Source organism: Pantherophis guttatus, chromosome 2, assembly GCF_059756535.1.
Source record: "Pantherophis guttatus breed Tessera chromosome 2, ASM5975653v1, whole genome shotgun sequence".
In the NCBI taxonomy this organism is placed as follows: domain Eukaryota; kingdom Metazoa; phylum Chordata; class Lepidosauria; order Squamata; family Colubridae; genus Pantherophis; species Pantherophis guttatus.
In genome coordinates, this window is record NC_142064.1 from 211,136,014 (window position 1) to 211,257,909 (window position 121,896).

General features: G+C 39.4%; 1 protein-coding gene and 1 long non-coding RNA gene across 2 annotated transcripts; one reads left to right on the forward strand and one right to left on the reverse strand.

Annotated features, from left to right (window-relative positions):
• The first annotated feature begins 14,494 nt into the window (after window positions 1-14,494).
• SEMA3G (semaphorin 3G) lies at window positions 14,495-104,221 on the forward strand. Its single transcript, XM_034439718.3, has 16 exons — window positions 14,495-15,455; window positions 51,446-51,606; window positions 58,695-58,757; window positions 68,241-68,360; window positions 73,091-73,181; window positions 75,551-75,667; window positions 76,345-76,487; window positions 87,989-88,103; window positions 88,995-89,064; window positions 89,388-89,532; window positions 89,836-90,067; window positions 91,017-91,108; window positions 92,165-92,206; window positions 96,008-96,233; window positions 97,106-97,245; window positions 101,890-104,221. The coding sequence occupies exons 1-16, from the start codon at window positions 15,335-15,337 to the stop codon at window positions 102,382-102,384; spliced, it is 2,373 nt and encodes a 790-aa protein (XP_034295609.1). The 5' UTR covers window positions 14,495-15,334; the 3' UTR covers window positions 102,385-104,221.
• A 7,777-nt stretch (window positions 104,222-111,998) lies between these two features.
• LOC117660553 (uncharacterized) lies at window positions 111,999-118,600 on the reverse strand. Its single transcript, XR_015732637.1, has 3 exons — window positions 118,230-118,600; window positions 116,512-116,615; window positions 111,999-114,847 (listed from the first exon to the last, which is right to left on the reverse strand). It is a non-coding gene; the product is annotated as an uncharacterized LOC117660553 (long non-coding RNA).
• Between the last annotated feature and the right edge of the window lie 3,296 nt (window positions 118,601-121,896).

Here is a 121,896-nt window from a genome sequence, read left to right on the forward strand (position 1 = left end):
TTACTTTTTTCAATTCTACCAATACTTAATAACAGTGAGCATTTTACAAAAATAGGAACACGTCATCAGCTAAGCAGCTGACAGAGACATTTCACACCAAGACCCAGAGAAATGTGAGCATTCCAACACTCACTTTATCTTCCTACCTTGCATCATACAGTTGAGTAATATTAAACTTTTTCCTTCTTTCTAGGCAGGGAGTTTTACGGTGAATGAGCACAATAAAAATGGAAAGATAGTATAAGATAGGGAAATGGAAGACGAGGGTGAGTCACTGGGTAAAAAAAAAATGCACAGCACAAGTAGGAATATGATCTTCAAAGAAATGGCCTGCGTAGAGGAACAGCAGACAGCAAAGGCGAAATAAAGAGAGAAAGTTCCTATGCTGGAAACAGATGACAAGTAATTTCTGTGCAGAAAGATGGAAACAGACATGATTTTTTAAAATCTAGTATAGAATATTATAAGCTACCCTTAAATCAACTTCTCATTTGCTGGGATACAGTGGTGCCATATTTCTATAGGTTTTCAAATATATTTCTCTGTGGCTTGGCTTTGGTGGGAAGGACACTGCTAGAATTTTACAAGCAATAATTGTGCAGATATCACCCTTGGCTCCAGACAGAGAGAGATCAGATCCTCTGGCAGTGTACAGGCAACAGGGAAAGAAAATATACCCTGAGTTTATGGGAATTCAGGACAGGAGACTGAAATGAAACGATTATGCTCAGATACATGGAACCAGTCCTTTGCAGAATGAAAGTGAAAAACATCTGGCTGTCACAGACTGATGATATTTGCAGTTTCCTGTACATGTCAACAATTTTAGACTATTTCAAGCAATTCTACCCCAGGGCAGCAAACTCCCCTATAGAGTTTCTGTTATAAGGTGAAAGAAAAAATAATAATTGTGTGGGACAGAAGCTCATTTCCCTGGTGTGGTTTAAATGACTTGAGGAGTATGGTGGGATGGCTAGTTTGTCAGTGTTAGAAGGAAGAAGAGTAACTTGAAAATCTCTGGAGAATTCTCTGGAGTCATTTTTTTTTCAGATTTGAGCAGTTGTACCGGCTGAAGCACACTTGTCTCTAGCAATGGGTCTCTATATTTGGCAGAAGGCATCAAGAAAAACCTATGGTTGCTAAGTTAGCAGAATTTGCTAATGAATGTCTTGCATGATATTTCTGAGAACTGTGAGGATCACTGTATCTTTTGACAAGCCTTATCTGTTTAAACCTGGAAGGAACGGTTTCCTTTTCAGTCTTTTGCTAGCATCTTCTTAAGTGAACAGAGCTCACATGTATGCTGGCTTCTTCACATGTATGCTAGAGCCAAAACTGTTGGAATCTGTAATATTGATGCAATAGAGAGAGAAATTTTTCCACTGTACAATGCAAAGTATAGTAATTGTGAGGTGTGCAGAGCTAAACTGTGTCACAAGTAAGTGCAATCAGTGCAGTGGGTATTCCTTGATCCTACTTAGGTAGTCCTGGCTGAAGTTGAACCATTTCCTTGCTCTCTGAAGCCCATTCCGACTGGCTTCTCTCCTGGAAAAGTTTCTCACTTGACTTAATTATTTTCAGAACTACAGTGTAATTTGAAGCATCACTGCCAGGGTTTCCTTGTTTTGCTTTGCTCTCCTCATATGCTTCTTGTTTCCTGTCATGTCGCTTAAATTGCAGAGTCTTTCTCTTTTTCAGGGAGGTTTTCTGCCAAACAGGGATGCAAGATATTTACATCCGCGGTAGACAGCTCGGTACTTTCCTATCAGCACTAGGTAGCATGGCCAATAACAGGGAACTGTGGGAGTTGTAATACAAAAATATCTGCATGGCTCCAGATTGCTTACTCCTGCTTTAAATAAATATATATTCAGTTGCCTCCTAATCCAGAGGGTTATATTAAAGTGCACAGTGTGAACATTAGAAAATATAATCTTCAGTACTAGCCAGGAGGTACGGACTCAAAAGTTGTTTTTTTAAAAACAAAAGAAAACAAAACCCTTAAAACATTCTGAGAACAGTGTGAAAATGTATAACAGTGTTTCCTTAAAGGGTGATCCTAGGACCCCTGGGCCCCCTGAAGACCTTCTCAATGGTCAGTGAAATCAAAATTATTTGCCAGTTTATGTTAAAAAATAATACACCACAGATAATCCTGGAGGTTACTTAACAGCCATTTGAAGTTACAACAGACCTCCCCAGAGCCAGTTATGACCCAGTTTTGAAGTTACAAGGGCAGCACTCCCCCCCCACAGTCACATGATTGCTTTTGGTCACTTGGCAACAGAGTCAGCTTTACAGTTGTTTGCAGCCTCATGTGGTCATGAGGCTGAAAATTTGTGACTTTTTTTGCTGGTTTCCATCATCTATTTTTTGTTTTTGGCAAAATATACACATTGGGGAAAAGGGATTCACTTATCTACTGTGGCATTTGCTTAAAGACTGCCACCAAAAAATATTGAAAACTTGGGTCTGGTCATGATACCTTGTTTTACAACTGCAATGACTTATGACCATAATTCCAGGTTCATTTATGGTCATAAATCGAGGACCACCTGTACTGAAATCCCATGAAACAATCATCATGAGAAGCACAATGGCAGTGCATGTATCAACTTTAATTGTTAATATGATAAATATCGATAAATATAACCCATACAAACAAAAGCTCTTTTGAGGTCCTCCATAATTTTTAAAAGTGAGACGGGATCCTGAGAGAAAAAAGTTTAAGGAATATTGATATAGAGCCGTGATGGCGAACCTATGGCACGCGTGCCACAGGTGGCACGTGGAGCCATGTCGCCTGGCATGCCAGCTTAGCTCCGGGAGTCTCTGGAGGCTGGGGACAGCAAAAGACATCACTTCCTGTCCAACTGGAAGTTGGGAAATGGGCCGTTTCGGGCCTCCGAGGGGGTGGGGGAGGCTGTTTTCGCCCTCCCCAGATGCATAGAGAGGATCTGGAGCCAGGTGAGAAAGAAAAACGGGCCATCACGTCCCAATAGTGGGGGGGGGAGGCAGGGAGGGGTCACACGCGCATGCACGGGGTGGGGCGCATAGAATTATGGGTGTGGACACACGTGCGCGTGAACCTCCCCTGCCCCCCCCCCTTCCTGGCATGTGATGGCAAAAAGGTTAGCCATCACTGATATAGAGGGATGGAGAACTTTGTTGATCTTTGCACTTGATCTATCCACACAGGCAAGGATGAGAAATGAAGAAACTGCCTGGGTGTAGACATGTGCCATTAATGCTTAATAACACGTTGTTGTTAGTTGCGAAGTCATGTCCAACCCATCGTGACCCCATGGACAACGTTCCTCCAGGCCTTCCTGTCCTCCACCATCCTCTGGAGTCCATTTAAGTTCATAATAACACACTACAGGCCATATTCAGATGCCAAATATACTTTCACTGAAAGGCACTTGATCTCAATATTTTTATACTCAGAAGACAGACAGCATACCCAAAAATATGAGAGACAGGGCAGAGTTATTAAGTTCGTGTTTAACAGAAAAGAGAAATAACTAAAAGTGAAGTTTCCAGCACCTTTAAGAATCAGGATATCAGAAGACAAACAGTTAGTGGAACAAATTTTTATTTCATTTGACTGCAGTTTGACTGAAATGAAAGAGACTGAAAACGTTAGTCACATCTCTGGAGAAAAGTTTTGCTTTAGGACGACATAAATTTGCAACAAGAGGAATCACTGAAAGACTGATTTGAGACAAGTTTCAAAACAGGGATAAGCAGGAATATTTTTCAGTTAAGTAAGGTTAGTTTTTCAGAAAGTAAGCCCTTCCGACTTTGGCAAGCAAGTGAGGTAATAACAAAGCTTTCTGATTTTATACTGACTTTAAGAATAGCTTAGATAGTGTCAGAGAACAAGCAAGTAATTAAGCAAAACTTCCTTAATTAGAAGAGCAGGCAGAGCTGGGGGCATACAAAATGCATCATTATTAAAATTTAGAGTCCTTGCGTTGCCACACAAGTCCAGTCCACCTTGAATTACGCTGACCCTTATCTAGTGCCAATTTACTGTTGATCATTAGTTGACTAGATTTTTGTGTATAGGCTTCAAGAAATCATTTATGATGCAACCTAACAGATGGTCCTGATTCTTTGCACCTGACAAGCTGATTATTTTTCAGTTTGCTTAGATTGGGTTGTTAGTTCACACTGGCAGCTTAATGGGTATCAAAGTTTTTTTTTTAAAGATTGCTTGCATTCCTAATGAAAAACAGGTTGAAAATCTTCAGTTAAAGGTCAGGGTACTTTCCCAAAACTGCTGCAATCTGAAGTAAGCACCACTTCTGCAGGAATTTTTTTTAATTAAAAAAGAAAAGCCCTCTCTCTAATTACTATACATTTCTGTTTTCCATCTTCTAAGGAGCCTAGGGTATATTGTCTGAAAATCAAGAGAGATCTGGGTAACAGCTGGATTTCATATTTTCAAAATGGGGGTGGGGGGTGAGAGAGGGTCAACCCATTGTTGTTCCTTCATGTTCCAGCAGACCTAGAGAGACTACTACTTACAAACTGAAACCATTTCAACAGCAAGTAATGCCCCGTCTGAATGTCTGCAACTTCTGTCCAGACTATTACTTAAGCCTCTGATACAAGTCATTTTTACATCAGAGATAGGAAAGGAGAGCTGTCTTTAGCATCTGCTTGGAGAAGAATTCTGCAGATCCTGGAAGTCTGCCCATTGGCCCAAAGAAAGACCTTATTGGGAACTTTTAATTAAGGATGTTGCATAAAACATAGTGATTGTTAAGTAGTGGCTTAGGCTACTTTGAGAACCACTGTCTGGTGAAGAAACAGCCTATAAAAGTAGAAATAGAAATAGAAATAGGAAGAGGAAGAGGAAGAGGAAGAGGAAGAAGAAGAAGAAGAGGAAGAGGAACAAGAATAGAATAGAATAGAATAGAATAGAATAGAATAGAATAGAATAGAATAGAATAGAATAGAATAGAATAGAATAGAATAGAATAGAATAGAATAGAATAGAGAAGGGACCTTGGAAGTCTTCTAATCCAGACCTCTGCTCAAGCAGGAGAGTCTATACTATTTCAGATAAGTGACTGTCCAGTCTCTTCTCAAGAAGTAGTCCTTGATTTATGACCAGGTCACTTAGTAGCCAATCAAAGTTACAATGGACCTGCCCAGGGGCACTTAGGATTTGGTTCCAAAGTTCAGATGCTGTTGTGGTTCGCCAGCAGCGTGCGGAGCTGGCAGCGGAGTCGGACAGTGAGGAGGCTGAGGAGGAACATAGGCCAGTCCTGGAGTCTGGGGAAGGCTCAGACAAGGGTTCTGCATCAGAGGCCAGGGCCATCTGGGAGTTATGCACGGACACATATGCCTCTCTGATGTCCAGAGTCGGACATCAGAGAGGCAGAGAAACAGGAGGAGCCTGTTCCTAGTGCGCGCATGCGCAGAGCTGCCAGAAGACAAGAACAGTTAAAACAAAAGGGACGACTCGGGAGTAAGGCCTGGAGATGATTGGCCCCTCCCATAAGACTTAAAAGAGGAGCAAAGGCACGTGGGCCCTTTGCAGGAAAGCAACATTGTTGATTCTGTTCCCAGTCGGCATCTCTGTTTGATTCTGAACTCCATGTGGCTTTGCCAAGTAGGTCTTTGGCAGAGTGTCAAGGGAGATAAAGGTTGGTGATTATCCCAAAGGACTTCTCCCGAAGGACTTTTTGCAACTAATTGGGACTCAGCTGTGAATGAATGTAATTCACAGCTGTTGCAATAAAAGAGGTTTTTGGGACTAATGTGTTTTAATGACTCAGTAAGCCTAGGTCACAACAGATGCCCCCACTTCCACAGTCACATGATTGCATTTGAGGCAGTCTGCAACCAACCTGCATCTACGGCCATTTGCAGCGTCCTGCAGTCACAGGATGATATATTTTATAATGGTTTGTTTACAATGGAAAACTGGCATTTATTTCCGATTTTCAGCAAAACCGGCTAGTAGAGAACAACTGGTCCACTTGACGACAGTTGTTTTACAGCTGTTGCATTCACTTCACGACTTGCAAACAAATATCGGATCAGCCACGTGACAACCCGCTTTTCGACCATCACAACTTAAGAATGTAATGGGCAGGGTCCATTACAGCATATACTGAGGACTAGCTGTAAATAATATAGAAGGTTTTAAAAGTTGGAACTTTTTTTGGGAATGAGGTGGGGAAAGAAGCTTGTTTAAATCTGAACAAATCCACAGTGGGATTTCCACTGATTATTATTCTATTTTGGGCTCAGCTATGGAATATAGAGTAAAAGGCTGGTGAATACTTAATTTAAACATTTACTAGTTGAGCTGGCAATTTAGAAATTCTTTCTTCTACTCATTTTTTTTCCTCCCATGGATCAGTTTCTATATTGTGGTTATTTGACAGGTCTCGGCATGTTAATTATCAGACCGCTTTCCCTCTAAACCACCCAATTTTCTCCAGGGCTGATATTAACACATGGTGAAAGTTGTATTATATGCCCAATTCTTTTCTTTTCTTCTGGGCTCTCTTCCTCTGTCTAACAATACAAGTCTTTTACCTTTATCTGCTTCCTAAATGCTTCCTTGGGGATTCTGGGGGCAAGCCCTGAACTAATTGAATTCAATTAGCACTCCCTCCTCAATGACATGCTGTAACTGACTGCCTGGTGGACCCCGCTTCTCATGCCTGCCCTTCGTCTCTTTGGCTTAACATCTGTTTGAAATGTTTTCCGTGCTCCAAGCACCTATGCCCGTCAGCATTGGAAAAATGAAACAAAAGCAAACATACAGGGTAGCTGTGTTGGCAATGTGGGAAAATAACATAAAATGAAATATAAAATGAAATAAAACCCAGCACCTGATTTCTTTGATAGCATGTAATCCAGCACAATAGGTCTGCGAATGTAGCGCGTTGCTTCTGTGAATAATACTTTCAGTTATCTGCCTAAATCAACTATCTAACATAATTCACCAGGACAGAGTCTGTGAGTATGCTAAATTATCCTCCTGGCAAGGAATTTGGAGTGGGGCACCTTGGTTTCCCCAGGCCACTCAGGCAAAGCTGAGACTCTGTAAGTGGTGTAAGATAACAACTTCAGGTCTGGAGTGTCTGACATCCAACTTGTCTCCCCTGCTTATTACTATAGCATACAGGCTTTCCAAATTCTTACAAAATCTGGACTGAAGGTCAGAGAGAAAACTTATCTGTTATCTTGCCAAAATAAAATGCTTGTCATTTCTGAGAGGGAGGTCAATAATTTGGGAGTTTTCTTATGCGTTCCAGAACTTTCTTCAAAGCTCACCTTTCCCTGCTAGCCCCATAGGAAAGGGTAGTAAATCTATCCGGACAACTTAAAACTGACTCATCTATTTCTTAAGACGTGTCTTGTCTTTTTAATTTCATTTCTATCTGGACCCCTGGTAATGCAAATGTTTGACATGGAGTATCTACAGTAATGGCACGTGATAGCTAATGATGATCTGCTTGAAACAATAAGCATTGTTTCCGTTATATTCCTCCAAGGCTACATTAGGGTAATAAAGGATTTTGTAAAGTGTATCAAATTAACCATTGACACTGCTGGCATGAGACTGCATATTTATTCAGATGTAAGAAATGTTTATTCTAGACTGCTTACCCATGGTTTTCGTAACTGTAGTTTACTCAATTTTACCCAATTTTTCAGGGTTCACCTAAAAATCATAAACTAACGTCACAAAATTTCACAATATACTAGGCTATAATGTGGTTGACCAGTTTGGAGTTCAGTGTGTCACAACTGTGAACAATTAACCAGTGGAAGAACTTGCCTCCAGAAGTTGTGAATGCTCCAACACTGGAAGTTTTTAAGAAGATCTTGGATAACCATTTGTCTGAAGTGGTGTAGGGTTTCCTGCCTAAGCAGGGGGTTGGACTAGAAGACCTCCAAGGTCCCTTCCAACTCTGTTATTCTATTCTATTCTGAGGAATTTCATTCTAATCAAGTAAACCTAGGCTTGCATCAGGACCAGTTTATAATTGGAATGACAGAATCAAGTCAACAAAGAGCTTTTTTTCCGGGGTTGCCAAATTTATTATAGCTATGTTTGCACAACATACTTATCCATATTTATTTAAAGAGCTAGTAGGCTCATGTGTACAACATAGAATACTTGGCGTGTGTTATCTTGGTCTAACTTTTTAAAAACTTTCAGTGTTGTTAACTTATGGTTTGACGTACCGAATCAATCCATAATGGATTAATTCAGCCACTAGGTTAAGTGTGTTCAATAATTAATTTCTCCTTTCATTGCAGTATTAAGATAGTAATGTGATAAAATGCAACTATGGAAAAATACCTATTAAAATAGAGGTGTTCTGGTAAGTTCTAGATTCTGGGAGAAGTCTAGGTGACTGAAGCAGAACATCAGGCATTTGGTAGCTGACTCAACTGAAAGTAATGTTTTCAAGCAACTTTATCACTGACAGGATTTATTGAGATGAAATAGATAAGGATTGCAAGCATTTCAGCAGCTGAATTATTTCCCATTTAGCACCCATTTATCTTAAAATACAGTCTGGTGGAGGCTCGTTCAGATTCTTTCTAACACATTTCTTGGGAACTGACAAGGAGGTGATTTTTTTCATAGATAACAGAGAAACTTGCAGATGACTGTTTACAAAGCCATCTCCTGAATCCTTATCAGCCTGTGAACCAACCATTGCACAGACATTTTGCTTTAGAAAAAGGTTATGCTATAGTATAATAGAGCAACATAGAAATACTATAAATAATAAAATAAAGTGAAATTAAAGTTATAGCCTGGAATTTGTGTTAGAGTTTATTCTGTTTTGATGTTTAATGCTAATGGCTCATGCTCTTCTGGCTTTTATTTGTCTATGGACGTGGAGGCTCAGTGGCTAAGATGCTGAGATTGTTGATCGAAAGGTCGGCAGTTCAGCGGTTCGAATCCCTAGTGCCGCGTAACGGGGTGAGCTCCCATTACTTGCCCCAGCTTCTGCCAACCTAGCAGTTCGAAAGCATGTAAAAATGCAAGTAGAAAAATAGGGACCACCTTGGTGGGAAGGTAACAGCATTCCGTGCGCCTTTGGCATTTAGTCATGCTGGCCACATGACCACGGAATTGCCATCAGACAGCGCTGGCTCTTCGGCTTTGAAATGGAGATGAGCACCGCCCCCTAGAGTCGGGAACGACTAACATGTATGTGCGAGGGGAACCTTTACCTTTACCTTACAATTTATTTAACTTTATTCTGAAAATGCAACTTTTATTCCATACTTTAGGCACTGTTCTATAAAATACATTTTCCTCTATAGAATATTCTTGTGATTGCTAGTATGAATTCGGAATTCTATCTCATCTCTTTACAGAGCAAAACAGTACCATCCTAGTGATATAGTCTTTTAGATTTTTCTGCTATTAGCTGCTTTTCCCTTGAACTGGGCTGGTCTCTTTTTCATCTCAAATATCTCAAAGGAATATTTCCTTTTTAATATTGTTTTAAAAAGCTTTTGACTTTTATTCTTTCTTTTCTTTTTAATTTTGTATATCTCTTATGGGTTTGAACTATTATATAAGACAGGGAAAAAGACTAAATCCTCTAGATACTATGCCTTTATACTACAATGTCACTACTGAAATTATTTTAATTTTTGCTCTTTGTTTTCATTGCCAGAAAGGCAGCAGAGTTTATGAAAGTCTCATTTCTCTCAACAGTGCTGTTAGAGCGTGGATGTCAAATCAACTGCTCCCTGGACACTAGGTGATGGCAACAGAAATTAACAAGCTGCTACCACAAAACAGGAGATGGGGCCAGGATGTAAAACACCAGAAGGCTTTTGGGAGAAGAGTTGAGGCTTCCAGCTTTCCATCCTGTTGGCTCAGCCATTTACTATGAGGATCTTAAGCTATTTTTAGAAGTGGAGCTTCCATGATATTTTAGTGAAAATATGATGGCTTGTGACTATATTTTATTCTGCGTGTTAATCAACAATCACATGGGAATTCCGAGAGAGTTTATTTTAAAATGCTGTTGATGATATCATCCTTATGCAGATGACATCTAGACTTAATCCACTTGAATGGTGTATGTTTTAAATTGGTACCTGAATTTAGTAAGAATGTTTAATGTGTGGGGTGTGTGTCGGGTGAAATCCACTTACCTTCACTACCGGTTCGCAAATGTGAGTGCGCGCACCAACTCCATGCATGCGCAGAGCCTTCTGTGCATACGCAGGGGGTCAAAAACGGACATGATGACGTCCGGGCGGGTGGGCGGAGCCTCCCATTGCTGGTGCTACCAGTTCGCCCGAGCCAGATAGAACCGGCTACATTTCATCACTGGTGTGTGTGTGTGTGTGTGTGTGTGTGAGAGAGAGAGAGAGAGAGAGAGAGAGAGAAGTATTCGGTATGAGTAAAAATGCACAATCCCTATAGGATCAGATGTTTAGTCTGGGATACTCTCAAATACTACGTTACATAGCTGGTATTTGGAGCATCTTTTATTACTTAGCTGATGCACCACAGACAGCTAAACTTTATGCCATTATCCACACTGTGGTACTGGTGTCCCTTGGGGGCTCCTTTTGAAAATGCCCATGAAACATCAGCTAATCAAAAAGACACAAGATGAGTACTATTACTTTCCATAGTCTGCTTCTAGATACATAGTGAGATGAGGGGATGGGATATTTTATTTGGTTAGGCTTTTTTTTTTATCACTATACAATTAGGCATTTTGGTTTGGCCAAGATAATAGATATCAATCTGAATGAGTCGGAATAATTGTTAGTCTTATTTATGTTCTATTTTTAGATTGTCTATTTAAATATAGTTTGAGAATGTCAAAGCAACAGGAGCATTCTATAAGTGATTATCACTCTTGATTTTAAGGGAAACTTAAACAGAGGTAGAATGGCAGAAAGCGAAGACGAACTAAAGAGCCTCTTGATGGGGGTGAAGAAGGAGAGTGCAAAAATTGGCTTGAAACTCAACATTAAGAAAACTAAAATCATGGCATCCGGCCCTCTCAATTCCTGGCAAATAGATGAGGAAGGAATGGCGGTAGTGACAGATTTTATTTTCCTAGGCTCCAAGATCACCGCATATGGGGACTGCAGCCAAGAAATTAAAAGACGCTTGATCCTGGGGAGGAAAGCTATGGCAAAACTAGACAGCATTCTAAAAAGCAGAGACATCACCCTGCCAACAAAAGTGCGTATAGTCAAGGCTATGGTTTTCCTAGTTGCAATGTATGGCTGTGAAAGTTGGACCATAAGAAAGGCTGAGCGCCAAAGAATTGAGGCCTTTGAACTATGGTGCTGGCGAAGACTCCTGCGAGTCCCTTGAATTGCAAGGCGATCAAACCAGTCAGTCCTAGAGGAGATCAACTCTGACTGCTCCTTAGAAGGCCAGATCCTGAAGATAATACTCAAATACTTTAGCTACCTAGTGAGAATAAAGGACTCACTGGAGAAGAACCTAATGCTGGGAAAAATTGAGGGCAAAAGAAGGATGGGACGACAGAGAATGAGGTGGCTGGATGGAGTCACTGAAGCAGTAGGCATGAGCTTGAATGGACTCCAGGGGATGGTAGAGGACAGGAAGGCCATGGGGTCACAATGGGTCAGCCATGACTTCGCAACTAACAACAACAAAAATAGAGGTAAAACCTGTATTTTGTCTTCAGAAAAGCAGATCTTAATAAACCTAGATCAATAACTGATAAATAGAATTCCATGGGAAGAGAAGCTCGTAAGAAAAGTAGCTTAAGATGGATGGGAAGGAATGCTTTTGGTATTTCCAGATGATACAAAATTGGATTAGATAGCTTATGCCCAAGAAATGAACATTTGGTGAGTAGAGGAAAATTAAGGACCAATACTGTAACTGAACAGGTTTAGTTAAGATCTCAAAACAAAACAAAAAGATTCAGGGTCTTCTATTCTTCACTTCTTTCATTAAAGATTTAAACGATGAACTGAAGGGAATGATTATGAAGTTTGCAAATTATAAAAATGGGGTTGGATATTTGTATGCTTTAGAAGTAAAAAAGACTCAAAAGTGATCACAAGGTACTGGAGGAATGGATTGAAAAGAGAATAATGAAGTTTAACAAAGACAAGTGCAAAATTCTTTACCTAGGGGACAAAAATCAGATGTACAAAGAATAGGATCAGGGATCACCTGGCTCAGTAATAACACTTGCAAAAAAACAAAAATCCTTGGCTTAATCCTTGATTAGAAATTGTAAATGAGCCAGTAATATGATGTGGCTGTTTAAAGAAAGCAAATGAAATGGGCATCCACTCACAGGAAGTAACAATTCCATTCTGTTTTGCTTGGGTCAGGACTCCCACAATTTAAGTCCACACTTAAAGCGGAAATCACACTTTAAAAGGATTCTGAGAAATTGGAACCAGTTCAGAAAATGACAATGAAGATACTTAGAAGACTACATACTAAAACCTGCAGAGCGAAATTGGATGAACATGATATGTTAGCCTTGAGAAAAAATTGCTGAGAGGGAATAGAATAGCACCCTTGAAATACCTGAAAAGATGCCCCATAGGAGAAGGTCAGGACCCCTTCTGTCTTGTGCCAGAGAGCAGAACAGGAAATAACAGATTTTAATTATAGGACTGTAGATTCTTCTTCAACATTAGACAAAAACTTCCTAATGATAAGGGCAGTTTGACAGGGGAACCGGTCACCCAGACAAGTGGTGGGGTCTTCTTTGGATGTGTTCAAGAGGAAGCTAGAATACCTGGGATGCTTTGATATGGATTCTTGTATTTTTTTGTTGTTTGTTTTTACATAGTTTTATTAATTTATAATATGACATACAAAAAGAATACAAAAGCAAATATTAGGAAAATTAGGAAAGGAAGAAGAGAAGTGGATAGTGGGGGAAAGCAAGGGGGAAATGCCTCCCACCGGCCAGTACGCTCCCACAGAGAGGGACTCCTCAGGGTGCCGTTGGCCAGGCAATGTCGGCTGGCAACCCCCAGGGGGAGGGCCTTCTCTGTGGCAGCACCTGTCCTTTGGAACAACCTGCCCTCGGAGATACGTAGGATCCCAGATCTCCGTTCTTTTCACCGTGCCCTTAAAACTTTTTTATTTCATCAAGCTGGGCTGGCTTGATCCCCCCCCCAGATATTTTAAATTATTAATTGATTTTAGTTGGGGTGTTTTAAATTTTATATTGGGCCAAAACTTGTTTAATTCTTTTAAAATTAATCTTAAATTTTGTATGTGATGTTTTTATTCTTGGCTGCTCACTGCCCTGAGTCCAGTAGGAGAAGGGCGGTATAAAAATCTAATACAATAAATAAATAAATAAAAAGGCATTGTCTTCCGATTCCTTTGGTGCAGTAAAATAAGGCATTAAGATCTACCCTCAACTTTTTACTTTTTCATAATAATAGAAACTAGCCATTTCTATAACAACAAATCTATCTAATTGGTAAAACCCAAAATCAAAGTTTCATTTTTCTCCCACCTCAAGCACAAAGCCCAGAAGTGGTTTCCAAGTAGAAATGAAAGTATTTGTATTTTTTTTCTTTGATCAAAGCAGTCAATTTAGCCATCTTTGCTAACTCCATTAGTTTTAGCAGCCATTCATCCATTGTGGGAATCGAGGTGACCTTCCATTTCTGTACGTAGGATAGTCTTGCTGTCGCCAACATATATAACATCAGAGTTCTGATTCCGCCCTCCTCCCCAAGTCTTGTTCCATTAAACCCCAAAGTCTCCGGTTTTCTTTCTGTATTCCCTTTAAGAATTTTCTGTATTAAGATATGAATCCTACTCCAATATTTCTTTGCTTTATCACACATCCACCATAGATGATAAAAAGTTCCTTCTTTACATTTACATTTCCAACATTCGTTTGAGGTACTTTTATACATTCTTGACAACTTATTGGATTTGGATTCTTGTAGAATGTTGGGCTCAGAAATCTGTGACCCTCCCCAACTCTATGATTTTATCATATATTGTAGTTTACAAAACAAAGTACACCAGACAATATTGGCTTTTGCTTACTTGGAAATAAGGAACTTGCCTGGATTAATCCGTTGACCTAAAACCTGATTTGCTTAATTGTTGTTTCCTGGAAATCCCCCAATTTCCCCAAGCTGTCAAGCTGGAATAATACATCTTAATGACTGGTTTAGCACTAAGTATGAAACTTGTAACACTGTACAAAGTTATAGGACTATAGCTGTTGTTTGGCTCTGTTCTTTGGCTGGCATAACCAGGTCATCCCTATGACTACCTTGATTGGTGTTAACAATGCTTGTCAGCACATTTCTGTGCAACCCCCCCCCCTTAAAAAAATAATAATTGTGCAGCCCTTGGCACTCATGCAAAGGAACCCAAAGGGGCAATCCAAAAAGTCCTTTAGGAGCCAGAAGACTTGGACCTCCCTGGAATTTTCTCTTTTGGCTGGACTCAATAGTCTTCGAAGGGCAACAAAGGGCATTCTTTAGGACAGGAAAACTATCGCAGTCATGTATTAATTGATTATATGCCACGCTAAGGGACCACACAGATAGATTTTCTCCATGATGATCCATCCTGAACCTGGTCCTTCGTATCTTCCAAGAGTGCCCCTATACCACTGCAGCTGGGTCCATTCACCTGGCTACTGCTGACCTCACCTCCTTTTTCCTTCCAGCTGAAGACACAATTCCAGGACGTCAAATTCGACTGTCTCCCTTTATCCTTTTTTCTCTTTCACATCCCTCCCCCCAAATTGGCATGGATCAATTAGGGGGCCTGGGGGGGGGTCCCAGACCTCCTAACTGGTAAATAGACCGGAGGCCATAAGTGGAATTCCTTCAGCAGGAAGGACTTGAACTTTGGGGTCCAAGGAAGGAGAAAGTTGGCAGAAAGTGGGCAGAATTCCAGAAGGCTGCTGGCCGGAGGGTGGTTCTTGCGCTCCGAGCTAGGCTGCCCGCTTCCCCTTGCCCATCCGCCGCGGACAACTCAGAGGCGGGCAGCTGCCGGGAAGTCTTGGGCTTGGAGACAGAGCGCGCTTCCCTCCGGCCTTTTCCTTCTCGGCTCTCGGGCTCCGGCAGTCTCCGGCGCTAGAAGCTGGGTGGAGCCCTCGCGTGCAGAACTTCGGGGGAAATGCGCGGCGGAGGCGTCCAGCTGAAGAGCAAGGCGCGCTTGAGGGCGGGCGAGCGAGCCGGCTTCTGGAGCCTCCCCTAGGCAGCTGGACGCGCGGCCTCAGAAAGGCTGCGGGGCTCGGGACAAAAGCCCAGGGAGTTGGCAAGAACTTCTGGCGGGGCCGCTAGTGCTGCCCAGCCGGGCAAGTGAGGGGCTATGCAGCGCGCGGGAGCCCTTTTCGCCGGCCTGGGAATGTGGTGGTGGCTCAGCTGGGACCTCGTCGCCGTCTGCGAGGCTGCCAAGGGCCGCGTGCCTCGCCTCCGCCTCTCCTATAAAGGTAAAGGGAGACGCCTTTGCAGTTCCTTCTAAGCCTTTTCTGATTTTTTTTCCTTCTTTTTTTTTGCCATCGGTTGAGCCTCGGCGATAGGGACGCTGATGATGCCATTTCGCAGACGGGGAACTGAGGCTGAGCCAGCGAAACTGGAGGGATCCAGAGGCCGTGGACGGATGATATCCTCCACTTGCTTCCCAGTTCCACAATTACTTTCGCTTTTTTTTAATCTGCGTTTCTGCACGTGTGTTTGGGTGAATCCCTTTATAGTGTTAGCTCTATCATCTTTTGGGATCTTTTTAATCTAATCTTGGTTCTTTCACTTTTTTTGTGGTGCGTTGATTAAATCCGGAGGGCAGCGAGTGTGCGCACGAACGAGATAGTTTGCAGGGACTAGTAACGTTAGAGCAGTCAGGCGACTTCATTCTGCACTTGCTAGATTCATTACAAGTCCCGAAATCTCAAAGGGGGAATCTTTGGACTGAGATCCACATTCTTTAAAGAGGTAGGGATTACTAAAACCCTTCGAACTGATTTAAATTGTGACTCATTTTCTCCTGGGCGCGTTCATATCACGGTTAGGGGTAAGTGAAGAACAGCGAGATAGATAAGAAGGGGGGGAAAAAATCTAAGAATGGCAGACAGGAGATTTTGGCTTCAGCACTGTGCAGGTGTGTGGAGTATGTTCCAAATCAAGAGTGCAAAAGTTATGAATTTAAATTGTGTGTATGGGATGGTTTTTCCATGTGGGGGGAGTGTTGAATTGCATGCAATTGAGAGAGATCAGAATTTGCACTGTACATTTCTGCAAGGATGTTTCCTAGTAATAGACATACAATATAATCAACCCAGAAAAAAGCATGTCAAACAAGCATACAAATCAGTTAGCATTACCAACTGATCCAAAAGCAAAATCATCTGGCGGTGCCATGCCTTGATTCCCTTGACAGCAACTTGATGCATCAAAATCAACAAGTGTGCTTTATTTTATCAGCATGCAGGCAAGAAAACTAAGTACTTTACACATTAGATTTTTGTAAAAGTTGTCAGCCCTGGGGGTAAATACTGATAGATTTCATTTGTCTTTCCTGAAATTTTACCACTAGAGAGTGAGGGGGAAAAAACCAACCCTCTCTGGGAGTTTTGCTAATTTTCTTTCTGATTGGGTGATATAACAAGCACTCATAAAGTTTTCTTTCACATGGTCCGTGAACAATGCCTGTATTTATGCAGCCCCACCTAAGGACAGTTCATATTTAATAGGGTCTCTATGCATGATCTCAAGAACATACTAGTTATTGTAGCTTTGTGGCTGAGTGGCATTTGCCTGGAAAAAGCAGGTTTACAGGAATCACCAACCCAACAAAGTCTTTAGCCCCAGGATGTGCTTTTTGTCACAAATCGCGGAGCAACTTTCACTGAAGTTACCTACAGTTTCCAGTTTTATTTTCCTACTTGCTTTTCTCTCTTCACACATTATATTCTGCAATGTGTTGTGCTGTGATTTTATTGTTTTTTCTGATTTGCAGAGGAATTTTTATTGCTTTTCAATTGTCTAAAACAGTGGTTCTCAACCTTTCCTTCACCACGAAACCCCTTTAAGTACCTTTTGTGGCCATGGACTATGGCCATGGACCTCCAAGACTTAACTCAAGTTTCAAATCATAACATTTCTTCACACTTTTGTGGACCCCCTGTGATGACATCGCCCCTCCCCCCGCAGGGTCCGTAGACCACAGGTTGAGAACCACAGTTTTAATACATTCTCCCTTTATTTAAATTATAATTAAAAAAAGTAATTATTACTTGTACTACCACCAAGTTATATGATGCTTCTTCATGAAAGCTGTTGTCTGTTAGCAGACTGATGAGTCTATGCTCATGAGAGAATACTGAAGACAACTTGTGAGAAGGTAAACCAATAGCTCTGCTTTCACCAATAAATGATATTGTCTGTGAGAGGTCCTTGGTGCTCTTTGAGCTTGGATGTTTTGTTTTTTTTTGCAGACATTTGTTAGCACTGTTAGTTTGGTTAATGAAATGTCTGCAAGAAAACAACTAAGCTCAAAGAGCGCCAAGCATCCCTCATTTCAACCCTGAACTACAAATATTATCCTTTATTGGTATCATCTATAAAAAACCTACTTACTTTCTCAGAGGTCAGGTAGTCTTGCATGATCTGAACAACTCCAGGATTGAACTTGGGACCTTCTGTATATGACATTGCTGGGCTATCTTCCTCCCAGCCTTCTGTCTTGACCTGGATTCCCTGAAGAGAGTTGTAATAAGGATCATAAAACAAGGATCATAAAACAAGGATCATAAAACAGGTGGCCTTTTTCCAAGGCTGCATTTCTTTGGGCCAGAATGGAAGCAGAACGATGGTATCTGGAGATGTAGTGTGAGTGAGAACAAGGGGAAGAATACATCAGGTGTCTCTGATGTTTGTAAAGTTATCTGAACTCTCAGTGATGGATCAGATGGACTGGATTATTTGCATTTATCATTATAAATGAAGAGTCTGGGCCTAAATGTCAGAACAATTGAGAGTCAATCTGAGAGGTTAGGTGGAATTTGCATATTTAGAATGTCTACTGTGAAAATTTGTATATTGCTTTTCTGCAGGATAAAGAAACACTATTGGAATGTTGTATATTTAATCATTCACTTGCCAAGTCCTGAAATATTGTTTCTTGCCAAATGCTTAGAGCAGTTATACTGCCCAATCAGTAGGACAGTGATCAGTTGGCAGAACTTGCTGTCTCAATGGTCATGGACATTTTTTTGCTTCCTACCATTGGGGATGCTTTTTGATTTCCTAAATTCATTATTTGAGATGCCATCTACTTCTTAGGTTAGCTCTGAACCCCTTAATTTTTGATCTAAGGTTGGGCTTAGTTAGTCAAGAGGATAATCAGTGGATTGTTGCAGTTGTTCGCAATGGCTCTTCTAGAATAGCAAAATACCCTTCTTTTGTGAAGATATCCTTCAGAGTCAATGTGTTGTTCAAATATGAATACTAGAGAAAGCTGTCAGTGTCCAGTAAAGCCTCAGTTGTAATAATTTGGTAAAATGTTGTTCAAAGCATTGGAGGTGAGAGGTAATAATTATTATGTTAGTCCTTTTGTCTATATTGGACTTAAAGGCTGAATAGGGAGCTCTGGTGCTCTGTGACATTACAGAAGATTCCCACAATAAAGAGAAAAACTGAGGAATTTCGATGAACTGGAACACATGTCACTCGATGTAAGTATTATGTCTAATAAATTTGAACATTTCTTGGGTGATCCTGGTTTGATGCAATTTAGGGATGGGGTGGGATGTTCTGAAGGCTGAACAGACTGTTTTGAAGATCTGAGGGTTACAAAGGGAGTGGAACCACAACTTATATAAGCGTAGTTGTTTAAGCAGAATTGTTTGGATTGTTCCTTCTTTGTGATATGTTTAGTTTAGGATTTACAGTATGTTAGTTTTCTTCTGTTTTGCATCACAAAATGGAAATAAACTCTGTGTTCCATTTTGAACAGTGATGATCAGATTGCCACAAAAAGGGCACTTGAGGGCCGCACGAAGGGGATGTGGGGATTTTATAATCTTCGAAATTTATCCTTGTTGTGGAATATGAAGGTTGGTGGCAGTAAGAAATCCAAGAAGCCACCCACTAGTGACCACAACCTTGCATTGTAGTGAAAATAAGTTGCTCTTTTGATGGTTTGTTCCCACAGAAGCCAGTAGTAAAATTCACATGTGCATCTCAGAGGAATAGTTATTGGCACTTCTACCCTTATGAGTCATTTTAAGGTTGACACACACAGTGTACTGAGGTATTGCTGAAGTAGCTGCATCTGCATCTATTTAGACAAATAGTTCACTTTCCAAACAAAAGTTCTCTTCTTTTCTCTAAGATGCTGCTCCATGCAAAAAGAAACATCATGGCCAGCAAACAAAGATAGTGTAACCTCAAATAGGCTAAAGGAAATAGGGAAAATCTGCTTTTAGGAGCAACTGTGGGAGGGCAGGAAATGTAAAACAGAAGAGTTGGGTTGGTGCTGGCTTAGACTGAATAGCTATGGAGATCTTTTTCCCAAAGACAGACCTGGTCCTTCTGGCTAAGATCCATTCTGATGAGATGTTGTAGGCTATGATCTGGGAATCTTGAATCTGAGAAGGGGTATATTTATATGAGGGTCTAAGTGGAATTATTCTAGGAGGAACGCCGTAGGCTATCCATGTGCCTCATCTGAGAAGGGGGGAAAATGTTAGAGCTGCCTTAAAATAATAATGCAACCAGCCACTTGTCACTGTCAATATGTAGTATTTTAGGTTTTTGGAAACTTATACTGGGTAACACAGTTCTGCAATCAGAGAACTATATAAATCCAAACATATGGATATAGCCAGAAAATGTGTTTGAGAAAGGCTCTTTGTTCTGCACTTTTGGGAAAAAAAAATCTTATAAAGAACTTTTCTCCCAGTTATTTATAGATTGCATTCCCAAGACATGGTAAACTAGGAGAGTGTTTTATCAGAATTCTAGTTACTTTACTCAGGAGGAAAGCTATTTACCCTCTTCCTACTTATAGTTGGTTACTGCATATGGCCACTGCAAATGGCTCATAGGCTCTCCAAGAGAGAGAATTAATTTTGAGAATCAGAGTAAAATAGGGACAGAAGGTTTTATTTCATCGAACACACCTCACCCAGAGTGATCTCAACCACAGTCAATTCTCTTATTTTTATTTAATCATATAAGGAGAAAAAGCTTACATGGTTCCTATCTCAAAAAGATGTCTAGAATGCTATCTAGTATATTTAGGTTAGTCAATGGTTCCTTTACTTCTCTGGTACAAATCACTTAGGTATATGTCCAGCTTTGTGTTAAACTTGGTGAGGCTTTAAGTACCCATATGAATAGTGACAGAAACAATAACCAGAGTTATTACTGAACGCAAAACCAGAACTTTTTTCAGTGATAATCAAGGTACTTGGAACAGACTCTAAAAATGTGAATGAGTAGCTCAACTTAACAATGGGTATGGAATTCTAGAGAGACGCTTCCTGATCTATTTTAGCAAATATTCAACAATTGTCTCATGTTCAAGGTGCCATGAACTGCCTGATGGGATCTTAAACAAAAGAATGGATAGGTAGGAATTCCAATGAAAGAACTTTCTACAGCAAACCACAGAGCTCACAAGGATCCAATATTGACTTGTAGCATGCATTAGGTGATTTTTTAAAAAAAATATTTTCCTCTTTTTCTTTTATTAAGATTAGGGTTAGATAATGTCTGTGCCTCCTAATTGATCTTGAAATGGGAAGCAGAGAAGAGGCAGCTGTAGGACACTCTCATCTCCCCATTACCACTGTTCTGCTTTATGGCCATAGCTTAGTGCACCTTTCAGGAAAAAAAATGGTAGCACACATACAGGTTCAATAACCATAAGCAAGCACAGCACTCGTGCATGCATGTAAATAGATGCATGCACACATACACATGTATGTAAGCCGCTTCATTGTAGAGGGATGTCTTTGGCAAATTGTTTTTGGACTGTTGATAGTAGTATGTCTGTGTATTTAAAAAAATCCCCTGTGTAAACCATCTTGTATTACTTCTTGCTTTTTCACCACTGCTGGATGGTCCTTTAATTTTTGGAAATATAACTGCCTGTCCCAGAGCTGTACCTCTCATTTGGTGCCATAAGCAGTCAGAAAATCCCAACAATTGCCAGTCAATCAAAACTCTGCTTTCAGGAGTGGGTGGAAGGAGGGAAGGAGCTTCCTGAGCCTTGAGTGCAAATTGAGCTAAATTCTGACTCTCTCCAGCACCACGCGAAGGATTAGGTGGACCTAGGACAACTCAACTCTGAAATAATTATTGGAGAGAGAGCAGGTGTTTGGAGATAGAACTATGCTGGCTGCTGTTGATCATGCCTAATGCCCAGAAGGCATCCTTCCCCCTTTTACTTTCCAAAGAAGCAGGGCCAAACATCGTTTTTCTCCATTCATATGTTGAAATGTCTTGCTTACTTCTCATCCACACTACCTCCTTTCTTATGTTGTTTATTTTTAAACAGCAGTTTATTTATCGAGTAGGGCACTCTGATTGTCTGGCTCCTGCTTTACTGACCCAATCACACACAATAGATCAGACGGAAGGCTTGGGCCTGGGAAAAAATATAACAAATGCTGAATTTGCACGTGTATGTGTTTCTTGCAGTTAGGCCACCTAATAAAGGAGAATATTTGTAGCTCAGGGTTGAAATGAGGGGTCCTTGCTGCTCTCTGAATTTGTTTTCCTGTAGATGTTTCATTACCAAAACTAGGAAACATCATCAGTGCTAGTAAGGAGTGCGGTTTGCTCTCAGTTTATATTCTAGTGGCTTGCCCTGTCAGTGTTGTTGAGAGTGGTCTTAGAGTTTTTTTTGGTTGAGCTGTTTACTGTTGGCTTCTTTGGCAGTTTCTTGATTGGGGTATTGCTTACTTGATTGTTGGTCTGAAGTTAATCTTGAAGTTAATCTAACTCCAAGACCAAGTCCAAAGATGCCAGGGAATTTCTAGAAACCTGGCACTCTGACAAATTAGCCATCAATAGACACATCGACATTAACAGCATCTATATGCTATGCAAAAGAGACAATCAACCAGCCAAAAAGAGAACAAAAACACACACGCACTTCTCCATTAGCAATCAGCAGATCAGCATAGATTAATTCCAAGATTATCAGACCAACAATCAAGTAAACAATGCCCCAATCAAGAAATTGCCAAAGAAGCCAACAGTAAATAGCCCAACCAAATAATTTCTAAGAGCATCTCCACCAACACTGACAGGGCAAGCCATTAGAATATAAACTGACAGCAAACAGCACTCCTTACTAACACAGATGATGTTACCTAGTTAGGGTGATGAAACATCTGTAAGAAAACAAGCAAACTCAGAGAGCCCTAAGCCTCCTAATATAAGAATACAGGTATACCATTCTGCATATCTAAAAGTCTTCTCTTTCAATTCTGTGGCTTAAAACCTTTTTTTAAAGCTACCATTTGAGGTTATTCAGGTGTAGAACAAGTGGATGAATCTGTTGGAAGACAGATAGATTAAAAAATAAATATAGAAATGTACAGGTGTCATTTGAGGAAGTGACTCATTCTTTTCCAATATGGGATTCTCCATCCTTATCGAAAAACATATATAACTGCACAATAACATTGTGGGAGGAGAACCAGGTGCCAAAACTCAGGAACATGAGAGTCACACTGTCAAGATAACCTGGATGATGGCAACGGGGCTGCAAGATTCTGGATGATGCCTAACTACATGGCAGCAGAAATAAAGAAATGCTGTTTGCTATGCATCTTTTGTAGCACATATCTGGTAAGCCAGTTGTGAAACCGTGGCTCTTCCTTTGGGCACTGAGACTGAATGTTGAGGGGTTGATGGAATGGATGTGGTTTGTATCTGTAGGAAGTTAGCACCCACCCCTTTCTTGGAAGAATGAAATATTTTAGGAAATATTAAAAAGGCAGAATATTATGTTTCCCTGGTTGAGAAATGGAGAAACATGTTTTAAAGACAAAGCAACTCCAATCTTCCTGCCTCCCCCCCCCCTTTGTTAATGCAGAAACTCAATCTTTGACAATAGGACCCATCTGCAACACAATAGCAACAGAAACTAACACAATGGGACCCATCTAGGACAGAAACTCACCACATGGCACCTGGGAAGATTACATCAGTCAGCAAGGCTAGCTAAGACCCCCACCCCCTGGGAGTCTGACAACCAATCAGGATACTCTTTCAGGGCCCCAGGAAGTTCAAAGCCAGAGTAAGCATAAAACCCAGGGACTCGCTGTATCTCACCCCCTTTTCTGTTCAGGAACTCAAGCCATGTGATCCTGTCCACCATTAAACCATATTTCCAAGCAGTCTCCATGTTTCCAGTGTCTTTTTCCCCACTTGGAGCTGAACCCAGAAGGATATTTCTTCTAAAATAAAAAAATCAGCATAAAATCAAGACCAGAAGTTTTTCTTTTAGGATTACTGGATAAGGAATTGGGGGGAAAAAAAAGAAGATTTGGAGCTTTATTACTATATATGTTAACTGCACCAAGAATTGAATACACGGAAATGGAGAGAGACATCAATCCCCACAATAGAGCACTGGATGGAAAAAGTGTCAGAACTAACAGAGATGGCAAAATTGATGTTTTAATCAGAGAAAAAATATATCCAGTTTTATTTCTACCCGGAAAGCATTTCTGGATTTTGTGCTTGAGACAGAAAAAAATATATGAAATTTTTACTTTGGGGTTTTCCTGATTAAACTAGTTTCTTATGGAACTGGCTAGTATTTGTTAGAATGATGCAATAAAAAGTTGAGGCTGTAATTCTAGTTTGCATTTACATTTGCATTTTATTGCACTGAAAAAAATTGGAAGTCAGTGCCTTTTTTTCTTGTCCTATTTTATTCCTTTCTCTCTTTCTTCCTTTCCCACTTTCCTATCACTTTTATTTTCATTTGTATTTTACATTCTTAATAATAAAATGGAATGGATGTGGTTTGTTCATTGAGCTACACAGTATAATGTGATTTTTAGGAGCCTCAGTCCACTTTCTTTTTAATGGATCAATACAAGTGGTTTGTTTTTGTTTTTATTTTAGAGTCCCTTGGGTAGATAGGCAGCCAAATAAATTTATTAAACAAACAAATACACAAACAACTCTAAGATCACATTCCTAACTTCATTTGAGGCCTAGCTGAAAGCAACCTCAAAATAAGAGAAGTGGCAGAAAATAAGAACGTGGCTTTAGGAGTCACTGAATGGTTGATTTGGATTGGATGGGGTAGACCGAGAGGGTAAAATGTTCCATGAGTGAGAAATGAAGATGTACTAAATTAGACAAAACAGTTCCCAGCAAAGATCAGGTTGGCACAATCCCATCCCTAGTTCTAAATATTGTTTTGCTTTGTCTTTTACTCTGTTGTAATTTTCTTGACTTCCTGGTTTAAATTAGTCTAAGGGCCTTGATGGGCAGAAAAGTAATTTATAAATATAAATATTTTAAATGTATAAATAAAGCCTGCATGTTGTTTTCCATTGCCTAGGATCAGCTATATTTCCTTTACTCTATGTAGTCACATGTAAGAAAATAAGGCCATGGTCTTTTTGTTACGAAGTATTTTTGTCTGCATTTTATTCCCTCTAATATTGTAAAGACAATGGCTTGGAATGCCTGTGTGTATCCTGTGAGCACAGTTTGTCAGTACATTGCCTGGGCCTTGTGGTGGGTGAGATGCAACAATGTATTGGCCTGCAAGGTCATGTCTAGATCAGAGATTCTACTGGACTTCAGTTGTACTTGAGGTTTACTAATCAAAAGGTGCCAAAAATGATAAGGGAATTCCTTATGATTAGAAAGGAATTCTGCGTGTGAAACTTGCTTTTTAAAAACTGTTATGGAAAGCCTCAATTAATCAAAGCCACAAGAGACGTCAATCTGTTGGTCAATCTGTCAAACCACAAGGAATGGTGTCAGTCAAAGTGTTAGTTGATGGCTATGGCATCATTTATAGGATCCAGCATGCTTTGAATGACTTGTTGTGAGTCATTCACCTCTTGATGAAGCTAATGGGAGACATCCCCCATTAGTTTTGGGGTGAGATACCACACTGATAATACTCTGCCTTTTTATCCTGGGCTGAGCCTGAGATGGTGTGGAAGTCTTGAATGGGTGCTTTGGATACTGCTCAGATCTGGGTAGGACAAAGCAGGTTCAAAGTGAACTAAAGCAAGCCATTTCTGATGAAGTATCTCTATTGCCACCAATGATAACTTTTGATTTTTGTACAATATTTGTTTTGAAAGGAAAAGAAAAGAAAAAAGAAAGATGTGCAGAATTTGCAAAATACTGATATTACATGGAAATGTTTTCAGAACAAGATAAAACTAGAAGAAAATACAATTGGAAGAAACATCTCGTTTTTAATCCTTATGTATTAATTTGGATTAGAATAAAAATCAAATAATTTTAAGACTGTTTAGCCATTTTAACATTTTCTACTGTTAAACTGTCAGAAAGAGTATTTATATTGTTACATTTAATAATAAATATACTGCTACATTTAATTGCTATTAAAAAAATTCAAAACAAGACTTTCTATATAATAAAAATAAACAATTTTAACTAAAGAGTTTAGAACTTTTAAGTGAAGCCAAAGCTTGGCTTCTTGGATGTCTCAGCAAGTTTTCTGTGTAATTGTACTCCATAAATGAAGTTTCAAATTGAAACTAAAATTAGTCTTCTTTTCAGAATGCCATTATTTTGGGGATTATTGCACACTTCCACAATTTAAGTCGGCATCTCTTTAATGAAGGAGTGAGATGTGATTTCCAATAAAAAGCATAAAGTATTCTGTGGACAGTTACCCTATATAAAGTGAGCTCAGTGTATTTTATAGATATATTAAGTTTAGTAATACTTAACAGAAAAATATGTGGGAGAAAAGGAAAGCCAATTCTTAGAGTTTGTTGCATCTTGCAGTAAATCATCTAAATAATAGCTGAATTATTTATGGCATTACCACCAGATATAGTAGAACATTCCAGTTGTTACAGTTACACAACTTTTTAACAATTATCACTGGGATAATTTATCAGCAGAAGAACATTTGTAGCTACTTTCTTACAGTGTATTGTTCACAGTGAATCTGATGCTCGTCTTCCATTAATGCTCTCATTGTTGCTTGTCAATTATATCATTTAAGTTCTGTCTGTCTCTTTTTGATTATGTAATCTTTAACTACCTTGGTCTCTGAATCATATTTCAATATCAACTTACATAAAAAATCCAGCAAGTGTTCTGCATTTTGTATGACAAACACTTCAAATTCAGTCAAACATTCTGAGCATGTTCACCTTGTTTTTTCAATTCCTTCTGGACTAGACTGTTCATTTAAAATACTTGGAGCACTTTTGACAATCCTAAGGAAAGAATCTCGAACAATTTTATTTTTGCAGGCTGTCAAGATTTTTTTGTCCAATGATCAAACTTTTCAGCATAGATCTCTTCATGAAAATATATATTTATTTTTTATTCTTTTTAAAAATATTTATCCTATAAAGTCTGTATTTTATTAAATAACTAAAGTCATAAATAAAAAAGAATTATTAAAAAATATATCCTATATATCATATTTATCCTATGCATATAATAAGCTGCTTTGAACAGAGTTCATACTTAACAATCATCCAAAGTTATTTCTGCAAATCCTGTTCCTTTCTTAGTCTGAATCGAAGTTTAAATCTGAAGTTTAATTCTTGTTTGTTTATTTAACCAGATGAAATTACACATTTTGTCTTTACCACTCATTCAGCATCTTTTCATCAATGTTTATTGAAATCATTTGGAACAGGAAACTAACTCTTGGAAGAATGTTCATTTTTATTGTTAACATTCTCCTTAGCCAAAATGTGTTCAACTTTTTTCATCTAAGAATGTCCATTACACTCTTTCAGATTTACAAATTACTCTAGAGTACATATTATTTTCCAGCTAAGTAAATTCCTAATTATTTTATTGATTTAATAGTAATATTAAACCCTGATGTTTATCTTAGGAATTGTTATTCCTCTTTGGAGAATTTCCATGCAATCAATCGTGTCTTATTGTTGTTTATCCAAGATCCTATACTGCATTGTTGTATATATTCCATTATTAATTCTAAAGACTCCCTTGGATGAGTAACAATAACTGCAACTTAATCATGGTACACTTTGAATTTATATACACTGCTCAAAAAAATAAAGGGAACACAAGCAGAAGACATCCGAGATCTGAATGAATGAAATAGCCTTATTAAATACTTTGTTCATTACATACAGTAGTTTTGTGTTCCCTTTAGTTGTTTGAGCAGTGTATAAACTACTGTATGTAAAGAACAAAGTATTTAATAAGGCTATTTCATTCATTCAGATCTCGGATGTCTTCTGCTTGTGTTCCCTTTATTTTTTTGAGCAGTATACTTGTCTTGCCATTTTAACTCTAAAAAATACTATCCTATTGAATCTTTTCTGCTAATGGTTCAATAAAATCAGAAAGGGAGAATTGGGCAACCTTGTCTTATCCTTTATATGATGTAGCATGATTTATATTCAAAGCCTTATCATGAAACAGTGAAGATAATAGTTTCACTTACTATTATCTTCGCTGTTTCATGATGAGACTGAATTCCTGGTAAAAAAATCTGAGCAAGAGTTCATCTTCTTCACAACTGGAAGCATAAAAGTCCATTCTAAATCATCCAAACTTCTCATCCTGAACTCACAGCTTTTGCCTGAGAAGTAGAAGAAAACTGTAGTCAGGTGAGCCATCATCCATCTGTGACATCCATACCTGGAGGAGAGAGCTGTTGTCCCAGTAAGCTATGGTGCTGTTCTGTCATCACCTCCCTATTTGGATTCTGCAATGTGCTTTACATGCAGCTGTCTTTGAAAACTGTTCAGAAACTATAATTATTACAAGGTATTAATTATATTAGCAGATTAGAGCCACTACAGTCATGCAACACCTCTTTTGAAGTTGCCGCATTGGTTACCAATAAGTCTTCAGGTGCAATTCAGGGGTTGGTTTTGACCTTTTAAAGTTATCTATGGCTTGGCACTCAGGGACTTCCAGGGTCTCCTTCTCCATTCAGAAATGGTCCACCAAATTCTTCCAGTACTGATTTGCTATCAATATCATCTAAAGTTGCCACAGGTGAGAGAGGGTGAAGAGATGGGGTTCATAGGCAGTGTTTTTCAGTTGCAGCCCCCGTATTAGAGAACAACTTCCCCATTGATATTAGGATAGCACCCTCATAGTTGGTCTTCCAGAAACTATTAAATAGGAAGTTGCTTCAGAATGAATGAATGGTCATCAGTGGGCCTATTACTGCAATATGAGAGCATTCTGATTTTATGGTTTGCATTATGTTTTTGTGGTTTTCATTTGTAAGGTGCCTTGAGTTGTTTTCTGAGACTAGTGGTGCATAAACACAATAAATAAATACATGTCAAAGACTGCAGCTTGGAATGTATACTATGAGTACTATAAGTGGCAAAGGGAATGAATTGACCAATGCAGTGAGAGAAAGAAAAAACAGGTATTTGTGTGTGTGTGAAAAACTAAGAGAAAGGGGAAGGAAGCAATCCTGTAAATCTGAATGGAGTTGGTCTGACCTATAGACCAGAGTTACACTGAAGGAAGTAAAAGTGCAGATATAGTTATCAAGAAAAGGGCTAACATGTATATCAGTGAGTATATCAATGGTGGGTTCTTCCTGGTTCTGCCTGGTTCCGCCGAGCCGGTGGCGGTGATGATATGATGTCACCGAATCGGTTCTGCCCTCCCGCCCCCTGCATTATTCTTACCTTTTATTTGGCCCCACCCCCAATCTATTGCTGCCTCCTGAGTCCCAGCTGATTGGCTAGAAGGAAAAAACCTGTTTAAACTCTTGCCGGGCTTCAAAGGGCCTCCTTACAGCTGATCAGTGTTAAAAGGTGGTGTGGTGGTAGACTGGTGCCTCCAAAAACAAATGAGTAGACCGGTACAGCTCTGCAAGCAGTTAAAAGCCTGGTAGACCAGTACCTCTGTTAAATCCTAAAGAATTGTCGCATGACCATCAAGCCATGCCCCAAAAATAAGCCATACCCATAGAACCGGTAGTAAAAAAATTTAGAACCCACCCCTGGAGTATATATTGATGATATCTAGGTTTTGGCAAGTGCCTATGCAAGTAGGAATTAATACAATAGATTAATGATAATCATGTTGTGCTATGGTAAACAGTAGTAAACTGATAAGAAGTAATAATTTTCTTTGGAAAACTTGAACAAAATGTCCTATTTCAGATTGATCATATGCACACATACCAACTTGATTTGCAAATGGTTTACTACTAAGTACCAAACAATCACAGACAGGCGGAGAGACAGCATCTGTGCTTCAGAAATGTATATAGGAAAGCAATTTTTTGCTTGAGAGTTGGGTGGTTGGAGAGTTCAGTGTAAAGTCAAAACAGAGCACAGATTCAGAAAGGAAGATGCACTCTGGAACAGTTCACAAGTGGAGTCACCAAGGTTAGTCAGCCAGTTCAGAATGCAAAGCAGGAATGATGGATTCCAGGTTGACATGGTTGTTCCCAACAAGAGCTGACCACTGGCAACAGCTATAATACAGCCCAGCTGCAGATGTATCTCAGTTATGGGTATTCATACCTTTGCTTCTTGAGGAGCTGAGCTTAATGACCACATGATTCACTTAGCAACCATGATAAAAATGAACATAAAATTAGATCTGGGCATGTGATCACTCACTTTATAATCACGCTGATTTATGATATTGTGGTCGTAAGTCTAGAATGACTTGTACTATTTACTTAAGAAACTTAGGTTTTTATAGTGGTTTTATAGTGTTTGGATTTCCAAGCACATAGAAACATAACTCTAGGAGCTGCCTGTAGTATCTTACCTGTTTCTGCAGTTGTGGACTTGCTCTCTGCAGCTGCCTTGTGATCCTGAGAAAGCAGGTGGTGTTGGAAATTGGTGCTGTTTGGACTTGCATGCCTTCTGAAACAGGATCGGAATAGCTGCACAGCTCTAGTTTTTATCATTTCATCTGCAATAAGTTTTCTAAGGTAGGCTAGGTTGAAAAGCAGCAGATCATTGAAAAAGTATCAAGTTGGTTTGAACCTTTAGTTCTGATGTCCAGTTCCAACCCTTTCATCATTCTCAGACAGGCACCTTGGTATGAATACTGAGGAGAAATGGTTATGTACCGAGGCTGCATACTGTCTACCATATATTGCCCACATTTTTAAGGGAGAAGCTGCCTAGTGTATAATGAGATCTAGGAGAAATGAATGGTGAAAAAGAGACTGATTTTTAAAACACATTGTTGTAGGGGAAAAAAAGAGTTGTTTGAAACAGAGTCTTCCAGCTTTGGCTTTTCTAATATAAAGATGGGATATATAGTAGTCTTTGCCAGACATGGAATTTTTAAAACATGAGGTGTTAAAAATGGCAATTTTAAAAAATAAATGCGTAGTATTTATTGATGTTTACATATTTGATTGAAAGGCAAAAAGAAAATGAGCAATGATGAAAATCCTATCCAAACACCAAATCTTTTTCAAAGTTTTATTTTGATTCTTCCAAATTTAAGAGTGATGTTCTGACAATACCACAGTACTTTGTGGAGACCTGGCTTTATCAGAAGTGGTACATGATTAAGGCTCGCTGCTGAAGAAGCAAAATAGCTGCAGCACTTCCATGAAGCTTATTTTCAGTAAAATCTTTGGCTGCCATGTGCAAGTGTTGCTGCTAAACACATGGATGTGATTTGGCCCACAGAAGACCAAGACCATCTTAGATAGGAACTGCTGCTATATTCTCAGCATGAACATAATGGATGAAAATGTTCATGTTCAAGACATTTGCAAAGTGTGTAGGTCTTTCTTGTGGTGGTAGTGGAGAATTCAAGCTTTTTAACAACTTTAAGAAATGGATATTTTGGAGAGAACAGTGACCTTCTGGGAAACAAAGTTACAGGATGTCACATTGTCCCAGAAAACTGGTTCTGTCCAGTGTGCAATGCCCAATAAAACCATACTCTGAGGTGGAGATTTGCAAAAGGTTTATTCTGCACAGAAGAAAGGATATGGGGAGTCACTCCCACTGGCCTGTGCAAAGGCTACTGCTTCAGCAGTACACTTTTTATAGCTACTTCTCCATAAGCCCCCCTTAAACCAACCCCTTTTAGATTGTCCTATTATCTTATCAATGTTTATTAATATTGCTTAGCTTGCATCCACAGTGTCTAGCATCAATCAGCACATTTGATGAGCCTTGGTGGTGCAGCGGACTAAGTGCTGTTATGTAGCACTTAGCTGCCAGCTGCCTGCAATTAGTGCAAGTTCAAATCTTACCAGGCTCAAGGTTGACTCAGCCTTCCATCCTTCCGAGGTAGGTAAAATGAGGACCCGGATTGTGGGGGCAATAAGCTGACTTTGTAGAAACACCACTTATGGGGGCCAAAAGCCCTACTAAGCAGGTATATACAAAAGAATGAAGGCTATTGTTATAAGTGCATTGTAAGCCGCCCTGAGTCTTCGGAGGAGGGCGGCATATAAATTGAACAAACAAACAAACAAATAAATAAATTAGCAATTATGCCATAATTAATACATTGTCTCCCCTCCCCCTTCAAATTCCTCTTTCCCAAAGCTGTTGCCATTGACATATTTGCAAATATTATATACTATATACACTATTTCAGCAGAATCATCTATTCCTTGTACTTGTGACCCTCAGGTGCCCTGTTCATGCAGTTGCCTTGTTTCTTGATTACATTTGGGATTTCATCAGAGCAAGCATTTTCTGAGGATTTCATTAACTAAGCTGTTTCCATTACTCCTTACGCAAATGATTGAAAAATGTCTGTAAATAATAATTTCCTAAAGAAATTAGGTTTTTAGGGGAGGGGGGCCTTTTGACCTTTCCTTCAAAGTTAGAGGAACAGGACTGTAACTTAGTTGTAAAGCCCACGAATAGGACTCAGGAGATCTTAGATTTAGTTCCAGGCAACTCTAGGTAGACTTGGGGGGAAAAATTCCTCTTGTGTGAAATCATGGAAAGCAGTTAATCAATGGTATTGATCAAAATCAGTGGATGTCAAGCTGTACCTAATCCACTTTTGCCCTTACAAGTATAACAATAGTTGCAAAATGTATTTTTTATGTTTTCCTCAATGGAAAAAAAAAGAAAAATGATCTCCAAGGGAGGGAATACATTGATTTCAGAGGAGAGCTTGGCTTACCAATCCCATGAGTTTCCATTCTCAGACTATATGGGGCCGTTGTTTGGCAATCTCCCATATGTCCTGCCAGCAGCAGATATATCAGTTTATAGCCTTGGTTTTAAATGAAAAGGAACTGTTGAAGCAAAGCCAGGTTTTCATCTTTTCCCAAAGTAGCATGGTGACACAATAATATGGAGAGGATAGTTTGCATGAGGTCTTGTCAAAAGCCAAGTTGAGATTTTACAGAAGGCATTCATCATAATCATCATAAGCAAGGACCAGAGGAAGCTGCTCTTTGCTTAATGGCTGAACCTTGGTGAATAGATGTGGAGGGGGTCTGTTTGTATATCTGCTTCCTTTTGTGAGAAAAAGCTGTCAGCACAGACTCCAGGGTTTCCTTGCTTGCTGGTAAATCGGGTGACGAAAAAGGAGGCCACTATTTTGACAACAGTAAATGTGAGGGAAAAACAGTTGAAAGCCTAGACTTTAGATGCAAAGGAAAAGTTGGTCTCTGCTGAAGAAAAGAAAGTTGTGGGATTCTGCTTTCTTCAGTCAAGACTTGAATGAAACCTGTGGACATATTTGATGATACTTTCATGTCCACAAACTGATTAGGTAGAAAACCGATCAGACTTGTGTAGATGACAACTGCTCTTTTACCCTTTTTAAATCTCAGGAAGGTTATGGTTTTCTACCATGGACAAAGATATGAAGAGCATAAGTTTCAAACTATGTCCTTGCATATCCTATTTTCTTCTGGCAAACATGGAGCTGAAGTACCCAGAATGTATCAACGCAATAATCTGAATGTATCTGGGGAATCTGAAGGTTTTCAGAATTGCAAAATTATTTACAAAGAAAAAAAACATCTTAAATTCTGGACAGTGAGGAGGAGTGAGAGTGCTCAGGGACTGGGAAATGTTGGATGCAAAGTTTTTTTGTTTTAGGAGATCATATGGAAGTCTAGGATAAATGAAACTGTTGTTGAGTTATAATTCTGCCCTCAATCAGTAGAGAGGACCAATGGGTAAAAAGGAAAGTTACTTAATATAGGCTGCCATATCAATTCTCCAAATGAAATAAAAAAAAAATATTGTCAGCAACAATAGTTGAATGTGTCCTGCAAGAGCAGATACCAGCATTGGTTAAAATTCTGTCTGTCTGTCTGTCTGTCTGTCTGTATCCATCCATCCATCCATCTATCCATCACCTACCACCTATCACACAATGTATCAATTTCTCATTGGTTTCAGTGCTTCCTTCTGCCTTATATGGTTAACATCGCATACAAAGCACTTTGTTGCCTATATGATTTTTAAAATGCTGATGGGTCACTCCTTCATCCTAGAATACCCTGATATATGAGTAATTTATTATCTTGGTTTTTTTGTACTGTATGCACTGTAAAAGGCTTTGTACTAAGCCTTTTAGAGATAATAGAGAAAGACTTTTATTTTTCATACAGAACATGGTATCCCAAAAGCAGGCAGAGCTGAATTAAAACAAGGCAACTCCTGACACAACCACAAAAAGCTTCTGCAGCCTTTACAGGAGATCCTATTGTTATTTTGGATTGTGGATTATGGGGGATGTGCAAAGATGTTTTCTTGGTAGAGAATATTGGCATGCTGTTCAAAACTTGTTTTTTTATGTTGGCTTTCCTAGCCACAAATGTTGCCAACCACTTTGGAATTTATAACAATGAGATATACTGTAATAATAATAATATCAATTAGTAGTAAGATGATTTTTCAGTCTTTTAAAATGCTGGGCACTAATATTTTTTAAAGGAATAAAATTGTACAAAATCGTCAAATCGAGCGAGATGCTTAAGCAAGAATGCTGAGATTTTGCAGTCCTGCGAGATTATTTTAAAAATAATTCTTATTTTTGAGTTCTGCAGATACTTCTCAGGGTGCTTAGCTTCTGGACACTTCACTAAATGATGTCTCTTGAGATCTTACAAGAAGGAACTGTCTTATCTAGAATTCATATAGGAGTATTACATGAAGGAATACAGGAATGTTAACGAAGAACAGTAAAAATTAAAGGTGCTGTGAAAAATAAAAGCATGAAAATGGTTCTTATAGAGAAAAGCTCCTGCTGGAGAAGTGAAAGGAATTTGCAGTAACTTGACTATAGAAGAAAATTTATGACATAAGTAATATTTCAAAAAGCACCCAAGGACCACAGCTCTGGTGCATAATTGAACTGAAGTTTGATTATGAATTACTTTAAGGAAAGTAATTTAATTAAGGAAAGCATAGTATAGTTTATAATACACCATAATGTTGCAAAATCCTTCATTCTTTTGCCTCAGTCAGGAGAATGCATTTTGGTGAAGTCTGAAGGGGGCTGGGCATAATCCCAGAACAGTCACAGCCAGAATTGACCCACAGCCATTCTTCTCTTGCTTGTGCCATTAATCTCTTTTGATATGACCATAACGCTTAAGCAGGGAAAAATCCTGCTGGATTAATACAAATATAAAAGCTCTCCGGGGTCTTTTATATTTTTTGCTGGTGGAAGTTTTCTGAAACAACAAAAGGCTGAGACCTTAAGCCCAATGCTATTTTGAGGCAGGAAAATATTACTTTTGTTTAATTACAGCAGAAGAGATAGCACCTTTTGAAGTGATCATTTGTGGCACTTCTATTGCTGAGAAGTTTTCCACAGGAATAGGTAAGAGGACTTTGTATGTTCAGAAAGAAGAGAAATACCTTATTGCAGAGGCCCCCAATCTTTTTGAGCACCAGGGACTGGTTCCATGGAGATTTTTCCATAGACCGGAGGGGGCATGGTTTTTTTATGGTGCCTGCATCCCATGCATGGGGTTTTGCTTGTTTGTGTGGCCCAGTTGCTGGTATGCCACGGCCCGGTGCCAGTCCACAAACCGGGGGGTTGGGAACCCCTGTCTTATTAGACATCATAATCGTGATGGTCCTCCCTGAGGATGAAAACAGGAGACATGCAAGAGTTGTCCCTTTGTTGCAAGATAAGCTGGGCAGTTTTCTAACTAATTGGAGTTGCTTTGATAGGTTTGGATTTCTAAGCAAGCAAACCCAGTTTTCTTGTTGCTGGACTAATGCCAGTTCCTCACAGCCCTTTTCCTGCCTTGTAGTGTTATCCTTGCCAATATTATTTCATATGAAAGATGGTGCAATCTGTGAATAAACCTCTCAGGTAATGCTCTGTGACATGCTTGATATACAACCCCATTCTTTTCTTCTATCCCCATCATAGTCTTGTGGGAATTGGGGAGGGGGGGCTTTGAAATTTATATCTTAAATCAAGTTCCATCCCCACTTCACAATCTTAACCCTGAGATTACACTCCCCTTCACTTTCAGCTGTGTTGCTTCCTCTTTTCTCTCTTCTGGAGAGCCCTGGAAGAATTATTTTTTTGAACAAAAGATAATAAATGCCAGCAAGGCGGGTCACTTTCCAAGCTAAGCCTTTGCTTGTGGATTGAAGGAAGAACGGTGGAAGAATTCTGGGAAGATAGCACTGGTATTTAAAGATGGTTGGAAATTATGATAAATAGCATTATAAGGTGCCATAGAAAAAACAGTACAGGTGCTTCCAAAATAGAGTTTTAATATGGCATTGCAGTGTTTCCTTCATTTACATGTAAAGGGACAGACATAGACTTTCATTGTCTGTTGTCTTCCTAATTCTCATTCACTTCAGTTTCTTTCCCATTATATAGAACAGTGTTTCTCAACCTCAGCAGCTTCAAGATGTGTGGACTTCAACTCCCAGAATTCCCTAGTTAGCATATTGGCTAGGGAATTCTGGGAGTTGAAGTCCATACATCTTGAAGCTGCTGAGGTTCAGAGAAAAATTGATTTTTTAAAATCATTGAACAATAGCACAAATTCCGTACATATGCTATTTTTCAATCTTGGTGTGTTATTTTGAAGCAAAAAGAATTTCATTTCAGCTGAACTGAAAATTCTACTGGAAATTTTTTTGGTACTTTTGTGAGAACTAGGAAGGGGACAAATTCAAAATCCCATAATCTTTGTTTGTTTGTTTGTTTATATCCTCCCTTTATTATTTTTAACTCAAGGTGACAAACATATTCAGGCATCTGGCATAAAAACCTTATGCATAACAGAAACTAAGCATAACAGGATTTTGTCCCGAACCAGTGAGTGCTATCAGCAATTGCTACGGCACAGAATATAGCCACTTTTCTACAAATTTTGGAATAGTGATCATTTAGTCCAGGGGTGTCAAACTCGATTGCATTGAGGGCCGCATCAGGGTGGTGTTTGACCTTAGGGGCCTCGGTGGGCGTGGTCAGGGTGAGCATGGCCAGGGTGGGTGTGGCCATCTTGACGGCACTCATGTCAGGGGCACCTGTGGTGGCCTAGGCAGGCCTGGGGGGATCCTCCTGCAGCCCTCTGCCAGCGAAACGGACCCCACTTTTACTGACAGAGGCACTGTGGGCTGGTCCTTTGCTATTTCCAGGGTGTCCCCACGGGCCAGATTTAAGCACCCTGAGGGCCAGATCCAGCCCGTGGGCCTTGAGTTTGACACCCCTGATTTAGTCGGAAATGCAAAGTTGGTTGTTGGGGGCTAACCAGAGTGGTACAATATTTAATGGAAATTAGCTGCAATTGTCAAGAACCATATACAGTATGGGGCAACTGAAAATTCATGTACAACTTCTTCAGTCTCAGCATCTGTGTATGTACATAAATGCTCTGGGGGGGGATTATTGAATTATTGAATCACTCCATAATATCACTAAGGGCAAAGTGTTTAGGCACACTGGTATGCACGTTCCACAATATGGAGTAGAAACAGGTTCATTCTAGCAGAGGTGAGAGAATGATGGAATTGGTGGCTCTTCAGATTTACTTTTGTATTGTGTTGTTTTATTATCACTAGAAGCTGCCATGAAAATATTTTCCATTAAATGATAATGAATATATAGAGATTATTAAAAAAAATTACAAACCATCTTTAAAAAAAAATGAATTGGTGCAGTTACATTCAAACCAGATACTGACCTATTGGAACTTTTCTTTTGAAGCTTCATCCTTGTGCAGCTCTATTTTATAATAGTTCTGGACGGCTTGTTCAGGGAGTTGGTTGAAAATGGAATAAAAAAATTAAGGAATGGAAAACTGTTTCTCATGTGTGTTTGTGGGTGTTCTGTGGGAATCCATGGGAATGCAGAGGAAGGGCAAAGGTCTATGAGACAGCTGCAAGACCCTTATGCCGGGCCACTGCTCGTTAATAACAGCGCTTCGTTCATTGGGGTGCATAAGGAAGGAGACGAGGTGCCATCTGCCCAGGAGGGGAAATGAGGCTTGGCCAGGCCGGTGGCAATTGGTGGCCAGTAGTTTCCCTGGGAATGCCTGGAACCAGCTCAGAGAGAAAGTGTCTGAATTTCTATTCTTGGCAGTGGGAGTGGGAACTATAATTTTCACAGTGGGAAATACTGTATGTTGCTGACTGGGTGAATTTGGAGTTAATTCCATAATAGAGGATGTGCCCAAGAGAACATGGTTTGCACTCTTGATGCAGAGGAGATCATGATAATTTCCCTAATGTCCCTGCTTAATTGCCTGCTGATTGTTAGAGAGCTCTTTCTCTTTCTCCTTCCTTCCTTCCTTCCTTCCTTCCTTCCTTCCTTCGTTCCTTCGTTCCTTCGTTCCTTCCTCTCTCTCTCTCTCTCTCTCTCTCTCTCTCTCTCTCTCTCTCTCTCTCTCTCTCTCTCTCTCTCTCTCTTTCTTTCTTTCTTTCTTTCTTTCTTTCTTTCTTTCCTTCTCTCCCTCCCTCCCTCCCTCTCTCACACACACATAAGGATAATGTGCAGATTTGGGGATCTCAGTGGTATCGGGTATGTATATGTTGCATTAGAACATATAGAAGTTAAAGCAGTTTATTCAAAAGCTACCCTGAGTTGATTTATAGACAAGTAGCTATGCAAATACTATAAGTAAAGAAATAAATGAAGAAATATTTGCTTTTTAAAATTTTTAATATCCTTTAATAAAACTGCCACTCTTTCTTGTAAGGTTGATCAATCTGCTCATCTGCTCATCCTTATCTTGTGAAATTCAAGAGGGCACCTGGTTTCTTCACTTTTTACCTAACAGACACATTGTGTGGGCTCTTTATTCAATTTGAAAAAACATACCTCTCAAATATAACAGTACAAATGAAATATATGATGCACAAATTTTATCAGAAAAAAGTTGATTGACTAACGAGTGTTATGTCCTTCATGCAAAAGCGATTCTGGGTGGCTACAAAATTTAAAAACCATATAACCAGTGAATTAAAAACAATAATTGAAGACAAGACAAATTTACTATGGCAACCAAGGATACCAATTCACCTGGGCTTAACTAACTTGACCCCCATGTCAATAGCCATGGCCGATAGAGTTGGGGATAAGCTAATGTTGGGTATGATGGACTCCCAGAGTTTGGGGCCCTAGTGGGGATGCCCCATACTGGAGGTGGCTAGTGGACTAAGAAAGTCTCCATTCCGCTCATGCATTTGTTCCTAGTTTTATTAAATCTTTATTAATTTTAACATTTTAATATTTTTGTATTCTTGCTTTCATTATGTTCTAAGCCATGCAGAGTCACTTAAATGGTGAAATGGGCAGCATATAAATTTAATAAAGAATAATTCCCAGGAGGGAGTTTGTACATTTCAGAAGAGCAAGAGATAATACAGTTTTTAGACAGCTTGTGTGGGAGAAAGAGAATGAAGATAGCTCCTCCCAAATAGTTCCTAGAGTATAGGTTTATGGTGAAAGTAGTCTGCTTTAGTTTGGCAAGATTTCTGTCTGTAGGTGAGGAACAATAAAGGAAACTGCTTAGAAGAATCTCAATGTGTCTCTTGGTTTTTGGTGCCTGACAGATCATAACTGAAATGAGCATCAGAGGGTGGTTGATGCTTCACTGGCATTGCCACCAGTCTGGTGTGTTTTCTCCATAGAGACAACATTGGCAAAGGACCCAGCTGAGTTTCTAACTGAGATGAGCCAGGAAGAGGGATTTTTTTGAGGGGAAGGAAGATGGCACAAATTATAACCTCCTGTCTATGGAACTCTCTTCCTAGAGAGGTTCTCCTCTCCTCATTTGATGAAATTTGTATAAGCATTTTAGTCATTTTTCTTGCTATTAAAAAAAAGTTATTCCTTTTGGATTTTTATTGGACTGCCTTGTCTAATAAAATATTTTATTTGTGGCCTATTCTTGAGAGCTGTGACAGGAAGGCAACTATAAGTATCTTACGTGAATTGCTGTCTGGGGACTCTACTGCCAATATTCTTCTGCTCTGCTTTTATATTCATAAATAAGTCAAAGATTGCAAAACAGAAGTTTGCAGGGCTTTCTCCTATAGAAATAACCAGAAATCCTGGTTTCGGGGACTTGCCATTGCATACGGTAGGTAGCAGGGGCTAAGGAAGAGTAGCTTTCCTTCCAGGTCTTGGTAGGAATCCTGAGTATTTTCTTGCTTTTTGTGTTCACTACAATCCTGCATGTTAATAAAATAATAATAAATGAGTGCAACTCTTGTCACTACAATCCTACAGTCCTGCCCAGCAATAAATTAATAAAGTTTATTATAACAGATCAACTTCTTAGGTTGTGTTGCAGAAATCTTGGTACATGAGTGAAAGGAAATAACTCTCCATGAGTACAGTTTCGGCACATTTTAAAACAAGGAAGAGAGCATCTGTGTATTTCAAAGCAGTTGTGCCCATATACTGGTTTTCTTCTTGCATGTCAATACAGGCTTCAGATTAAATTATAGCTGGGAATTGTTTTAGCTTTTTCTTGTCCTTCTCAAATCTGTTGTTTACACCCTCTTTCTGATCCCTTCAAGCTCTCCCTTGTGTTGATAGGATGCATTTTGTGATCCCAGCGGGGTTAGTAATTATTTTCCGTGTCTGCGCTCTCATAGGATCAAGTGATTTTGGCCCTGTCTGAGCCCAACCAGTTTCTCTAGAGAAATAATTACCCAGCCCAATGCAAATAAGCAAAGCCTCAACTGGAAATAAATGACACAGCTAAAGAAAACAACACTGGGATGTGGGCTGGGGAGGACATTGGGCTTTTAAAATAAACTCCTTTGAAAGCAGAGAGAAGAAACTCAAGGGGAGGATTTGCAAAGAGATTAAGAAGGCTGCATGAGAGAAGCTGATGACAGAAGAATTGAAGAGTGCATTCAGCATGTTGCATACAACCTGCTAGTCGTGGGTTCAAACATCTGATAATTTATTTAACCACACAAAACTCAGAACTGGGCTGTTTTCATATCTCTGAGGTGCAGACCATTTTAATTTAGATTTACTAGCTCATGCACACTTTTTTTCCTAACCTAGCCTGATGGCACTTGATGGAGTTCGATGGAATCAGATAGTCTTCAATTTATGACCACAATTAAGCCTAAAATTGTTGTTGCTAAGTGAGACATTTGTTAAGTGAGTTTTGCCCCATTTTATGATCTTTCTTGTCACAGTTGTTAAGTGAATCACTCTTCTTCTTCTTGTGCCGTATCCATCAGCGGATCATGTTGGTGAATCACTGCAATTATAAAATTGGTAACACGGTTGTTAAGTGAATCTGGCTTCCCCATTGACTTTGCTTGTCAGAAGGTCTCAAAAAGTGATCACATGACCTCAGGATACTGCAACTGTCATAAACGTGAACCAGTTTCCAAGCATCCAAATTTTGATCATGTGACCATGGGGATGATGCAATGGTCATAAGTGTGAAAAACGGTCACTTTTTTCAGTACCATTGTAACTTTGAATAGTCACTAAGTCAGTAGTTGTAACTTGAGGAACACCTATAGTAGAGGTTTAAATAGTGTGATTATATTTGCTTTTTAAAACCCAAACAAAAGTCCTGGTTTATATGTCACCCAAGGAATGGGGAGATGCATAAAATGCCGTCTTTTTCTGTCTCTTCTGATTCTTGGTAAAAGGGAATCCCTCCTCCATAGGTGGTGGTACACCAGCCAGGGCAGATTAGTCATCACTTATTTGGTAGAATTAATCAATAGCCATAGTAACATAGTCATTATCTCCATTTGGCTGTTCAACCATGATTCCCAACATTCCTCACCATTATCCCACCTAGTGGCTGCTGGTGCGAGTTGAGGTTCAATAACATTGGAGAATCACAGATTCCTCCATTCCTCCTGTTGTAATCCTCACATTCTGATTAGAGCCGTGGTGGCACAGTGATTTAGAATGCAGTACTGCAGGGCTAACTCACTGCTCACTTCAGGAGTTTGATTCTGAGCGGCTCAAAGTTGACTCAGCCTTCCATCCTTCCAAGGTCGGTAAAATGAGGACCCAGATTGTTGGGGGCAATATGCTGACTCTGTAAACCGCTTAGAGAGGGCTGTAAAAGCACTGTGAAGCGGTATATAAGTCTAAGCGCTATTGCAATTACATTATCTTCTATTGTGTAGACAAATGAGCAGATTCCCTTTGCTATTGCCCATTTTTTGTTTTTGCTTTTGTCAGTTGTGGCTGGCTTTTAAGAGAAGGGGAGCATTGAAGAGTTACCAGTTCTCATAACTGAGAACTGGAACCCAATTACTGTCTTAGTTAAGTGATTGGTTAACTATGTTCCATATAAGAGGATTCTGATCTTTGTAAATATAGCTACATTATGACATTTGAACAGTTGCTGTACCAAATGCTAGATTGCAGTTAATGTCTTGACTGCTTGTTCCTTTATGGCTAATGGTTGATTCTAAAGAGTCTAAAAGAAGTTGTCCATCAATTTGATACCTTTATTGCCAATTACAATGCTGGTTGTTGTATCTATGCTCATAATTTTGGTATTCTTTCTATTTAATTTTAGTTCTATTTTTTTCTGAGCTCCTTGACTTTTATTACTAGAGTTTGCAGATCCATTCCATTTTTGGTTAGAAGTATCATCAGCATATTGCAGATTATTAATATTTCTTCCTCCAATGTAAAACCATATCCTTCCAATCCAGTTTCCCTAGAGCCAATCTGTTTCATCTTGTTTTGTCCATACTGTTGCTTCCTGATCTGTATAAAAGTTTCTCACTAGGAGAACAAGATGTTCTTGGATTGCCATTTTCTAAGCACATTCTACAGCTTGATGTGATTGACACAATCAAAGGTCTTTCTATAATCAATCACGTACCTAGTGACTTCTGTTTGGCCATTCTTTGGCTTTCTCAATTATCAATGTATATCAGCAATAATGTTTTTTGTTCCTCGGCATTTTCTTGAACATCTGGCAACTCTTTTTCCACATAAAATTCTAATCTGCATTGGATGATTCTAAGCATTATTTTGCCAACATGGGAATTAAGGATAATATATGATAGTTTGCACACTCTGTTAAGTCTCCTTTTTTTGGGTATTGGAATGTAGGCTGATATCTTCCAATCCGTTGGCCCCTTATATCATTCTCCAGGTTTGCTGGTTTAGCTTGGTTTGAATCTTGACTGGTTCTTTTTCTATTGCTCACTATACTTCAGTGGATATTCCATTGGTTCCTGTAGTCGTCCAACTTGGCAATGATTGGAGTGCTGATCTAAATTAATCTTCTAGTATTATCTCAGTTAAGTAGGGAGTATTTAAATTCACACTGAATTAGTAGTAGGTAGTTGAAAATTAGGTAGTTGAAAAATGAATCAATCAAATTATTTTAATCTCTGAAGTATAAAACAGATGTTGCACTCTTCTGGTCCCTTTATAAAAGCTCTCCAGCCAAATAATTTCATCATTCTTTGATAGTCTTGATGGTGCAGAGAGCAGACTAGTGTAAGAGCTATTCAAATGAATATATGGCACACACATTCTTCTTTCAAACTTTGTTATACTGTCCCCAGAGCTGATTGACTCCTTTTGCCTAACAGGAGGACTGACCCTAGTGCCGAATATAATATTTGTGTGAAAGATGCCATCAGTAGCCTCTCACCGACCAGTACGCTCCCATAGAGAGGGTCTTCTCAGGGTGCCGTCGGCCAAACAATGTCGACGGGTGGCCCCCAGGGGGAGAGCCTTCTCTGTGGGGGCACCTACCATCAGAGATACGGAGGATCCCGGATTTGCGCACTTTCCGCCGTGCCCTCAAAACATTTTTATTCCAGCAAGCTGGTCTGGCCTAACCTCCCTTTTAAATTGTTTTAAATTTGTTTTATAAATTGGAGTGTTTTAAATTTGTTCGTGGGCCGAAGTGTGTAATGTTTAAAGTGCCTGGTAGCTCACTAGACTGATAGCTTTGTGATTAACACCAGCTGTCTGCAATTACTGTAAGTTCGAATCTCACCAGGCTCAAGGTTGACTCAGCCTTCCATCCTTTCTAAGGTAGGTAAATTGAGGACCCAGTATGTGGGGGCAATAAGCTGACTTTGTATAAATATACAAAAGTATGAAGGCTATTGCTTAACGCATTGTAAACTGCCCTGAGTCTCCGGAGAAGGGCGGCATATAAATCATTTTTTTTTAAAAAAATGTATTTTTAAATGGTTTTTTTAACGTTTGTATTATGTGTATTTTATCTCTTGGCTGTTCACCGCCCTGAGTCCTTCGGGAGTAGGGCGGTATATAAATTTAATAATAATAAAAAAGATTTGGCTGTTTTGGCATGTGACATAGATACCTTTACCTTTCCTGATTTTTGCTGTAGTGAATAGTGAGGATACTTCGAGAGTTTGATATCCCAGTTTGAAGAGAGGCTTCCTCAAACTAACCTGCTGCCTTTTTTTTTTTTTTTGCTGTTTTAATAATGTACTGCCCCCTTAATATCCTAATTCTGATTTGACATCTGTGGAGCGGAGGGGGATGTGTGTGGTCTTAGGGGACTTGGCAGGGAAGCATGACATATCATTCCTTTTATTGGAAGACTGTCAAAACCATTCCAGATGTGTGGTGAAGAAGGACTGTTTTCCACCAAGAGGCAACATAATTGAGGAATTAATGGAGTGGACTCCACATAAAGGCATGCTAATGGGAAAAAATCCAATGTTTTTGAGGGGTGGGAAGAGGCAGAATGTCTTATTGTTGCCTTCTACCCTAATCTGAATAATTATGTCCAGCCAAAATGCAACCAGGTGGAAAGGAAACCAAATGGAAGAGCAACAGTAGGACAATTCTCTTCTACTCTGTGCTTTGATCCTTGCAAACCTACATCTAAGAATGTATATGATGCCCAATGCAAAATACCCAATAGACTTTCTTGTGGACATGAGAAGTCAGTGTTCCCATTTACCTCTTTTTAGGAACGAATTTTAAAGTGCCTGTAGCATTGTGTGACCTGCTGTCATCATGGGCAATGCAGTTTTCCGAACAGAAGTGTTGAGTCTCAAGTAGAGATCTGCATTCTGCAAAGTTTAGGTATAAATCTTACCCCAGCACTTGACTATAATTTGCAGAGCTTTTGTGATGTTGGATATGCAAATTCTTCCACTGCAGTGATTATCAGAACAGGAAGTGAGAAGGGTTTCTTTTCATCCATCTGCATCTCCTACTTTTTATGCCTGAAATAAATAATCAGTGTGACTCCGACAGTAGAGTCTCATGGGTCTGGAAATTATTCATGGTAGCTGTAGCTTGCCCATCAAACCCCTTGTTTATAAGAACCTATTTTGTGGATCTTGACCCATGGCTGCCTTTTTTATCATACAGTTTTGGAGACCACTTTGCACACTTGGGATCTCTTCTGCCTTTTATATTACTTGTGTCTTCCTAGCATTGTGCCCTTCATAAAAAGGAGAAATAAAAAAAAAATGCCTGTGACAGACGGGAGCCTTCACCATTAACTCCTATGTATCTGATAGCTGAAAATGCAAATGATCTAGTAATGACAGTCAAGGAGCATTGTGAAAAAAAATGGGGCTAAGATGGAATATAAAGAAGACCACATTAATGGCAATAGGTAGAACAACCTACCATAGAATTGACAATGAAGCTAAAGTAGTGGATAGTTTCTGCTTTTTAGGATCAGTCACGAACAGTAAAAAAACCAGCAGTCAGACTAGCATTTAGTAAGGCAGCCATGAATGCCTTGAAAAAGATATCCAAATAATATGACGTGTTTATCATATCATTTGTACCATTTATCATACGTGGCTACAAAGATCAGAATAAGGCAAAGCCATGGCCTTCCCTTTGTCACTCTATGGAAGCAAAAGTAGAAGAAGCAGAACAGGATGAATATTCACACTTTTGAACTTTGACATTGGAAAAGTCTCCTGAGAACACTGTGGACAACCAAAAAGAAAGCAAACAAAGGGATCATTGAGCAAATGAGCCCAGAGTTTTCCCTCATGACACAAACAACCAAATTTAAATTATCCTGCTTCAGACACATTATGTAAAGATCTAGCTCTCTAAAAAAGTCCCTAATGTTGACAGAAGTGGAAGGAAAGAGAAGATGACAACTAGTTACGAGATGGCTGGATTTGATTACAGTGACAATGAATGCACTAAAGAATGAGGCTAAGGGCAGAAGATAGATACAGAAAATCTATCTATGTGGTTGCCAAAAGTTAACACTGGCTTGATGGCACATAGTCAGTCAGTCATATATAGTAGGACAGTAAGGCAATCTTGGCGTTGTACTTTAAGAGAACAAAACATACAAAATGCTACCACAGTCATGTCATGGTGAAGAAGGCAAGTCAGAAATGTCCAGCTCTCAATAATGGGGCGTAAATGTTTTAATTTTAAAATTGAGTCATTAAATTCATTTGTATTTCCCTTAATTTCCCCGTTTCCTCTTCATGCACTCCCAAATTGTAGTAGTGGATTGATTTTTAAAAATTGTTTTATTTATTAAATTTATTGGCCACCCATCTTACTACAGGGTAACTTGGAGGTAATCTTGAACGGCTTTGGGACTGCAGATTGTCCATCCTATGGAGAGATTCAGAGTAGGCTTCTTCTGGAATAAGCTTTAAACTGGGCTGCAGTAGTTGAGTCTTTTTTTCAGGATAGCAAGAAGGTGCACCAAATGATTAAATGCTAAGCCAAGATGATGAGGGTGAAATGAAGTCTGCCAGAGCCGAATCTGGTATGTGGGGAGCAGGCTGAGGTCAGGATTGGTTGTTTATCTCCTTCCAATTTATAATTGCTCAACAACTTCTCCCACATGTCATCCTGTTTGCCTCCCTCCCTCCCTCCTTCGTTCTACTGCTATGATTTATGCAGAAAACTTATAGGAAAGGAGAAGATGTTGCTTGGATTTAGAGAGGCAAAATGAGGCAGGGAAAGCAAGCTACTGAAACAAAGGCATTGCAAGGAAGGCACAATTTAGCAAGAACAGGTTAATGAAATAAAATTGTGTCTGAGAATTTGGCTGGAGGTGCAGAGCCTGGCAATGAATTTCAATAATTCCCGAGTCAGACCTGAGCAATCCTGTTAGGTATTGCGAAATATTCCGTAGTCAGATTCTTACAGCCAGTGCTGATTTAAAAGGTCAGAGATATATGGTCTGGTTTATCCTCCTGTGTACTAAGGGTCATAAATACACAATTATAGTTCGTATAATACTTCCAGCCCAGTCAGAGAAACAGCTGATGAATGCCTAGGAAGCCAACTGGAATGCTGCTCTCCAAGGATGCTTTCTGTATTGGCATGCCTGTTAACAGCTGGGAACTATTCAGCATGACAAGCACCTGACTCCAAGCTCACCATCTTCAGGGGCAAAAACAGATAGATTTCCTGCATATGCCAAACAATTCCTTTGGGGATTTCTCCTCCCCAGGCTTGTATTTTCTCATCACTATACAGCAGAACAATTACGTTGTGCAATTGACACTAACCATCTGACTTGACAGAGGCCTCTTCTCACAAAGACTGTTTCCATCTTTAAAAAAAAAAACCCTTCATTATACAGTATTTACAACAGAGGAGATGTTAATGCAGTGAATTCCACAGTGATGATAGTAACATTCATGAATATGTGTGATGTTTATATATTGTAATATCACATCCTCCCGACCTTGGTCAGTCGTATTTAACAAGAGAAAGCTCAAATAAATTTCAATCTGCAAATATTTTTCTGTAACGAGTAGACTATCGAGAAGAAAAATAAATACAGATGGTATTCTTTCGCAGATATTGTATCTCTTCCTACGTTGAAGAACAGCAGGCAACATGCTTCATCAATTTGGTGGTTTCTAACTGGGCTACATCTCATGATGAGCATTTTTTATTTATCACCATGTCAGCTGCTTTGACCATTAGGCACATTGAAACTTCTCATTACCCAAAAGCATCATGGCCTTTCTGAATGTGGGTGAGGAACACACCTGAAGAGCATTTGCTGGGCTTCAGCTTTTTATAAAGGTTTTTGAAGGGTCCTTGGTGCTCTCTGAGCCTGGTTATTAGGTTGCAGACATTTCAGGGGTGGGTTCTACTTACCTTTACTACTGGTTTGCAACGGGAGCATCTGCGCATGCGCAGATCATCCATGATGACGTCCGGGAGAGTGGGCGGAGCCTCCCGCCGCTTTTACTACCGGTTCACAAGAACCAGACCGAACTGGGAGCAACCCACCATTGAGAGATTTCATTACCAAACTAGGTAATTTCATCTAATAACTAGTGATTATAAGTAATGATTTTGTCTAGTTTGGGGTATGAAAATTGGCAAGCAAACAACAAAACTCAGAGAGCACCAAGGACTCATTTCAACTCTGAACTACAAATACTCTCCTTTATTGGTAAAAAGGGCTTTTAGTCAGTATTTCTAGTTTCTCTTTTTATAAAACCCTGTGTGCTCTTCTTTCATCTTTCTCCCCACATTTCTTTTCCTGACTTTCCCCCACAGTGTTCCAAGACCTCAAATCTACTCCAGCTTTCAGCAGCCACAGATAAGACTCATTCTGCAACTGTCAGGGAGTTCTCCTTTGTCACACAATTGACTGCTTTATAGAGCATTCATCCTTTAGCCTTTTTATCAGCCTTAAAAAATCCTTCTGTCTTCACTCCCAGATAATGGCAACTCCTTCCAGCCTTTCAGATGGAGGACCCAGCTTTCCTAGCAAGAAAAAATTCTTGGGAAGCTGTCAGAGAGTAAAAAAAAGATGGCCCCTCCTAAGCATAGGTGTTAATTTTCCAGGTTTAAACCCCATCCTTTTTACCAGCCATATTGCTGCTGAGACAAGGTGGATGTAACAAATACTATCTTTCTAGCCGTCCCCTTCTTGTTCCTAACCAAAGTAGAAAACTGAACCAAGATTGTTTATACTGTATCCAATTTCCCTGACATGAAGCCATTTGCTTCTTGACAAATTCAGTATATATCAAGAGTGGAAACTTTTGTAGCAATTGATTTAGAGAAATCCTCCTTTATAATTCCTCTCCCCTGGCCCCCCACTTCTGTCCCTGAAACTTGTGAAGTTTGTGAAATTGAAAAAGATTAATTTTGTCATCTTGCAGTACTTTCTTAGGTCTTACTCAGATGATGTTAGAACACCATTTGCAGGCCCTACACCTTCCCTGAAACTAGAGTTCTTGGAGTTCTGTTACAACTGAGTTGGAGTTCTCTTACAACGAAGCTCAGAGAACACCAAGGACTTCACAGTTCTTGGAGTTTATGCCAAGTATGAAAATTCTCAGATTTTGTGGTTCTCAGTTTCAGAAGTGTGTGCTTTTTTTAAACTAAGAAAGATGTTTAATGAGTAAGAATAACACATTACAAGATTATATTGCTTTTTAAAAAATACATTTTTTTAAAAAAAAATGGGATTTAGCAGATTTTCTGAGATACTAGTTGAATCTATTACTGTTGTCTGGCATGAACTGATTTATATAAGAAATGTATTTGTCATTTGACTTGCACTAGAAAATTAACAATGCGGCCTCTCTTCATTTTATAACACAAAAAATTAGCAAAAATTATATGCATGTGTGAATATCTTTCTATGCAAAACAGGACCACAAGAAAAGGTTATAATTTGGATAGTTTCTATTGAGCATTCCAGTCTCCAGCCCTGCCCTTCTCTGTTCCAGTTCTTTTCCCACCTACTTTTTATTCTTTCCAACCCAAAAGAATGTTGGAAAAAATATGTAAAGGGGCTCAGGACTGCCTGCCCATCTGTGGGTCAACATGGTAATGCTAAAACAACAACAACTAAGCAGAATAGGATTAAATTTGATGTAGCTGGAGAAGTCAATAAAAGATAGACTAAGCTTGAAAAATCAGCCATATCTGGCAACGTGGCTATGGAGAAAAAAAATTGATTGATGTACATACATTGGGCGGGGCTTTGATGGCTGCCATTTTGGTCCACTTGGCTCCCTTTTTGCAGATGGTTCTGTGGAGCAGAGCAGAGGGCAGAAGTTCTTGAATGTGGCTGATTGCTCCATTCTAAGACCCTTCTCTCCCCTTTTCTGGCCTTGTGATCTGGAGGAAATTTCCCCTTTAGTGGTCCCCCCCCCTTTGTAGTTTTACAACCTTTGAGTTTTGGGATTTTGAGAGGGCTCCATAAAGATTCCTACTCACCTGAATTAGACAAAAATAGAGGGAACAATACAAGTTTGCAGTTTAATGAAGTTCTAAAGTTTCTCATCCTGAGAAAATCACAATCACAATTTAAAGCAAAGAAGAGTAGAGAGATCCTGGAGTAAACAGAATATATATATTTAAAGATATACATTCTTAGGTTGAGTAAGATTTTGGAGTACAACTAAGCATTTCTGCCAAAATCTTCATGGAAAAGAGGAATTTTGTAAAGGCATTTAGGGAAAACAAGGCACTGATATGCCACAAGGAAGAGGGGGGCAATTTATTCTCCAAAGCACCTGAAGGCAGGACAAAAAGCAATGGATGGAAACTAATCAAGGAGAGAACCAACCTAGAACGCAGGAGAAATTTCCTGACAGTTAGAAGAGTTAATCAGTAGAATGACTTGGCTCCAGAAACCATGGATGCTCCAACACTGGAGATTTTTAAGAACAGATTGGACAACAATTTGAAACGGTAGAGGGCCAGGATGGTGAACCTATGGCATGCGTGCCACAGGTGGCATGTGGAGCCATATCTGTGGGCACGCAAGTGTTGCCCTAGCTCAGGTCCAGCGCACATGAGTGCGCCGGCCAGCTGATTTTCCGGCCTTCCTGGCCCACCGGATGTCAGGAAACAGGATATTTCTGGCCTCTGGAGAGTCTCTGGGGGGGGGGAGGGCATTTTTGCCCTCGCCAGGCTCCAAGAAAGCCTCTGGAACTTGGGGAGGTGAAAAATGGGCCTACCAGGCCCAACAATAACCTTTTTGCCATCGCGTGCAAAAGCGGGGGGAGGGTGGGGGTTGTGTGTGCATGTGTGGGGGGTTGGGGCATGGAGGGCATTGAATTATGGGTGTAGGCACATGTGCGCATGAGCCCCCTGCTCCCCCCTCTTTTGGCATGCGATGGCAAAAGGGTTAGCCATCACTGGTATAGGGTTTCCTGCTTGAGCAGAAGGTTGGACTAGAAGACTTCCAAGATCCCTTCCAACTCTGTTATTTGGTTATATCTTCATATCAGCTTTTGCATTCAGTATGAATTCAGTAAACTAGTTCTTATGATTTGATTATGAGTCTGTTATTCAACTGCAATTGGCTACAGTCATATAGCACACCAAGCTATAACTATGGTTTACAAACTACAGTAGGTGGGCTTATAAAACACACTAAGCCAAAAATCAAGCAAAACACATTATGCCTTTGTCTGATCTGCAGACCTGCTAATTAGTCAGTAGGTTGCTTGCCATGTTGTGCAAATGCACTGCAAACCCCTTTCTATGGTTAATATATAAATCACTGAGCCATGTAAAGAAAGAAAATTGGGGGGAATTATACTATGATTCAATTGACTATGATAAGTGGTAGGGAGATAATATTGGTTTAAATGTTGCCTCCAAAGATCCTATAGAGTAACTTTTTGTGTCTATCTAAATATTCAGCAACTGACCCATATACTATATTTGCAAAAAAACCATGAGAAAATTCTGTTGGAAAGAATGAGACTTTAATTGCAGCAAATTCTCGGCCACTTGTTTTAACTCACTTGTTGCTACTCCCATTTGTTGAATTGTGCCAAGCAATGACTTACCCAAGCTATGTGGTACAGAGAGCATCTTCTATTTCAACTTATTTGTCCTAACTTTTTTGTTTTGTCATTTTATTCCTGTCTCTTAGATCTCCTGGCCACTAACCGCTCAGTCCTGTTTCTTGGTCACCGGGGAAGTTTAGACTTTCGCTCCCTGTACCTAGATGAATACCGTGATCGCCTATTCATTGGAGGAAAGGACACCCTTTACTCGCTTCGGCTAGACCAAACCAATATGGATGTTAAGGAGGTAATGCTCTTAAAATGGATTGTTTACAGTCAGGTATTTGTAATAGTACTGATTATTTACATAGAAAAAATTAAAATGGCTCCCCATAGACATTCTTCATGGTGGCTTTTGAAAGGAGAACAATCTATTGCTTCTCATAGAACGTAACATGAGAGAAGCCAGAGACTATGGCTTATGTATGACCATCAAATGACCTCAGTACTCAGCTGAGATTGGAACTAAAATTTCACTGTTCATGCTATAATTTAGGAATGTATTTATCATATGGTTTTATTAGTGATTAGCATCTAACTGACCTTGTCTGTACTCCAAGCTAAGCAGGCTCAAGCCTGGGTAGTAACAATAGAACTTAAGACATATACCGCTTCACAGTGCTTTACATCCCCCTCTAAGCAATTTACAGAGTCAGCCTATTGTCCCCAACAACCTGGGTCCTTATTTTACCGACCTCAGAAGGATGGAAGGCTGAGTCAATCTTGAGCTGATGAGACTCGAACTGCCAAACTGTAGTCAGCCGGCAGTCAGCAGAAGTCGCCTGCAGTACTGCATTCTAACCACTGCGCCACCACAGTTTTACCTGGTGAATGGAAAGCTACGATTGAAACCTAGACTGGGAAACCTAGACAAGCTCAGCAAAGTCAAAGGAAACTTCAGTTTGAATAATCTTGTAAGAATCTGACTAGTTGGAGACCTACTGTGGAGAAAAAGATGACCTTTTGGCAGTAGGGATAAATAGGGCTAAGGTAGAAGAGAAGAAGACTTCAAATCCTAGGTTTTAGGCAGAAGGACTGGAAACAGCCATCTGTGTCATTAATGGGAACTTTTTTTGCAAATTGTTGATATACTAAGAGTTTGCTTTTATACTTTTGTTTATTAATCTTAGTTCTATATTTCCCTCTTGCTGGCCAGTTTAAATATTATTGGGAAAACTTGCCATAAAATGTATACTTAACATTAGTCTTCCACATGGTAATAGTCAAGTGCCTCTACAAGCACATTGAGTTGTGTTTGTTTTTATATTTTTATTAAAGAAATGTTTAACATGATAAAAACAATATAAATTTTAGAAAAGAAATAATGAATAGATAAGAAAGAAAATTAAAAAAAGAATGCAGAAAATAATGAAAAAGCAAACACTACAAAAAATGGCTCCCAGTCTTCTTAGCAGTTATTATAGATGCTTTTATAATTTGTCCTCTCTCTCTAAATTTATAGCATAATTTCCTGCTTAACAAAGTCTACCCTTTCTAATCAAAAGTTAATTTCCCTCTTCTTTTGCAAAAAGTCCATAAGGGGTTTCCAATCATGAAAGATGATTATTTGTCTTTTCCTAATCAAACAGGTCAATTTTGTCTTCCATTTTAATTCTGTTATTTTTAGCAATCATTCCTCCATTGTGGATATTTCAGAGTCTTGCATATTGACTTTTATTTGTCTCTGTGTGTGGTTTTAAATGTGCTCATTGAGTGTTGCTCTAGCATGACCAAGCACTTTTCAGTAGTTTTAGATCAGGATATTAAATCATCCCTAGAGGAGATTTTCTTCCATAGAAGTCGACACTTGAGATGGACAGAAGGAGCTCTGCAAAGTCAGACTTAAGTTCTGGTAGAGTTAAGAGCAGAGCGAACTTTATTAAATAGAAGCCAGAAATGTGACACCAGATTGGATAGATGGATGAGGGTTTTGCAAAACATACAGCCTTCAAGAGATTATATTGCAATTAAAATAATTGAAAGCATGGGAAGCTGAGACACAATCAGGTTTTGAGTAATTTATAGAAGTTTACAAAAGGATTTCTGCTATACATGTTAAATGAGTAAATCAACTGCTAGGTCAACCTTAGTATAAATTGAGATAGGAAATGAGATCTGACGGGCTAGGAATTTTTAGTACAAGTACTATGCAAACTTCTTAATGGTAATTGTTCTGTTTCTTTATTCATTAATTCTGTGAGATAGGCCATTAACACTTTCATAAGCCTATAAAGAAAAAAATCAAGACTATCTAGAGGGAATCTGGCCAATGAGAAATTAAATCCAGAATTTTTTGCTCTTTTGGTCCAGCCAACATTGTTTTCTCTAAATCATGCATGTTGAAGAGAATTGCTTGATCCCATTTGTGCAAAGATGTATATTCAGTGGAAGCTATTTGCAAATGCATAAAGCTGCAACTTCAAGGTAAATTATGGACTGTGTCCCATTTGTTCTTTGTGGGATCACTGCAAATGCACAGAACTAAATATATTCTATGACTAATGTAACAGGTTTAGTCAAGATAGAGTTTCCCATTGAAGCTTGTCTTCTTTGTATCATTGGTCTCTGCCTGGCCCACATGAGTCACAACAAACTTTTCCTCCAGTCCATGTAAAGATGTAATATAAAGTTATTCTGCCTAAATCTGGTTTTAGTGAATCAGTCAATAAAAGAAAAATGATTTCATTAATCTGAAGAATATAATAGCTGCAGTGACAACAGAAGAAACCTAATTATATCTATATGTACTGAACCTAGACTGAAGAGATTCATGTGTGTGGATGTTTGGGAGAAGAGGGAATGCAATAGATAATCTCTGAGTGTGCAGCTATATATGTCTTGGAATTAGTTCTGCTTTCTTTAATCTGGTTCCATCCAGTGGTGGGTTGCTACTGGTTGGCTCCAAATTGGGTAAACTGGTAGTGGCAACAGTGGGAGGCTCCACCTACCTGCCTGGACATCTCTGCGCATGCGCAGAAACTTCTGAGCATGTGCAGAAATGCCGCACACGTACATAAGCACCTGCACGCCCGTGCGCGCACAGGTAGCAACCGAAATTGAAACCCACTACTGGTTCCATCTAGATGTTTTTGGTTTTAATTCTCATAATCACTAGCCAGTGTCATCATTAGCCATGCTAGATGGAAGGTTATAGAGGTTGGTCTACTGCAAGGCTGTCAAACTCACGTCATCATGGCGGTGTCACGTGATGTATTGGGACTTTTTTTCCCCTTCGCTAAATTGGGCGTGGGAGTGGCCAGTGTGTGACACATCTGCCCCATGGGCCAGGAGTTTGACAGCCCTGGTCTACTGTAAAGAGGAAGTCTTCATTAACAGCTTTGAAAAAAGTAGGAATCCAGCATGTAGGGAATAAAGATTCATAACCTATAGTTGCATTTGATCAGATACTATTTTGACTTTCCGCTAAATGGCCCAGCCAGGGATGTGTTTGTCTTCTCTTCAGTTTTTATATGTAAAGAAAGGACATCTAAAACAACTTAGGTTTTGAAGCAGGAAGGATCACCAATAAGATCAGGGGTACTTCTGAACTGGTTTTATAGAGTTATCTGTTGAAAAATGTTCATTTTTCCCTTTAGATCAATTCCATCATGATCTTATGAGACATCCTGGTTTACTCTGCTCAAATGTTGCATTAGTTGTGATTACTTGATATTTACTTGGATGCCTAAATGGAGTCATACACTATTATTCATTAATGTTGATCGTTTCAGTTTTTGGTACTTCGGTTTTAAAATGCGGCAGCTGAAAGCCAAAATTATGATTTTCATTTCAGATAGCCTTCAGGCTTTTGTATTGCTTACCCTACTGACCTACAGGAGTTCATCCCTGTTCGTATTTTATTAATAAAAGACATTGAGACAAACTCATATGATATAGTATATGGGACAAGAGCAAATTTATTCTTCTTAATTATATAGCTTGGCTTCTTATGGCCATTTTGAAAGGAAGATTTTGAGCACCACTGCATTTGGATGAAATCTTAGCCAGTTGTAAACTGTTAAGGTTTTTAGAAATAGCAATTTGTCATTTATGCATACCTAAGTTCCTGAGACCACACAAAAGAGAAATTAAAAGTCAACATTTATTCCTCTACACTTCTTTTTAAAAATGAATGTTTCTCTACAATTCTCTGCCAGCTCATCCGCCAGTAAAACAAACTTTATAAATCAGGTCTTGGCTTGCATAAACAAGTAGGGATAAAAGTGCCAAATTGTGGGGTCAGGTTAGGGTTAATCAGAAGTCCCTTATTTAAGATTTTATCTTAATTCTCTCTTGTGTCATGAAACTACAGCTCAATAACATAATTACTATGTTTTTGTTTCAGATAAAACAATCCCAGAGACTCCTTTATATTTGAAATATTGAGATAGCCTCTTAAGTTCATTATCTCAGAGTAGATAGATGAATTGATTAATTCCAAGCAGCATAATAAAATTTAGTTCTATTAACATTGAACTGTGCTGTCCTGCTCTCCCTCCCTCCCTCCGCCCTCTTTCTCTCTCCCGCCCTATCTCTCTCTCTCACAACACACAAACACACACACACACACACATGTTAGGAGTCTTTACTAAGACTTCCAAGGCCAAATTAATACTCCCCAGCAATCCCCTTCGCCAACACCAGCATACCCCCAATGTATTCAACAGGCTACTCAAGAGAAGCCAGCACCAGTCCACAGTGCAAAGGCAAGGCAAATCCACTAGGCAAAGACAAGTCCAGAATTCCAGAGGCATGATCCGAAGTTCAAGGTACAGAATCCAGTCTGAGAGTCAAGACAAGAATCACAAAGGCTAAGAACACACAGCAAGGAAACGGACACGTTGTTCCCAGCATCGTTACAATCCACTTGCTGAACTAAATAGCTGCTTCCCGCATCTCGCCCCATCAAGAGGGACAAGGCTGCCACCTCACAAGTAGCCTGGCTGACCTTTATTGTACTTGTCTCCTCTCAGTCCTATGTGCTCTTGGATTGGGAGGAGGAGGCAGTTCTTCCTGATATCTACTGACCAGCTACAGCTGTGTGCCTTCTTTATCCGAAACCTCTGGGCTTCCCAGCTGCAAATGTGCCACTCCTGTTCTCCTAGCTCATTCAGTTGCTCCACTGTGCTTGGCCCCTCTGCTTCTGGCTCATAGCCTCTGGCAGCCTCCAGATGTTCCTCCACATCTCCCCCAACATCCCTGGATCCTGCTGTTCCTTGTCTGAACTAACATTTGGGGAAGCGTCTGAGGACCCATCACATGAACTTTCTTTTCTTTTTTTTTCATGTTTTCTAGTTTCATTCTCTAGTTTTCACTTTTGATGATTCTAACATTTCTTATGAATGATCTAATTTCTGGTCCATTTTCTTAGCCTTGTATTCCTTCCATTGCCTTGCTTTCCCCTTCATCATCCTCGAGAAACCCTTAATGTTGCTTCTGAGCCTTGCTATGCACAACCCCCTCAACTTGCAAGCCATAGCCAGTGCATGTAAAGCCAACCTGCTTTCCTTTGTTTTGTTTGCACCAATTGCAAATCACAACCACTTTTAAGAATCTGTTACTGCTGGTTGACTGAGTGTGAAATGTGAACCAGGAGGCAGGAAGTATGGTTGATGATGGGCAGTCAATCTGCCAATAAAAAAAAAAAAACCTTCAGGAGAAACATGCTTGCTTGAGTATTCCACCCACAATAGAAGCATGAGAGAGTTTTAAAAGCTGATTTTCTGCTTTTGGAAAGAATCTGGATTTTTTTTGGCTGCTTGTAACCTATCTATGATTTTGCAGCTGGTGGCATGAGATAGACGGGACCATGTCAATGGTGGGTTCCAACCGTTACCACCGGTTCTCTTCCTGCATGCACTTTGTGCACAATTGCTGCGTGCATGCTCGCTTCACTCGCATGCATGCCGAACTTGCATTCGTGCAAGCGCATTAGATTTCTGCCCAGCTAAGGCGCAGCAATCCACTCTGCCGCGCCTATCAGCTGGGCTAAAAAACAACAAATAAAGGTAGGTATAATGTGGGACGGGCGGAAGGGCCCAGCTCACAGTCAGAGAGAACCGGTTTGCTGACGTCACATCATCACCACTACCGGCTCGCCCGAACCGGGCTGAACCGGGAGCAACTCACCACTGGACCATGTCCAGTAGAAAATTGGGGTGGGAAATCTTGGTATGATAGGACTTGAGTATTTTCCTCTCTGGTGGATATGTGTTGTTGTCTTTTCCTTTCGCTGATTATTTTCTTCTTTATTTCTCTTTTTGTTTAGAGCTTGTTTTACTAAGTTTTTTTTTGACAGTCACTACATATGATTTATGATGCCTGATTATTCTGTATTTAACTTCATTCTGAGTTATTCTTTCTTCCCTTCTGCTGTTTTGTTTAAATTCTGTCATCACTTCAATAATGTTGTACCTCATGAGTTCTGTTCTTATTTTTGCTTGGTTCAACCATTTATCAATTGTCCACTTGTCTTTATGAATTTATTTGAATTACTCATTTTAATGACTGAGGTGGTTTTCCCCCCCTTGCCTCATCTCTTTATTTGCTCTTTTTGTGTTTTCGACTGCATTTGGCATTTATTACATAACATAAATAAAACACTCTTTGGTTTATACTTATTTTAGAGTTAAGATTATTGCTTGATTTGCTCCTTCTTCTGCAGAGAGAAACTATTTTTTCTATGTCAGTTCAGAGTGGAGAGTGCTTTGTTGAATCCAAGAGCACTCAGTCCAAAGAGCTGCTCCATCTGCTTGTTTGTCTGCTTGTGGTCACTTGCCTTAACATTGACAGAGATCTGTGGGGCTGGGTTGGGGGGAGATAAGTAAATTCAATAATATTATCTCTGGGAGAGTTTTATTCCTGGTAACTGGAACCAACTTTACAAAGATTTTTGATGTTTCCAAAATATCACTTAGAAAGTAGATCCTGAAATTTGGGATTTACTGAACTGAAACCACCCTTCTGACCAGGGGTGAAATCCAAAATTTTTCCCTACTGGTTCTGTGGGTGTGGCTTGGTGGGCATGGCAGGGGAAGGATATTGCAAAATCTCCATTCCCACCCCACTCCAGGGGAAGGATACTGCAAAATCTCCATTCCATCCCCTCCCCTCCTGGGGGAAGGATATTGCAAAATTTCCATTCCCACCTCACTCTGGGGCCAGCCAGGGGTGGTATTTGCCAGTTCGCTGAACTACTCAAAATTTCTGCTACCGGTTCTCCAGAACCTGTTAGAACCTGCTGGATTTCACGCCTGCTTCTGACTCAGAAGATTCCCCAGTCCCTAAGACATGTTCTTCAATTGATTTTGAACTCAAGTTTGTCTTCTTTTACAGATTTACTGGCCACCTCTTCCTGGGCAGAAAGAGGAATGCTTCCGGAAAGGAAAGGACTTAGTGGTAGGTCATCTCATTGCTTATAAAATGCTTATGCTAAATTTAATCTCCACTCTGTGATATATTTGAAATGCATTTGCAGTTTCTGAAAATGTCTGCAGTCACCTTGAACTCATTGGATTTTCTTTTTCAAAAGTTTCATTCAGTCCTTCTACCCAAATGATTCATCCATGGTTGAATATCACTCCCTGCCCTAAATTAAGGAAATTGCATTCTGTGGGGAAGGAGGAGATTAGGAATCTATTTCCTCACTTACCCACAGCGCAAACATGACTTGGTATCTGCTGTATCCTATGGCATTTTTCATCTGATGGTAGTTGCGTCTCAAACTGCCAACCTTCCGGTCCACAAGCCCAGCGTTTGAATTGCTAGGTCACCACATCCCTTGTGTACAAATAATATGGAATAAACTTTTAGTGCTTTGAGCTCAACTCCTATTCCTGGTTACTTGTGCCTGACTCTCATAGGGCTGTTATTGGATGCTCTTTATGATTTGGTGGCCATTATTTTTCTAAGATTATCTGATGTTAACTTCTCTTTTGAGTTTTTGTGAGCTTATGCTTGTGTCATCAGAAATAGTATCTAACACTCTTGTCTTTTCTTGGCTTCCCTGTGGATTGCTTCAGTTTTCCAAAACATTAGCATCTTCTCCAGTAACCTTTGTATTATACGTTCAAAATAGCATAGCTCCATCATTAGTGTTTCTAGGGAGTTGTCTAATCTTACTTAATCTAATCTTGAATGATCTGTTCTTTTTGTGGGCTAGGGTATTCTCAGCTTGTTCTCCAGCACCACCGTTTAAAGGCATTAGTACAATGTCATCAGAATGAGCTCCCAACTTGATTCTGATCTTATTCCTTGGGGTACTGTACTCTATACCTTTGAAGTTTGGGATTCTTATTACTGAAATTCCATCTTCCTTACAGATAGGGGAAGCAAGAACTAATTAGGTATTGATTGTAGAGCACATTCTCAGGAGACATCAAGCTGTCTACTGGATTGCATTTTGAGGTTAGATTCACTATAGATCTTATTTATTTATTTATTTATTTATTTTATTCGGTTTATATGCCGCCCTATCTCACAATGGACTCAGGGCGACTCACAACAATAAAACACAAGCCACAGTAAAAATAAAGACTAAAATCTAAAAAAAAATTAAAATTAACCCATTAAAACCCTTAAAACCCTGTCATCATTACTATGTAGTGCCTATTCTTTGCTTCTACATCATGCAAGCAATAATCTGAGACAAGGGGAGGGGAGAAATGTGGGGCCTATAAAGGCCCTGGGATCTTTTATTGACAGTCTATCTCACTGTAATGGTTCCCAAGAGTGAGTGTCACTCCCTTCAGCCTTATGGTATTTATTTTGCAGTCTGCAAAAAAAGCTGCAGGCTTTGAAGGGAGTCTTAAAATGCTCATTCTTTGCTTGTACAAACGCAAAGTGAAAAAATCCATTCTTTTAGTTACAGTATTATTAAAAAGTATTCTTTTCCCAGCATTTATGCTTTTAATGGGATACATGAGAACTTGACCAATGTTATCCAGAAGGAATAGATCAATAGAAACAATGATTACGCATAGAATACACCAGCTATTAAAGACCCACTAATGTAATTGAGTTAAAATGCCTTGTCTTCACTATCCTCCTTGTTAGTTAAAAGCATTGTTAGAATAATAAAAGAGGAAAATATATCCAGTTCTCCAGTACATTTTTAGACTGTGGCTTAGAGGTCCGATAACTCTTTCCATCAGCTTGTTGCCAGACACATTCTAGGTTTAACTTATAGTCTTTCCACTTATATAAAATGAAGGCTTACGTAATACACACCAAGAGTCATTAAGGAATATTGGATTTTTAGTTTTTCAAGGAACTCTTATTTTTATTTATCCATATTTATGTCCAGTGCTATTCAGTGGATAGCAATAGCAATAGCACTTAGACTTATATACCGCTTCACAGTGCTTTATAGCCCTCCCTAAGTGGTTTACAGAGTCACAATATTGCCCCCAACAATCTGGGTCCTCATTTTACCCACCTCAGAAGGATGGAAGGCTGAGTCAACCTTGAGCCGATGAGATTTGAACTGCCGAACTGCAGCTAGCAGTCAGCTGAAGTAGCCTGCAGTGCTGCGCTACCTCGGCTCTTATAGCTCGGATGGAGCTGAAGAACTGGGTGTTGGTACTGGATTTGATAACAGTGCAAAAAGAGCTTTGCTTCTTGCTTCTCTTGGGGTAAAAGAAGGAATAGAACAATTCTCTTGCTGCAGCTCTTGCTTTGATCCATCCCCTGTAGGAGGTGAGACACAGCTTATTAGAGCAGAGGCATTTTGATGCCAGATATTGTGAGGAGGGGAAAGACCACAATTAATCTGCATTTGTAATTTCAGGCTATTCTGCATTTTGTTGTATTAGAGTTTAATACTATCTGATTTTACATTTCAGTTGCCTTTTAACAATCATATAAATTATCCATCATAATTTGATTGTATGACCGCAGACAAATATAATATAAACAACTCTATAGCAAATGCCAATTTGTTTTCTAAACAATTATTCAAAGCCATTATTTTAAATTTCTCCCTTTTTACTTAGGCACTGTTGCTCAGCTATTTGGACTTTCAGTTCATCAGTAGGTGAATATGCTTGTAAGCACTTTGAACATCTTCTCTGTTTTAAGGTTTTTGAAACAACCAGGTGCCTATTGGATAAAGAGGAAAGAAGATGAAATAATAAGATGGATAAGGAAAACAAATACAATTCTTATTTTAAGGTGCTGCTGTTTTCCCCATTGAATTCTAGTACCATCTTTGCTGAAGAAAAGAAGTTTCTCCTGAAGTATATTAAAAAGGCTGAGAGTTACAAGAGTTTTCTAAACACCACAAATCAGCAAAATGGAAACAGGTTAATCATAGTTGACAGATTCATTAGAACTCTCCACGTCATAGAAAAATAGCAGTAGTACTAGAAGGAAGGGGAAGAAGGAAGGAGGAAGGAGAAAAGAAGAAGGAAGCTAAATCATGGGGAGAGAGTTGGATGCAGGAAAATAATTAGTTCAGGCCAGTCAACTTGGTACCTTCCAGATGTTTTGAGTTATAACTCACACAATCCCTTGCTGTTAGATATGGTGGTGTATATGCAGATATCTTTATTTTAGTTTTACAATATCTATAATTGTAATCTCGTTTGTAGCCTAGTCTGAGGAATAGGGAGCTCTTTGAAGCTGGGAATTTGAACCTTGAATTTCTGGATTCCTAAATCTTAATGGGAAATGAAAAAGACAGCCAGTGTGTTTAATAGTTGGGACCAGCACCAAGGAGATCCAGGTTATGTCCATCCTTAGCCATGGAATCCTGTTGGTTGGGGTTGTGGCAGTCATTCTTTGTCATTGACCTCCTTGGCGCTCTCTGTTTTCTTGCAGAGATTTCATTAACAACTAAATAACATCATCAATGCTAGCATGAAAATAACCAAGCTCAGAGAGCACCAAGGACTCCATAGCTCAACCCTGAGCTACAAATATTCTCTTCTATTGGTACCATTCTCTGTCAATCCAATGATTCTCCAGGGGTGGCTATTATTAGGATAAATTGAAAGGCAATCCCAGTGTAAGCAGCCAAAAAGGTGGGGTATAAATTCAATGAATAATTGCACTGTTTTTTTTTTATTTTTCTATGTCTAGGATTTTCAAGTATTATAAATTTAAAAATATAGCAAAATAATCTGACAAAAACATCATTCTGTAGGAAATTAATTTCAAATTTCAGTACATGCATAAATACAGCCGTAAATCTAGCATATTAGACCTGCAAATTTGTGCTAAATTACGTTCTTAAGGTATTGAATAAAATAAAATAAAAACCTGATATGACAAAATTTAAAATGCTTTAAATATGTTTTCCTCACTTTTGCCATCCAGAGAGGATAATTTAATACAAAATATTTTAAAAAGTGCCTTCTTTTTCTGCTATTACATATGTGATAAAAAATGTTATGCCTGTTTATTGTTCCTTGAAAGAATAATATTTTCAGATTAAAAGGCATTAACCTGATATGAAACGCAAATCTCTGGTTGAGGTCTATCTGCTGTTTATTCTGGTAAGGTCCTCAAAGGGAAAAGTTGAAAGCAGAAAATATGGAATTGATTATCAAGCTACGAAAAAAATTCAAATAAATGACTCTTCTTTGGAAACTGAAGAAGAGTAACAAGGCAGAAAATAATCACTTGAAAGGCAGGCTGCCTTTTTCATTATATTTTGGAAATGAGATAATTTTCTTTTTGAACACACAATTTATTAAGAGAAACATGGGAATGACTGTCGCTCCGCCTTCTTCTGCCTCATGCCCGACCAGATGTCTTTAGGAGTACAATTCCCAGAATTCCGAGTCAGCAGGGCCAGGAATTATGCCTTTTGGGAATTATGGGAGTTGCTCATATGCCTGGAACATACCGAGCTGGGGAAAGCTGCCTGTTTCAAAGTGTCTGGGCTGCTTTTCCCCAATTTTCCTCAATCTCTTGGGTAGGAAAAATACACGAAGGCAATTAGCAGCACCAGCAATGTCATTATTGGCTCAAAGTCTAACAAAGGAATAATTGATGGTATTATAATATGAATTACAACATGGGTGTCCAGCTTTTTGGCTTGCCTGGGCTGCATTATGTGAAGGGGAATTGTCTTTGGGCCGCATATAAAGTATATAATAGAGTTAATGTATATAAATATTGCTAAAAATCACATAATAATGTTAAAAGTTTACAATCTTGTGGGACTGCATTACTAGCGGTCCAGGGCTGTGTGCAGGCCACGTGTTGGACATGCCTGAATTACAAGAAGGATCTCTGTCCAAATAAATATCATGGAGATGAATTAGATCCTATTTGGATGGATATATAGAATTCTTCCCCAATTGGAGGCACCACACAGTGTTTGAGAGGCAGGATGGTAGGAGGGCATATTCCAAAAGTAAAAGTAAGATTTCATTGATTTATATTTAATTAAAATTAAGTACAGGTAGCTTTTGATTTACAACCATTCATTTAGAGACTATTTGAAGTGACTTACAACCAGTCTTCCCACTTAAAATCATCACAGCATATGTCTAGTTTAACGAAATACCCATCGCCTTTTTTTTTGGTTAAAGTGGTGTGTTCAAAATAGAAATGAGAGTTGGGATGTGGCATGTCCGGTTTGATGATGTGATGCAGAGGGAAAGACGAGTGTAAGAAAGGGAGGGTAAGACCTTGGGTTTCTACAGCAGTATACATGTAGTTTGTTATGTGTGATGGCCATTGGAATCTGGTGGTGCCTCCAAGAGACTCCATGGCTTCTTTCTCCTTATCTGCCAATGACTTCTGCTCCGGAAAAGTCAACAATTAATCCAGGTCAGACTTGTGAGTGGTCATTTGTCATTCTGCTATATAACTAAACTTCCTTTTTAAATGACTGGTTTGGCTAGATGAAGGTTGTGCGTCTCCTTCATTTCCTGTCATTGTTTCCCTACCAGCAATACTTTTTCCCCCTCTACATCTTAACTGGAATTGGCAGGCAAAACTGAATCTAAGGCCCTTGCTCTGATTCTAATATCCTCTTTTTCCCTTTGGGTGGAAAAAGCAAAATGGATTAAGAAGTTGTGAGGAGGTTCCGAGAGAGAGAGAGAGAGAAAGAGAGAGATGGGACAATTACATGCCTCACTGTTTTATGCAGTCTCCACCAAGCTAGTACTGTCTGCATACATTGGTTTACAACAGTGGTGGTTTTCAAATTTTTTTACTACTTGTTCTGTGGGCATGGCTTGGTGGGCATGGCAGGGGAAGGATACTGAAAAATCTCCATTCCCTCCTGATCAGCTGGGACTCGGGAGGCAGAGAATAGATGGGGACGGGGCCAGACAGAGGTGGTATTTACTGGTTCTCTGAACTACTCAAAATTTTCACTACCGGTTCTCCAGAACTGGTCAGAACCTGTTGAAACCCACCTCTAGTTTACAACTCCCCTAATCTCCATCCAGCACAGCTGCCAGTCCTTTGGCTTGAACTATTGTTGTTTAACACAACTACAGGACACCATGTTGAGGAAGGCCAATCTAGGTTGAAGCATTATAGAGTGATTGCTTATAAGTCAGTCATTTTCTTATTAGGGGCATTAGCCAATTCATTTCAAATTTCCCTAAATTTCCATAACACTCTTAGAGCAGGGAAAAAAGCCCAAGATGGCTTTTTGGATTGATGGACCCTGGAGATGAATGTTTTATGTCAATTCCCATTATGTCTATTCAGGCCCCAAATTGTTATATATTGCCTTATGTCTATAGGACCAAGTGGGCTTAGTCAGTGTCAACTGTCCAGGCTTCATTGGTATTCTGTTCTGCATGGAGGATTCTGATCTATAATCTCGGTTCCTGGAATCCACCATGTAGGGATGGCTGTCACACAATCCAGGTTCTCTTCATTTCTAAAACAGAAGAAATCTTTTTCATCAACTTGTAACTCTGAAAGTGTATTTTTGAAGTTGTGTACTACAACTGTTAAATTGTGAGCGTGGAGTTCAGACACTCAGATCCCCATTTTTCTATGAAATTCGCTGGACAAATTTATTTCTATAGCATAGCCTGCCTTACATGTAGGAAACAAAGCAAACAATTAAATCATACGTATTCTTTTTTCCCCTTTAATCAGCGAGTCTGACAACTTTATTGTCTTTGGAAACAGCTCTTCCTAAATCAAGTCCTCTTTGTTTGGAAGACTGCTACCTTTTGAGAATATCTGCCAACAATTTTATTATAACTGTTGGAGTTTAAATTAGCATTTGATTACTGTAAGTTAACTTCCTAGCAATTACTATCAGGAATAGATAATACTTTTAAACTGGGGGCACATTTGAGATTTTGAGAACAGAGCAAGTACCTTCACCAAATGACTCCCTTGGCAGGTTCGTGGGAAATATGGCCCAATCACAAGCACCCAAAAGTGAATGGGAGAATCTGTTTTAAGAAGTGCTGGATTCAGGCATAAGGCAAACAAGCGACAACTTAGGACCACACAACATGTTTGATATTTGTTTTCTTTTTGCTTTTAGAAATTACGTTTAAATATTGTTTCTAGGGCATGTTGCACTATATTATAATTTACGAGAGATATTAAGCCAGCCAAATGATAAATATGTTAGCAGTAAATGCATTTATTTGAAAATAATTTGTATTTTTCACTTTGAATGCCTTGTTATTAAACAATTAAAATAATTAAAAGATGTGCGTGCAAACATACCCACATATAATATTTTTTTGTGGTGACCCAAACTCCTGTTTTGATCTGCCCCTTTGTGAGGCCTTTTAGTTTAAATTTTTAACAAGTGGCCTCCAAACTTTATATAGCTTAATGCCTCACCAGGTCTAAACCTGGCACTGATTTCAAGGGATACAGATGCTGAAACCTGAAAGCAATTCCCGGGTCTATCAATCCAGGAATAAGGATATAAATGTCCAAAATTTGCAAGAATCAAATAGATTCTCCTTTCAGGTAGGTTTTTAAAAAAGAAAGGGACAGCCCCATTCTCTCTTTGCCTTTTTCCCTTTGTTCATGGGAGCATCACTTCTTGGGATCAAATCCAGGAAGGTAGAATTTCAATCCAGGAACTGCATTGGAGATATAAGGAAAATAGTCATCTAGGGAACAGTCAAACTAGATGTGGGATTAGTTAGTACCATATGTCTGGGGGTTTTGCTGATAGAGAATTAGCTGAGATCCCATTAGAAACCCTTGATGTTTCCTTTCCCCCACTCTTTATCCTTTGTTTTCTATAATTATTTTAGAAAGACTTCAATTCTGTCTTTCTGAAAGGATTCTAACATCTCCCTGATTGATTAAGCTACAGAAAAGGAAGAAAGCAAGAAAAGCAGTTGCTTTTCATCTGTTCTCAGGGAAATGTAACAGCATTTACCCAATTATCCCCCCCCCCCGGTCAGGTATGGGATGGGACTGTATGGAGGAGTTTTCCCATCCAAACCCAACCTACCATATCCAGCCACATGCAGGATTATGTGCATCCCATTACATCCCATGTTGTCATCTTTGAGGATCCCATATCATTCCTACAAATGAATCTGATGTTAGAGACTGGCACTGTGTTTTGCTTTGTGTTGGCTTCCTATTTAGTTTTACTTTAAATAAAAAAAATCTTTTAACAGATACAGATAGGGGAAGTTATGTGGTGGGCACCAAACGATGGAGGCTGAAGCATTCTTTGTGTCCATATGAACATTTCTGAGAACAGGAATCCAATTTGAAAAATAAAGACTGGGAAGCGGGAATCTTTATGTCTGTCTGTCTGTCTGTCTCTTCCTCCCTTCCTCCATTGGATATGCTTGTGAACTATGGCAGGATAGACTTTCCATAAGGATAAGGTTCTGTCAAGATGCCCATTTGAATTTCTAAATGAAAATGCTATTTTTAGACCCATTGTGGCACTTTCTTCCTGTTTTCTGCTGATTTAGCAGCAGTGTTACATTGTATGTACTTAGGCTAATACAGGATATCACTGCACAAGGCAATATGACAACCTCACTTCCTGACCTATGAATGATAATACAATGGTTTCAGTCACATCAGTCGCCCAGGCAGCCTGAGGCAAAGAAAGATCGGCATTCATTCAGTTGAAGTGACAGGAACATGGGAGGAGGAGGACTGAAATGTACCTAAACAACCTATAGATATAAACAGAAATTTGCTATCCATTTTGGAAGTCACAAGAAAAGTCTGCTGTCTGATCAAAAGCAATGATAGTTGGTATGATCTCAACGAGAAGAAAGATTTTTATGGCCCTGGGGAATGACATGTGAAAATTTGAAATATGAGAAAGGATTTGTTCTCTGTACTTCAGTATAGATATTGGATCTGAAATAACATTAGTCTTTGGCAAGTGGAAAATGCTATTTGGTTCATTATGCTCAATATATCACTTTACTGTTTTGATTATTTATTTTTTATTAAGCTGCTCATTCCCAAAGGCTCTTCATTGCTAACAATCAGAATCATCATAAAACAAGAAAATTCCCCTGAAAGTAATAAATGAACTAATGGTTGTACAATTGTATAGAAGGAAAAAAAAAACATACTAAGCCATGTGTTGACCAGGTGACCTAACCATTGCAACATGCCTTCCTCCTGGGATAGATTGAATGATTAGCTTGCAGGTGCTTTCCTCAATCTCTATGTAGAAGGTGTTCCAAAGCATGGAGACTGGATGAAAAAGACTAGCCAAAGTCAGTGTTGAGGAAACCAAAGCTACAGAGCTTGGTTCTCAATAACTCTGTAGCTCTTCATGGTACTTTATCCCTTGAACCAGAAATCCATCCTCCTTGTGTCATCCTTTGCTCAACACACTCTTTTAATCGTTAATACCTAGCTGTGACCATCCAGATGAAGTTATTTCATAGAAACATAAAACATAGAAAACATTGCAAATACCAGTTGCTATTTCTTTTCCAGACGGAGTGTGCAAACTATATCCGAGTTCTTTATCCTTTAAACCGGACTCATCTCTTAGCTTGCGGGACTGGAGCTTTTCATCCCGTCTGTGCTTTCATCTATGTGGGACACAGAGGAGAGGTAAGGAGTCAACGTGCATCTGAGGCAGACCATATAAGTACTATAGTGAAGGATCGAGACCCTTTTCTATTAAGAGCAATTGCGACCAACAATACCTCTCCTGGGGTGGCAAGTGGTGACTTTTGTTCGTTTGTAAAATGTTTCTTTGAGTCAGTCTTTTTTTTTTTAAACTGGGGGAAGCCAATTTGATTTAGTAGCTAAGATGCTGGACTAGAAACCTTCTACAGACCCTGAACTCTAGGCCTCCCTTATTTATTGAACTTGGCTGGGTGAAATTGGGTCAGTCATTCTCTCAGTCCAACTCATCTCACAGAAAGATTGGAAAATGGAAAATAGGAGAAGCAGGATGAGTTGCAAAAAATAAAGGTAGGATATAAAGCAAATATATCCTATTTCTTGCCTCACCAACAAAGGAAGATTTGTTGGTGAGGCAAGAATTCCTAAGCCTGCCCTTCTCTTGTGGAAAATGGTACTCTTTTATTTTATTCATTATTATATTTATAGCATCCCCTCCATTATTATAGAAATAAAGGCAGGCTCCTTGGGGAAGGAGGCTTCCCTCATTGATCCTTACAAGATTGAGAAGCAGTAACTGTCCCATGGTGTCCCAGTTGAGTGAGACCTGAACCCATGCCCTTCCAGTCCCATTCCAATGTTTCAACCATTACATCCCATCTGGTTTCCTCCATCAGCTCCCTTGTACTTGCCTTCCCTTCCCTTCCCATTTCCAAGGCAGCTGCAAAAAAATCAATAGCTGCCTATTGGTTTCAGACAATGGGGTAGTATTATGGCTGTTAATATACTATTAATATACTATTAAGTATATTCTTAATAGTGGTGAAAAGAAATAACTCAACTTCTGGACTGAAATGCATTCACTTTCCTTAATCATTGTTAAGAATAATTACAATTATCCTGGTTTTCCTGACTCATTAAGTTGTAGCTACACAAACATATAAATGAATGTAACAATATTGGAGAGAGAAGAATGCTGGCATGAGAGGAAGTCAACGATCATTGTTATAAAATACTACACTATAATGTACTGTCATATTCAACGCAATTCATTGTATTTAATACAGTAAACTACAGTTTTGCAAATAAAATTTTAAAAAAAGACCTCTTTTGGATCAGACAGAGATTTAATCAAACCAGCATCTTGTTACATTAGCTGACAGATATCTCTTGAAACCATAGAGAAGACTGGACAAACCTTTGATTGTTTTAACAGAGCTTTTCTTCTATGTGTACTAGTCTACTCACTTAATGCAGAAAGATTAAACCATGATATTTCCATTTCCAAGAAGGAATCAATACAGACGAGAGCAACTAGGTTTGCAATTCTTTGTGTTAAATGTCTTATCTTGTATTAAATTTGGAAAGGTTGATTTATGTGCTTATGCTTCTCGGATAGGAACAAAAAAACCCCTGATTTCTCAGTTCAGTTCAGTGCACTTAGCCTGTTTGTTGTTGCAACTAAACATAACTGCCATTGTGGAATTTGTCTAGCCTTCTCAGCCTTCTAAGAAGTGAATGTAGAATATATTAAGCTGTCAAGCGGATCAGTGCATTGCTCCATTCATATCTAACTCCTACTTATACTGCTTTCTTCCTCTGCCTGTTTTTCTGTCTGCTCTGTTTTTTAAAAAAACAAACCAAACTAAACCCCATTTATATTCCATCTGAAACATGTTCATTCACTCCTAGATGTACTTACATGGAGAAAGCAGAAATAATGTTAGATGGGGACAGATTTTTTTAAAAATGAAGAAGGAGTCCTTGGTGCTATCTGAGCTTGATTGTTTTCCTGCAGATGTTTCATAACTTAACCTAGGCAACATCATCAGTGCTAATAACCTATAAAAAGCAGTGAAATTGCAACTGTATAATGGTCTACATCATTGGTGAAATCCACATTTTTGTACTACTGATTCTGTGGGCGTGGCTTGGTGGGCATGGCTTGGTGGGCGTGGCAGGGGAAGGATACTGCAAACTCTCCATTCCCACCTCATTCCAGGCGGAAGAATATTGCAAAATCTCCATTCCCACCTCACTCTGGGACCAGCCAGAGGTGGTATTTGTCAGTTCTCTGAACTACTCAAAATTTCTGCTACCGGTTCTCCGACTTGCTCAAAATTTCTGCTACCGGTTCTCCAGAACCTGTCAGAACCTGCTGGATTTCACCCCTGATCTACATTAATATTATGCCATCTGTCTTGTGTTTGGGGGAACAGCACAAATACAGGCATATATAGGATATCTGGGATATGAGCTACAAGTACTGTAGCTTCCAAGGATGGATTCCTTTGGAACTGTGAGATCTGTTACGGAGGTTCCTAAACCTCCCTGCCTCCCTTGTGGTTTCTCACATTTTAAAAGATATCTTTTAAATTAGGAAATAACTGTGCTATGAAATGAAACAACAGTCTCCAGTGTTGTCTTGGTTTTCAAAAATGCCTTTGGGTCCCAAATAGGTCCCATAATCTTTTTCTAAAAACAAAAATGGTGGATGGCCGCCATCTAGACCTTTGGCCTATAACACACCTGCTCAGGAATGAGGTAAAATCAGTAGAAATCATCTGCTGAGAGAGAGAGAGAGAGAGAGAGAGAGAGAGAGAGAGAGAGAGAGAGACAGAGACCCTACATATCCATCTGATATTTTGATACTTTGTAACTGATTATGTTCCCCGAACTAGTCATTTTGTGTTTTGGTAATGCTCTCTTTAGGGAATTTTTGGGGGCGTGTGAATAGATCAAAAATTTGAAATGACAAGCAGACTTGACTATCTTGATTTTTATTCACTACCTTGTGAACCCCCTTGTACCTCTTGTCATTTTGCTTAAGTACCTACAAATGCCCAGGTCTGGAAGCAGCATTGTAGAAAATAACAATCTACTCTCTGTAATTTGCACCTATTGATCACATTGTTCAAAATTCTTGCAACCAGAAGGACCAAATCATTCTGTTTGTTTGATACCTATGTCCATTATTAGCTCAATCTCTTAGGAGGCTTTGGGGGCTATTTCTTGAAAAATGTATGGTTGTCTCTGTGTGTGTGTACGTATGCAACACCGTTCTATATATACATAAATTGTAAAACCTTTGGTATAATAAGGCATTAATAAAATTTGGTATTCTCTCAAACTCGGTTAAAACTCCAGTCTAGCTCTGTAAAGGACTAATACAAATAAAATCAAAACTAACCAAGAGTTAAAACCAATTAGCAGCCATTTGACCCACTGGCCTCTCATGAAAAACACCCCGATCAACAACCAGATATAAAATCTGTGGGTGGCATTTTTTTTTTATTTTTTTTTATTTTTTTTTTAATTTGATTTATATGCCGCCCTTCTCCGGAGACTCAGGGCGGCTTACAGTGCATTAAGCAATAGCCTTCATCCTTTTGTATATTTATACAAAGTCAGCTTATTGCCCCCACAAACTGGGTCCTCATTTAACCTACCTTAGAAAGGATGGAAGGCTGAGTCAACCTTGAGCCTTGGAGAGATTCGAACCAGCAGTAAATTGCAGGCAGCTGTGTTAATAACAGGGTGCTTTAAACCACTGTAGTACCAAGGCTCTTTTCCTTTCTTGTCCTTTCCTCATTAATCAAGCTGGCCTAAGCAGGAAGGTCGCCCAACTTCACCTCATAACCCCTCTTGGCTCTGGCAATTTCAGAAGCTTTTATGACCAAGCCTGTGGGAGAAAGAGTCCTTTCAGCACAGCTGTTTATCATGAGCCCCTGGGATGATCACTTGGACTTCTCATTTCATGCAACGCCCTTCCCAAATGTTCAGACTGACATCACCCTGGTTTGCCATGCAAAGCAGAAACACAATCTGAGCCCTGTGTTCCGGTTCGAGTGTGGGTGTGCGAAAAGCCTGAATGAAGGTCCCACAATTAGGTGATTTGAAGAGATCGCTTTGTCCAGCCAAGGAGATGACTCCAGAGAAACACTCAAAAATTGAAGAAATAGTATCAGCCTTGCAATTTTCAAAAGACGTAGTTTCATTATGCTGAGGGATATTTCTTGAAACTAAACAGGATAGTAGCACCAAAAACATTTTATCAAACAGTTAACCGTGGCAAGGACGTTTAATGCCTTTCTAGGATTGGCTGTGGCCTTTTCCTCCCTATATTGCGAGCTTGATCATCATTTATTTTGTCATTGACCAACAACAGTTACAGACAGTACTAAAATCAAACGTCAGCTTGTTTGAAACGATGAGTCAGGATCTTTGTGGCTCCATGCTGGTTTATCTGAACCTAGAATGAAACTGGCAATTTTTTTGGCAATTCTGAGGCTTGTAGTTTGCATTTCTCTTTTCTCTCTCCCTCCCTCCCTCCATGCCTCCCTCCCTCTCTCTCTTTACTGAGTCTCTTGAGTTCTTAAACCCAACTCAGTTTCTCCTTAACCTCTACTGCGACCTTTAATTCATAAAGATGTAAACATTCCAAGATCTATTGGCACTGAGAAAGCCATAGGGTTTATAATGGGATGAACATCAGTCTTAGTAACTTGATTTTTGCTTACATTAAGAACAAAAAACTGCTGTTACTTTCTCTTGGTGAATCTGTGCTATCATGACAAGGGTTTCCTTACACATTCTATGATCTGAGAACCTTTTGGAGTTCTCTTCATTCTTATCACATAAACATTTCCATGTTTCCTTTCACTCTATTAGTTTGATGTGGGCACCTAATTTTTCTCCCTCATTTCTCTTCCCAGCACATGTTCAGCATGGATCCAACCAGTGTAGAAAGTGGCCGGGGCAGATGTCCACATGAGCCTAATCGGGCGTTTGCAAGTACATTTTTTGGTAGGTGCCAAAGTAAATTAATCTGAATCTTGTATCCTAATAGCTGTACATGGATATTTACTATTTTATTATTTTATGTCATATTTTTTCCTGCTACTTAGTTTACTGTTTAAGACATTCAGCAAATAAGTGCTGGAAATAATTGAAGAAATGCATGATCTCAGGTGAACTTCTCAGGAATTGATCTTATAGGCTTCTTTGCCAAGCGTTTTTCTGTTCTCCAGAGAGAATTCAGTTCTTCAAGTGGATTCAGAAAAGTCTAGAAAGAATCTGTCCAACCATTCTTCCAGGTTGTTGCCGGTCACTCTGCTCAAGAATCAATAACTTAGGTTATTTGTCTGTAAGCATGTATTAGAAAGCCTCCTCTCTCACCATTTGTTACTCTGGGTGGCATACAAAATGAAAAAAAAAAACCCAATAACAATAATGAACAAAATTAAAAAGCTCAACAAAACCAAAAACATAATAAACTACTGAGGCTATATTTCTCCAAGGTCTTTCTTGAATTCCTATGTAAAATCTGCCAGGCAATTGCTGAATTTATGATTCTATAATAAATGTGAGTTCTGTTGTGTTTTCTAAACTAGAAAACACAACAGAAGAGCCTGTAGTACAGTGGACTAAAGCACTGTTATTAACATCTGCTGCTTGCAATTACTGCAAGTTCAAATCTCACCAGGCTCAAGGTTGACTCAGCCTTCCATCCTTTCAAAGGTAGGTGAAATGAGGACCTAGATTGTGGGGGCAATAAGCTGACTTTGTATAAATATACAAAAGTATGAAGGCTATTGCTTAACGCATTGTAAGCCGCCCTGAGTCTCCGGAGAAGGCCGGCATACAAATTAAAGCAAAACAACAACAACAACAACAAAAACTACCATTATAAATGGACAAGTTCTAAGACCTTAGAAAAGAGTGCAACACGAATAATCCAGATAGCAGGAGCTACAGTCAGCAGTATTGTGGGTTGGGGAAGAAAACAGTTGCTGTTTTGCTGAAATAAAAGACTGCTACTTCTTCTACTCTCGATTTCCTAATTTATATTTAAATCATGTTTTAATGCTCAGTGGAATATGTGGGAAGAACCAGGGTAAGGACAAGGATTGTTTAACCCAGTGTTTCTCAACCTTGGCAAGTTTAAGACTAAGGAATTATGGGAGCTGAAATTGACACATTTTAAGATTGCTGAAGTTGAGAAACACTGGGTTGACTTTTTAAAGACTATTATGTTGATGAGTTTTCCCTATGGATGTGAGGCCTGCTCCTTCTCAATATAGTCACGTTCATTTAGAATTTTAAATTGTTTTTATCAGATTTTAGTAATAATTTGTGTTTGGAATCTGCACTTTGATATGGCCCAAGGGCTAATCAATAAAGTAAACTATAACTGTATTTAGAATTTCAGTGTGATTTTGAGTCCATGTAATTTAAAAAAAGAAAAAGAAAAGACAGCTATAAAACCCAATTTATTCTCTCCAGGGACAACTGCTCCCCCCTGTGCTTCAATTATTTTCTTTCCTCATCTCACATAAAAATTGTGCTATACATTTCAGTGTTGCCTTTGGTAATGAATTGTTCATGGTAAGAAAAACGATGGGAAAAGTAAGAGGAACAGATGGAAGGATGAAAAATGGTAGATGAAATCATCTGGGCTTCCCTCCCCATCAGATCCCATGGGCTGTTGCATAATAAAGGGCTGATCTAGAAAGACGCTGAGAATTGATAGAACAGACTTTTCAAGAATGGTGTCAGCCTGGAAGCCATCTTTGCATTGGATCTTCAGGCCTGCCACATTTAGTGCTGTGGGAAACTAGGAGGGGGGATTGTATGGAGCAGGGACGATATATAGTCATAATAACATTCCTTTCTCTGAGAGTCAAGGACATCTTGCCCTGCACCTGGAGGGGTGTGACAGGGAGGCATCTCCATTTGGGACGGTGCATTGATTGGGCCATGTGATGGACATGTGGGTGCTGGGCAGGGATTTGGACTTTTCTATGGGTGGGGAAAACCTGGAAGCTTTCAGATTCGGATTTTCCCAGATGTGCCAATATGACATCTCTAATAAAAATGGAACTTTGAGGAACTTCGAGCCTTCTTTCGTTGGGGGTGTTACTTGGAACCCTGACAAATGGCAGCCAAGGAATCTCCTGTTTAGATCTGACCTCTGTCATAAATGCAATTGATGGCTTTAGACAAGCTATCCATTCTCACCTTGAACCATCTGTGAATGTTACCAGGCAATCAGAATACTCATGAAGTTCTTTCAATATAATGGGATGCGTGCTGGTGCCTTTATTATTAAAGGTGTTAACAAACACAAAACTTGTGTACAAACAGCTACTGTTTTTAATTAACTTATTCCCTAGGTGGAGACTTGTATACGGGGCTAACAGCCGATTTCTTGGGCAGGGACTCCGTGATCTTCCGGACCATGGGACATCGCTCTTCTCTACGTACAGAGATGGACCAGAGGTTGCTTAATGGTAGGGAAAAATTACTTACAACTCTTCATCAAGTGAATAGGCACATAGTGAACATGTAAATATGCAGTTTTAGAGAAGTTGGGATTGCTTCATTTTAGGCCAAAGGTCTTCAAACTTGGCAGCTTTAAGACTTGTGGTGTGGTGTGGCTATGCTGGCTGGAGAATTCTGGGAGTTGAAGTCCACAAGGCTTAAAGCTGCCAACTTTGAAGACCCCTGTTTTAGGCAAACAATGAAATAGGTGTGTGTTCCATGAATTTTGTGCATGGGATCATGACAAGGGTATAAAGGGGATTAAACAAAGCTCATGTAAAGCTCAGAGATAGTCAGAAGAAAAGTGACTGACAGAAACCCATATAAAGTACAGAGCAATCAATGAAAAAGGGAGTGTTGTCCACGAAAATAAGAATGGGGGAAAAAAAGGTGAAATGGAGGTCATGATCACTCTAAATTTGTACATGGGAAAGAGGAGGAGATGGGGAAGTGTTTATATAACTAACCCTGTATAGTTTTAATAAGAAGAGTCCTTATCTGTTATCTCTCTTGGCAATAACATTCATTGACTGTTCCAAGACAGAATCTGCCAAGATTTTAAACTTTTAGGACCAGCACCAAGCTACAAACTGCTTCTGGGGACCTTTTTTCTTAATCTGTCCAATTATTTTTTTTTTCCCCTCAGCTCCCAAATTTGTTGCTGCTTATATGATCCCAGAGAATGATGATCGGGACAATGACAAAGTCTACTTCTTCTTCACGGAGAAGGCGGCAGAGTCAGACAGCAAAGGGCATGCCATCTTCAGCCGTGTGGGCAGAATCTGTGTGGTGAGTTTCTCAGGTCATTGCCAGGCATAATGGTGGCCCCTTAGAGACATGTGCTAGTATTGATCTAAAAATCAATGTGTGTGAGGGGGGGAGAGAGCTTGCAGCTCTGGATATCATACTTTAAAATCTATAGGTCCTGGGACAGCTTATGCCCTGTGAAGTGGTTGCTTGCTGCTCTTATGGGCCTTTGGGATTTAATTTAGGAGAAGCAGTTGAATTATTGTATGGTACTTGAAGGTAAAGGCCATATGATGTGTCTTCATTTTATTTTTATTGCTGCTCTGTTGTTTTAGTGGTATATTGTAATGTGTTTTGAGGATGTTATTGCAAGCTGCCTAGAGATCTAGAAGGAGACAGTATATAAATTAATGTAATAAATAAATCATAAATATAAATTAAATGACTCAGTTGACATCTTTACGCACAACTGAAATGGATCATTTGGTCTTTGACTAGTGCCTAATTATATTTTACGGGTGAGTTTAAAGAGATTTATTAATAGATATAAGGCCACTTTATAGCACAAGGGCATGTCATTTTGTGATTTATGGTATTGCTAGTTATTATGAAAAACTGTTAAGCAATAATAGCCTTCAGTCTGTTTGATTGCTTGTTTTCTGTGAGTCAAATGAGAATATGAGAAATGAGAATATCTGAATGTGTACATTCATTTTATTGATTTTTTTTAAAAAAAGATATATTTAAAGATGATTTCTCTCCTGGTATCAGCGACAGAAATAGTGCTATATAGATTTCGTTTGTGGCTTAAATGGCATTGCATGCTTTTATGCAGAAACAGCAGAGGCTAAACCAAAACCTGCACCCACAATGTATAGATTTCCACACCAGAAGGGATAAATGTTTCAACTTCATTTTTGCTTTGTAAGACCCTGTGTGAATTCTCAGCTTCCCTATTAAAAAATACACCCAAGAATTGATAATTTGGATTTACACAGAAGAAATAATCAAACTAAATTAGACTCCAGAGGAATGGCCTCTGGAGATTGGAACAAAAAACTTTCCAGGGAAAGGATTGGCATGTGTGATCTGCAGCCAAGGGTCCAAATGAAAATCAAGTAGTAACCGTTTTGAAGCCCTAAGCTCTGCTGGTAAACAAAAATTGCCTCTAGGACTTGGCAGTGTTACTACATATACACTGAACATGGAAACTTTTTAAAAGATTTCTCTCTGATCATGGAGGTCTTGCCTGCTTTAAATTAAACAAAGTTGTCCAACCCAGCTCAGAAAACTTGGAGAGGCTAAATAAATTCGCTAAAGAATTTGGGGAAGATGTTATCACTATGTATGAGTTCTGGTGAATGGTATAGGTGATCAAGTAGGAATTTATGGACTATTGTAGCCTAAGTGTTCAGAGTCGCTCGGTAGTGAGATAGATGGCATATCAATTTAATAAATAAAAAAATATGCAAAAAGTGAAATAGCCAAAGTTGGATGTGTTGCTAAACTCAAATCAAGATTAAATAATAATAATAACTTTATTGTCATTGTACGTGTATACACAATATACTCATACAATGAAATTCACTTAACACCCAAAGACCAGGTCCAACACACATAACAATCCCCAAACACACTCCCACCCACCACAATTCCCCAATTAAAATGCCCGCAGGAGATAATGTGGTTTTCACGTTGTATTTTCTTTTTCTACTGTTGGGACATGTGCACTCCTTATATAAACTTCCTTTCACCAAAGTGCCTTACATCCCAAAAGATGAGGTCTCACAGTGTTTCATGCAAGGAAGTTCCAAGCAGTCGCTCTCATATATGATGAAAAAAGAAAGGAAGTTGCAAGAGCAGATACGTAACTAAAAGACTCCTTGATACCTTTGCCACAGTATTTAGCTTTATGTGGCAGTGTCTTTTCTCCCTTCTTGTTCATTATAATTGCTTATTTGAGATCAGTTTCATGATGGGGTAATATAACATTGTTGGGATTTGTAATGGGGTTATTTTAACACAGAGAGCTGAAATGCAGCTAGTTAAAGCTGGAAAATGCTTAGAAAACCATTACTGATAGTGTTCTTTTTTTTCTTTTAATTTGATTTATATGCCGCCCTTCTCCGGAGACTCAGGGTGGCTTACAATGCGTTAAGCAATAGCCTTCATACTTTTGTATATTTATACAAAGTCAGCTTATTGCCCCCACAAACTGGGTCCTCATTTTACCTACCTTTGAAAGGATGGAAGGCTGAGTCAACCTTGAGCCTGGTGAGATTCGAACTTACAGTAATTGCAGACAGCTGATGTTAATCACAATGCTATCAGTCTGCTGAGCCACCAGGCTCTTCTTCAATTTACAGTATGTTCACTGGCTTCCAGTAATCACCCACCTAAAAATAGAACCATCTGAAATATTATTTTTTTTAAAAGGATTTAAAATGTTTCGAAACAGGAGGGGAGAAAATGTTGACAAATGTATCTGAAACTTAGGTGAGCCTACTTGATTCTGGTTTATCCTGAACTGAATCCTGATTTATATGTACTGAAGTTAAACCTGCTGTCCCCTTGTCTCTGCTTCCTAAAGAAGAGCAGCGAGTGACGTAATGGAGGAGGTCTGTTTGGAACAAGTTGCTGGCCTTAAGTTCTCCTATCAAGATCTCCTCTTTGGTAGGGCCTGGTTCTCGTAGGCTGTATAAATCTTGCCTGACACAATTGTTTCTTTTCCAGCCAAGTTATGAACATGGACCTTTTCTTTCTGGTGATTCTCTTTCTTGTAATTCCCCCCCCCCAAAGTGACTGAGGGGGAGACTGGTGTTGCTGTATGGGAGGAAGGAATAATACTTTAAAACTTTTGAATTCAGTTATTCTTCCAAATGGAAGTGTCCCAATATTTCTGTTCAAGCCATTTTCACTTCCTCCCTTCTTTCTTCAACTGTTCTTTTTACACTTCTCCTGTGAGCAGTTCCTTCTAGCCAAAAGTTCCACAAAGCCATTTTGATGCCAGCTTCAGTTCTGCTTCCTGGATCTCTCTTCATCATGCATACCTGAAGTGTAATGTAATGAAAAACTTACTCTGCAAGGAAACAGGCTAATTGTAGAAAAAGGAAAGGTGCTGATCATAGAGGTTCCTCTTCATTGAACCTCTATGGTATTGTAATTGATTGTGTCATCTGAGTAACATGAGAGCCAGTTTGATGTAATAGTTAAGGCATTGGGCTAGACACTTGGAGTTCTGGTCCTACCTTAGGTAGAGAGGCAGCTGGCTGATCTTGGGCCAGTCACATTGTCTCAGCCCTGGAAGTAGGCAATGGCAAACCGCTTCAAAAATCTTGCCTGGAAGACAGCAGGGACTGAGTTCAGGCAGTCAACAGGAATCAAAACTGATTTGAAGGCACAACATAAATAAATTGGAGTGATAGGTCATTAACAAAACTCTTTAATATTCCCCTTGGTATTTTATGACATTTGTCTCATGTAGAAAGCCATAGAAATAACTGAGAAAAATGGATCTATTGCAAATACATTCCTAGCTCTTTAATTTTCTCGTTCTTATTGACCAAGAACCTTTTCTTGTTGGAGCACTAATGAGCTTACTTTTTAATAGGGATATACAGTGCTTCAGATTTGAAGCCAAAACGGTGCTTTGGAGCTCATGTGGGCCTATATGTAATACCTGATGTAACTCCTTAATCCAAACATGTCTTTCCTGGAATTACTGACTGGCTGTGGAAAGCAAATGCATGATTCCAGGAAAAAGCACAGTTGTTTGAAGGAATTGCAGATAAGCGCTATATGAAAGACTCCCTCCACTATCTGAAACACCTTTTTATATTTGGATCTGAAGCGTAGATGAGCTGTACTTTTTAATCCCACTCTTAATGGCACTCCCCATCATTGTAAACTGAGGGCTAAGATGATGCATCACAAATAAAACCCTCCACCTTTTTCTGAGACTGGAAGCCCCCCTCTTCTCTCCCAGCCAATGCCCACTTTAACAATTCTCTGTAACTTTGGTAATTGCCAAGCTTCTCCAATAAAATGGAGAAACATTTCCATAGGTTCCTGGAGGGAATTGGGGTTGGATCTCTTCCCAACTAAAAATATTTTGAATTATCTTGACTCATTTCTCTTCATAAGGTTTTCAGGTAGCAGAATAGTTTTTCTTTTAAAAATGAATATCTAAAAAGGTTATTTTCAGCTGCAGCCACGTGCTAAATCTTTCTTGCTTATTTGTTTGGAATCAGCAGAACATTTTTACATGCCAGTGTTCATGAAATTTTACTAAATATTGATTTTAAGTATCTTAAGATTTTATGTATATGTAAAACATGTACACATGTACAACTCTGAACTTACTTAAAGTAAGTTTACTCATTTTTTAAAAACGCAAAGAGATAATCAATTACACCAATTTACAAGTTTAACAAATTCAAACATATATTGAAGTTAAACCATTATAAAATATATACAGAATAAAAATAATAAGGCAGTAACAAGAAAAGGCAGCAACAGAAGGTTAAAATTACAGCAGAATTATTATTAAAAGGCAGGCAGAATAAAAATGTTTTTACTTGGCACAAAAAAATAGCAAAGATGGTGCCAGGCGTACTTTACTGGGGAAAGCATTTCAAAGTTGGATGCTGCAACTGAAAAGGTAAGATTATATGCTCTAGCTTGGCCTACTCTGCCCACAAACTGGAATTCAATCCTGACAGGCTCGAGTTGACTCAGCCTTTCCATCCTTCCAAGGTTGGTAAAATGAGGACCTAGATTGTTGGGGGCAATATGCTGACTCTGTAAACCACTTAGAGAGGGCTGTAAAAGCACTAAGTGTTATAGCTAGGTGCTATACCTGAAACACACCTGAAACAGATCCTTTGCTTTGAGATGCCGTTGATCATGACCAAATTATCCATTTGAAACAAACAAGTAAATCAATCAATCTGGGTTTTCCCAGATTAAGTTCAGCATCTAACCAATCTGGCAGCTTTCAAAAAGCTAAGCAATGTCAGATCTGGATTAATACTTGAATGAGAGGCCACCAGGAAAATCTAAACTGTAGGGTAGATTAGGAAGAAAAATGGTTTCATTGTCTTGAGATATTTATAAAAATAATAAAGATGTGATAAAAAATCTGGAAAAAAATAAGCATATGGAAATATTCTGTGTACTCACAGTAAAACACATAGTCTGAGAAAAAGTAGTTACCGGTATCTGAATCTCACTCATCAAGAGTAGATTTTAATACACAGAAACTGAGCTTTTAGCCATTTTGGCAGAGCTAAGTTAGCTTAGATGATACAGTGCAGACAGACTGTGAGGAATACACCTTCCCTTAATAACTCTCTCCCATTTTTTAGTACCTGCTGCCCAAGATGCCTCTAATGACTAATGATAGGGCCCACACTGGATGGCTTACACAAGGAAGGGAGAGGGCAGTGCTTTATTGACTTTAAAATTGTCAGTAGGTGATGCAGTTCAGTGATGAAATATCTGGTAAATCTAGAAAGCACATTTCAGTCCAATTCTGGCATCTCCATTTTTCAGACAGCAGATAGAGTGGCTTGCCTGGTAGAGACCTGAGAGAATCATTTGCCCAGATTTATTTCTATTGGCTTTGAAAGAACCAGTGGCTTGACTCAGTCTCAGATAGCTTCACCTTTTCTTATGCAAGCTATGGAACTAGTTAACCAGGTCATTTCTGGCTCAAGTGAGAACTCTGGGTTGATTTGCTTGATGATCTTGTTTTGTTTCTTTGACTGTCCGTGGTATGCTTGGGAATTTTCTTCAACACTGAAATTCAGAAGTATCATTACTTTTTCTGTCCAGCTTCTTCATAGTCCAACTTTCACTTTCATGGAGTGTCACAAGGAAGACCTCACATCTGAATATCTTTTCCAAGCCCTTCATCCAGTGCCAGTCTGTGACATATTTCTTGACTGCTGGTTCCTTTACAAGTTACGTGCAATCATTCATTTTCAACGCCTGGTGACCCCACAGATAGATTTCCTTACTTGTTAAGAGAGGATCCCCTCTTCAAAATAGGTATCCAGCAAACATCATAGCATCGTTGTATACTTGAAATGTCAAAGAGCATCTCCACCGAGTGGGGAAGTGAGGGTCTTACGCCCCCGCTTACTATTCCATGCTTGGTTGAAATTGTTCCAGTACTTTTGGTTGAGCACTTTGTAAAAAACATTCATCTCTTTAGCCACCCACTCCCCTTCATTCTTGGGATTCATCCGTTCTTACGCTCAGTGCTAGAGCATTAACATTTTGATGAATGAGTACTACTGTTCCATCTCACCATATCTCAGAGCTATGGATGCTCCATGGCAACAGTGAAGGCCAGAAATGCTGGATGGAGCTGTCTATGAGTGTGTAAAGAGACTGAAATCCAGAAAGTTAAGCTTGTTCAGGTCTAGAGTTCCTTTCTCCTATGCTCCAACTGGCCAGCTCATTTGTGACTTGATTTTGGTAATTTATTGCCATTGTTTTTTTACCATACTGGGATATATTAATACGTTGCTAGCCTCATCTTTAAGATTCACCTCCCTAGACTCTGCGGAGTGGGTGTGGTTCATAAGGCTCTTTGGGATGTTGCAGTCTGTCATATTACAGCATGATAAAATGTATTTGGATTATTCACAGCATATTTTAGGAGAGCCTATTTTTTAATGTTTATATTCAACTAAAATGGAGAGCAGTCTACTGTCTCTTAAATCAGGGAAAGAGAGGCTATTGCCAGATGAGCCAATATGCTGCACAACAGGCAGCAAAGAATTTTCTCTAATTTATCATTTGATGCTTGGCCTGAACCTGGGTGTGTTCCACACATGTTCCTATTTTGGGGGATGCTTCAGACATATTCCTGTTCTTCTGTACGAAATGTTTGCCAGTATATTCTTTTTCTCTCTTAATATTTTATAGCCAGAGGAATAGAGCAAATACAGACAATTCTCAACTTACAACAGTTCTTTTAGTGACTGTTCAAAGTTACAATCGCAACATCCCCTGATCACATGATCAAAATGTGGATGGTTGTGTTGTGACCTAGGCTTCCTGAGAAAGCATATATCACAATCTTAGTCCCCAAAAAACTCTTTTATTGAGACGGCTGTGAATTATGGTCATTCACAGCCGGTAATGATTCAGTCTGTGAAGATTCCGACAGATGTCTGCTCGAGTTGACACAGTCTTTCAGGGTAATGTTGATAAGCACCCATCTTTATCTCCCTTGAAACTCTGCCAGAGACCTAATTGTCAATTAGCTTTGCAAGGCCAAACGGAGCACAGAGTCAAATGGACTTCTCAGAGCTTGAATTGATTATATGAACTAATTGCTTCCTGCAAAGGCTCACGATCATTTGCTCCTCTTTTATGTCTTATGGGAGGGGCCAGTCATCTCCAAGCCTTACTCCTGAGTCACCCTTTTTTTTTTCTTAATTGTTCTTGCCTTCTGGCAGCTCTGTGCATGCGCCCACTGGGAACAGGCTCACACTGTTCTTCTGCCTCACTGATGTCAGATTCCAGAGGCTCCAGAGGCAGCACATAACTACCAGATGGCCCTGGCCCCCTTTCTGCCTCCAACGCAGAGCCCTCGTCCGAGCCTTCCCCAGACTCCACGACTGGCCCACATTCCTCCCAACCTCCTCACTGTCCAAATCTGCTGTCAGCTCTGCTGGCCGCTGGCGGGTCACAACAGGTTGGCAATTGACTCATATCTGTGACAGTTGCAATGTCCCCGGTCACATGATCACCTCTTGTGACGTTCTGACAAGCAAAGTCAATGGGGAAGCCAGATTTATTTCACAGCTTAACAACTTCAGTGATTCATTTAAAAACTGTGGCAAGAAAGATTGTAAAATGGGGCAAAACTCACTTAACAAATGTCTTGCTTAACAACAGAAATGTTGGGGTCAATTGTGGTCATAGGTGGAGGACAACCTGTACCAAAAATAAATAAGTAAAAAAACCCTGAACAGGGAAACATAGATGCTTATTCAAAATCTACATATATTAGGAAATGACCTCTTTGAGACACTTTTCCAGAGAATCCTTGTAGATCCCGGGGATCAAACTTGATCATGTCATGTCACGTATTGTGAGGTTTTTTTGCCTTTGCGAAGCCAGGGTGGGCATGGCCTGTTTGTGACGCATCCAGCCCGTGGGTCACCAGTTTGATAGGCCTGTTATAGATGGATAGTAGTCAACCATCTTTCCCCTCTTAATTGTGTGTATGTGTCTATGTAAGAGAGAGAGAGAGAGAGAGAAAAGAAAGGGAGAAATGGAAAACTACATTAAATAAGAAGTGGAAAAAGAGGGAGGGTATCAAATAGAAAATCATCCAATCCACTCTAAATATTTGCCTTTGAGGCAGACTGCCTGCATTTCTAAAAAACACATCTGGAAACATCTATAGCTAACAATTCAAAGGCTTGCCATATTTGTGAAGCAGAAGTCGGAGTTTGGCCTCTGCAAAGCTAAGAGCCAGCCTAATGGGCAAGACATGATCCAGTCTCTATCACAGCCATTAAAAAATTGGGGGGGAAAAAAAACCCTCTCTCTGCCTAAAGAGCTGTTGAGGAGAAGTATTTGTCAGCTGGAAATTATCCTAGTGGCGCCTGCCTGCAATAATTCAAACTCTCTGCAACAAGTCATAAAGTCACTGTACTACAATGGACTAGAGAAATGGAGATGGCAGATTTCCATGTAAATAGGCTAATTCTGCTGGCTGTGAATTGCTTGTTCTTGTCCTAATCCTGCAAATAAACAATGAAACATAGAGATGAAGCAATTATTTGCTGGATTAACCAGCCTTTCTACAAAGAGGGATTTTGTGTTTAAGAGGCATCCAGGATGGGGATCTAATTTGATTTGCAGAGTTGGCAGCAGGGGCACAGATAAATCAAGGGCGGGGAAGGGGGAGGGTAAGTACTCTGCTTAGTTAAGACAATCTATGGCCTTGTCCTTTTGCCTCTTTGGCAGTCAAAACACACACACACACACACACACACACACACACACACACACACACACACACACACGATGGCCGGGTTTAACCACTGCAGTCGCTTAAGGGTATTAATCCACAATAATTCCAGAGGGATTTCTGGATCTTGTAAGGGTTGCTTTTGTGAAGGAAAAGGAACAGTTGTCATAGAACAATACCTGAAATGTAGTGCTGGTAATTGTGGGAAGATAGTTGGAGTCTATTTTGGTTCCTCTATGGCAGAGAAAAACAGACATGTGTTAGTTGTGGGTTATATTGAATATTTGGGAGGGAGAATGAAAACCACATTGAGCAGGGCAATGAGGAAAAGTAGGTAGGGTCACATTACATGGGTAGGCTGAACGAAGATTTTCTGTCTCTTTCCTGGGGTTCTGGGGATGTTGGGGTATTTTTCTTTGCATTTTCTTGTTGCAAAGAATAATTTTAGTATGTATACTGTTACTTCTTTTTGCTTCCTGTAGTGAAACGAGAGTTATTTTAGTCAGAAGTCTAAAGTTTATTTGGAGGAGAAATAAATATAGTTTAAGATCTTGCCACCAACTTCCCAAAATGATAAAGTTGGTTGTTACTTTCAGTCTTATCAGTGTTTTTCTTGGAGTGTAAAATTTTAAGTGTGAGTGTGGGAAAGGATTATTCTGTTCCTCAAGGGAGCAGTATAATTATAAACAAAATAATTAAGAGTAACATTGTGTAGAATTAGTACAAGTTACTTCTGTTTGGAAGTGCATTATCAAACTCAGATCTTATGGGCAGAATTAGAGTTTACAATGTTAGATGAGCCATCAATGTCCCTTTTCTTTTAACATTATATATGGTTGACTTTCTTTTCTTTTTATTTCCCCCTTTTTCCTATCTAGTTTTAAAATTACTCTCCATTCTTCTTAATGTCTGTCACTCCAAGTTTGTTCTTTTTTTCATTTATTACATACATTTCTGTACTGCCCAATTCCTAATCTCCATGAAACTACAACAAAATATAATATCTCAAAATCAATAAAGTCAAACCACTTCTCCAAAGCCCACTCAGACAAAATGGTCTTGTCAGCCTGGTGAACTTCTGGAGGAAAAAGAGTTCACCAAATCTGAGCCATGACACAGGACTGTTTCTGGACTAGCACCTCCTGATCTCTCCCAGAACTGTGACAAGAGCTGGCCATAGGCTAAGGCCAAGTAGAGACTAATTTAAAGTATCAAAGGGGCCGCCAATGGCTCCTCTCCTTCTTAATGAGGAAGTGGGGAGATGTGGGAGACCTTGGGGGACAGGGTGAAGAAATGCTGCCTAGGGAAAGCTCAAATACATGACAGAGTTCCAAAAAGATTCCACCCTCATTTACACTCTGATACAGATGAGAGGGACGCAGTGGCTCAGTGGCTAAAATGCTGAGCTTGTCAATCAAAAGGTTGGCAGTTCAGTGGTTCGAATCCCTAGTGCCACATAACAGGGTGAGTTCCCGTTACTTGTCCCAGCTTCTGCCAACCTAGCAGTTCAAAAGCACGTTAAAAATGCAAGTAGAAAAATAGGGACCACCTTTGGTAGGAAGGTAACAGCGTTCCATGCACCTTTGGCATTTAGTCATGCCGGCCACATGACCACAGAGATATCTTCGGACAGTGCTGTCTCTTTGGCTTTGAAACAGAGATGAGCACTGCCCCCTAGAGTCAGGAACGACTAGCACATATATGCAAGGGGAACCTTTACCGTTACCTTTTACAGATGACCATGAGGGCACAAATCAGTGGTGAAATCCAAATATTTTTATTACCATTTCTGTAGGCGTGGCTTGGTGGGTGTGATGTGGCTTGGTGGGCATGGCTTGGTGGGCGTGGCAGGGGAAGGATACTGTAAAATCTCCATTCCCACCCACTCCAGGGGAAGGATACTGCAAAATCCCCATTCCCTCCCCACTCCTGGGGGAAGGATATTGCAAAATCTCCATTCCCACCCCACTCTGGGGCCAGCCAGAGGTGGTATTTGCCGGTTTTCCTAACTGCTCAAAATTTCTGCTACCGGTTCTCCAGAACCTGTCAGAACCTGTTGGATTTTACCCCTGGCACAGATAAACCCCCAAGTGTCCTCAAGAGCTCTCAGGGAAAATGCTAACAACCAGATGACTGCAAAGAAATATGATCCTTGGAACACCCCACCCCCATCCTGTGGGAACTAATACTTCTATAGCCTGCACCATGCTGCCAGAACCGATGAAACTTCTTGTAGGAGAAGTGAAATGTCGTCTTCTTCTTCCTCAAGGAAATACAACCCTGTTGTCTTTTGAAGAAAACAAAGCACCTTTAAGAGTACCCTTGAGTCATTTCTCTCAATGAATAAATAAGCAAATGTAATGTTCTTGATTTGTTTGTTCAACTAGCTCCTCAGGATCTTGTTTCAGGACTTGTGTGGAGAAAGATCATGTTTTAAGTCATATTTATGCCGAAATATTAAAAAATTCAAAAAGTTCAAAAACATTTACGTGCCACTATGTCAGAGGCTTTCACTTCTGAACAATATTTATTTTTCTACTTCCAGAACGATGCTGGTGGACAACGAGTGCTGGTCAACAAATGGAGCACTTTCAACAAAGCCCGACTTGTGTGTTCCGTTCCAGGACCAGATGGCATTGACACACACTTTGATGAACTGGGTGTGACTTATATTCCATAATAGCAATAGCAATAGCACTTAGAGTTATATACCGCTTCATAATGCTTTTACAGCCCTATTTAAGCAGTTTACAGAGTCAGCATATTGTCCCCAACAGTCTGGGTCCTCATTTTACCCACCTTGAAAGGATGGAAGGTTGAGTCAACCTTGAGCCTGGTGAGATTCGATCTGCCAAACTGCTGGCAGCCGGTGATCAGCAGAAGTAGCCTGCAGTACTGCACTCTAACCACTGTGCCACTGCGGCTCTAATCACAGTTGGTTTGTAGAGGATTAGGATTTACAGTATGGGGAAAGTGGAACCAAAGGAATGACCAGGGGCATTTAATGCTATACTAATCCTAAAATTAAACCAGTGGAGATTTGATCAGAGCTTGATCAAAATCTCTGGGAGTTTAAAGTCAATGATAAATGCTTGTGTTAGGAACTCATAATCTGAGATCCATGGCCTTATGCAGCCCCCCACCCCAATTTGTCTGCAACCTCCATAGAAAAATTTTAATTTTTGGTCTTAGAGAAAGGGGAAATTATTAAATACATGGCTGAAGAGTAATCATATTGATGATGTTTCATTACGTAGAAATGAAATCAATTCTAATCTTATTCTGGCTCTGCCCAACTTTTGGCCCAACTTCTCCAGCAGAGCACCCACAGCAGGGGTGATATTCACTTACCTTTGCTACTGGTTCGCAAATGTGAGTGTGCGCGCCTCCTTCACGCATGCACATGGCCATTTTATGATTTGTGGACTTCAACTCCCAGAATTCCTGAGCCAGCCAAGATATTAGAAAAACTGCTTAGAACAACGTTTGTGTAGAGTGAGTATATTGACAGAACAGTTACAGAACTCATTCGATCATCTACTTTTCAACAGAGGACGTCTTTCTTCTGAGGGCTAAAGATGGCAAGAATCCTGAAGTCTATGCACTGTTTAGCACCATCAGGTGAGATATTTCCGTCTGTGGCTTGTAGTTCTGTCTGTAGTTACTTTTAAGAGTGAATCTTTTAAAAATGTCCTTAATAATGAGTTTATAATATAGTTTGCTTTTTCTCCTATTCGTCTTCAGTCAACTTCAGTAGGATTCATACAGTTGAAATCAAACATATGAATTATGTTTTTACAAAAACTGTAACCTTCTAGGCATTTATTTACCTAAAAGCATTTTTTTTCTTTCTGAATTGCAGCCTCGAGAGATAACAAGCAAATCTCAATGACATTTAAATCTTGTGTTACAAGCAATATTTGGGTAAATTTTTCTCATTACAGCAATGTCTTCCAAGGCTTCGCCATCTGTGTCTATCGTATGGCAGACATCTGGGAGGTTTTTAATGGACCATTTGCTCATAAAGATGGTCCTGATCATCAGTGGGCAGCTTATGAAGGCAAGGTGCCTTACCCAAGGCCAGGAGTTGTAAGTATAAGAATAAAGATGATGATTTTCCTGAAAAAGAAAAGAACAATGTATAGGAAGAGCAATTTGCCATAAAACAAAGAAATTAAAAAAATAACATGCAAAATAATGTTTTGTGTGATTATCTAAAGCTGCCAGAACTATTCACGTCAGTGGAAATGACAAAAAAACAATTTCCTCAACTTCTGGAATAAATTTTGCAAGCATGGGAAGAATCAAGGAACATAATGAAATGGGGGAAAGAGTTGGCTTTGATTCCTGATAAATAGTATGAACAGAGCTAAATGATTTCCTTTTTCCTAGTGCCCCAGCAAAACCACCAACCAGCCAAGTCGTCAGTACTCCTCCACCAAAGACTACCCAGATGAGGTACTGCAATTTGCACGTGCTCACCCCCTGATGAGCAAATCTGTGTATCCAATACAACGGCGGCCTGTGCTGGTGAAAACCAACCTGCAGCATCGCCTACGGCAGTTAGTAGTGGACCGTGTGGAAGCTGAGGACGGGCATTACGATGTCATGTTCATTGGCACAGGTACAGGGTTCATCATGTGATGTATTGGGGTTCAGAGGTACCTGAACATCTCTCTACCAAACTGCATATACCATATATGGAGTTAATTCTCATTATGTAGAAGAATTTGTGAGTTTGAAGAGGATCTCCTGATTTTTCAAATCTTCAGACTACATCCTGACATTGAAAAGGGGTCTTGGGTAAAATGCTGATAATTGGACCAGCCAATTTTGACCAATTTGTGAAGCAGTTAGAACTACACTGTGACCACCATGAGCTGCTGTGAATGATTTGGCATTTTTTTGCACTATAGGATGTTTGGCCTATACCAGCAAAATAGAATATTTTCAGCTTTTACTTATTCAGGATAGAAATGGTGAAGGAGATGGATGGATTTGAGTGAGTCACACATGTGTTTTCTTCAGGGAAAATACTTCTCAGGGAATCTCCAATTACAGTATGGTGTGGGAGGGATGTTCAAATTTGTCTCCCATTAAGGCTCCTTTCTTAGAAATTGTGTCCTTTTGCTTGTTGTATTTCAAAATGTAGGCCCCATTCAACGGTGAGAAAAACAATAGCTTGGCAAACTACAAGAAATGTTTTCCAAGTCAAGGTCGGAGAATGAGGGGAAAAAAATGAACTGGTTAAATTACCATTTCACTTTTTTAAGGTGGAAAGTTGAGCATTGAAAAATAGTTACTTTTTAAATTAGCATTTCTCCAATAACTTTTAAATGTAAAAGATTCAGGGACAGAAAGAATAAAGATGATTCAGGGATGCAAAGGAAAGATCCAAAATCACTTATTAGTAGCATATTGTATCTTGTAGTGTAAAACTAGGAGTCAGATTCTAGGCTACTTGCTGTTCAAGAGCAGCTTTTGAAAAAGTTCCCAATGAGTTTTGCCAGGATTTTAGGCGACCCCAGGGATGGCCTTATTTCCATGCACTTTCTCTCCTTCCTCCCTTTTAGAGGCTGGCTCCATATTGAAGGTCATAGCCCTACAAAGAGGAAATTTTGCTACTGTTGAAGAAGTTGTTTTGGAAGAGCTTCAAGTGTTTAAGGTGCAGTAAAAAAAGCAGTATATGTGTGAGCCTCATGTATATAGATCAGCAAAGGAGCAATCCTGGCTGGCTAATTTTGATTATATTGCATATTGCTTGGCTTTCACTGTTTTCTTGCATAGTATTTACATGTGTTCCTCAGACAAAGTCTTACAGTATCAGTGGGCACGTGTGCAGTAATAATCATACATGGACCAATCCTGGTTGGTCCAGGATCCCGGCTAGCTAATTTTGATTAAATTGCACATTGCTTGGCTTTCACTGTTTTCTTGCATAGTATTTACATGTGTTCCTCAGACAAAGTCTTACAGTATCAGTGGGCACGTGTGCAGTAATAATCATACATGGACCACTTTTGTGCCTGATTACTACCGGTACTTAGCTATATAATTCCAAGTTTGTAAGGTGTTTTATGAAGACAGTCATCATCCTGAACACAAAAGATACCCCATTTCTTTTTTAAAAAATCTGTATTAATTAGAAGCCTATCTTGGAAAGTGAAAAATTGTATTTTATGAATCCAGATATGTATGTATATATGTATACATACACTACATAAAGGAGTTATGATAAAAGTAGCCATAATATGAATACTGCAGTAATTATTTAAGCCTGCTTTTAGTCTTGGTTTCCTATGTGGCTAATGAACTTTCATGGATAATGGGACCTTGCCCTGCTTTTTAGATAGCCCAAGAACCTTACTTGTTGGAATTTGCCATTTTGTTTGATCTGATCCAGTTTTTCTCAGGATAAAAGAGAAAAAGACCATAGAAGGTATACTTATTTATACTTATAACTATTGAATAACCTGGGAAAGAGACTGGTTGTATACCTCCATTAGCCCTAATTTTCAGATTTAATGAAAGTTTAATTTTCAAATGAGTGATTTGTTCAACTGCCATTTGTGTGCACACATTTGTTTTTGTGAGAAAATAGCTGGGACAATAATGACCGTCTATGACTATTAAAAATACATAAATGTAGAGTCATAGGATAGGTTGGGAGTCATTTTGGTGACATACTTTAGCTGAATCACCATGTCTTCATGTCCTCCAGGTACCAGTCCCCATCACTGAGATGGAAATTTCTGTGAAACGGGTAAGTAATAAATGAATTATAAAAATAAATCATCCACGTCTATCCGTTTGTGTTTTTACTATAAAACTCAAATTAATATTTAAGCTAACTTTCACTCTTTCATTCCCTCCAACAAATTTTAGTTTTCCAAAATATTTCTCCTTTATTCTATTGGTTGAATTTCCTGCAGCATTGTTATAGATGAATTTTAAAAATCTTAAATGTTTACTAAAGGAAATTGGACAAAAAAAGTAATAATTAATTCATTAACAAACAAGGTTTCTTCAGAATGTAATGCAGTGTTTGAATGGATTTGACATAGAGAACTTGCTGCTGGGACAAATGGTAAACACAAACTCAGAAACAGTTTGAACAAAAATTGCTATTCAAAAATGTAAAACCCAAAAACCACTTTATAAAACCCTGTAGAAAATTATGAAGGTTAAGAGTTTAATCTAGTCATAGGGAACATGACTTCCTAATTACCAATGTATTAGAGTTAAATTTAGATAATAATATAACCTACACTCATCTTTGTCATTTAATCCTATATTAAATCTTTAATGAAGCACCAAAATAACATTTATTTCAAATTTTAATAATTTTTAAAGAAAATTATGCAATTATTCATATTTGGCAATTACTGATAATTTAAGATAGGAATCTATGAAAGTATCAATATTAATACATAAATCAGATAATCATGAATATATAAATAAGATCAGTATAATTGAAAATGAATCATCATCTGCAAATAAATTAGATATAGAAATCAAGAATATATTGGCAAAATACAGTAAGCAGGCTGGCAACGTGTATATGAACAGTTAGAAAAGTAAAAGAAAAAGAAAAAAGAATAAGGTATTTTGGAGATGAATAAAGTCACCACACAGCTTGTACATCTAAAACAAAAATATTATGAATACAATAATACAAATCAAGATAAAAAGATTTTGAAAAATCACTTAAGGTCAAATTGTTACCAGACTAAAATATTAATGATTAATTTATGATTTTTTGAAAAAAATAAATACCTTCAGGCAATTCTATTGCAGATGAAATTAATGATAATCTAAATTACAAATGTTATAGTACTGAATGGCAATCACCAGGATCAGACTCAGTAAGGAATTTTAGGAACAATGCAAGGATACTTAAATACAAGAGTTCTTATTAATATGTAATTTACTCAGGGGTGAAATCCAGCAGGTTCTGACAGGTTCTGGAGAACCGGTAGCGAAAATTTTAAGTAGTTCAGAGAACCGGCGAATACCACCCCTGGCTAGCCCCAGAGTGGGGAGGGAATGGGGATTTTGCAGTATCCTTCCTCTGCCATGCCTACCAAGCCATACCCACAGAACCTGTAGGGAAAAATTTTGAATTTTACCCCTGAATTTAGTTTTACTTGAAAAACTACAAGATGAATGCGCTGAGGAAACAGAATGGCAAACTGTCATTTTACAGGACCTGGGGGGACTATATTTTATAAACAATAATAAGTCATTTTCTGTCAACCCAGGGGATATGAGGAAATCATAATGTGATCTGTAATGAGACAATGTGGATACTAAATTAGTAAAGTGCCAATCCAAATGTTGATTGTTTAAACTAAAAATTAAAAAATAGGAACAAAAAACAGGTGCTTTATGGGAATACGGTGGTAATAAAAACAGCTTTCAATCACCACCATGCCTGAAGTCCAACAAAACACTTCCCAGATTTTAGATTATTGTAGACTGTGGTGATTTTTGTTGAAAGTTAGCTAGAGTAAAACAAATGCAATAAAGATATTAAGTTCTAATGAGGCCAAGGAAAGTTCAGATACCCATTCCAAAAGAATCTCTGACTTCACAGCAAACATTTATACCCAAACGGGGGACCATTATAATATAATTTATCTTCCTCCAATTTAGCATTATCCAGCTCTGTTGAATTTAGTAGCCATAATCTCAGATAGACTGGGAATCCTGTTTGTAAATCATGGGTTGTGTAGTCCAATATTTCAATGGGCCCTACATTGGGGAAAACATGTCCCTGCTTTATAAATAGCGGACAACTTCCCAATTATTCTCCAATAGTCATTGATATGCAAATTAGAAATACAAAATCATTATTTAAATCACGAATTTCTATTTTAAATCTGATCTGTGAAAAATGTTAGCTGTAGTTTGATACTGCAGATATTAATTATCTCAAGGCATATGTAATGTGGCTTCTTTCTGTATGTCTTGACTTCTAAAACCTCTGACGTTACTGAGTAGGTTTTCTTTGACATGAACGTATATAGATCAGTTTCAATTCTGAATGGCCATAAATAATGTCATAACATATCCAGGAAACTGTGGGAATTCCAAAGCCATTTAATTTTATTGCTCTTCCAAATGCTGTAATTTAAGAAGGTTGATGACACAGCTGCGTATATTTTCACTCAGAGGACCAAAATTCAGTAGAAAAAGGAAGACAGCAATTTAGATCAGGAAAATATAGCGCGGGGTGGAGGTGGGGGGAAGAGACTGAAGAGTCCTTTCCCAGTGCCATTGTTCCCATGAAATTTGACACTTCTGCACTTGTTTCTACAGCAAGATGGCAGGTGTGGCATTTGCCGTCTTTACTTGTAAAAAGTTCAGCATGATTTTGGCAGTGGTTTGTCTCCAAGCTTGTTTCAATTTAGTTTCAGAACATTTCATTATCAGACTAGGTAACATCATCAGCAGGATTTTCTTGTCCTATTCTCCTTTAGCTTATAAATGTCTTGTGTGCCAGTTTGGTCAGTTGGTAATGTGATTGGTTGTTCGTTTGGAGCTATATTTAAATTCTGAGCAGCTGATTGGTTCTCTTGTTGATTGGTCCTGTGTTCACTATATATCAGTGATCAGTAGGGTAGCTTAGAAAAAATAGTTCAGTCAGGATCTGCTCCCTAACTTTCTCCTAAAGGAGCAAAAATTTCCAGTTCCCCATTTCACAGCAAAAGGAAAACTGCCTCTCACTGTTTCCTATGTCCATATTACTATTATGGGAACTTAAGATAAAGCAAGGGGTGGGACGAAAAAATAAAAATAAATTATCTAGATTGCCTAGACATCATTTGTTTTTTGAATTTAAAAACGTATCTAGAACAAAAGCCAAGTTTGTGGCAGGGCATTTCTTCCAGGACCTGTAAGAGTTTTGGGATGGGAAGTGGGTGAGAAAGGGAAATAAACACATAGTTGAGGATGTAGGAATTGACCCTCAGTGGTATGGGAGAAGGAATGAGTGAAGGCTCACTTGAGCCCAGGAAATGAGCCAGGAGGTTGCCTCCCCCCCTCACAATTCCCACTCAGCAGCAGCGCATTCCAGCAAACACTACACATGTATTCCCATTTTACTGAACCAAAATACTGCTAGGAGTAAGGCAGCCTACTCTCCAAACAAGCCAGTCTCCTGAAATTAGGCAGGTTTGGGGTTGGCTTCAAGTAGGGTCAGAATCATCATATGGAGGTGCTTTTAGCAAGCTAAACTCTAGTTTTCTGAAAATTGCCGAGGAAATTCTGATAGAGACAAAAGATGTCCCAGTAGAAGAGAATATCTGTAGCTCAGAGTTGAAGTGTGGAGTCCTGGGTACTTTCTCTGAGCATGGTTATTTACTTGCAGACATTTCATTACCCAACCAGGTAATATCATCAGTGTTAGTGAGTGGGAGGTTTGCTCCCTGTTTTAAAAAAATGCCCACCAATTTCACTGTGTGCTTTATTCCCTTCATCAGCATGAGGCTGCTACTAAAATACCAGCTCCAAGGTGATTTGGTGCTCCTCTGATTAACCCTGCTTTGGCTTGCTTTGACAGCAAATGCTTTACGTGGGCTCACGGGTCGGTGTTGCCCAAGTGAAACTGCATCAGTGTGAGACTTACGGGACCGCCTGTGCAGAATGTTGCCTGGCACGAGACCCGTATTGTGCCTGGGATGGTCTCACTTGCACCAGATACCAGGAATCGGGCAAACGTCGCTTTCGCAGGCAAGACATCCAGAATGGGAACCCCATGCACCAGTGCTTGGATCAAAACCTAACAGGTGAAGAAACTTGGGAATATATGTTTAGAGCAGTGGGGCAGAATGGAATGGCTTTTGTGGAGGGGTACCTGCCATATTCTTGGCTTTCAAGAACACTGGAGAGTGTGAACATGGCAGCATTAAGATCAATTACAAATAGGTAAGAGGCCTGCTGTGTTACCACTAATAATGACCTTTGTGTACATAGAAACAGACATTTTCACAGGGACATGGGTCAAATTTTTGCTTTGGACAGCACCTATTTTATGAAAACAAAAACAGAAAACCATAATCTTCACTGGAATATGGGAAAGAGAAGAGACCTTGGAGTCTTTGGCATCTTGAATTAATCCTGCAAACATTCTGGCATTTTGATTCAGTACTCAGTATTTTGGATGGGGAATAAATATCTTTCTATACCAAAAGAGCAAAGTATCAGGTTGGACCCAGGCTTCAAACCCATTCCGACCTCCCGCATGTTCAGAAGCAATCCTGGACCATTGTAACCCCTTTTATAGAAATGGGTGATTTCCAAATGATTGATCTTTGGTAATAGCATATAGAAAGAATAGAATAGGAATAGGAATAGGAATAGGAATAGGAATAGGAATAGGAATAGGAATAGGAATAGGAATAGGAATAGGAAAGGATAGGATAGGATAGGATAGGATAGGATAGGATAGGATAGAATAGAATAGAATAGAATAGAATAGAATAGAATAGAATAGAATAGAATAGAATAGAATAGAATAGAATAGAATAGAATAGAATAGAATAGAAAGGGGCATTGAAGATCTAGTCCAACCCCCTGCTCAGGCAGGAAACCCTATACCATTTCAGACAAATGGTTGTCCAATCTCTTCTTAAAAACTTCCATGTTTGCATTTTTGTAGTGGATGACTTTGACAGCATTGAGGAGAAGGTGGTGTATGGGACGGAGCACAACAGTACCTTCTTAGAGTGTATCCCCAAGTCACCCCAAGCTGCAGTGCAATGGTTTGTACGTAGATCTCCACAGGAGCTAAGAGATGAGGTGAGGCACTCTTGCTTTTGTTTTCTTAATGGCAGTTTTCTTTATATGTTCTCCCTCTAAGTATATACAAACTTATGCTCTCTCATGTATATACGAGTCATCTTAGCACATTATTGTTCCTGCTGCTTCTGTCGCATAAGTACCACATTTTTTTGTCTTGGCTGTTTTCTTACAACAGATATTGGTTATGTAGAGCATTGTGGGGGTCTGGGAGACCTTTATTTACAAAATTTCAGTCTGCAATACAGCTGTAAATGCTGAGGATCTCTGCCAAATGTACCCCTTCCCATTCTGTTCCATGTCTGTGAATAAAATTGCCTTCTCTTCAGGCTGTAAATATATATGGAGTTCTTGGTTACTGAAGATAAACTGATAAGAAAGGTCTCTGCAACCTCTTCCAGTCATAAGGCAGAGCTACTCTTGCATCTGGTGGTGATCTGCTCTCACTCCTCAATCTGATTTTTTTTAAAAAAATTCTTGGCTCTATCTGGGCTAGGGGAAAAAAGTGGTTTGTATCCGGACTTGAATAAAACAAAATAGATTATCAAGTAACTGAGCCTACTAATATAAAGCATTTTCGTCTCTTGATTTGTACCTCCTTTTCAAGGAGGCAATACAATAGCTTGGAATGTCTTCTGTCAATAAACTACTCATGGCCATCATTGCCAAGACAGTGGTCCAAAGAGAAGCAAGCACAGTTCTTATGGATCCTACCAAATGTAAGATGGATAGAGCTTAAATAACATGAAACAGCTGTTGTGGGCCTTCAAGTCTTGGAAGTTATTTTTATAGCTGTTCCCCACACCCCAGCTCTGATAATATGGGTATGTGAGTTGTTTAAGACTTTACTAACTGACCCTGAACTCCTTGAGGCATTCAGTGAGTTTGCTAAAACAGCTGAATTGATTACTGATGCAATCGCAGTCTATGGCAACCAGAGTGTTAATTTGCAGATGGCTGGGGTTCAGACATTGGCAAATTGACCATCAGTCAAGAGCTACTTTGGCAGGCAAGCCCTCTGTGGAGAAGAAATTGTTTGGGAAGATTATTGTTGTGATGTTGGTGGAGAGTATACTAAGCAGAGGTACTTGCCATCTGCAGCTAAGAAGGAAAATGCCATATACTTAAAAGATTGATTGCCTTTCAGGCTAGAAAGTAATATTCTAGCTTTTCTTCCTACTGGAAGAAACCAAGGAAATAGACATTGGGGACCTCAGGAGTATCAACACAAGTATTCCAGCAACAGCAGTTGAAGTAAAGGAGAGAAAATGAGGAATGAAGAACTCTTAATTCAGAGCTCATTGTAGGAGTGTGTGTGTGTGTGTGTGTGTGTGTGTGTGTGTGTGTATGTATGGGGTATTCTCAAAATGTTTGGACCTCTGGGAATGGACCTATAGGGACAAGTCCTGGTCAAGGATCAACGGAGGTGGGGGTGGGTTTCTTTTTCTGCCTATCTTCTGGTGATCAGAATGACACCTCACAAGAAGTGTCATTCTCTGCTGACATGTTTTGATGTTCAGATCCACTGAATTCTAGTTCCATTAAACTCCTAATAAGGATACTTTATTATCTATTGCTTGACTATTCAAAAATAAATTTTATCCTAAATTCATAGGTGACCAAGGAAAGAGATGTCCTTCAGAGGTTATTTTTTGAATTTTATGGTGCAGTTCTCAGATAAGAATTATTTGGTAATAGATTGGTGATAAAGGGTATATATTTTAGGGCAGTGAAATATCTGAGAAAATGCTTTGACAGAAAATACTTTCAGAGTCATTGTTTAAAGTGTTATGCATATATTATTTTTTCATTGCAAATTCTTTAAAAAAATAATACACAAAAATGTGGGTGAAGGATGAACTCATGAAATATTTAATAAAACAGACTGAACTATCCAGCAAGTTCTTATAATATTGAATCACAGGAAATGACATATAACCCCCCCCCCACTATTAAATCCAAAATTCTATTTATTTTTCACTTGTACTCAAAGCATGGAAGATAAACTTACGTTCGTTCTGTGCAAATGGTGGACCATCCTTATAGGGAAAAAATAATAATTTAGGAAGTATAGACTCTCCAATTAATTAATTTTGAAGCAGGCCTTTGGAATAGTGGCACAGCCTCGCTTCTCCCTGCTAGGGTTTCTTAAATCTTCAGGCCTGATTTCAGTAGTTTGGAATACATATATATTAGGGAGTGGCACTCAGTAAAATTCTGTAACTTTCATTGTTGCTTCAGAGTGTGACGATTTGGGGGATATTTTCCCACAAATTATTTTGCCATAATCACAATATTTTTTTAAGAGGCAGACTTTGCATATCAAATGACAACATAGAAGCTGGAGTAAAAATTACAAAAGTATTAATAAAGTTGCCTTTACTATGTGTGTCAGTACTGTGGAAACCAGAGAAATATCATGCAAGCAAAATGAAGGACAGTCCGTGAATATTTAAAATAAAAAAGGCCAAGAATTATTCTACATAATGTAAATAACATGTTATTGACTTTACCACTTCATGCTGAATTCTACTCCACACTATTTGTAATGGCAATTAATCTTCAAGGAGAGGGTTTTCTTCCTGATGTACCTGCATGTAGATTAGGGTGTCAAACTTAAGTTGTCACGGTGGCATTACATGACGTATCGTGACTAAACTGGGCGTGGGCAGTGCGTTATGCATCTGGCCCACGGCCCGTGAGTTTGACAGCCCTCATGTAGACTATTTAGTAGATTATTCCACCTTTATCACTTTATATTTACTCAAGGCAGCAAAGAAGCCAGCGCTTCATTTTTCTCCTCTTTTTTCCCCTCAACAACAACCCAGTCAGATGGGTTGACTGAGAATGACTGGCCTAAAGTCACCCAGCTGGCTTTCATGCCTAAGGTGGGACTAGAATTCATGGTCTCCTGGTTTGTAGGCCTTAAACACTACACCAAACTTTTGGTTCTTGGAATTGCTATTTCAGGGAGTGTGATGAGGAATTCTTGACTAAACTGAAAATAGGGAAGTCCACCCCCCCCCCTACTGTGTGAGGTCTTTCTCCTCTTTTCCCAGGCAAGTCTAATTCCCAGGAAGTGAAGTGATAATACACAATGATTGGAAAGGAGGGTTTGGTGTTTTTTTTTTTTGGAGCAATTGGGATATAGAAGGTGGGAACTGATAAGTAAACACAGCTGTCGAGTTCCATTCCAAAACCATCATTTGCTAATAAGGACAGTGCTGGTATCTCCTGTGGGTGCAGTGGTGTCAGACCTCCTCCCATGTCTCCCTTCAACTTTCTGAAGGACCACACAGATTAATGGAATGTGCTGTTCCTGCTGGTCTCCTTGTTCTTTGTATAAAACAATAAATACAAGTCAATCGTTAAAAAGAAGGGAAGAAATTAACAAGTTGTACATCTATCTGCTGTTTTTATTTAGTTTCAGTATGAGGTGTTTTCCTTGATAAGGTGAGGCTTGTGTCAGGAAACTCAGCTGGAATAGATTCTTGTAGGCGAAAGATCTTTGCAGGAGAAGGCCATTTCGAGATGGACAAAAGTGCTATAGCTGAGCAATTGTTAGCATTTTAGGCAGGCTTTTGGTGTGGCACACCTGGCTTTAGGGATTGCTATCTCCCTAGAAAAATTCCTTCTAGGCCAGGGGTGTCAAACTCATGTCATCACGGCGTCGTCACATGATGTATCGGGATTTTTTTCCCCTTTGCTAAATCGGGCGTGGGCGTGGCCAGCGTGTAATGCATCTGGCCCACGGGCCAGGAGTTTGGCAGCCCTGTTCTAGGCGCTATTGCTATCATTACCATACAACTAGGAGTAAGTCACCTGAAGGATTCACAGCCTATTGGCAGAGAAAGAATTGGATTGGAATTAGAACGTTTTTACAGATGGGGACATTTCAAAACTAGAGAAAGGTTTTCATTTACTGAAAATTGCCAGCCACCAAAGGAGTCTGGCAATTTGAGGGAAAGACAAGACTTCTGGGTCAGGATAAGCAGCATGGTTTGGGAAAAATGTAAAGCCTGACTGGATGTTTCAGAAGCTCTAATACAGAGGTAGATGAAATAGTGGAAATGAAGTGGAAGCTTTCTTTTGAACAGTTCTGATCTTAAGACCAGTCTTTTATATATCTATTAGATTGCCTGGATGTTCCAGTCTCTGGGCCCATTCTTTACCAGTATCTTCAGTATTCTGTATTTAGCAAGTGTAATTCTACTTTCTTTCTTTTTTCTTTTTTAAATCAATTATAAAAATCCCTGGATTCTCAGAGTCACATCAGTTACGTCAAATAAGCATTTACTTTTTTAAATTCTGCCTTGACTACTTATGGGGTGAAGCAAGATGCATTTTGCACCGCTGGAATTTCTACACATACCCATACTGTTATCACTTTGCCATACACTGCTGCATCAGTTCAAGCATACTGTAATATATGTCAGAAAAGATGTGAATCATAGCAGATTCACAAATCTTTATGGTTTTTTTGTCCCTAAGAAAGACTGGATCTACTTTTGTGGGAAAGTTTGCAGCCCAGCCATTGCCCACTTCTTGGCATCCTGTGGTATCTTGATTAAATCAAACTGAATTTCTAGAAAACTTTAGCTTCCTAATTTTATTTCTTTTCTTTTTTTTCCCTGGCTCTTCCAGGTGAAAACAGATGAACGAATCATGAAGACAGAATATGGATTGTTGTTTCGGAAACTCTTTCGTCAGGATACTGGAACTTATTACTGCAGGTCTCAGGAGCAAGGCTTTACTCAGACTGTCACCAAAATCATTTTGGAAGTGGTTGAGAATGAGCAGCTGGAACAAATTTTCCAGAGGGAACAGGAGGAGGAGCTGCCTCGGCCTCCGTGCCGAGTCCCCAATCTCCGCCTGCTGCATGGACAGCGATTGTGGTTCAAAGACATCATACATCTGATCGGCTATGCCAATCTGCAGAGAGTGGAGGAGTACTGTGAGCGTGTGTGGTGCGGAGATCGGCCACTGTGGCATAAAGGCAAACTCCCAAAGAGCAAGAACCTGCTGGAGGGTGGCAAAAAGGGAAGAGGCAAGCAGCCTGGTGACCGAAACCGGGTGCCCAGGCAAGCGGTGGCCACTGAAGGGGACATGGAGGCAACTCTTGGCAAAAACACTCCATGAATTAAAATCCATCCTTCTAAAACTGCCCTTGCCCTGATGGAGGCCCCCTTGCCCTTGCTGAACAACTGAGCCTATTGACATCCCTTCCTTCTGTCAAAATGCTGGAGATTTAACAAATACCAAAGTATTGTTTTTGTGTCCCGTATTGACAACCCTGGTGTGAGTTGTATCACACCTCACACGGTATCAAGTCTAAGAAAGGGTAGAGGTGGCCTCACTCATGATTGTGTGTGTTAAATGCTGCCATTCCTAAAGCCTTATGTTCAGTACGGCTGAGCTACATGACTCAGAAAAGGAGACATAAGGATTTAACCGTGTGGCTGGGAGACTGTTACCAGCAGCCAAGGAACAGCAGTACCCATTCCTCTTACAAGACTGAGAAGAAACAGTGGGGAGCTGAAAAGAATGGATATATATATATAACCCTTGCTCTTCTGGAGGTGACAAGGATCAGCCGTAGATAACAAGCAACACAGTCACCCCTTTGAAGGAACAGATGCTGTTTCCAGTGACTTATTCTCCCTATGCTACATGCTGGGTATGGGTGTGACCATTGAACTGTGTGTATCATGGTACCTGGAGGTGCAAAGCAGATCATTACAGCACTTCCAGCCTCATGCTTTTCCTCGTTCTGCCCAACAGGTCAAAAGCAATGTCAATTCTTCAGGCATTATTCCGTATTTTTCAGAGTATAAGATGCACTCCCTCCTTAAAAGTGGCTGAAAATTTGGGTGCATCTTATAGTCCGAATGTAGCTTTTTCGAAGCTTTTTTTCAGCTCTAACGATGCGCTAGCGAGTGAAGCAATCTTCCGAGCTTTGCCTGCTCCCTCCGACTCTCAGCCCTGCTTTAGAAGCTTTATTTCAGCCCTAACGAGGCGCTAGCGAGTCAAATGATCTCCGTGCTTTGCCTGCTTTTCTCATTGCTTCTCTCTCCAAAGATCAGCTGTGCTTTAGAAGCTGTTTTTTATCCCCAAATAAGGGATAAAAAATGTGCGTGCACGCTCAGAACCAGCAGACTAATGTGCTGAAGCTGAGCAGATTAAGGATGCTAGCCAGATGAATACATGGTAGACAGATTTCTTTTTTCCTATTTTCCTCCCCAAAAACTAAGCTGCGTTTTATACTCCGAAAAATACGGTACATAGGAGTTTTAAAAAGGCCAGTTACGTTTACAATACGATTTGACCCTAATGTTCATTTATACCACATGTGTCCTTCTTATGCACTCTCTTTCAAATAACCAGTGGTTGGAGGCGAAACTAAACCTGACAAAGAAACAAGCAAACAAATAAACAGAAACCTCAGGGGTAACATGGACCAGACAAAAAAAAGTCTTATGCAGCTCCCGTTACCTCCCTAGATTTTTCTCAGACTGAGCAGAGATTTCAGTGGGGAAATGAATGGCAGAAAAGCAGCTAAGCTTTTGTTTTCCTGAGCTCCCCCCAACCACCTGCCACTGTAATTGTCCCCCCATTCCTCTGTCGAAAATCAGAGGAACCACTAGGCTAACCTTGGCCACATAACGTACTGTAGTTTGGTTTACCTATTCCTGAGCTTCCTATATTTTGCTTGCCAATATCTTATCTTGTCCAGGAAACTCTGTTACTGTTAAATACAGTTAAAAGTCTGGCTTCTCTGCACCACTTCTGATTATTTCATTGCTGGCCACTTTTTCTTGGGCAGTACAACCATCCACCACTGGAGGCCCACATGAGCATTTGCCCTAAATAAGCCTTGCCTTTCATGGACTTGTATTAATTCCTTTGTTTTAAAGATTTGACAGCTAAATGAAAACTAGCAGTTTGTTCAATAAATAAATTAAATCTTACATAGCAAGCTCCGACTTGGGGGTAATTTTACACCTGCTTCTTGACTTTCATCAGCATAATGAATAGTCAGGAGGAGTTGGCCCTGGGATTGAAATGTCTCGTTGAAACAGTTACCAGGTAGCGCACTGATTTCTTCCTAGTATTACTAATCCAGAGCAGGTGTTCTCAACCTTTTTTCTGTTGTTCACGGTCCCTCATGAATATAATTTATCACTGCAACCCCTTTCACAGATGCTGTTAGCTGTCTATTTTTACCATCTGCGTTGTTTATTAATCTGAATTGTATCATGTAATATAATTGTCGTTAAAATATTAAGACAAAGACATTGGTAGTAGCTACCAATATGGTTAATTCTATGCAGATGTAATTGCCAACAATTTTTCAAAAAATATACAATGCATAGCAGCGGCAGTAGAATGATGCCCCCTAGAAATATGGCATGGTCCCCCGATGGACCATGTTGAGAACAACTGATCTAGAGTGCAGAAAACAATGCTTAAGTTGCTGTAACTTAGTGAATTGACTAGAAGGTATAAACTAGGTGATCAATTGCTAGACAAACTGGCCAATGCCAGTGACCTGTTCCAGAGCAAATGGACATACTGATGCAGATCATTGTTCTTTTGGGATTCCTTCCAGATAATGACTTATTGCAGATGGTGCTGTTTTCGAAATGGGCCTCCCTTCCTCCAAGAAATATGAATTGTGGGATTTATATGCATATCAGAAGTAAAAACTGCAGGGGCACTGCACCCACCTTTCTATAAACGAAGTGAATATTTGAGTAATATTTGCCGTGCTTGCAAGTATGCAAAGACAGTATAATAGGAAAAAAAGAAGAATTCCTATAAAGCAGATCAGCAGGTGCAGTTGGGGCAACCTCTCAAGCTTCCACTCCAAATTTATCTTGAAACTCCTATCATCATCATCATCATCATTACCGTCATCCTGGCCTATTTTATGTCCAGGGGCCATTGGGTACATATGGAGACAATGAGCTCATCCTCATGTCTTTCTAACTAGAAGATGAAGATGCTAACAGTTGCCAACTGCTATTAGAAGATGTGTCCCCAATGATGGTGCTTTCATTTCATCCCCAGCCTGCTATGAAGGGAGCCTACATGTGTCTTTATTCCAATTTAAATGTAGAGATTTCAGTTTTCTGACTCCTCTTGCTATGGTCATGTTCTAGGACACTTCACTAACAATGCTGACTACATGGTCAAGCTGGGATGGGTCACTTTGGGCTCGTGAAGACACATTTAGTCACTTGGCACTGCCCTTCATGGCTGGCTTGGCCTGGCTTGGCCAGTTGGCTTCCATAGGGACAGCTTCCTCAATGAGCAAGAGAGGGGGTGAAAGCAAGGGTGCCTGGAACAACTTTAATCAGACAAGGAGAGGCTGATTTGAATGGGATATACAGAATGGATTTCTATTCTCTCCTAGTCTGCAAGACCTTTGTACCTCTGTCAGGTTTCCAGTGCTGAGTGCTGCTTTTCATATTAAAGTTCTTAAAAGTTTTTTTTTCTTGCAAAGCGATATTGTGGGGTGAGAGGGAGAAGCAGTATCGGAAGGACTTTTAAATATACTTTTCAGCTCCGGTAACAGCATGAGGGCCTTAATCTTCTGAAGAAGGTTTTTAGCTGGCTCCCTCAAACATTTGTTATTGATATGCCTGGAATAATATATATCCATATTAGTTACATTTTACCAACTGACCAGGGCTTCGTCTTTTCATTGCTGTTCAGGCAATGGCTGCAGCAGAGAAGACAAGCTACAGCAGCAGTGCTGGGAAGGTGGCAGGAGAAGTGGGGTGTTCATTGCTAGAACCGTATCTGCCCTTCTTATACAGGTGGTCCTCGACTTACAACAGTTCATTCAGTGATGGTTCAAAGTTACAACAGCACTGAAAAAAGTGACTTACAAGTGTTTTTCATAGTTACGACCTTTGCAGCATCTCCATGATCATGGGATCAAAATTCGGATGTTTGGCAACTGGTTCATATTTATGATAATTGCAGTGTCCCAAGGTCATGTGATCCCATTTTGAGACCAGACAAGCAAAGTCAATGGGGGAAGCCAGACTCGCTTAACAACCGAGTTACTAACCTATCAACTGCAGTGATTCACTTAACAACTGAGGCAAGAAAGGTCATAAAATGGGGCAAAACTCATAATAAACGTCTCACTTAACAACAGAAATTTTGGGCTCAATTGTGGTCTTACGTTGAGGAGTATCTGTATAGAAAAAGAGCAAAGGAGAGTGGGAGAACAAGAGAGACCTGGATTGTAACATTTGTCAAATGGGAAATGCTGATGCAGGATAGCTGTCCAGCCTCATAACAACTCTTTCAGGAAACAGTTTTGTCTGGACATCTGCCCACTAATAGCTTTAAATCCCCTGGGTTCCTTTGATTTGAGTGGCCCCTGGCACTGTAATTTCCAAGAATAGATAATAAAAATAAAACAGGAGGCTGTGTAGAGTTTCCAGTTTGTTTCCTCAAAGTTGCGATGGGATAGATTCTAAAGCAGAAGATCCCAACATGGGGGGACTGACCCAGCCCATGAGATAGGTCATTTCACTGAGGGAAGAAGGGTTTAAGAAGTTGGCACTTCAAAGCATTGGCTTGAAAGAAACAAAAGTGACTGCCAAGTAGAAACATATTATTTCTTGACAATCACAATATTGTTTAGCAGAGAGTTTTGATTCCATTTGTGGACTGACGGGCAGTTTCTGACAGATGGGTCAAGCCATCTATCAAAACTCACTTCCTTCCCAAGCTTCAGCCGTATCCCATGTTAGGGAGAGTGATTTTTCCCACCAACAGGAATTCCACCCATTGCTTTCCTTAATCTGTCCCACGTGAAAGCGATAAAAGTGCTACTTGCAATCCTTGTAGTTGACTGCCAGGGCAGCGCAATTCGTGCCTTCATGCTTTTGTGCTGACCCAAGGACTTGAGAAAAGCAGAAGGAATAGCCCTATGTCAGGAATGATTCCATGAAATGGTTGCCACGGTGATTCTGGCTGTTCCAATTTGTCCTCTACTCCCACCCACCATCTCCACAAGCCCCTCCTATCTACTCTGTTGCATGTGGTTGACTATTTCCTAACAGATGGGCACGTTTTCAAAGGAAGCATTGGGCTGCAACCATCAGTCGTTATTCCTGAGAATGCTTATAGAACCAACATATGGCTCACAGACATTCTTGGAAATAAAGATGACGCTATAGCTGTTCTTTTTCCTGTAATATGTCAGCATGAATATGTTTAATTAATAAACTGAACAAAAGGACAGGCAGATCAGAGAGCCTGGCTGGCACTAAGGCAATAATCCACTGGTATGCTTTCAACCCTTATTCTATTTGTGTACACTAACTTGTGGATTTCTCTTTTGCCAAAGTTGTGACATGTTCCTTAATCTCTAATATATAGCTCATTCAAAACAAGCCAAGAGTCATTTCAATGATCAAGCAAGCCTTTTGTAAACTTTAGGTTCCACTGCTAACATCTTGATTGACCAATACTACTCAACATTGTCCCATTAAAAAAGAATGGACTAAATGGAATGAACATGATTTGGAGGTTCATAAGAAGGTATCTATTGGGTCTAGAAGCAGAATGGACTCCCATGGTAGGTGGGATGGGCACGATTTTTATCACCACATGTAACCAGAAAAAAAGGAACAACAGAGGTACTTCATAAAGTCAGTTCATCTGTTTTTTCCTCTGAATCCATTTTTTATCATTGTTCACCATCAATGGAGTATCTATAATAAACAAATGATATATTAGATTCTCTTTGCACACACAGCAGTCCCTTTGTGTCACACAACTAGGGCTTCTTTGAGGTTCATGGGGTTTGTGCCTAATGTTCCGTGCAAAACACCAGTTCAAGGTATTTTCTGGGGTAATAATTGGGCAAACAGGGAAAGACTGGTTTGTGTTGCCCTCTCTTCCCCCTTCTCCCTAGTAGCTTCAGTTTAGCGTATCCAAGCAGTCCACCCATTTCTGATTCTCTGTATGGCTATCCTTCCCTCCTAATAGCTGCTGCTAATGTCCTTGGCTTTTTCTTCCTCATACTTCTTCTGAATAACTTCTAACCAGCAGAATCATGCTTTCGTCTATGTCCAGAACAAATCAACTTTGCCCCATTCTTTGTCTGAACAGAAATATCTGAGACAGTTTTTTTAGTTTAGATGCCAATCATCTGAAAACATTTATTAAATTCACAGAGCAATTCATTTATAACATTTGCATAACTAACCTAACTTCCAGTCTTTTTCCACACATCTATCTCCTTTAAATCCTCCATTGATGGAGGATTTCTGAATATATATATATATATATATATGATGAAGTGAGCTGCAGCTCATGAAAGTTCTTAATAAATACTTTTATTTGGAAAAAGAGCTGTCAGACTTCTTATTTTTTGCTACCATAGACAAATATGGCTGTCCTGCAATGTCTATGCCTATATAATTCCACTAAATATTTGCCAGAAAAGTGAAAATGCTTTGATTGAAATGAATCTTAAAAAGAATGAAGGAAGAAGGATAATTAAGAATAATTCATCCTGGAAATAAACTAAAAGAAAGTAGTCCAATTAATAATGAGTTCATCTTGTTCCAATCAAGCAATCTTGGATGGTTTATGAAATAGGAATAGGCTAAAAATGACACAAGTTATCATTCAACACTGTTGGAAGCCAACATATTGGAAAAGTCTAAAACAGATGAATACCTCTTATTGTAGGATAACACTGTCACTTTATATAATTAGTTCCAGAAATCATTCCCAACACTTGTTGGTAAAGCAAGAGTAATGGTGGTCTTTAAGTTATTCATGTATTGAAAAGATCTTTCAGAATCTGAACCCATTTTTCCTGCTGAAGATAAAAGTAAAGGTTCCCCTCACACATATGTGCTAGTCATTCCTGACTCTAGGGGGTGGTGCTCCTTTCTGTTTCAGAGCTGAAGAGCCAGCGCTGTCCGAAGACGTCTTCATCAGGGGTGGGTTCTACTCACCTTTACTACCGGTTTGCAACAGGGCCACGCACGTGCTCTTCTGCACATGCGCAGAAGCATTTTCATGACATCAGGGTCAGTGGGTGGGGCCTCCCACCGGTTTTACTACTGGTTCTATAGAACTGGTGCGAACCGGGGGCAACCCACCACTGGTCTCCATGGTCATGTGGCCGGCATGACTAAACACCAAAGGCACACAGAACGCTGTTACCTTCCTACCAAAGGTGGTCCCTATTTTTCTACTTGCATTTTTTACGTGCTTTCGAACTGCTAGGTTGGCAGAAGCTGGGACAAGTAACAGGAGCTCACCCAGTTACACGGCACTAGGGATTCGAACTGCTGACCTTTTGATTGAGAAGCTCAGCGTCTTAGCCACTGAGCCACCGCGCTGCTGAAAAGCCCACTAAAATGGCAGGGGTGAAAGAGGAGAAGGATCTGTTTATTTAGCCCAAGGACTAGTTCATTTTTGTGAATTGCAGTTTTGCTACATTGGAATATTTGATTTAAAAACAACACAGAGCTGCAATCACTGTACAATATACTGATTGAAGGCAATTAAATGGGTTACAAGACGATGGTTTGATTTAAAACTTGACTGCAGTAAAGAAGATAGGGGGAAACAAGAGGAAACTTTAAGATGGAGAGGCTGAGAAATATGAGAGAAAAAAACCCAGTGAATATATCCATGACACCACTTTATCTCTGTTCAATGTATTGAGCCAATGTATTATTAGTTCAGTTGTGGTATATTTAAAACCACTGCAAAGGTGGTTCATTTTTGGAAATGCTACTCTTTCCCTCGCTCCCATTTGAAGAATTCTTGCCTCATCCTGCCTTTCAGTTCTTGGATTATACCTGTACCATTAGGTCTTTCAAGGGAAAGGTGGTTTAATTGCTTTTCAGCTTCCCCTTAATAGAAGTTACTTCATCATGATGATAATGGTGAAGATGAATTTTTGGCAGACAGCTAGAAAAATGCAACAGGAAGTATGGATTAGTGAGGGAGGAAAAGTGATTTATTTTGCCTCCATTTCTCATTGACTGAGCCTGGGAGTTCGTTTTGCAGAACCTGGCCAAATCACTCGTTTTCACTTCTGGTTCTAAGCATTTCTCTTGACTAAAATTAAGACATTTGGGGGTTGTCTTCAAAAAGCGTTTGAAGGATGGGAAGCCATAAAAAGTGATAACTGGGCCTACTATTAACTACTCTATATATTGCTAACCAGCAAAGACTGCCAAGAGAATAGCATCCCCAGAATGGCTAAGGTGTGGGGAAGATAAACCCCAGTGCCATTATGTCTACCTTAAGTCCCACTTGTTTTAAAGAGTAGGGGAAGCAATTTCTATTTTCAAAAAAAGGAAGGGTAAAAAATATTTTTTTCAGACTTGGTTAGTGGAATATATTTACCCTAATGTTCAAAAAGGCATTTTTGGATGTAAAACTAATTTTGTGACTGCAGCAGCTACTGCCAAGCATATACTTCAATAATTGGTTTAATATTTGAATGACCTCAGCTCTAATCTGAATGGATCTCCAGAAGTGGATTTTTCATGCAGACTTTAGGAAGAAAAAAAAATACCCTTCTTCCTCACCAGTAGTGGGTTTCAAAACCGAGTGCTACCTGTTCACTATTGGTAGCGTGTGAGTGTGCGGTGCTTCTGCGCATGCACAGATCATTTTTGATGACATCTGGGTGGGTGGGCGGAGCCTCCCACCACCGCCACTACCGGTTTGCCCGAACCAGGGCGAACCGGGAGCAACCCACCACTGCTCCTCACCCCATCTCTGTTTGCTTAGACTTCTTTGGTCAATTGTTTAGTACAGACTTCCTCATCCTGTGTGTGTGAGGGTTGCAACTTCCAGAATTCCCCATGGCTGGAAGTATTAGGAAGCCCAGTCTTTAGACCCTTTGGAAAGTGTCAGGTTGAGATCAGAGCATTTTGAGGCCCCTGGGAAGGCCAAACAGAAAAGCAAGAACAGAAACCAAATTGACTAATAGCAACTGTTCCCATCACTGCATTTGTTGGGATAAAAGAAATAAATTGACATCTTGTGTAGATTTGATACCTGATCTGTTCTCCACCCAGAGAAGTCTCTCTGAAAGGATGGCCTTTCTGATCTTTGCCTTCTCTAGCGATAGCCCTTCAGCTAATGTGGACTTCAGGTCTTTGAAGACCAGAGAGTGACCAGATCAGAGAGAGGACAGAAATTGGTGAACTTTCTTGCATATGCCAGGCTATAATTACAGGAAGCTTTAAAAAAAAGTCCTATAAAGTGCAAAAGGAGCATGATATAGAATAAAATAATAAGCATTGTATGAGCTGGGAATGGATTTCGCATGTTATAGCCTAGGAAGTGCCCACGCAGTTCACCATCATTCCCAGTGAAGTTCTTTTCAGACCTATTGGAATCCATCTTCCATAATGTTAATGCTGACTTGAAAGATGGGCAATGTAGTCCAATATCTCTCAAGACCACAATATTGCTCTTGAAGGAGACCATTCTCTTGGAGGAGAATGTAACCAGCTTCTGAACAAAATGAGTAGGATTTCATTTGCCCTGATTTCATTTGCCCTTCATCTTGGCTCTTTTAGTCGTTCATTACAGCTCAGTGTTAAAGAATATCAAGCTAACCACTATAAAATATAAAGACACAACAGATTTATGGCAACATTAGGTTTGGTGAAGTGTAGAAGAATCCATTTCATCAGATATGTGGAATGTTATCCTTTAGTGGAAGATTTATGTAGGCAGAGTTCACACACTGAGCTATGATTTATTAAAGTGTAGCTTATTCAATTTATGTCTTAATATTATGGGTAAAATCTGTCACTTGTGAAGAATAACATTTTTTTTACACTAATCCAGTTCCAACATAATTATTATTAATTATCATCACCGTCAAATGCATTTTTATACCAATATCTCTCTGAGAGTTCAAGATGGCTCCGGTGGAGGAGTCTTAACTAATTTTATTCCCACAAGAAAACTGAGATTGATTGGTTGAACTCCACTTGATGTTCAGTTTCCCTAGTTCAGGTCCAACATCATAAACACTACACTATAGCTCAGCCCTCAGTCCATTACAGAACACCCAAACATACATATAGTACAGTTGCTCTCAAAATTGTTACAGAATAACAGTACAAGAAAACAATCAAGAATTTCAATTGAGTAATAAAAGCATCCAGAAATAGTAAGATCAATTTTAGACATCAGAAACCTAGGACTGAGAGAGAGAGATAAAAAAAATCTCCTGATGCCATAAAAATGTCCTAAATACCAAATAAGCAGTGAAACACACAGGGAAAAGCTGTTTTTCTGATGTCTGTTCTTTTATCTTCAGGAACAGGGAAGTAAGAGCATTGTAGATGGGCTTTTGAGATTAATAGTTGCTCAAACTAGTGGGGGAAATGCTTCATCTGACTATCTAGAGAAGACAGTGTCCAGCCCACTATGGCCACATACTAGGAACTGGAGATTGGTCACTGATAGACATCCCCCTCCAACTTAAGTATTATAAATCAGTAGCAGCACATATACTGTGTTTCCTCCAAAATAAGACTGAGCCTTATATTAATTCCTGCTGCAAAAGATGCATTATGGCTTATTTCCGGTTAGGTCTTATTTTGGGGGAAATACAGTAACCCTCCATCTGCTGATGATCTTAACTGGAGCTTATTTTGGGGGTAGAGGTTATATTAGGAGCATCCTGAAAAATCAAACTGGGTCTTATTTTCGGTGAAACAGGGTACTTAGAATGCAAATGGTTCTGGTTTCAGTTCTTGGAATTGCTCTCTGGTATTCTAGAAAGCTGTTATCAGTCTGTGTACAGACCAACTTTCTGAATTGTTTTCTATTAATCACATTTAATGGTGGGAATTTATTTATTTATTAAATTTATTTGCTGTCCATTTCCCCACTAAGATGACTCTGGATAGTTCACAGATCATAAAAAGATAAATAGAAAAAAGGTGAAAATTTAAAACTCTGCAGAAAACAGAAACTGGGAAGGCTTTCATTAGAGACACCCAGATTATGGGAGCTGTACTCCTTCATATATTACTGAGCCCCCAGGATCCTTCCTCTTGACTGTACTGGCTGGGACCACTAGGGCTTGTAGTTTGCCAAAATCTGGAAGTGATAGATTCCTTGTGATACACCAATAGATTCTTATTGTCTTTAGTTGCTAGTTGGCAGTGCACATTAAAATGAAGTTAGCATTATGCAAACCACATAACCAGAAAAATCCATTAGAATCCTCACTGGGACTTTCCAATTTGGATTCAAAGCAAATATAATTAGTTCATCATTTGGTCTTAGTCCTGTTTCATACTTAAATGCATGCGTGTTTCTGTCACTCTCCAGATTAAACTTTTTCCAAGTATCATCCATCAACTTTTTCTAGTTTAGTGCTTTCCATAACTGTCTCTAAGTTTCCACCCAAATTCCTAGTTGTTGGTGTTGGAAAGAACACAGTTCTGACACAGTTGGAGATATTACTTTGAGAAAGGTTGCCGTCTGCAATAACCAGGATCTATATGTTGAATTTCAGTAATGTGTAAATGATTAACTACCCACCCAACTTGTCCTATGTGAAGTTTCAACCACAATTGCAAAACACACTAGAGTTAATTGTGAGGGATATGCTTTTGTTCATCGCTATTCAGGGCCCCTCATCATAAGCCTTCAGGCTTTAGCAGGATCAGTTGACAGAATGAAGGCTAAGCCAAGGCAGATACATTGTGTAGCTGCATCTAACTGGTGAAGCCTATACCCCCTTCCTGTGTGATTTGTGCTGGCTGGGCTGGATCCTATTCCTGAAACCAGAGCAGATTAGAAGAGAAGTCAAGGGGGTGGTGGTGGAAACCTTATATAACAAAGCAGAAAAAGATATATTGGTTTGGTCATAGTCACCAGCAGCTTTGATTAGAAAAGGCAGATGTGCTTTTGATCTTGTTTGTTCAGTGACCTCTCTGGTCTGATAAAAATCTTTTTCTTCCTGCTGCCAATCAAACCTCATACAGTAGGGAGATCCAGTCTCCCTGCCAAGAAGAAGATTGTTACCAAACAAGAATCTTTGTGGACTACATAGTTGATTTAGGATGTTTATAGATTCAGCACAGACATTAAACAAAATAAAACAGAGGGATGTTGGATGGCACAAGGAAGAATTCTTCTGTCTTTACCACATTATTCCATTTTGAATATGAAGATGCCAGGAACCACAGCAAAATAACCTACAGGTCTTGTTCCAAAATTGGGGAGGATACTAGTTGGTTCTTGAATGTCCTTTCAAGTTTGGGGACTGGGGAGAAGAGAGAGAATCAGTTAAAGTAAGGTAGCTTGGAAGGAAATTTTAGATCACCTTATGATAGAAATAAATGGGAGAGGTTATTTCCCTCTCATTGCTATCCTCTCCCTTTCAGATGTACATAAAAAATAAAGTCAGTTTTCTAGGAGAATGTTTATCGAGATTCTCAGTCATCCAGGTCATGGTTGTCCCAAAGGTGCTTTTTTCAAGAGGCAATTGGGCTTTCTGCTTTTTCTTTGAAGACATTTCACTTCTCATCCAAGAAGCTTCTTCAGCTCTCATTTAATATTTCTAGGAGAATATTAAAAGGAAAAAGACAAATGTGTGAATGGACTATAGACAGTCCATCTACACTGCAACAGAAGTGAGCGACTTCAGCATATCACTTGATTCACCATGCTAGTTGGGGTTCTTAATTGTTCTTCAGCAGCATCTGGAAGGTAAATTCCCCATGCCTATAAAAATTCTCCATCCCTGTAAATGTATTGATTGGAATTATTATTATTATTAAAAAGACATGCCTTGTTTATGTTTATATATGGAATACATCACAAATGGGATTATCAAATTTGTACACCGCCTAAAGTCCTTTTGTAAGATAGATGGGTGAGAAAGAAAGAAAAGAAAAGAAGGAAGGAAGGAAGGAAGGAAGGAAAGAGAAAGAAAAAGAAAGAAAGAAAGAAAGAAAGAAAGAAAGAAAGAAAGAAAGAAAGAAAGAAAGAAAGAAGGAAGGAAAAAATTGTGTACAGACTAACTTTAGCATTTAAGGTGGAAATGTTTTAAAAGTTGCACATTTAAAAATAATAGGTTATCAATACTTATGAAGTAGCTCTATGTATCTATTGGGAGATAAGAAAAGCACATTTAATGTTTCATTTCCTCCACAAAAAAGTTCATAGTGTTTTGTTTTATTTTTCCATCTATGGCAATGTGGTTAGATTAGATTGCCTTCAACTGTCTTCCTTGGGAGATTTCTCAACTTGTTATAGATGCAGTTACCTCAGATGGATTATGTACAATGATTACAGTTTTTTCTTTAATGAGATTAAATTAAAGGTGGCTGGAAAAAGGTAATTGTTTTTCACAATACAAAAGGCCGTTCCTATGGGGTCTGAACTAATATGCTCCATTTCCTTGAATTTAAGGTCAGCATTCACCTTAAAAAAGATAAGCTTGAGATCCTGATCACAGAGCTTCAATTCAAATGGAGCCTTTTGAGATTTGACAATTGCCAGCTTCTCTTTTGGATTTTTTAAAAAAATAACATATAATTTAATTTTGGAATTTGTTACCATTGGATGTGGTGCTGGCTATCTGCTTGGTTGGCTTCAAAAAAGGGGTTGGACCAATTCTATTAGCCTTAAGGACAGTGTGACTAACTCTCATGCCATCTGCTGGGAGACTAAAGATTTCCTTCTGCAATTGGTTGGCCACTGTGAGAACAGACTGCTGGATTAGATAGGTCAGGAGTCCAATCCAGCAGGGGCACTGTTTATGTTCTTATCCCTGGCAGTTCACTTGAGAACCTCTTCTAGCAATTGTTGTGCAGCTATGTAGTGACATTAATACAACTGCAAAGAATTGAGGAACAATAAGCAATGGGGAAGGGGGAGCTATATTTCGGGAAATATTGTTTTGGCCTCTGAGGGTTGCAGGAGGCATATCTTGAGTCCTTCGTTTCCTCTTTTTAACTATGCTATTCCCTCCAACAGAATTGCAATTTAGGCCCTTTCCATATTTTAGCATCATTGGACACAATAAAGCAAAAAAATTAGTTTGTTTGGATGGGGTTTAGAGAGAATTAAGAGCCTTAAACTTTGATATCTATTTTGTTTCATAACCCCCTAACCTGCCAGCCTGTGAATAAATCATAATTAAAAATCAATTATAGCGTACAGAGAGTATAGAGTACAGACTCATGCTGAAACTTTTAATTTTAAAAGAAGCATGCTCACCAGTCGACACTCTAATCACTGGCACCATGGAGAGAGAGCAAGTGACAAAACATCTGTCATGACATCACAATGCAGATCCCAGGAGTTACATATATGTAGCCAATCTGAGAACATAAAACATGATCATAAGAACATAAAAACCCAAAAGGGCGAATTCTTCATCATGACATTATGATGCAGATTTGTCATTATTTGGCAATGCAAAAATGCCAAATTAGTAGAAGATGCCTCTGATTTTAAAGGGACCAATTGCTTTTTATTTAGTCTCTTACCTCTTTGCCAACTATCCATTTATGACAGCTAGCTGAATCTTTTCTCCTGGATCATGTTTATCCAAAATGTCACATCTGTTTTCCTAAAGGTCATATCTGGTTCTTCCAGTATCACTGTTCTCTGGAGGGCAGCATGTAACTTATCAACAACCTATGGATTCCTACTTTCTGACTTCCCTTTTAGTGCATTTATTCATAATTAAAATAAAATGGAAATATAAATTTAAATTAAATTAAATTAATAAAAAGGGGGATTCTGACTTTCTTTTTACTGCTTTCATTCGTAATTAAACTTACGCATTCACCTCCGTGCTTATATTCACCAATTCTACTCAGTAAGATCAGGTGGCTTTCCACTTTGACTGAGATCTGTTACATCCTTTTTCTTTTTTTCATAGTTCCATGGACATCAAAACGACTTTTGGTGTTTTCATTTCATTTGTTAACTCATGTATTTTTTTTAATCATTTACTCCTCCTACATCTATACCATGGTTGTCATTACATAGATCCATAGATAGTAATCTGTGTCACTGAAACCATATAAATCTTATATCTGCAATAAAAACTGAGATAATATAAATATCCATCCAAGAAACAGATGTCATGCCTCAAACGCCCTTCTGAATAGTGCAATTCTCAAAGCTTCTCAAAACTCAGTCATAGTGTTCGGGGCTGGGTGGGAGGCAGGTCCAAAGGGAGGGTGCTGTCACAGGAACACTCTTCCCCCCCCCAAATCTCTTTTGGAGAGGCCACGTGCAGCATGGTCCCCTGAAGATGAGCACATCTAATGGATAGGATTGTTTTGAGGGAGATGGTCCTTTATATGCGAATGAAGGCAAATATACGTGTCCCAGGATAATGTTGCATGATCCAGTCTGAATCGGTCACCGGGACCAGAGGTTTAGTCTTCTGAGCTTTCAGACTCGTGCTGGAGCTCATCCTCAGGGAATTTTTCAATCTCCAGGAGGTATCCTTTACATACCTAAAAGTTAAGCCTCGTAGAGGTTTGTAGGTCAATATCAGAACTTTGAATTGTACCAAAAGGCTGCTCAGCAGCCAACATAATTCTGCCAGCACGGCATCTCCTTGTTTAACTCTTTATATCTCTTATATTTGGAAAAAAAGCAAACACTCATAAAACAAATGATGTAATTTGGAATAGTTCACCAATTATTGCTAAAAGATGGATAGATTGCCTTTGGACTAAACCAGACAACAAAGATAAAAGAAATGTCTATATAAGCTGGATTCAGGGAAAGCTGCAAAGATGGCTCTGAGAAACAGCTTTTCCTTTAGGAACAGTGTTTCTCAACCTTAGCTACTTTAAAATGTATGGATGTCAGATCCCAAAGTTCCCCAGTTCAACATGCTTTAGAAGGCAAGACCCTTCCACAGCTTTCCATATCTTGAGATCAGAAACATATGTCAGGAATATGCCACTCACCTGAGAATCTCATCAAATGGAAATGCTTGCATTGTATTGATTACATTCTTTAACTCCAAGGTGACCAGGGCGGTGAAGATGGTAGAATTCCAGGTGAGCTGAAGATAGCTTTCCACATCCTAGTTTGATTTCGGCATATCTGATTTAGTTGAGGATTCCTCTCACACACAAAGTTATTTCCTGCAACAATCCATTGGGATAAAACAGAGCTTCAGGGCACAGTTTTGAAGAGAAAACAGAGCATTGCAGGCTCTGGTTCAGATTTCAGGCTCCCCCCCCCCATCCCTCCTTCTGTTACAGAGCAAAAATAAAACAATCAAGAATTTAAACCAGTCATGTCTGGTCTGCTCAAAGAGATGTGTGTGTCTGCTTCTAAATGTTTACAAATCACGCAATGTATTGAAACCTCTGGATAACAGGTACATGTATGTTTGCATAACCCAAACCCCGTTGTCACTTGTGTCAAAAGATTTCCACCAGTTTTGCAGCTGTTATTTGAATTTCTTTGTTTGTATTATTTATTTAAATGATTTACAAAGTCAGGCATCTCATAGCAGTGACTTTCAGCCCAAATGGCTTGAGGACAGCTAAGGCTAAGGACCATCTGGATATCTGGGGCTATGGGTTTCTACAGGATAGATGCAGCCACAGAGAAGGCCTGACTGGGAAGTCCAGCACAATGGCATTGGTTGATGGAAGGGAACCTGAATATACTCCACCCTCCTTACACTCAGAAGAACCATGTTAGCTTGTTGTCCCAAAGATAACACAAAACACCTCTACGTGAAGACTCTAAGGCAGCTGAAAAGCAGCTTTGGATCTCTGAAATTCCCCAACAATTTCCATGCTGGAGCTGGTTTCTTTCTGGCCCATCTGCATGCTTATTTGTATTTGTAAGGAAGTCAGGCTGGTTTTTTTATGAAATGTCAGATGTTCTACTATGCTTCATCTCATCCCTGGGTTCAGATGCTCTAGCACAGGGGTGTCAAACTCAAGGCCCGCAGGCCGGATCTGGCCCAGGGGCTGCTTAGATCTGGCCCACGGGGCCGCCCTGAAAACAGCAAAGGACCAGCCCGTGGTGCCTCTGCCAGTGAAAATGGAACTCAGGAGGGCCACATGTGGAGCTCCATTTTAGATGGCAGAGAGCTGCAGGAGGCCGTTGTGCCGAAAATGGATATCGAGTTGGCCATGCCCACCCTGGCCACACTCACCCCAGTCTCCCGTGGTCAAACACAACCCTGATGCGGCCCTCAATGAAATCGAGTTTTACACCCCTGCTTTAGCAGATTCTTCAAGGGAAAAGGTGGCTTGAAGGTTTTTCAGATCCCACGCATAGGGAAGGCTGTGAGGTGAATGTGACTAGAATAGTTCCCCTTTCTCTTCAGTGGAGACCAGTTGGCTGCAATGACTGGGCTTTTTTGTGTGTGTGTGGGGGGGGGAGGAATTGTCTCTGAAATGGTTGTGGGTTCTGTAGAGTAGAATGGCAAGGATGTTGCTGCTGGAGAATTTGTGGCAGTAATTTCCACTCTTTATTTTCATTATTTTAAGACCAATTGCTCAGAGGATTGTGATAAACCAAATTTAAACCAATTTGGCGAGCTTGGAGATTGAGAATAATGGTGAGATAGAAATCTCCAGAGGGTCCTAGGGTTCTTTAAAAAGTATCTTTTGACATAGGGAGAAGAGCCTTTTCCACTCTGGTGCCCGTTCTTTGGAACATCCTCCCTCCCCTCCAAGGTGAAATGTGCATCTTTCCTTCTTGCCTTCTGAAATGGCTTGAAGACAGCTCTGCCAGTTGGCCCATGGCCTCAATGGGGCATGGTGTCAGGGTTCCAAATAACACCCCCAATGAAAGAAGACTCTGAGACTTGAAGTTCCTCAAAGTTCCACTTTATTAGAGATGTCATATTGGCACATCTGTGAAAACCCGAATCTGAAAGTTTCCAGGTTTTCCCCACCCAAAAGAAATTTCAAGTCCCTGTCCAGCACCCACATGTCTCGATACAATCCTCCCTCCCATTTTCCCACAATAGAAAATGTGGCAGGCCTGAAGGCCCAACTGTAAAAGATGGCTTCCAGGTCTGACACATGGCATCTTAGTGATAATTAATGGATTAGTCAGACTTCAGCTCCTCCCCATGCACAATTTGCTCCCTTCCTTTCCATCATGGTTAATCAAATTTTATCTGAACTTTTCACTGCACAGTTCTTATTTATCACTTTTTTTTTTAATGTTAATATGGTATTTTAATTGCATGACTGTAAGCTGCCTATTCGCCTCGGCAAAATGGATAACATAGAAGTCTAATAATAAATAAATAGTATTTATAAAGTCCAACAAGTAGCTGTTAACTTACACCTAGTTGGAGAAACAAAGGAATATTTTAGATGTAATTTCCCATCTTCAGAACTTCTCTGCAGAACATTTAAAATTGGCATTTACTGCCAAAATTGAACTTGTAAGTAATGCTTAGACACTAGGGGCTTGGCAGAAGAATGTAGTTAAACTCTTTTATAAGATGAAGATAAAATGGGAAATCCATGGTTGATTACTGGCTGTAATTACTTAGAACAGCCTGCAGCAACTTAATTGTAATGACCACAGTCCCTCTTCTTTCTGAATTTATTACCAGTTAATATCAGCCTCCTCCATCTTAGCTGCCTACAAAAAAAGGCCTCACCAGGCATTACTCCTGCAGGAAGTTAATGTAGCCAAGCAACTGAATAAAATTTCATAGCTTTCTAGAATGGGCAGGTATGGTGAAACTGCTACCAAGAGGATAATATACACTTAATTAAATGGGGTTAAACTAATGTTTGCGGGGAGAAGCATTATGTAAAACACTTGTCTGTAGATTTATTAAGAAAACCTGCTAATTTCTGTTTTACCAAATGGAAACTACAGTCACAAAAATATGGGATGAGAACAGTCATGAAGAAGATACAAGTCAGCACCCATGGCAAACAAGCTAACCAAATTCCAGTGATAAACAAACATTTTCAATTTATGTCTTTTAAAAGTTTTCCCAAGGGAAAAGTAAGATGAGATATTTCCTAAAGGAACAATTTCTAATGGATATTGAGAAGTAATTGTGAAAGCTTTGTCCATTGTTGAACAACATGGCACTAGGTCTCCGTTTAATCATAGTTTATTAAGTCACAATAGACTGGGTTCATACAACATATGAAATCATAAACCATGATTTACAAATTACACTGGTCAAGTTTACACAATACACCAAGCTAGAGAAAATATGTCACATTAAATCTTAACACAGTATGTGAATCAGGCCATGCTCTCATGATGCTAACCTTGATGGAGTAACTTTGGCAAAGTGGGCTTACTCGTTACCCTAACCCTAACTGAGATGACAGGCACATTTAGGATCCATATATATTTACTATAGTCCTCACTCATATGAGGTCCTAATCCAGACTACTTAATCACTTGACTTCTGATGCTTTTTTATCCATGCTGTCTGGCATTAGTCTCCATAGCAAATTGAGATACAAAAGGAAGCACAAATATACTTTGATGCAAAGTATGCACCATTCTTGATAGCTGAAGGTAGAAGATAATATTACATTTATCTTAGAAATCTTGCTGCAAATATATGACTAGGTTAAAGAAATGGGCTGAAACAAGTGTTAGGCATCTTCATAGATA

Excerpts from the sequence above, each read along its gene's own strand:
- SEMA3G (XM_034439718.3), top strand. The coding sequence starts at position 15,335 with ATGCAGCGCGCGGGAGCCCTTTTCGCCGGCCTGGGAATGTGGTGGTGG. Across the intron at positions 89,065-89,387 it reads GCACTGTTTAGCACCATCAG|CAATGTCTTCCAAGGCTTCG; the intron begins GTGAGATATTTC and ends TTCTCATTACAG. Across the intron at positions 90,068-91,016 it reads TGTCATGTTCATTGGCACAG|AGGCTGGCTCCATATTGAAG; the intron begins GTACAGGGTTCA and ends CCTCCCTTTTAG.